Here is a 144,179-nt window from a genome sequence, read left to right as displayed (position 1 = left end):
GTGTCATGTGAAAGGGAGATTCAAAGAAATGTAAACCACAATATCTGTTTTCCCAGACCTCAAAATACATTTGGGCACGTTGGACATAAGCATATGGAAAAGCATCCAGTGGTACTGACAGAAACCAAGGCACAGACAGATAAGGAGGTCTCCAAGGTGGCCGTGGGCCCCCTTGTCCTTGCCCAAGGTCAAACAGCTAGCAGGTGGCAGAGACCAGACTGGACCAGTTCTTTCAACTCTAAAACACAGCTCTGTTATTTCACGACGCAGACAGGTGGCCCAGGGGCCATATACAGTCCACAGATGTGGTTTTTTATTGATATTTGGCCTGCGCAGTTTCATAAATTCAAGGCAACATATAATAGTAACTCAGAGAGTTACTATGAAAATACTTACTGCTCTAATTCTGAGCATCCCCTTCCCGCAGGTACCAGCGGGCCCGGAAGTTACCGGCGGTTCCAGGAGGCGGGGCTTGCGCGGCCAGATCCTCCCAGCCTTACGGCTCACGTGACGGACGCGCACGCATCCACCCCATGCCTCCCGTCGCTTCCAGGGGGCCTTTCTCTGACTAGCCAGCATGAGGATATTATACAGATGTTATCTGGCCCAGGCTACATAAAAGAAAGCCCCAACTGGGTGTCTAACACTGGAAGATTTAGTTCCCCAACTGTCAAATGTCACTTAGCGTGCACCTGGCTCCGCGTTCCATTTCTCCAACCTCCTTGGCTACTGGTCTCCGGCGCTAGTCTCTGTTTATACCTTTCCTTGTCATCCCAATTTGATGCATGACCCCCCTTCTCTTAGCCCGGGACCTCAGTTCTCCTCTTGCCTCTGGCTTTCATCTCTCTCCTCTGACTCTTCGATAAAACAAACAGGCTTCCCGTCAACACCCATGCTGGCAGGACCTGGCCTAACCCACTTTGCTGCCCAAGTTTAACTTGTATTAGTTTACTACGACTTCATTCTTTTACTTATTTATTAATGCAGCTCATCTATTGTAAATTATTTTCTGTAACAAAAACTCAGAAGAAATCCACAGCTATTGTATAAGAATTCAAATGAGAAAGAGTAAAAATCAGCTAATGAAGAGGGTGAGGGATAATTGCACCAAAAAAACTAAGGCTAACTAACCCACAGTTATTCCAGTGGTGCTTTAACAGTTCTCAGCCTCACAGAAACCATGGCCAAAAAAAAAAGTGATTATGAATTAATACAAGTTATGTGACTTAAGTATCAAATAAAAGAATCATATTAGTTCATTTGGAGAAAAAAATTTCTACAATCAACTTTAAGAAAAAAAAAAGTTCAATGAAGAGAAAACTTTTTTCAACAATGAACTATTTCTCTGAGCATTAAAGACAAATAAAGCAGACCCTTCCCTCAAAGGAGAATTTTAACCCACAAGAACAGAGCATTTCAGTGAGATAAAAAGATGCATTCTCCTTTTTGACCTAAACGTGTTCTCCACTGTTGTAAATATAAGCGTGGTTGGAATGTTCCAACCATGGGAACACACACTCATCCTGAGGCCTTCCGTTGTCTTTGACATGATCTAATTTCACTGAATGCTACTATAACTTGCTAACTTTAATTACCACTTAGCACCTGAAAATTGATACTTTGACGGCCTTCGAGGAGAGCTCTCCAAGTTTTCTTGAAGCAACGCTATTTTTCTTGACAGGTCCATTGTGTGAAATAGACCCATCATTTCATTACTCCTGGACATCAGATTGTAGGGATCCGACCTCATTCCTCTCTCAGCGTGCCTGGGCTTGACAGCTCCTTTACAATGTTTCTGAAATTCCATTATCCCTACTGACCCCTGTGACCTGCCCTTTACTTGGCAGGCATCTCCCCTCTGCGGGTGGGGATGGGGGTGGAGGCGGTACCTTCAACCTTTCCCTTTTAGGGGCTTTCAAAGCTGTTCTTTTAGAAACCAAACAAGAGTTGGAGACCACGGGTAACGTATGGAGGACTTCTTTTAACTTTCCCCAAAATGCTCTACGTAGACAAACCCAGCCGCCTGAGTCAATGATTCGGCAGAAAGATACAGGTTTGAATCAGAGCGTTTTCCTCACTATCAGAATTGGATGGCAAGTGAACAGGCCAGGATTTTAGTGGCCTGGGGCACATGCCAACCTCCTAGCTTTGCAACAGATGCCAGGCCCCCCAGCCAACGTGAAGGTGGGGTCCACAGGTCCCCAGTTCTCCAATCTGGGCCTGCAGCCTTGGCTGAGAACATTTCAGAAGCAACAGCCTAGCAGAGGAGGCGACTGGGAGCCAGGGTGATGATGATGACTTTCAATTAGCGCTTTGCTCTGCTGAGCTAGCCACCTGTCAACTACTGGCACAGAGACCGCCCACCAGCGGCCTCCGATGAGGCGACACAGCCAGATCTGGAAAGAGAGACGGCAGTTAACACGGAAGCAACAAAAATGAGTTAAAGGAACTGGGGAGACAGGCGGGGTGGGAGCTCTGACAGGGCCAGCTGCCCCTAAAACTCCTGCCTCTGGGGACAGGGAGAATGTGACCAGAATATGAGGGCAAGTTCAGACCTGACTTTCCTACAAATGTTGGAAATGCAACATTCTGTGTCCCGATCTCAAGTATGGTTCCCTGTACCTTCCCAGTATGTCTGTTTCTGAAATAATCAGGTTCACACCTTGATAGTTTGGGATCCAAGACAAAACATGTTTTAGACTGAAAAATGAATGTTGACAAATAGTAAAAAAAAAAAAAAAAATTATCCCAACAACTAACAACATGATTCTTCTCCATTTTCTTTTTATGCGTTGCCTTGGAGACAAGACCTCATTCAATCAAAGCTTCCCTTTCTTCAGGAAACTGAAATTGATGTGTGAAGCACTTTTGCCACCTTTTATGCATGAGGGTGCAGGGAGTCCTCCCATGTCCTTGCAGGCGTGTGGGCACATTCACAGATGCTTCTGGAACTCTCCTCTGGGCACTGGGCATCACCCAGCTGGCAGGGCGCCTTCATCAAAATCCACCTGCCACCAACAGTCCAGCCCCTGGCACGAGCCACGATTAGGGCATCCCACAACACTGGATGATTTTACTGCGGATAAAGCACTTTGACCTTCATAACGGTGTGGAAGCAGGGCCTGGGAAACTCCATGGAGAAACTCAGGCTCCTGACTTGGCCCAAAGAGGGCTTTTGACCCACTCTACTCATGTCTCAGGGCCTCCTCTTGCAGGCTGCCTGCCGAGATAGCACCTGGGAGAGGAGTGGAGAGAACCAGCAGGTCAATAATCAGTAATTGGGGTTGAATGAGACGCAGCTACTAAAAGTCCTACAGAGGGCTCAGTCTGGACTGGCCTTGACATTGATCAGAGTGACAGCATGATTATTCAGCTCTTCATTTGTGGACAAACTGAAGAATTCAAAGGTGAAAACCAGCAACTTCAAAGAGTAGTCTCGCTTTGTAAGTCTAAGGTGACATAAGCTCTATGTCATCAAGCCAAGACCAGATTTTTACATGCAATACAAACTTTTCTTTTTCCAGAAAAACTGAACGTGGAGAAAATTAGTCTCTGTTTGTTTGATCGACTTTTAGGCTTGTTTTATTATTATTATTATTGAAGTACAGTTCCTATGATAAACCATAATGAAAAGGAAAACAAAACAAGAATGTATATATATGTATAACTGAATCACTTTGCTGTATAGCAATAATGACCACGACACTGTAAATCAACTATACTTCAATATAATAATAATAATAGCCTTGTTTTTATTCTTCTGAAAAAGAGAGTTATGAGATCGTAGCTGGGCCTTGCTGGGTTCCACGGCAGGGGAGGGACAGGTACCTGGCGGAGGGGGACGCCAGCTGGTCCTGGGCCCAGACCAGTCAGGAGGGACACAAGTGGGGCACAGGAGTGAAAGAGGAAAGGTGAGGACAATTTGCCAAGTTTTTAGGACATCAAACTTGATAGAGCATGAGAAATAGTTGAACAGAGAGAGGGAAGAAAATCGAAGAAGAATTAACAATTTTTTTTATTATACAACTTTGCATGCATACACCGAAACAGAACATCCACGCTCATTCCACCAAGTTAACAATTATCCAGATTTTGTCATATTCGCTTCATTTACACTTTTCTCTTTGCTCAAGTATTTTATAGGAAATCTTGAAGAGCATGCCACTGCATTCTGCACCTCTGACAAGCACACTGATTCTCTGACACACACACACACACACACACCTACAACACCAACAATAGTCTCTTGATTCGTCTAATGCCCAATCTATAAACAAGTTTCCCAACGGTCTCAAAAATGTCCTTTTACAGTTGGGTTGTTCAGATCAGGGTCCAAACAAGGTCAATACCTTACATTTGATTGCTGGGACTTGTAAGTCACATTCATCCGGAGCCATCTCCCCTGTTTTTGTTTGTTTGCTTTGTTCGTATCATCGACTTGTGTGGAAACCCCGTCACTTAGCCTCTAGAAGGCCCCATACTTTGGATTTGTGTTTGCTTCCTTGTGCCGTCCTTTGACTACAGTTTTGAGCCTGGGCGATTACAAGAATATTAAAACCACCGGCAGAACTGGAGAAAACTCAAGAAGAGTGCTCTGGAAGAAAAGGTGCGTTCCATTTGTTTTTATTAAACTTTATTATTATTTTTAAGGCAGTTTTAGATGTACAGCAAATTTAAGGGAAAGGTACCGAGCTTTCTTGTAAAACCCCTTTCCTCACACAAGCACAGCTCCCGCATCGTCAACATCCTCCAGTGGAGTGGGGCATTTGTTATAGTGGGTGAATGTCCATGGGCACATCATAATCACCTAAAGATTGTAGTTAACATTAGGGTTCACTCTTGGTGTACATCCCATGCGTCTGAACAAATGTATAATGACATGCATCCGTCATCATGGTGCTGTACAGAGTATTTTCACTGTCCTAAAACTCCTTCATGCACCATCTATTCATCCCCAAGCCCCCCATGCCTGCTGACCACTGATCTTTTTACCGTCTTCATAGTTTGGCCTTTTCCAGAATGTCATATCATTGTAATTATGCAGTATGTAGCCTTTTCAGATTGGTTTCTTTCACTTAGTAATATGCATTTCAGTTTCACTTATGTCTTAACATGACTTATAGCTCATTTCTTTTTATTACTGAATAATATCCCATTGGCTGGACGGACCACAGTTTATTTCTCCATTCACCTACTGAAGGACATCTTGGTTCCTTCCAAGTTTTGGCAATTGTAAAACTGCTACAAACAACCAGGGGCAGGTTTTTGTGTGGACATAAATTTTCAGCTCCTTTGGGTAAATACCAAGGAGCACAGCTGATGGATAGTCTGGTTTGAGTATGTTTAGTTTTGGAAGAAACCACCAAACTGTCTTCCAACATGGCTGTACCAGTTTTCATTCCCAGCAGCAACGAATGAGAGTTTCTGTTCCACATCCTCAGCAGCATTTGGTGTCGTCAGTGTTCTGGATTCTGACCATCTGAAAGGTGTGTAATAGCATCCCCCTGTTTTAATCTACATATTCCTAATAACAAATGACGTGGAGCATCTTTTCATATGCTTGTTTGCCACCTGTGTATCTTCTCTGATGAGGTATCTGTTCAAATGTTTGGCCCACTTTTTAACTGAGTTGTTTCTTATTGTTGAGTTTTAAGAGTTCTTTGTATATTTTGGATAACAGTCCTTTATCAGATATGGCATTTGCAAATATTTTCTCCCAGTCTGTGGCTTGTCTTTTCATTCTCTTCGCAGTGTCTTTTATAAAGCAGAATTTTAAAAATTTAATGAAGTCTAGCTTATCAATTATTTCTTTCATGGATCATGTCTTTGGTTTTGTATCTAAAATGTTATCCCCAAATCCAAGGTAATCTAGGGCTTTCTCCTATGTTATCTTCTAGGAATTTTATAGCTTTGCATTTCACATTTATGTCTGTGATTCATCTTGAGTTAATTTTTTTTTTTTTGCGGTATGCGGGCCTCTCACTGTTGTGGCCTCTCCCGTTGCGGAGCACAGGCTCCGGATGCGCAGGCTCAGCGGCCATGGCTCACAGGCCCAGCTGCTCCGCGGCATGTGGGATCCTCCCGGACCGGGGCACAAACCCGTGTCCCCTGCATCGGCAGGTGGACTCTCAACCACTGCGCCACCAGGGAAGCCCTAAATTAATTTTTTAGCATGCGGATGTCCAGTGGTTCCAGCACCATTTATTGAAAAGACTGTCCTTTCTCCATTGTATTACCATTGCTCCTTTGTCAAAGATTAGTTGGCCGTATCTATGTGGGTCGAATGGCTGTCTGTTCTCTTCCATTGCCTGTTTCGTCTATTCTATTACCAGGGAGAAGTCTTGATTACTAGGCTTCACAGTAATTCCTGAGTCAAGTAGTGTTAATCCTACAACTTTGTTCTTTTCCTTTCAGTACTGTGTTAGATATTCTGGGTTTATAGCCGCTGCATACAAGTTTAGTTTTGAAAAGAGCTTTTCAGACCAAACCTCCAGAATGACTACATGTTTTATTTACTTGCAAATTAAACCTTATTGATCACAACCACAACAGAAATAAACAGACACAAATGACCACCGTATCTCACCCTATGTTAATGCTGTTTATGTTTTGGAATGGCTTAACTTTGTGAATATCAGGAAGTGGAGACTCTGAAAGGCAGGGAGAGCTTATTCAGTTTGGTCCCTGCTGTTTATGCCCCAGTTTTCCTCATTTTATGAATTGTTTTGAGGACAGTCAAACAAAAACACTTTTCGCTTTGAATACGTTAAAATGGAAATGGTGAATGCATTATCCTTATAACCGTCCCTTTTCCTACCTCCAAAGAAAATATTTTCATTGAAAAGATGAAGTGTCTCTTCGTTCTAGTGATGCCAGTGACCACTGCAGTTTCTGTTTTGCTTTGCTGTGCTTGGACCCCAAATCTTTCGCCGCTCCCCCAGGATTTGCAGCTGAACTTTGGGTCTCTGATATTTTCTGAGGCTCTTTCCCCCCTCGCTCGGCCGCTTTCCTTCCTTGAATTCTCTCGCCCTCTGATCCTGGAGACCACTCACCCTTGCTGTTCCCATGATGAACCCTCTAACGTGAGTTCGGTTAAGTCCATCTTTGTAGAACACCCACATAGGAATTTATAAGCAAATTACAGTCTCCTTCAATTCTGGCCCACTTGAGTCTGTGTACTTGTTATCTGGACAATAGAAAACGAAACTGTAGGTCGTATGGGGTGTGTAGCACGTGCTCAGCTATGGGCTGAGCACCTCGGATCATAATCTTCTGCTCCTCGTAACGACTCTCTAAGGGTTGCTGTGTGACAGAAGGGGAAACTGAGGCTGGCAGAGGAACGGAACTTATCTCTGGTTCCAGAAGGAGTAGATGGCTGAGCTAGGATTATAGCAGTCTGACAATTGAGCCCAACTCCTTTTAAATTTTTAACAAGTTTTAAAATTGAGGTATATTTGACATAATATTAGTTTCAGGCATACAACATAATGATTTGGTATTTGTACACGTTTTGAAATGATCACCACGATAAGTCTGGTTAACATCCATCATCGTACAGTTATAAAACATTTGTGTGTGTGTGGTGAAACCTTTTAAGACCTAGTCTCTTAGCAACTTTCAAATGCTCAGCACAGTATTATTAACTATAGTCACTGTGCTGTACATCACAGCCCCAACACATTTGTATTTATTTTATAACTGGAAGTTTGTACCTTTTGACCCCCTTCACCCCTTTCTCCCATCCCACCCCACCGTCCCATCTCTCAGAACCACCAATTTGTTCTCTGTATCTATGAGCTTGGGGATTTTGTGTTTGTTTTTCGATTCCACATGCAAGTGAGATCATATGGTATTTGTTTTTCTCTGTCTGACTTATTTCACTTAACATGACACCCTTGAAGCCCATCCATGTTATCACAAATGGCAAGATTTCATTCTTTTTTATAACTGAATAATGTTCCATTGTGCGCGCGTGTGTGTATATATATATATATAATATATATGTATATATATTATATATATATATACACACACACACACCACAATTTCTTTATCCATTCATCCATTGATGGACACTTAGGTTTTTCCATATCTTGACTATTATAAATAATGCTGCAATGAACATGGGGGTGCATGTATTTTTCTGAGTTAGTGTTTTCATTTTCTTCAGATAAATATCCGGAAGTAGAATTGCTGGGTCATCTGGTAGCTCTATTATATTTTTGATTTTTTGAGAAACCTCTGTACTGTTCTCCACAGCGGCTGCACCAATTTACATTCTCGCAAACAGGGCACAAGCGTTCCCTTTTCTCCGCATCCTCACCAACACATGTTATTTCTTGTCTTTTTGATAATAGTCATTCTGATAGGTGTGTGGTGGTATCTCACTGTGGCTTTGATTTGCATTTCTCTGATGATTAATAATGCTGAGCGTCTTTTCATGCTGTTGGACATCGGTATGTCTTATCTGGCGAAGTGTCTATTAGATCTGCTGCCCATTTTTTAATTGGATTGTTTTGGGTTTTTTTGTTTTTGCTATTGAGTTGTGTGAATTCTTTATATATTTCGGATATTAACCCCTTATCAGATACACGATTTGCAAATGTGTTCTCCTATTCAGTGAGTTGCCAAATTTTCACTTTGTTGATGGTTTCCTTTGCTGTGCAGAAGCTTTTCAGTTTGATGTGTTCCCACCTGTTTATTTTTGCTTTTGTTCCCTTTGAATTGCTGTCAGATCCAAAAACTCACTGCCAAGATGGATGCTAAGAAGATTACCACCTATGTTTTCTACTAGGAGTTTTATGGTTTCAGGTCTTATGTTCAAGTCTTTCATCCACTTGGGCTTAATTTTTGTAAATGGTATAAGAGAGTGGTCCAGTCTGATTCTTTTGCATGTAGCTGTCCAGTTTCCCCATCACATTTATTGAAGGGATTGTCCTTTCCCCATTGTATATTTTTGAGCGCCTTAACTCAACAGAAACAATGTGTTCAAGCCATTTTTAATGTTACTGTACAGTAACAGTCCTCCTTGTAGCTATTAGTTTGAAAGATGGAATGGTCGCCTTTAAGTGCATCAGTAGCTTCAGTGAAAGCTGCTTTTTCATGAGCTCGTCCCTGTGAGCACCATACTATCCTGAGAAGCAGGGAAATACACCATTCTTTCCCTGAAAGAATGTGTGACATGAAGTGTCACTTTATCACCCATGGAAAATGCAGTTATTTTCACAGCACATCGAAGGTTGGGCAAATACCTCGAAATGTCATCACCACTCATCACTACTATTGAGTTACATGCAGGTCTTACTACTTAATGAGTTAATAAAGAGGCACTGGGATTACTATAATATATGACAACTATTCTAATATTTTGATAACTGTATTTCTTTTTCTTTTAATTTGTATTTTTTTGATAATTGTATTTCTTGATATTTGATTTCCTTTGATAACTCTATTTCTTTTTTTTTTTCTTTCTTTGGCCGCACTGTGAGGCTTGCGGGATCTTTGTTCCTAGACCAGGAATTGAACCTGGGCCACTGCAGTGCAAGCACAGAGTCCTAACCACTGGACCACTAGGGAATTCCCTTATAATTCTATTTCCATATAATTGGTATCTTTTTTTTTTTTGAGAGTAACCAACACATTTTCTTTATTTTTTTAATAATTTTTTAAAATTAATTAATTAATTTATTTATTTTTGGCTGTGTTGGGTCTTCGTTGCTGTGCACGGGCTTTCTCTAGTTGCGGCGAGCAGGGGCTACTCTTCGTGGCGGTGCGTGGGCTTCTCATTGCGGTGGCTTCTCTCGTTGTGGAGCACGGGCTCTAGGCACACAGGCTCAGTAGTTGTGGCTCGTGGGCTCTAGAGCGCAGGCTCAGTAGCTGTGGCGCACGGGCTTAGCTGCTCCGCAGCACGTGGGATCTTCCTGGACCAGGACTCGAACCCGCGTCCCCTGCATTGTCAGGAGGATTCTCAACCACTGTGCCACCAGGGAAGCCCCCGAATTGCTCTTTGAATTTGTACATTGCTTTGATTTCAGCCCCTTGCCCAGGACTCTGAAAGGAGCATGTGAGGGTTAAGCCAGAGGGCTCTGCGGCAGGCAGAGTGTTACGTTCTGAATCAGGCCTCCCCTGGGACCTTGGCCCGTGGCCTTGAACCAAATTGCCAAACCCTGTCTCTTCCTGGTTTGCCAGTGATCCCTTCCCAGGAAAGTCCTCGGCCCCTCATAGACATAAGCCAGTGCCCCTGGTCCACGAGCTGCCCTAGACGGGCACACACCCAGGGGTGATGTTCAGGCCCAGGCCTGGTAACACCTCATGCATGGGTGATGAAGCAGAATCCTGCAATCAGCCTCCAGCTGCCCTAAAGTTCAATTAAACAGAGAACAGAGTTGGTGGGGCCTTTGGATGAGGTCTTCGTAACAGAGATGGAACTTGTGGTTTCTATAAAATGAAGGCTTGCCAATATTCTTTTCATTGGCATATTGTGCTAATAATAGGCGATTTGGAAATGGTATCAGTTGTAAGTTGGTAACGATTATTAAGACAAATCCCATGAAAGCTGCTGATTTACTGTTAGGCGTTGTAAGTGCAATTTTTAATGAGAAGCCTACGGCAGCAGGAGATTTCATCCTCAGCTCTGGTTTTTAAAGTCATTATGTGGTACACCTGAAACTAATATATGTCAGTTATGCCTCCATAAAAGTAAATAAATAACTTTTTGCATCTTTATAAATTCACTAAATCTGCTGCATGGGAATACAACAGCAATTATAATAGCAATAAAATCTAACAATCTTACTATACACGGTATTATTTTAAGTGCTTTATTAACCCATCTACCATCACGATGACCCTATGAAGTTGGTACTGTTAGTTTCCCCACTTTACAGATGGGGAAACTGAGGCGCAGGCCCAATTAGAAACCTGTTCTCATTATGAGGCAAGATTTAAGAAGCAGAACCATGTGGACGCAAGAATACTTCTCTTTGTTCACTGCTCTGATGACCTTACCTTAATGCCCCGATTACTCTGAGCTCCTTTTGAGAATCATAAAACTCCTCTACCAGTGATTTTCAAATTGTGGGTTTGACCCCATTGGAAGCTGGGAAAAGTTGTGAAATGATGTATTGAGTTTGATTTTTTTTTTTAACTGAAATAGAACAAGACGGTATGCAAATAGCACATTACATCCCAATGGTGAATGTTTCATGAAAGCTTTTCTTCAGTCGTGTGTGTGCGTGTGTGTGTGTGTGTGTGTGTTAAATAACCATGTAACGTATCATTGGGTTACAGTCAAAAGAACTTACAGTCTCTCCAGCCTGGGGCAGGACTGTGAGGGTTTGAGCTCTTGCAGAGTTAACTGGACCCTGCCTGAAAATGCTTAACCTGAGCTCAGGTATCGTATCCCTTTGCCTTTGGAGCACAATGACAGATATCTGTCAGTTTCTTTCCTGGTGAGAGCCAAGGTAGCCTATTACCTTCATGGCGTAGTTAAACACAGAACCCCAAGAAACGAAACCACACACACAGCCTGAGTCACTTATGACGGTCCTCACAAGGGAGCTATGGCAATGGGCTCTTTGCCTGCCCTTTTCCCTCTGATCGCCCCTCCTGAACAGAGCTACATTTAGCCTAGAGCAACTCTCACGAACCTGGCAGCTAGACTGCACTATGCAGGAGCCTTTGGAAGTGTAATTTACTGGTGGCCGTTGTCCCAGGAGTGGCAGCCCTCGTGGAGGACCTATGTCACCCTCCCTGGGGTTATAATTAGGAGCATCCCTGCCGAGCTCTGAAAGCCTCTTGGTCATTGGCTAAGCTGTCTTCATCCTGTATCCCTTGTGCCCCTGGCTTCGAAGTTGGCATGGCTGCAGTTCATTGCATATTTGTTGAATCTGAGGGGCTATGCTTCTGGTGTGTGTGGACATTTTGAAACATAATTTGAACAGAATTATTTTAAAAATAGAATGAGTAATTACTTCAAAGAAGTGCATAAGAAGCAATTGCTACATAACATGCTTTGAGACTTGGTGGATTCATCATCAGCATAGATCTAAGCTGAAAGCTAGAAAGCAACCCTGAAGACGACAAAACTTGCATCCTCTTAAGCTGCGCTGCTTCAACCTAATGCTGCAACCCGACCGTCATGTTTTCAGGACCCAGAAACTTCTCTGGCTTTGCTGACCCAGCAGCAACACAGCCTGTTCACATCCCAACCCTTTGTGCGAATAGCCTTGTGACTGTGTGTTTTTGTTATGTATTTACCACAAAATTTTCAAGTATGAATCACTGGCAGAAAGTGTCCAAGGAAATTCCCGGCTGTTATCAGGTTGGGAGATACGGAAGACTTAGATTATACCCTTGACTGTGACAACACTTTCTCCGCACAATCCTCCCCAAACATGTGATGCTGCTACCCCAGAAAAAAGTACGGGTAGGGCAAAATCTCTTCTTAGCTAAGTTGCATAGCCCCTCAAACTCTGTGTGTCTTCATTTTTGCCTTCAAAATAATAACTGCCTGCATTTAATCAGCTAACATGCTGTTCGTCGTGCTCTTAGAATATGGTGTCTTTTATATTCATTGACTCATTTGAATCCTACGACACCCCATGCGGTAGGTACTACAACTATGGCCATTTTATGGTGAGAAAACTTAGCGCTACAGAGCTTATGAAACATGCCCCAGGTCACAAACAACTAAGCTGTCCTCTGGAATGCAGGCCAAGATCTGTGGAATTCCAGGCCCTGCTCTGAGCTGTGCATCACTCAGACTGCCCAGCGTCTAGGCCGGCATCCAGCAACCCAACACCAAGCGACAGCCTTACATTAAAACTTTATAATTCACTGCCTCTTACACTGGGGCTTCTTGGTGTTTTTGTAGGACAATATAGTCAATGTTTTAATCCGTCCACGTAACATAACTCCTTTACCCAGGGTTAAAGCATAATGTTCCCAAAACAGGTTGAATCGTGATTCCCAAATCAATATAAAACTGGACAGAGGGTTAAAGATTTTACTTAACTCATTAATGAGGGAATTAAGATGCAACAACCAGTTTAAAAGAGGATACAAAGGACAGGCACAGTTTTAGCTCAGGAACGTTGAGATGAATGGGCCAACGAAGCCAGCCTCTTCCATGGTCAAGGAGGAAAGCCCATTGAACTCCTGTCTCTACCCGAGAGAATCTATTTCCATGTCTTTAGACAACATTGCATTGCTACCTGTTATCTGTTACTTATGTTGCTATAAACTAGTTCAAAGGCACGGAAAGGCGTGAATGAGGCAGCCTGGGTGGAGTGCCCTATTCCAGGTGTCTGCAAAGCCAGCCCGCCACCTGTTTCTGTGACTTTTATGGGAACACAGCCCACCCCCCGTTCGTGTACTTATGGTCTGCAACGTCCTTCACTGTACATCGGCAGGATCGAATACTCACAGCAGAGACCCGAGGGCCTGCAAAGCCTGTTTCCTATCTGGCCCTTTACAGAAAATGTCGCCAACTTCTGCTCTAGGTAATGCCCCGTTTTCTACTGAAGCATTTTTTCTCCTTATATCGGCTAAAGCCCGTGGCTTCGTATGTTATTAAAAAGCAGGTGACAAGGAGTCTAGGAATTTCTTTCAGACCAATAACTAACTGAGGGAGAGACGTGGTGTATTATTGGCTAGAGCTGATGTAACAAAGTGCCACGGACTGGGTGGCTAAGCGATTCATCTGTACTGTCTCAGGATTCTGGAGGCCCGAAGTCTGAGATCAAGGTGTAGTCTGGGTTGGTTGCTTCTGAGGCCGTGAGGGAGGATCTGTTCCAGGCCTTTCTCCTTGACTTGCAGATGGCCGTCTTCTCCCTGTGTCTTCACGTTGTCTTCCCTCTGTGTGTGTTTGTGTCCAAATTTCCTCTTCTTTGAAGGACCCCAGTCCTACTGGATTCAGGCCCACCGTGACGGCCTCACTTTAACCTAATCACCTCTGTCAAGACCTTCTCTCCTCTTCCTGGTTAGAGAGGAATTTGTACACCCATGAAACATAGCATGTAAATGGTCAGATTCTCCACCAACTTATGAGAATCGCACCACCGTGGCCACGTCCAGAAGCAGACCCATCACCTTCCCGCTAATTCTGGAACTCAGTGGCTATCTGTGAACACCTTCACGCCTGGTCTGACCTGAGTTTGGAAAAGTTCTGCTTTCTGGCTGCAGCTAGCAAATGCAGAACACCGACAGATGAGCAGGAAACTTAGCAGGGGTACATTCAATGTACACCTTTATATTATTGTAGCTACCATGCATTTTGGTTTATCGTATAAACCAGAAAAACAAGATCTTACTTTGGATCTGAATCAGTAGCAACTTAAAGTCTATACGTATCATCAGCGTTGGCTTAGAAAGTCAAGGCAGTAAAGTGAGGTGCAAAGAAAATTTGTTCTTTCCTGACTCTGGAAAAAAATTGCTAATGGGTTTTCCCCTTCATTTAGAGACATCCAAAGATGTTCTGAATGACATGTAATGTAATGTTAATATGAAGGCTTTGGGGACTTCCCTGGTGGTCCAGTGGTTAAGACTCACCCTTCCACTGCAGGGTGCGTGGCTTTGATCCCTAGTCCCTGGGCGGGGAGCTAAGATCCCACATGCCGCTCAACAGAAAAACAAAAACAAATATTAAAATTTTTTTCAACGCTTTGTGTGTCCATTGAGAAAGGTACAGCTTTAAAAAAAAGTCAGCAACATGGGATGGCTTGTGGTCAAGAGTAAAATCCATCACAAAGCCAAGCCTTGAGGTCAGCTGTTTGCTACAGACACGCTTCAGAGATCATTGCGGAGGACCTATTATTTTTCTAGACCCATTTACTTATGTTATTTCCACTAATCTTCACAAGGTGGGTGTTAATAGACCTCTTTTCATGGACAAAGAAACCGAGCTTCCAGGAGGTTATGTAACTTTCTCAAGACACGTAGCCAATCAGCAGTGGGGGCAGATTCCCACCGCCACCCGTAGCCAATGGGAACTCATTCTGAGCGATGTTTCGTGAAAGCTGTGAAGATGACAGCACTGCATTTCTGAAAGAGCCCATTTACGTATCAGATGCTGCATAATATAATTTGGATTGAACAGGAAGGCTGCCCCTGGCAGATTCTGCACACAACGCAGGGAGGGAGAAATTCTTGATGATGAGCCCCATTGTACCCAGCTGCATACCCCTGGATTCCGAACTCAGGGGGAGACATCCCTGGCCACTCCAAATCTGCTCTTCTTGCAGTGTGATCTTTTCCTAATGTGTTTTGCTAATGCTCTGTTTCAACCTCCCATAGCTCAGATCCACAGAGCACAAGCCCCGTGAGCTATTTCCCTGCCTGTGGAAATTGGCAAAAAAGAAAGGGGAGGAGCCTAAAAGAAAACAAACAGACCTCATTTTCTCTCTTCTTGGTTATCACCTCTAGCTATGGACTGTGTGTGTTTCTGAAATAGTTAAAAGTCTCACCCAGTTTCTAATGCCTCTATGAAAAAGTTGGGAGTGTTCAGTGTGAAAAGAGGAGAGAAGGAAAGAAAAATTATTATGCTTTTCCTTACTGTTCTAGGGAACCATGGCCAAAGCCAATCATATGTCTGGATGGGGAAAGGCATAGTTTGAATGTTACAGAGAAGCTTTTGTTGCCAAAAAAATAATTCTGTATTGGCTTGCTATGAGCTGATTTTTATTGGGAGAAACAAGAAAAACAGGGGCATTGTCTTCAGAAGGCCCGAGTTAAATAAACCATGTGTTTCCTGAGCAAGGCCTTCTCACTTTTAGAAATTGTTCATCAGATTAGACAGTCGAAATTTGGGGTTGGAGGAACTGAGATACAGGGAGACGGCAGTGGGTACAGTTTGTGCCAGAGAGAACTTGGAAGCACCGTGACAGGATGAAGGGGTCCCTGGGGAGGAGTGCCAGCCCGCTTTACTGGGGTAAGATGAAGCAGAGGGGCCTTAAACTCCTTCAGAACCAACTTCGCTGGCTTTCTAAGGGTTGATCCTCTCGCCGGCCCCTCTGTGTAAAGTCTCTGATCTATTGGCTTCATCTCTGTTTCTGAACCATCTGTAATACGTGCAGACAAGTGAGGCCCAGGTGGGCAATGAAGAGGCCTGGAGAGGAGGTGTCTGCCCATAAATGGAGACTTTTGAGTCTTAGGACAAGTCTTACTCAAGACCAAGTGGACAACCACACAAGCAGTGTGGTCTAGGGAGTTTGAGATCTAAGTTCTAGCTCTAAGGCGTTCTAAATTATTGTCCAAGGAAAACAGGTACATACACACCCACATCTCCTCATCCCGGTCCCTCCTTCACATCTGATAACTGGAATTATGTTAGAGTTAATGCCCTTTAATGGAAGAGATTAAGCCTTTTTAAAAAGGAAATATTGATACCCCCATGCGAGAAAAAACACATCAGACATGGGTGTGTCAGCAATCTTTCATGCTTGCTGGGAAAAAAAGGATTTCGGGGTCACATTCAAGCCCTTATTGAACCTGAACCTCTGGTTTCAGGTACAGGAAGCTCTATTTTAAAATGGGGCATCAAAGTTTACAGAATTACTTCAGTGGAGAGTCATAATTCTTAAAACAATTCTTTACTGTTCTAATTTTTTTTTTTTTTTTTTTTTTTTTTGCGGTACGCGGGCCTCTCCCGTTGCGGAGCACAGGCTCCGGACGCGCAGGCTCAGCGGCCATGGCTCACGGGCCCAGCCGCTCCGCGGCATGTGGGATCTTCCCGGACCAGGGCACAAACCCGCGTCCCCTGCATCGGCAGGCGGACTCTCAACCACTGCGCCACCAGGGAAGCCCTCTTGTAGGTTTTAAAGTACATCACAGAGGAAAAATGTAAACAAACTGGAGAAAGGAGGCAATGGAGCGGAGCAGAAGTTATATATGTAAACCAGAAAAAAAAAAAAAGGATAGAAGTGAAATTGCTCAAAGGCTTCCGGGAAGATGGCGGAAGAGTAAGATGCGGAGATCACCTTCCTCCCCACAGATACACCAGAAATACATCTACACGTGGAACAACTCCTACAGAACACCTCCTGAACGCTGGCAGAAGACCTCAGACCTCCCAAAAGACAAGAAACCCCCCACGTAGGGCAAAAGAAAACAGAATAAACAGAGACAAATGTATACGGACGGGACCGGCACCAGCGGGAGGGAGCCGTGAAGGAGGAAAGGTTCCCACACACTAGAAGCCCCTTCGCGGGCGGAGACTGCGGGTGGTGGAAGTGGGGAAGCTGCGGAGCCGCGGAGGAGAGCGCAGTCACAGGGGTGCGGAGGGCAAAGCGGAGAGATTCCCGCACAGAGGATCAGGGCCGACCAGCAGTCACCAGCCCGAGGGGCTTGTCTGCTCCCCCGCCGGGGCGGGCGGGGCTGGGAGCTGAGCCTCGGGCTTCGGTCGGAGCGCAGGGAGAGGACTGGGGTTGGCGGCGCGAACACAGCCTGCAGGGGGTTAGTGCACCACGGCTAGCCGGGAGGGAGTCCCGGGAAAAGTCTGGACCTGCCGAAGAGGCAAGAGACTTTTTCTTACCTCTTTGTTTCCTGGTGTGCGAGGAGAGGGGATTGAGAGCGCTGCTTAAAGGAGCTCCAGAGACGGGCGCGAGCCGCGGCTAAAAGCGCGGACCCCAGAGACGGGCATGAGACGCTAAGGCTGCTGCTGCCGCCACCAAGAAACCTGTGTGCGAGCACAGGTCACTCTCCACACCCCCCTTCCGGGAGCCTGTGCAGCCCGCCACTGCCAGGGTCCTGGGATGCAGAGTCACCTCCTCCGGGAGAACGCACGGCGAGACGTCACGACGTCACGCCGGCCTCTGCCGCCACAGGCCCGCCCCTCACTCCGTGCCCCTCCCTCCCCGAATCAGCGGCTCCTTTAACCCCGTCCTGTCTGACCCTCCTGCGACCTACACGCAGAGGCAGGGCCAAATCCAAAGCTGAGCCCCGGGAGCTGTGAGAACAAAGAAGAGAAAGGGAAATCTCTCCCAGCAGCCCCAGAAGCAGCGGATTAAAGCTCCACAATCAACTTGATGTACCTGCATCTGTGGAATACCTCAATAGACAATGAATCATTCCCAAATTGAGGAGGTGGACTTTGAGAGCAAGATTTATGATTTTTTCCCCTTTTCCTCTTTTTGTGAGGGTGTATGCTTCTGTGTGAGATTTTGTCTATAAAGCTTTGCTTCCACCATTTGTCCTAGGGTTCTATCCGTCCGTTTTTCTTTTTTTAAATTTTTTTTCTTAATAATTATTTTTTATTTTAATAACTTTATTATATTTTATCTTATTTTATTTTACTTTAGCTCCTTTCTGTTTTTACTTCCTTCCCTCCTTCCTTCCTTCCTGCCTCCCTCCCTCCTTTCTTTCTTTCTTTCTCTCTTTCTACTTCTACTAATTCTTTCTTTCCACTTTTTCTCCCTTTTATTCTGAGCCATGTGGATGAAAGGCTCTTGGTGCTGCAGCCAGGAGTCAGTGCTGTGCCTCTGAGGAGGAAGAGCCAGCTTCAGGACACTGATCCACAAGAGACCTCCCAGCTCCACATAATATCAAATGGCGAAAATCTCCCAGAGATCTCCATCTCAACACCAGCACCCAGCTTCACTCAACGACCAGCAAGCTACAGTGCTGGACATCCTATGCCAAACAACTAGCAAGACAGGAACACAACCCCACCCATTAGCAGAGAGGCTGCCTAAAATCATAATAAGTCCACAGACACCCCAAAACACACCACCAGATGCAGTCCTGCCCACCATAAAGACAAGATCCAGCCTCATCCACCAGAACACAGGCACCAGTCCCCTCCACCAGGAAGCCTACACAACCCACTGAACCAACCTTAGCCACTGGGTACAGACACCAAAAACAATGGGAACTACAAACCTGCAGCCTGCAAAAAGGAGACCCCAAACACAGTAAGATAAGCAAAATGAGAAGACAGAAAAACACACAGCAGATGAAGGAGCAAGATAAAAACCCACCAGACCTAACAAATGAAGAGGAAATAGGCAGCCTACCTGAAAAAGAATTCAGAATAATGATAGTAAAGATGATCCAAAATCTTGGAAATAGAATAGACAAAATGCAAGAAACATTTAACAAGGACCTAGAAGAACTAAAGATGAAACAAACAATGATGAACAACACAATAAATGAAATTAAAAATACTCTAGATGGGATCAATAGCAGAATAACTGAGGCAGAAGAACGGATAAGTGACCTGGAAGATAAAATAGTGGAAATAACTACTGCCGAGCAGAATAAAGAAAAAAGAATGAAAAGAACTGAGGACAGTCTCAGAGACCTCTGGGACAACATTAAATGCACCAACATTCGAATTATAGGGGTTCCAGAAGAAGAAGAGAAAAAGAAAGGGACTGAAAAAATATTTGAAGATATTCTAGTTGAAAACTTCCCTAATATGGGAAAAGAAATAGTTAATCAAGTCCAGGAAGCACAGAGAGTCCCATACAAGATAAATCCAAGGAGAAATACGCCAAGACACATATTAATCAAACTGTCAAAAATTAAATACAAAGAAAACATATTATAAGCAGCAAAGGAAAAACAACAAATAACACACAAGGGAATCCCCATAAGGTTAACAGCTGATCTTTCAGCAGAAACTCTGCAAGCCAGAAGGGACTGGCAGGACATATTTAAAGTGATGAAGGAGAAAAACCTGCAACCAAGATTACTCTACCCAGCAAGGATCTCATTCAGTTTTGATGGAGAAATAAAATCTTTACAGACAAGCAAAAGCTGAGAGAGTTCAGCACCACCAAACCAGCTTTACAACAACTGCTAAAGGAACTTCTCTAGGCAAGAAACAAAAGAGAAGGAATAGACCTACAGTAACGAACCCAAAACAATTAAGAAAATGGGAATAGGAACATACATATCAATAATTACCTTAAATGTAAATGGAATAAATGCTCCCACCAAAAGACACAGATTGGCTGAATGGAAACAAAAACAAGACCCATATATTTGCTGTCTACAAGAGACCCACTTCAGACCTAGAGACACATACAGACTGAAAGTGAGGGGATGGAAAAAGATATTTCATGCAAATGGAAACCAAAAGAAAGCTGGAGTAGCAGTTCTCATATCAGACAAAATAGACTTTAAAATAAAGACTATTAGAAGAGACAAAGAAGGACACTACATAATGATCAAGGGATCGATCCAAGTAGAAGATATAACAATTGTAAATATTTATGCACCCAACATAGGAGCACCTCAATACATAAGACAAATACTAACAGCCATAAAAGGAGAAATCAACAGTAACACATTCATAGTAGGGGACTTTAACACCCCACCTTCACCAATGGACAGATCATCCAAAGTGAAAATAAATAAGGAAACACAACCTTTAAATGATACATTAAACAAGATGGACTTAATTGATATTTATAGGACATTCCATTCAAAAACAACAGAATACACATTTTTCTCAAGTGCTCATGGAACATTTTCCAGGGTAGATCATATCTTAGGCTCACAAATCAAGCCTTGGTAAATTTAAGAAAATTGAAATTGTATCAAGTATCTTTTCTGACCACAACGCTATGAGACTAGATATCAATTACAGGAAAAGATCTGTAAAAAATACAAACACATGGAGGCTAAACAATACACTACTTAATAATGAAGTGATGACTGAAGAAATCAAAGAGGAAATTAAAAAATACCTAGAAACAAATGACAATGGAGACACGACGACCCAAAATCTATGGGATGCAGCAAAAGCAGTTCTAAGAGGGAAGTTTATAGCAATACAGTCCTACCTTACGAAACAGGAAACATCTCGAACAAACAACCTAACCTTGCACCTAAAGCAATTAGAGAAAGAAGAACAAAAAAACCCCAAAGTTAGCAGAAGGAAATAAATCATAAAAATCAGATCAGAAATAAATGAAAAAGAAATGAAGGAAACGATAGCAAAGACCAATAAAACTAAAAGCTGGTTCTTTGAGAAGATAAACAAAATTGATAAACCATTAGCCAGACTCATCAAGAAAAAAAAGGGAGAAGACTCAAATCTACAGAATTAGAAATGAAAAAGGAGAAGTAACAACTGACACTGCAGAAATACAAAAGATCATGAGAGATTACTACAAGCAACTCTATGCCAATAAAATGGACAACCTGGAAGAAATGGACAAATTCTTAGAAATGCACAACCTGCCAAGACTGAATCAGGAAGAAATAGAAAATATGAACAGACCAGTCACAAGCACTGAAATCGAAACTGTGATTACAAATCTTCCAACACACAAAAGCCCAGGACCAGGTGGCTTCACAGGCGAATTCTATCAAACATTTAGAGAAGAGCTAACACCTGTCCTTCTCAAACTCTTCCAAAATATAGCAGAGGGAGGAACACTCCCAAACTCATTCTACGAGGCCACCATCACCCTGATACCAAAACCAGACAAAGATGTCACAAAGAAGGAAAACTACAGGCCAATATCACTGATGAACGTAGATGCAAAAATCCTCAACAAAATACTAGCAAACAGAATCCAACAGCACATTAAACGGATCATACACCATGATCAAGTGGGGTTTATTCCGGGAATGCAAGGATTCTTCAATATACGCAAATCAATCTATGTGATACACCATAAAAAAAAAAAAAAAAGGAAAAGTGGAAGGAAATTGTAAGGCAACCCAGCAGTATTTATCAAAATTTCAAATGTGCATTTCCTTTTGGACAGAAATTTCACCACTAGGAATTTACCTTAAGGATATCCTTGGAAAAATACCTCACCATGGTGAGCATGTATAAATTAGGGCAGGTCAGCACACGCTGCGGTAAGAGACAGCGCCCAGGATCTTCTGGCTTACCGCGTAAATTGGAGTCGTCACACACAGAGCACAGTAAGTAAGGCAGACCAGCAGGAGGCTCTGCTCCATACAATGACTCGGGACCCAGGCAGCTGAGCCTTCACCGCCTCTGAGCTGCGCCCTCCAGAACTCGTGACATCCTCGTCGAAGCAGCAGGGGGCAGGGAGCCTGGGATCCCACACCTGCTCTTTTGTCCTTCAAACGACATCCCCATCGTGGCCCATTGCCCTCAACCTAATTGCAAGTGATCCTGAGGAAAACAGAGGAGTACGTAATTACCTGATGAGCCCCACTGTCTCTGCCATTAACCATGAGATTACTCGTGATGTATTGTGTGTAGGAGCTTAAAAACCAAATTTTGCTAGTGGGTGATGATTTAAATGAAGTGTGATGGTTGAAAAAAAGTGAATCTGAATGTACCAATGAGGAAAGATCTCCTAGATGTATTATTTACCAAAAAAGCATGAACAGTGTGAATAGTGTGATCTCTAGAGACAATATTTTAAAAATAGATAGATAGATAGATAGATAGATAGATAGATAGATAGATGCAAGTATGTACATACAATATCTTTCGAAACAGGTAGACAATATTCTGGTTATGACGGCTGCTTTAAGGAATGGAGGAAGGGATGGGAAAGGAAACATAATTTTTCCCAGATGCAAGCACAGTACTAATTCTTTTTTTAAATTTATCAGATGAATAGTTCTTCAGATAGTACGTGATGAACACTTTTCTAAATATGTACAAATTGTTTTAACAACTAATAAATGAAAACTTTCAGGTTTAACCACTTAGACGAGTTTTCAAGCATTTAAACATTATTACTTAAATACTTCTAAGCATTTAAACTCCCCAAATTAGTACAGTTGACCCTTGAACAACATAGGGGTTAGGGGCACTGGCCCTATACACAGGCAAATATCTGCATATAACTTATGACCTATAACTCTGCTCTTTCAACTTTTCTGGATATCTGAACATTTTCAAAGTAAAAAGTTAAGGAAAATGAAATGAAATGATAAAAAGCTTAGCACCTAAGAACAGAGAGCTTCACGAATCTCCTATCTTTCTGAGGTAGATGGAGTTTAGAGGTTGCCATATTAAAACGGCAGAAATCAGGCATCAAAATCTGAAATCAAGACACATCACAGGAAACAGTGGTGACAACGGTCTAGTGGAAGGAGTTCCCTAAAAGGATTTCTGTTCAGGCCTATAAAAAGCTGGGCAACCTTGTTAAGCGAAACCAGACCCTCCAAACTGCTTCATCGCTGCCATAAACATGGTACCTGCTTGGCTGGAGCTGCTGTTTGAAAAATTCAGTTGCCCTGTTTCAAACACTTTTCTGGAAACTGATCTTCAAGTTAATGTCAAGGAAACTCTTAAAAACAAATGCACGGGGGATGAAAAGCCATAGGACTGTAATCCATCCTCTCCTGCGTCCTTGGGGTGGTGGTGACTCATGGAGAAGGTATGTCCCTCCAGGTCATTCTCGGGGAGGCAGGGATGCCACCATCAGAGTTGACAGCTGCCTCTCACTGCATCCTTGATGATGCTGCACACAGAGGTTTATGAGTCCTGCCCGTTGAGTTCCGTGCAAACCCTGATATTTCCCACATTCATTTCACTGCAGCCAAACCCTGTCCCCATGGCGCAGAGCCGAGGTGGCCAGAGAGGAGGAACCATCAAGGGGTATTTTCCATCATCTGACAAAGTGAATCGTAGCTTCCTCTTTGGGTGGTGAGTGGTGCTTCTACCACGTGCTGGAGACCCTTTTAATGAACCTGACACACGTGCTCCTGGAAAGAACACATGTGGCGTGTCCTTGTCTTTCTCTGACACTCAGACAACAGTATGGTGGAAGCCGTGTGTGTCAATTACAGTGAGATTAACACCGTCATTATTTTTATCTAAGGTAGCTAAGGGAGTTGGTAGGCACCCCTTATCTTTTCTTCTCTCCTTTATAAGGAGAAAAGTTAAACGGCAGAGACCCAGGTCTCAGCAGGAAGGGCCCTGTGTCTGCTTGGCTGGAATTCTACGGCACGCAACTTGGAGGTCAGTTTGGCAAACATCCCAGATGCTCACACTTCATTTTTTTTCCTGCTGTTTTTGAGCTCAGTGCTCACTACTGTTAGCAGACGTAAAGCTCGCTGCAATTCTTTCCTCAGACCTAGCTACAAGAAAACTACCAATTATAGCCAAGAAACAGTCTTTCAAATACACATACACTTTGTAATGTGGGCTGGAAACCAATTGGAAACGTTTTAATTTGCCCTTTAAGGCCAGAGGCAGGCACTTAAGCAAACTCCAAAGATGTTTTGAAGAACCGTTATACTAAATTTAGCATCTGAACCAGCCATTTGGCATATATGTAATGGAAGATTTAAACGGAAAGAAATGCAAACCACAGTAACAAAGATATAGGTTACTACTGGACAAATACGTTTTAAAAAAGGTGCTCCCGGAATAACACATAGACTGGTTATTATCGTTATTGCTTCTTTTCCTTACACGTGTTTGAGGTGCTTCATTTTTATTCATGAAAGTTTTGAATTGCCGAATGGACCGTGAGGTCCCCGATAGGAGGAATCTTGTCTTTCATGTTGCCCTCTCCAAGGCTTAGGACGCTGGCTGGCATATATTAAGTGCTAAATAGACGCATGATGGGTAAGTGAACAAATTAAGTGTGTGTGGGTGTTCACTGGACAGAAGCTTCTAGACTTGTGTAGGGTCTGCTTGGGTGGGGCTCTCTTTTTTTTTTGCGGTACGCGGGCCTCTCACTGCTGCGGCCTCTCCCGTTGCGGAGCACAGGCTCCGGACGCGCAGGCTCAGCGACCATGGCTCACGGGCCCAGCCGCTCCGCGGCATGTGGGATCTTCCCGGACCGGGGCACGAACCTGCGTCCCCTGCATCGGCAGGCGGACTCCCAACCACTGCACCACCAGGGAAGCCCTGGGTGGGCCTCTTGTTAGTGTCTTGGACCAGAGTCTGATGAAAAGGCTCTCACTGAGAACGGCTGAAGCCAGTGGTACTCCTGCCTTTGTGTCTTAAGTGTTCACTGCGGATGAGCTACAGACATAATAGTTTTTGATTTGTTGCTGTGTTTTATAAGCTACACTTCAAAATGAGATGCATGTAACTGAGTTTAACGTTAGGAAGTCTCCGTGAGTGTCGCAAAGAATCCAAGTGCAGATGATTGGCCTCGGGGGAGGGGCAGCTATGCAGTTTGCCTGGGGGTCATACAAGGACCCAGAAGTTCCAGACAGGGGGCCCCAGTTCCGTGGGGTGTATGCTTTCTCTCAGGCAGAGGACACTTCATCAAAAGGACGCAAAGGAGTCCAAATACAGTAAATTACACATGTAAAACAAAGACATTTGGGGTTATGTTTACAGAAACTTCTTACACCTTTCTCAGCATCCTGAGTGATATGCAGATTTCCCAGGTGATAAAGAACTAACGGACCAAATAACTTACAGACTCCAGTGAAGGATGTAGCAAGTTGGGAGCTTTTCCTGTAGCGTTGTTGTTTTTCCCACTTGAGAGATCCTGGAGCTAGACATTCATCTCCACTACTTTTTTGGTTTTCCTTTCATGTTGCATTAATGAAGCTACTATACAAAAATGATATACCTCAGAGGCGTCTTGTGTTTGGCTTAAGGTTTCAGTCGATTTTAAGCAGTTTTCTTTGATGACGTGTATCTCCTCTACTGTTCTTGAACTTTTTAAGATAGAGCCACGATGGCTTTAACAACAAAACACACACAAAAACTCTAATCTCTTTATTAAGCATGAATGGCACTTAGGAAATAATAGTTCCATTATCAACCAAAGGGTGGTTTTTTTAGTCAGGCAGTTCTTTGCCACAGACTACAGAATCAGAGGTGTAAATAATAAAGGAGATATAAATAATAAGCATGTGTTCCAGATACCAGTGTGGAAAGAATGACTAGTAAACAAATGAATCTCAAGTGCAGGGAAGACAAAGCAAACTTGGGCTCAGTTAACTGGTGGAAGAGAACACTGCCAACAGCTAACACATTGCCTGGCCCCCGGTGGACCCTCGAGAAATGTTTAAATAGAAGCTGGGGGCCTGCTTGCAGTGACCTGACAATGTTTTTAAATAAAGACAAAAGAGTTACAGGCATGCCTCATTTTACTGTGCTTGGCTTGCCTGTTTTACAAACTGAAGGTTTGGGGCAACCCTGAGTCAAGCAAGTCTATCGGAGCCATTTTTCTAACAGCATTTGCTCACTTCATGTCTCTATGTTACATTTTGGTAATTCTTACAATATTTCAAACTTTTTCATTATTGTTGTATTTGTTATGGTGATTTGTGGTCAGTGATCTTTGATGTTACTATTATAATTGTGTTGGCGTTTTTTTTTTAGCCATAAAGCAATTTTTAAATTAAGGTCTATACATTTTTTAAGACATAATGCTATTGCACACTTACTAGACTACAGTATAGTGTAAATATAACGTTTATATGCACTGGAAACTCAAACAATTCATGTGACTCGCTTTATTGCGGTATTTGCTTTGTTTTGGTTTGGACCCAAACCCGAAATAGCTCTGAGGTGTGCCTGTACTTGAAAATTATGGACAAAAGCCTGAAAACACAAGAACAGGGCTCCCAGTTCAATCAGTATGTGTAGATGCTTAGTTATTGGATCTTTCTGAGATTTAACGCAAGGAAGGGGTGGAGAACAGCAGAGCTCAGAGTCCGGATGCGGGCTCTTGATGCGGAGAGGGTGAACGGTCAAGTGCAGCCCAAAGCGGGGTGGGGTCTGGCTGTGAACAGTCTTCAGAGCTTTGCCCGTGGGATGCCAGGACAAATAGAAGCTTGCATCGAGATGCTTTTGAACAGCTGAAAAGACTGATGGCTTTGCTTCAAATCCTATAAAAAGTTGAAAGTAACCTTCAGTGTGTTGGAGGCCCACCCTCTCGCTTTATAGGTGAGGATCTGGGGTGCAGAACACAAAGCAATTTGCTAAAAGGCCATGGAGACAACGGTAGCAGGAAGAGGGCAGGAAGCCAGGTCTCACTTTCATTCATTGGACACATTTATCAACAATTTATGATTGTCCATAAACTGTGTGGGTATCATTATTTCTCACGCTGTGTACTTATGTCTCTGGAGATTTTTTATAAGGAGGTTGGCTGTTTCTTAAAATATAATTAAGGGGAAGCTGGGACAAAGTGAGAGAGTAGCATTGACATATATACACTACCAAAGCTTGCTGCTTTGTGACCACCTAGAGGGGTGGGATAGGGAGGGTGGGAGGGAGGCTCAAGAGGGAGGGGATATGGGGATATGTGTACATATGGCTGTTTCACTTTGCTGTACAGCAGGAACTAACACAACATCGTAGGGCAATTATATTCTAATAAAGATATTTAATAAAATAAAATATAATTAACTTCATATGAAGAATTGTTTCTAAGAGGTTCCATTAGTCAGTCCGTTTACCACAGTATAAAAATCTTGAGATGAATATATCTTCAGCTTTGGGGGCACAGTTTAATCACTAAAAAATTGATTCGTCTCCCTGGTATGCTATACTTTACTACAAAAATACAATATTTTAATATCCCCCCAATCTTTGATAAATCATTCTCTACCTGGAAAAATGAGGGGTAGGAAATACTCTTCTATTACAACACAGAAGTTTGCCTTCGAGGACGTCTATTGTGTAAATATCACAAACATAATCCCAAATTCATTGAAAACAGAAACAAAAGAACATCCAGGTCCTCTGTACTTCAGAAGCAATTATGTCTCCTTTTGGACCACCTGAAGACCTATTTGCTACCCAACCAAAAAGTGGGGTAATTTATCCTTTTCTGCATATAATAGGAAGTCAGTTTTACTCCTCTGGGTTTTATTTTATTTTATTATTTTTTACGGTACGTGGACCTCTCACCGTTGTGGCCTCTCCCGTTGCGGAGCACAGGCTCCGGACGCGCAGGCTCAGCGGCCATGGCTCACGGGGCCCAGCCGCTCCGCGGCACGTGGGATCTTCCCGGACCGGGGCACGAACCCGCGTCGCCTGCATCGGCAGGCGGACTCTCAACCACTGCGCCACCAGGGAAGCCCCTGGGTTTTATTTGTTTTCTTCTTTCGCTGATTCTTCTCTGGGTTGGGTCCAGAGACTGACAGCAAGCTGCAGAGTCCTGACACTGATATTTTATTGATTTTTTTCCTCATTTCCATTGTGAACCTTTATCACAGTGTTTGAACGGGCAAACTGTTTTTACCGAAAAGGAAATGGACAACAGTGAGAGATGTTCCGAAGAGCTACCAGCTGGCCGGTCAACACTTAGCAACGCAGGGCAGGGACGTTTCAACAGCAGGGCCACTTTTCAAACAAAACGAGGAGCGGCCGCTTTTACAACCTCTGCGAGAAGTTTCTGTACGTGAGATTCCTTCTCGCTGGTTGAAAAGAATAAACACCGGGCACATTTTATTCTTCTCAGTTGAGGTTGGCTTATTCAGTTGGGAAAGTGTGGTTTCAAAAACAAGGTGGAAAAGATGACACTTAAATCGTAACAGGGGTCACAAAGTCAAAGTTGTAAATGCAATATTTCGTCATTGTTTTCGTTTACTCAGACTAATCATTTGTGACCCTGGTAGGTGGGGTCCAGCATTCAGCTTAGTGACGTGGCTGTATACTGTGCCTCGAAACTTGGATTTGCAGTGAACGGGCGGTTAGGGACAGTGAAATAACGTGATGGAGAAAATGAAACTACTATTCAAGCACCAACTGAAACTGGGGGCCTCTGGAGAATTTTGTTTTCGTTATTTGGAAGGAGAGCGTTTGTTCGACAAACATTCCTTTAGTACAAGTCTGCTGGGCCAGTGCTGCAGAGATGCAGTCTTTCATGAGAATCTCCTGAGGGGCTTTTGAAACACACAGATTCTTCATTTACTGGGGCTGTGATCTTGGGCAAATCAGTCTGGGCTGGAACAATCTCTGGCTCCTTACTTCAGGGGCCCTTTCTCATCCTCCCAACCTAAAATACTTCAGTCCTTAAGGTAAGGATTAACCAGAGTTAATGCAGCTAGAGATCTGAGCACTTCATGGTGACTAGTAGTTGCTTCTGCCGTGCACAGCTCTGCCCTCAGATCTCATAGGAAGATGAGGGTGGGTGTCTGATGATCAATCTTAAGACCTCAAAGACAACGAGAGTGGGGAAAACACTCAGTGCACCTGGTCAGTTTCCCCAGGAAGGCAACAATGAAAAGGGTGGTTAAATTCACCACTGGCCCCTGACTTGCCTCAATCCAGTATCACAACATGCGCTTTCACCCATGTTACAGTACGTTAAGACTTTTTCCTTCCTCCTGGGATTATTTTGTGAAGAAAAGTAAAGCAGTCGATAGCAACTGCTCTGCTTGAATGGAAACTAGATCATCTTGAACTAAGCGTTGGGATAAAAGTCCCTCTTCTTCTCCTGGCTACTTTCACTCAGTGCAGGTCAAACTGCTCAGGATGAAGAGGATTTTATAAAACTTTATGCTAAAACGTGAGTTCAAAAGATTTATGGGGAAACCAGTGGGCTCATGCTGCAACGCCGCAAGATTAACCTTCGCGTGTGTGCACGGCCTGATTTGAAAAATAGGCATACACGTGCCCATGGGCAGAAGGGTCTTGATAACTAATCACAGAGAAACAGAGGAGGCAAATTAAAATAACAAACGAAAAAGAAAGAAAAAGGAAAAGAAAACAAGAAGGAAAGGAAAATACTTTGAAGGCGCTTTTTCCATAGGAAAAAAGTATTTTATTTTTTTAAGAACAAATTCAGTTTGAAACAGATTTGGAATGTGACTTCACGGATTTCATCTTCGGGGGGCTAACTGCAATGTGGAACTAAAGCAGATCAAAAACTTATGACAGGCTATCAAAATAAAACAAAGAAAAGAAAAAATATTTATAACTCAAGCATAATACTGCGTTACTTACAAATTGGACAACGAAATTTTAAATAAATATTCATGGTACATAATTACGGCACAAATATGCAGCAATTTGGCAACCTTTTATACCATTTTGTTTCCTCATTACAGTGCAAAGGGGAATGACGCTGCCGTTTAACAAGCTGTAGCTAAATACATTGCAAAATTCAGATTTTATACAAAACATCTTGCTTAGACTTTATAAAAAACCAACATTGCTCTATGTACACAATCTGGGTAAGAAAAGCCATTGCTGTCTTGTTTTCATGTGTATTTTTATTAAAAAGGTGAATAAGGCTACTGTAACACCCCGAATCCATACACAGTAAACTCTGAACCTATTTACAGCATCTTCACTTAAACATTATGGTGCAAATCCCGAAGTCGGATGACTAGGGATGAGAACACAAGGAAGGCATTTACAGTAACTTTCCAAAGCTGAACCAACTTCAAATAAAGGGACAGTTGGTAGATTGTCATATTCTGCACCACACACAAAACAGACGCACAGAACACTGGTCAATTGCTTGCAGGTAACTCTTCAACAATTCATCTGATTTTTCACAGTTTAGCATATACCCAAAATGTAGCCAACTGATGATACACACCTTTGATTTCATTAAAATCAGACTATTTCCCATTTTTCCCCCTTCTTGCCCCTCTCCCCCATCCTAAAGGTAATTTTTGATGGCTCACAAGAAAATCTTGTATGAATGCACGTACAGGAGAGGTTAGGGTGATGGAAAGAATTACATATGTACTGTGGCCGATCACCATGGCAACCTTCCACAGAAATATGATATAGATATATATAATATATATTGTAGATATATATTATACATATATATACACATGTATACCACACACCCACTCACGCATACACACACGCACTTTGGACCAACATCATTTTCAGGTTCAGGAAATAGAGAAGAATTTCTGTGACAACTCATTTTTGCAGGTATTCACTGGAGGTTTGAGAACCTTAAAATGCTGTTGCTACGTTTATTCTTTTCTCCCAATTCAGAAAGCAAAGTGTTACCATAGTAACAGGACTATGTTAAAAGATGTCTATTTTGCATAGCACATAAAAAGTAGGTTTCCTGTTTACTCACTTCTTTTCCCAGAAGGGAGGGGGAGAGGGGAGGGGGAGAGAGGAAGGAAGGGGGTCAGGCTGAACTTTCAGCTGAAACCCCCTCGATGTGACCCGGTGGATTCTAGCGAACACTTCAGCCCACAGGGCAAAGGGAAAACACAGCACAGAAAATAAATGCCGGCACGTCTTGTCATTGTCGAAAACGATGCAGTAACACCGATTTCCTGGTATTTGGGGCTTGCATTTCCTAATCTACGGTGACGCAAGATGCCTTCAGAGGACTGGGTTATTTTTGTGTTTGCTCCCATTATTGTTATTTTTGGAGTGATGTTGTTTTTCCCAGAAGTAGCTGTCCAATTTTTTTTTTTTAAAGCACGGAGCATTGGGACCACTTAATCGCCACAAATGAATTTCCCATCTTCTGGTGTGGATCGTGTGCAATCTTAAAGTATATATTAGTAAAAATCTTTCACTTTATATCCCTTGTGTTCTATATATCTATTATAAATACATCCTACCTTCCTTCTCCCCCTCGACATCATAATTTATTTCGGTCCTCGGGACTCTAAGAGGTTTGCCATGTGTGCCTCACCTTGATACAGGGCCCCGAGCTGTGGCCTCGCTCAGTACCTACCCCTTGGCCCTCGCGGCCAGGACAGCACCGCCATAAACCAAAGTGTCCTAAGGCGCAGTGGGGAGGGGAGCGGCGGGGAAGGGGCATTGGGGGGGTCGGGGAGTCTGACCTACCTTTTATATATGAGAATGCCTTAATAACGTCGATGATGATGGAATTACAGCCTGTGTGACCTTTGGCTTTTAAACTTCTAGGTCAGATTTGGCTCTCTGCTAATCTCCTAAATGCTCTCCCTGTGTTGAATAAAATGTGATAAGTATAGCAGCTGAGTCTGCCTTAAACATTACCCAAAGCAGACCGACGACTTTCCTACAGCTTCACCGCTGTACATCCTATTGCCAGTACCACGAGAGTCCTGCCGGTGTCCATCCGTCCCTCCAAGCCTGGCCCTCTACCAACAATGCCCCTTTGTTCCACCCAGCGTAGAGGGACTATTTCTTTTTTTCCTGTGCATTGCTCTTTGATAAGAGTGAATTCCTTCAAATGCACCCTAATCTACCGTGTGTGTCGTTGTGTCTCCTACTTGCCTCTTAAAATCTTAGCAAAACCAAAGTGCTGTGCTATCTAATTGGAGTTTTCCCTCCCAACTCTGCTTCAGAGGTGGCAGAGCTGAACTGCCTTTGCAGACGGCCTTTCCCCCGGCCCTCCCTCCCGTGAACTCCTCACCTTCCCGGGCTGACAGCCTAGTATCTGACTGGAAGGCTCCTTATTAGCAAACAAAATTTCTATCCTTGTATCGCCCATTCGGCGGTAGCTGCTGCAAACAGATGAAGCAGGAGACGCCAAACGTTATTAATGTCTCATTAGTGATACGGAGTGTGGCGTGAGAAGAAATCTCATGTGAAGGCCTGCAGCGCCCTGGATGACAGGAGTGTGTGCAACAGTGAGGACTAAAAGCTAGCGCTCTCCGAGAGCCTCACGCGGCCAGAGTCTGTGCGACAAGACAAGTCCGGGGTGCAGCTCGGGGGGGGGGGAAGGGCCACGCCCGAGGCGGAGGACGGCCTTTCCAGGCCCAGCAGCCTGGGGGCCCTGGGACACCTGCCCGGGATGCTCCCGCCCACCGACCGCTCTGTCTCCCCTCGGCTCCTGCGGAGGCCCGAACGCCCGTGGTACCCGGAAGAGGAGAGGGGCGGGGCGCGCGCGGTCCCCACACGCATCTTCCACGCGAGTCTTCCAGCTGCCGGGGCGCATCCTTTGTCACCGCGGCCGAAACGCTACAGACTAGTAAGCTGTCCGACTCCACAGGGCTCTCCCGAGAAGGAGTGTCCCCTCTCCCCGCTGTGCGCCAGTCCGTCGCAGACACAGGGGGCCTCGGACCCTCCGCGGGCGGCAGCGGGACAGTAAGTTTCCTCCGGGAAAGCGAAGGCACCGCCGAGGCTCAGACCTTGTAGTAAATGTTCGCCGGGCTCTGCGGCGGCATCTCCTGGACTATGTACACGGGATGCCCGTAGTCCCCGCTGACCTTCTCGTAGTGAGGGCAGAAGACACTGTCCGCAGTCCTCAGCGGGATGATGATGTCGCTGGGCTCCGAGCCGTTGTTGTTGCCGCCGCGCTTGGGCGTGGCCAGCGTGCTGAGCGACAGCGTGGCCGTGTGCTGCGGCGAGTGCTTGCGGTGCCGTCTCCGGTACTTGAGCAACAGGACCACCAGCGTGATGATGATGACGATGAAGATGATGCACCCTGAAGCAATCCCTGCGAATAAGGCCACTTCGGAACCGAGGATATTGTTCCCAGAATGTCCGGCGCTGTTGCCGTCTGTGCTGGAACCTGCAGGGGGTGGGAAAGAGCAGCCGGAAGAGTCACCGCTCTCGCCGGGGCTGGCCGGCTGCTGGCTGGCCAGACACTTCCCTGGCAGCTAGACTGGCAAACCAAGCGCCTCGTTCAATAGCTAAATGCAGGGATAGATTTAGGAGGCTGGGAATTAACAGATACACACTACTATATATAAAAGAGATAACCAACAAGGACCTACTGTAGAGCACCGGGAACTCTACTCAATATTTTGTAATAACTTATAAGGGAAAAGAATCGGAAAAAGAATATATGTGTGTATATATAACTGAATATCTATACATAACCGAATATATATATATATATATGTATATATATAAAACTGAATCAGTGTGCCGTACACCTGAAACTAACACGGCATTGTAAGTCAGTTATACTTCAATTTTAAAAAATAGCTAAATGCAAACGGCAGAAGCCAGCCATCGGGGAGATGGAACTCCAGGTGGGACTTTGATGCTGCTCCCAGACCTCATTGCTTCCCTTCTATACATCATCATCCATCAGCTGCGTGGACAGGTTGCGACAGCCAGCCCTTGATCTTGCCCCACGCCTTAACCCAGGTCAGCCAGCCTGCGGCCACCACCAGGAGGAAGAAGGGAAGTGGCCGATTCTCCAGGTCAGCATCTGCCGCCCAGGCCATGCTGTTCTCGTGCCCTTTCTGGCTACCGTGGCTTCATGGGAATATCCAAACCGCCTGCCTTTAAAGACAAGCCCTGCCGACGGCTGGCTGGAGAGCTTGCAAAGAGGGATGGGGCCTGGGAAAACGTTCAACCCGTAACTCGTTTGTATTATTTGATTTACACTTAAAATATATTTGGAAGGCAGCAGAAAACTCTCACACGGAACAGACTGCCAACCCAAATGTTAAGCACTAAAAAATTGCCTGGCATCATTATATTATCCATTTATCAGTTTGTCATAAGAATTTGACACATCTTGTCATTGAAAGTTAGAAATAACAACTTTCCTCTTCGAAGCTTGGAAAGAGATGGAATATTGCTACAGATGCTAAATTCGCACGACTACCAACTAGGCATGCGGATCCCTAATACGGAACTGCTGACGTCTGCTCAGCGACCACCATATAAAAAATTCATTCCCGTGGTAACAAACACATAGCTATTTGTTCAAAGACCGCTAAAAAACCGAAGTTAAACGGCAGTCAATTTTATCCAGTATTCTAAACCTCTGCCAGGAATCCGTTTAATATTTTATTCTACACTGAAAATGTGAAAAAAAATTTTTGACGAAACCACCTGAAAAATGTGGCATTACGCAACATTTTAAGATGTTACCATCTTGAATGTAGAAGAGGATCAATCAGGCTCTCTGTGGATTAGATATAACTAGATGAAGCACTGGTACAGTTATATATACATTAACACTGGCTTGAAGCTAGGTTTGCAAACAGCACGATAAAGTGTCAGCCAATGAAAACAGCTTTGATCTGAAAGAGCAGTGCTAATAATTGGCACTTACAGCCAATTATGATGAATTCTACTCTTTTGAATGTAAGACTTCTGTGGGAATTAATTATTTTATTCTGGTTGAGTAATTGACAACAACTGACCGAGAGCAAAGATTACTGACTGCGGGAGCTACAAGTTCATCCTCCTGGTGCAGAAGTACTTGGACTCTGTTCTACCTGCTGTGATACGAGCAGTGTGGAACACACAGACCTAGGCACACATGGGTCACGCTGCTATACCTGGATTTGGTTTGACAAAAGGACTTGTTGTTGAACTTCTTCCATTTGTACCAGCTTCAAGTTCTGGCCGTCTTGTTGGATCATTATGCCTGGTTGACCCAGCGGAACTCGCATCTATATGAAAAACAAGCGATTACTTACAGCACAGACATCTGATGGGCTCTAGCTTTAGGAGCTGGATCTATATCTCAAGAGGCACAAATAGAAATGAACATAAGATTCTTTATGCAAAGTACTGTGAGATGCAAGAATATAATTTTCCTTTGAAAACAAAACGGTTCTACTAGTTATTTCAGAGGTTTAGATGGTGAGGCCATCTGTGGAAACCGTAGGGATTCTTGCATTTGGCAGGCAGAGCACTGCAGATGACATTTTAATTTAACTGAGTGAGTTGACTGACTACTATCCCAATTTCTAATTAGAAGAATATTTCTTTCTGCACAAGAGGTCATCTCTGTGTGAAAAGGCTCAGGGAACACAAGTCTTCTGTAGTCAAGATGCAGAAATGGGCAAAATGGCAGAAGCTTAGTTTGTATTCTGGATATTTTAATGGTGAACCAAAGAGGTGTTTTGCTTTTAAGAAGGAAAAATATATCTGTAGATACAGACATGGCAATAGACATTGTACCTGGCTGACCTCAACTTTTAGAAGTATCTCCAGTAAAAGAAGTGGGTTGCAACAACTTGAGGAAATCTGTCAGTGGCTCAAGGTGCAGAGAAAAGTTTACTTTGGAAACTAAACTGCAGAGTGAGTGAAGGCGCGTGTGGGCAACGCTGGCGCCATACTAGCTGGGGGCTCGACCAGATCAGTGGCTCCGTGAAGCAGCAGACGGTCTTTACCTTGTCCAACTTTCATGAGGATCTTCATGGCTCTTGTCTGGCACACCCCTCCCTCCTGGTTATCCAGGCCCTCCAAAGACCCATTTGATGTAGCTGATTAAAAATAAAATGGACAAAACAAAAAAATAAAGAAAAAATCAGGAAATCAATAAGCCAAGTTTACATGAACATGAAATGTCTGAAAACAATTTGGAAAATAAGAATTCACCCTTAGTCACAAGTTTTCTTAAAGTATGGGATGCTGAAAGGCAAAACGAAAAAAATAAAGAAATAAAGAAAGATGGATATCGTCCACACTGCCGCACATATGACCTCTGGTTTCCAATGTACTTAAGTGCCTTCTCCTCCCTTTATAATTAACGGATTTTGTCTGATTCTACAGATAAAAGGGACAGCATCTTCCAAAAACCTGACTATTTTGGAGTTAACCTCCTAAAAGCAGAATAGTAAATACGGTAATTTCAAAACGTGGTAATCATCACACAGCACCTGCTTCCTCTACTATAGATTTCCTGCCTCAAGAACAATTACCTTGATGCTCCCTGTTTGTCAAGCATCCAACTTCTATAAACACTTGGAGAGGAGACTCCCACGCCCCTTTTCTTTCCTCAGCTTTGCTTGAGCTTAAAAGGTTGTACTAGAATGCAAGTCTTCCAATTCTGGAGTTTTCCTCCATCATTTTGTACTCGACCCGAAAGAACGGATGTGTTATTACCACCACCATCGACCTTGGTCAAACTCTTCAACCGAGCTCCCTGGTGCAGAACTCTGAATGCACAGAGGGACTCACAGGTGCACACTGCTCTCTGAGGGGCCTGGGACGGCTCAGGACCTAAGGTGAGGACTTGGTTCAGGTCCACCAGCTTGATGCCCTTCCCACCGCGAGAAGGAGGAGGAAAGACAGAACATTTGACCATTTTCGGTGTCTGTTTTTTACCAACAGCCTATGCCCTACTCTGTTTCAACCCATTGTTCTATCTCTTTAGGATGGTGAGTTCTCTGAAGAGCGCTGTAACTAAAGCTGTAAAAAGATAGGCTGCCAGGTACCTTGCTGAGGGACAGGATTTAAATTACAGGTCAAGTTCCAGAAGAGAAAAGGAGGTGGGGAGTGAGACGTTTTCATTCCTCCACAGTTCAAGGGGCAGGGAACGTAAATGTTTCATAAACAATTCTGCCAGGTAAATCCTTCTCTACTTTAATTATCAAAGTTTTGTCAACTAACTCTATACTTTTAAAAGCACTGAAAAAGGGACAGATTTCCTGAAAAAAATTCATCCAAAGACATTCTTTTAATGGGCTGTTTGTTTTCCAAATGGTGGGGCAGCAGACAAGCTGGACAAGCATGCATGGAAATATGCATGCTGTGGGTAATTATCTTGGCTGGAAAACAAGGCCAGGATTGACTTGTCTTTGTGTTCTCAAGTTAGCGACTTTTACTTTCTCTGTTTTCCTTAATAATAATCGCTGCCTCTTGTGTGCAAAAATATCTCTTTGCTTATCTGAGTGTTTCCTTAAAGTCCAGCCTCACAATCATATCTCACTCTTCTTCTATTGCTGACACAGAGTTTCTCCTGGGAAACTGGGCAAAAGTTGCCATCAGTTTTTTGTTTTTTAGGGTGAAAAGTAGATAGTATCCTCTTGTAGATTGTTGAGAAAATGTGTGGCAGATAAATTAGAACAAATACCTAAGAACTAACTCTGCATGCTTCTGCGACTCTTAAAAAAAATCTTTTTTTTTTTCCCCCATTTTCTCCATCTTCTTTCCCTTTTGTTTCTTCCAAACATGTACCTAAATTTCAAAGTATCCTTTCCTCCTAAAGGCTTAGAACAGTATGGATATCTACAAGCAGGCACTCTTTCTGGCCAATTTCAGAGCAGTGCTATGATCTTCACTTATTCACAGTTTTCTCATCTGATCTTTCTCAAGATGTAGGATATGCTTTTATATAGAAAGAAACAGTGGAAAGCGGATGTCTTTATTCGGCTGACAGTTTCAAAGGTTTAGTTTACTTAATTCAAGTGGAATCTCCATGTTTTCTAATTAATATACACATAAATGCACCCCAATGCAAAGTTCAATGCCTAAGTTTTTCTTGCTAAAAGTTTAACACTAAGTTAACAAATGATAAAAATAAGATCTGAAGGGTGGTACCCAGAAAGAAAAAAGGTGTGTGGGGGGAGGAATACAGATTTACTGAATATTTATTTTAACCTTGAGGTAAAAAGGTAAAAGGTTCAGGTCTAAAAGAAAAAAATAAAGGAATATGAGAAAGGACAGACAAGGCATGGCAGAGAACAGTCCCTGGTAAACAGAATTCAGAACTGCATCTGCAGAGGCAGAAACTACAGATGACTTCTGCTTTGTCAGTCTGGAAGTGCAAGAGGTGCACATAATCTGAGTGGCGTTTTCTTTTGATTTTAATGCGTAGGTCAGTGCCTTTTCTGAATACCAATGCCTTCGTGGAGAGCTCCCTTTTGTTTACTCAAAGTGATATCTGAAGAACTCCCAAATGTAAAGAACTCCAAAAGCATTCAAATTAAACTGCAATCTATAATTTAACATCCACAACTATACATGGTAGGAAGAAAACTGGGTAGTGTGAGATGAAACGGCTTTGCATCTTTCACAGTGGAAACTTTTTTTATGCCTGGGGGAGGACTAAACCCCTCAAGCCCTGGAGGTGCACAGAAGGCACCTGAAAATGCTGCCTTTGCTGAGTTCTTGGAGGCCGAGGCCACTGCTGGGATGGGGGAGGATGAGGGGAGAAGGGGGAGGGCAGGCCAAGAGGCAGAACTTTGGGAGTGAGGAGGGCTCTTCTGCTGCATTCTGGGCTCTGCATCTTTCCCCTTTAAGTCAGCTTGGAAGGTGCAAAGGCTACTGGAAGATACTGAAAAATTCATTCCTAACAACAAAACAGCATTCCCAATACTTGGCTGCTTAAAGGGGGGCTAAACTTTAAAATTCAGAGGAAATCCCCTGGCGGTCCAGTGGTTAGGACTCGGCGCTCTCACTGCTGGGGCCTGGGGTTCGATCCCTGGCTGGGGAACTAAGATCCCCAAAAGCCGAGTGGTGCAGCCCCCCCACCCCCAAAAAATATGGTTAGATGCTCCGCCAGAAAAGATTTTTGCCCCAAGTTAGGTATGATGTAAGCAGTCAGGGAAAAGCCTGGTTTTTGTTTTTGCTTTTTTTAAACATCTTTCTTGGAGTATAATTGCTTTACAATGGTGTGTTAGTTTCTGCTGTATAACAAAGTTTATCAGCTATACATATACATACATCCCCATATCTCCTCCCTCTTGTGTCTCTCTCCCACCCTACCCATCCCACCCCTCTAGGTGGTCACAGAGCACCCAGCTGATCTCCCTGTGCCATGAGGCTGCTTCCCACTAGCTATCTATTTTACGTTTGGTAGTGTATATGTGTCCATGCCACTCTCTCACTTCATCCCAGCTTACCCCTCCCCCTCCCCATGTCCTCAAGTCCATTCTCTACGTCTGCGTCTTTATTCCTGTCCTGCCCCTAGGTTCATCAGAACCTTTTTTTTTTTTAGATTCCATATATATGTGTTAGCGTACGGTATTTTTTTTTTCTCTTTCTGACTTACTTCACTCTGTATGACAGACTCTAGGTCCATCCACCTCACTACAGATAACTTGATTTCGGAAAACCCTGTTTCAAGATGTGAGCACCAACGGAAACTTCAGAAGGTCAACTTCATAGCAAGTTCAATTATAAAATAACTCAGAGTAACTTCAACTTACTTTATATTTGATCTCCTAGTAAAAATTAATGTCTCTTCCCCACGATCTGCTTAACATGGAGAGTAGAGAGCGTGGGCCTAACGCTAGAGCTGCCTGCCCACCTCACCACCTTGAGAAATGGCGCAGCTCAAAGTCTTCTGTCCTCATGGCGCCTCTTTACTGGCAGCGAATTCTGCAATAAAGCCTCAAGATTAATATTCTGATTTCTGCTGCAACAGCCAGTCACCAAGAAGCTTTAAAAGCCTTAGTGGCTGACTTTGAAATACAACAAGAAATTGCTAATGCTTGGGAACAAAATCTACCTCCATTTCAGGAGACGGTTTTGCAATTATTCTTATTGTTGATTTGAATGTATTGGGAATTTTTAACTTGGATAAAGTAAAAACAAACGGTTAACCTCATTCTACTTAGCTTTCCTTTGCGTCTCTCTAGCAGCATCATCTAATGCCACCACAATCACAGTATTACTGTACTAACTGTATGAAACTGCATTTAATCATTTAGAGATAGAAAAACTAACACTGTTATATCTAAGCTTTTAGTGCCAGGCCTTTGTTTTTCCTTGGCCCAGGGAAAAAATAGACTTTATAAAATTAAAAATTACTAGAAAAGTATATCTAGTTAGAAAAGAGGTTTAATAAAGATACATGGGCATTTTATAGCGTGCTTTTAAAAGCTTTTGCTTCAGGGATCTAACTGCATGTAGTGAGTGCACTGAAATCACTAGATTGTTCCCCCAGGGCCTGATTTTAAGTGGGTGGAGATCATCGCTCAGCAAAAAGTACCCTGAGTTCACAATGCCTAAAAGTTCCCTTCACATCCGAAAACTACTCCGCCAACATCCGGGCGTTCCCATTTATTTGTACACGAACTTATCTACGGTGTGCTGGTTATCTGAGTAGAAAAAAGAAGAACCAGTGGGCAAAGCAGACTGAAAGGGCAGGAATATTTCTGGCTGTGTTTTTTAGACTGTGCCCACGGAGAGGAAGTCCTATCGCATTTTAATGCGTCTTCATTTGGTTGTTACTGCTCTGCACACCAGGAAGGGTAAGCTGCTGCCTTGGATCTTGGCTGTTTTTATTTCAGTCTATCACTTCGGTAGTCAGATGGAGAATTAACTGCTGGATGTGTGCCGAAATATGGGTCCCATGCACAAAGAGGTTAGGAATGAGGGCAGCAGAAAAAAATTCTACAGAGTAAATGCATCCCTATGAAGGAGTATTCTTAGGTTATCATGGAAAGAATGAAACATCAAAATATACTATTGAGGACATTTTATACTATTTTACTTATTTGTTTATTTTTTTATTTGGCTGTGTGACACGGCATGTGGGATCTTAGCTCCCCGACCAGGGATCAAACCCGTACCCCCTGCGTTGGAAGTGTGGAGTCTTAACCACTGGACCGCCAGGGAAGTCGCTATACTAAATGTGGCTTACTGGGATGGGGCTGGGATGGGGTGGGGGGTTGATGGACACTCCAAAGCAAATAGTTTTTATGAACTTCATCAAAGAGGTCCACCAAAGAGACACAGATAATAAGCATACAGGGTCAGGAAAATGAGAGAGTTCAATTTTTTAGTAAGAATGAAAACTTTGTGTTTATATAAACTGCACATGACAAAATTTGCTCTTATTTGATTACACAACAAAGAGCATTTTATGAAAGTCCTCTATCATCTTCTTGGCACTATTCTTGTCCATCATGTCATCATACACTGGCCCTGCTAATTCTGATTTCTTAGGGCAGCCTTTCAACATATCAGTCTCCTGAAACTCAACTCAAGAACTAGAAGAACTAGATGCCTATTACCTGGCAAACTTAGGAAATAAAAGAAGCAGAACCAAGTGAGAAACGTGAAAAGTAAAGCCATGACATTAAAATAAATATGACACATAAACTAGGTTACTGTTTTCTTCTAGCAGGGCTGACAAATTTTTGAGTGTCTAAAAACAAAAAATTAACTGAGGTATGTAAGTTGAAAACCAGAAGGCTGATAAAAATATAACTACCTAATGTGAATATAAAACTCAGGAAGCTAAGATCTACCCTACTTCACACCCTGACACGAATTCAAATTCAAAATATATGATGCACATTCAAAAAATGTACTAAAGAGACAGGAATTCAATTTCTAGAACTCAGTGTAGTTCAATGCCTTGGGTATCACGGTTATCCTTTAAGATACCAACTTAGAAGAAAAATTCTAACCATGGAAATGACAACAACCCCTGACTGCCAAAAATAAATGCCCTTTTCTTTAATTAATAAAAACTTCTGAAGCAAAAACATCTGTATAATGTGCCGAAAGGACGATGAAAAAAATCACTTCTTCTAACTTCTTCCTTTTTATATGCTTTTCTCTGTGGATTTATAATCAAAGAAATGAGAATACACCACCATGATTTTCCAAAGGCCTCACTATTTTGCTTGGTGTAATATCAAAAAAAGTTCAGCAGTATTTCAACACATACGGCAGTTTATCCCAGAATGCCTGATCTTAGAGTAAAAGTTTTATAGATTCTTCTTAAAATGGCCTCGATTTGACAAAAGAAAAATACAAAGGAAGTTACAGGATGTGTGTGTTTTTCACCCAAGGAAACGGTGTTCCAGAACAATGGGATGAATCACCTGAACTAAACCCACATCATTCTGGTTGTGTTTTGAAATTTGAAAGCAGTAAGTCAGGCATTAAGAGGTAACAACTAGCTTAGCCCCAGTGACTTCTTTACAGCACAATTAAGTAGTTTCTCCACTAGACAGAACGCTTTGGAAAAATGAGTTAAAAAACCAGAGTCACAATTTAGCCCATTCTCCCATATTAAAATATGAGTAAAGATACCAAGTATCCCGTGTAAATGGATGTTCTCGAATAAAATGGTATAATTTTATTTCCTCAATGTTAAATGTTCACCACGAGCAATGATAGGATATTCTACTGACAGCTTAGAAATGAGAGTTTTGAGAAATGTAACCCTGAAACTTTTGTAAACTGCTTTTGTTTCTGTATTCACTGAAAGATTGGATGACATATTACTTTGCCACCTTCACTCTTTTGGGAAGAGGGAAGATACAAAGATACAAAGAACTGAGTCTAAAGGTGCCAATATATGTTAGTATATTTCCTATCTCCCGTGTTATGTGAGACTTGGACGTTGAGGGAGGTCAGCCTATAGAGAGAACGGTAGTAAACACCATCCCTAGAACATAAGAAATTCCATCACAGCTTACTCATTAAACCTCTTCACCATTAAGAAGTGTATACAAAAATTAAGGTAGTGACAATCACTGAAGATGCTAAGAGCCATAGTCATCTTTGACGAGATAGTCCTGAAAAGCCACTGACTATATACAACCAGAGTGGAAAAGAACAGGTGGTAAATGTGAGTGTGCAAGTATGTGCACACATAGCAGGGATATGTCAGTGACAGAAATACCTTCCAGGCTCAGTGGGTGCTCTGACACTTTCCTGAGAAAGATCAAATAGGCCTGGTAATAAATCACCTGGCCCCTCTTTTTACAAGAGGCATGCTTAAACACATGAGAGCATTTATGAGTGGCTTACTTTCTTTCCCCTCAAAATATTGCTTGCAACACCTTGATGTCTTGATTTTTCATAAATTCTGTTGTGGGAAAACATCCTTTTCTGAGTCTAAAATTTTATTGCTACAAGTTATGATGATTTATGCAGGTAGAATCTCTCATTAGGCAAGAAAAATTTTCAACAAGATTTCATTAAAAAACTTTACATCTAGCGTGCTTTCAGGGAGTTAATCTTAGTGTCACAATGATTCAGAATGAATTGTGAGAATGTGATAGTCAATGGTTAAAGCATAATTTACCTTTATACATGGGAGTCAACCTTAATATGGGCTGAAACCTACTAAGGAAGAAGAATCATGTTTTAAAAATAGGGGGCCAGATGACCACTTCAATATAATGACCAAACTCACGTTAAAAAAAAAAAAGAATGATGTCAGAGTTCTAAAGATAAAACATAATTCCCTATTGTCTATATTAGCTTTACTTAAGCATTCTGATTTTTTTTAAAATATGAGACTTCCTGGTCAAGAGATAGTGATAACATCTAATAAAAATATTCTGAGCCATGAAGAAACATGTGTTTGCATGAATTATTTCTAGCACACAATTTCTAGCCCATCCCGAGTTTTTGACGGTCTTCATCATTGACATATCTTTGTGGAGATGTGGAAATGTCTAGAGAGCGAAGGGTCAGAGTGAAAAGTTCACAGTGGGGAGGGCACACATCCCAGAAGCCTCATGCTCAGTCTGCTGTCACTAATCGCCTGCAATGATATTAATGACCCAGTAATTGGGAGACCGCGGCACTGAAGTGGAAAACCTCCATCTGAGGCAGAGTTCACCTCTGGGTGGTAGGGCTTCACCAGTGACTGAATTAATGTTTGCTGACAGCTTAGAACATAACACTGTAGATGAGAAAATGCACCACTCTGATGGCATAATAGCTTAGATGGACATGATGTTATTTGCTTTGACCATCTAGAGACCAGTGGTAACCCCGGTAAAGTGCCCTGTCTGAATTTGCCCTACACATGAACCTAATTCCGTTCAGGGGATGTGTTCTATGCTCCAAGAAGCCAGAGCAATTTTCCACATGTTTGCTTCAATAAAAGAATACCTTCATCTCCTGGTTTAACATCAGGAACAAGGAAACTGGGTTACTCCACTAATGCAGAAAGCCATTTGCAAAGCAGGACTGTCTTTTAGCAACACACAGCCTAGCTCCTCTGTGAAGTGATCAGTTACGCTCCTGACAGAGGTTCTGCCTGTCCATCCATCTGCTCATCCATCCATCTATACACTTATCCACTCATCTATCCATCCACCCATCTACCCATGCATCCATCCCTCCCTCCCTCCTTCCATCCATCCACTGTCCACTCATCCACCCATCCACCCATGCATCCATCCCTCCCTCCCTCCTTCCATCCATCCACCTGTCCACTCATCCACCCATCCACCCATCCATCCACACAAACTGTAGCACTTGTATACTTGGCTAAGGAAATTTGAAGTTTCTTACTACCTCTTTTGTACATTTGAGAGATTTTTATTATTTTTAATTTTACTATTTAGCCACTTCCCATTGAGGGGCTCAGAGTACATTTGACCCTTGAACAACATGGGGGTTAGGGGCACCAACCCCTACCTAGTCGAAAATCCGAGTACAATTTATAGTCAGCCCTCCATACCCGCAGTTATTCCATATCCACGGATTCAACCAACAGCAGACAGTGCAGTGCTGGAGGATTTACTACTGAAAAAAATCTGCATGTAAGTGGACCCAAGCAGCTCAAACCTGTGTTGTTCAAGGGTCAACTGTACTCGATAAAACACAAAGAAAAGTCTTATTGACGAAATGGAATTGATTGATAGTAGCTCTAAAAAGAAAAAAGAAAATTCAGGAGACCTGACAAATTTCTATTACAACCACCATTAACCAATGGCCCTTTCTCCTTTCCTACTGCTCTGTAGAATTTCTTAGGTCAACTTTGGGGCCCATGACTGAAGTTAGTTATATGTTACAACAAAGGACAGGGCCTCTGGCCCAACACATCTGATACAAACACAGAGTTGTCTGATATCCAGTTCGAGCAGCATCCTTGCATTGCTACGTATGCACTATGTATGTACATATGCTCTCTTGACTGTCACTATGTATGTGACGTGTATGTACTCGTACTCTCTTTACCATACTCTGTAAGTAGTGTGCTTTGGACTAGACCATCTTTCCTCTTGCTTTGTGTACATGTATATGCTTGGTGACCCAGGAGACACTGTCATAAACTAATGACGTTGGTCTAAGGGTCTGACAACCCGGTTTGAGTTTTGCCCCTGACATTTCAATGGCTGTGTGAACTGTACTAAACTACTCACACTTTCCAAGTTCTGTTTTCTCACAGTGATAAAAATTCCTCTGTCACCTGTCCTTTGAGACTGTAAAGTGACAGTCTCAAAGAGTGTGTGAGGCCATAACACTTCCCTCTAAGTGATCAAACACCCAGCCTGAGATTTCAGACGGTTAGGAACAAACGTGGGACTCTTAAAAACTATATAAATAAGTTTTCGCCAAGTAATCTTTTCATGTCTGTCTAATGCCTCTTGGCTATTTCTTAAAGTACTTTATTTTGCTTTAAATTTTGATGATAAATATTTAAAGGCTATTAAGAAAGAACTCATTCTCATGCTTGTACAAAGATGTCTCCAGGACTGTTCAGTTATTTACAAGTCTAAGTAAACTTTGCAAAAGCTATAAATACAGGTGCTAGAGATATTAAGATGTATTTTATGAAATAGTAAAGGCAGTTTTACTCTGAGCAATTCCTAAATAATTCTTTTTTTCCAAGGAATCGCCTTCATTTCTCATCTGCTCTTATTTTACATAGGAGGTTTTCAGTCTCTCCCCATTGCTTTAAGAACCAGTCATCTTGTCCGTTCATGAGTTATTTTGGGAATAAGAAACAGTGCTCACAGGGCAATCTCTGTCTAGCTTTAAATGAGATAAGCTGTCACTACTGCCTAGGTGACGCAGTTGAATATGAACAGAGTCTCAATCTACAATAGCCTAATCCTCCTAAACCCTGACAGATACGGGATAAATACCCCAATGACCATGACTCCATCAGACCCGCAGCCAGAAGCTTCTCAGCACAAGCTGCAACTGAGCAGAAGTTGAGATTTTATTCCTTAAAGTATAAAGAATTTAAGCTGTATTCATATTAAATTGAACAAGGAGCTTTACTGATATACTCTAGGAGAGAGCCTTCAATATGGTCAGAAAAGGATTTTATGTTAAGTTAAAAAATAATAGAAATTCGGGGGACTTCCCTGGTGGTCCAGTGGTTAAGACTCCGTGCTCCCACTGCAGGGGGTGCGGGTTCAGTCCCTGGTCAGGGAACTAAAATCCCACAAGCTGCGTGGCACGGCTGAAAAAAAAAAAAAAAAAAAGAGAAAGAAAAAGAAATGATGCTATTCCTTACCAGACTAGTGAAATGATGTAGTGTCCCAGCTTGTCTCAGTGACAAGGCAACCCTGACATGTACGTTTTTCTCTAAAAGAATATTTATACTACATTGGAATGTTGCTGAAATGATCAATAATAATAAGCCTTTCCTTTGTGTAACAAGGAACAGAGAAAAGGCCCTGGCAAGGCTGGTGAGATGGTAAGTGGGGGATGATTATATGTGTAGAACCCTCCTCCCAGTCTGTCTCTTTTGAGACTTAGGGAGGATCTACTAACAAGCTTGGGCAATTCCACCAACAAAAAAAATCCATAAATGCGTGTTTCTTGGTAAGGAAAGCCCAAGGACAAAAGAACTTTTATAACACTCCAAAAAGACAAAAAAGAGGGAAGATCTTATAATTAAGTTACGCAGCATTACTGAAACTTGGACGATCACTGGAATTTCATTTTGTGGACGGCATTTCAAATAAGTGATACTTTTTGAGCCCATCTTCCCCGCCCGCCAGCTCTCAGGAGAGCACAGGCTGTCTCACACCAGCCCCCCACCTCGCCTCCCCACAAAGAGACCCTCAGTTGTCCTTATTTGGTGCCAGCCATGGAGGCAAGCACTTTACATACATCACCCCATCTAAATGCACATCATCCCCAGCTGACAGATGAGGAGACTGAGGCAGACTGGGTAAGTTACTTGCCGAAGGACATTCAAGAACCCAGATCTGCTTGACTTGGGACTCTCAGCTAACTACCATGTTCATCTGTCGCTCTAAGTGCTGTGTGTGTGTATCCTCCAAACACCCAAGATTCTGATGACCATTCTATTACAAAGCCAACCATCGTAGGTTAAAAATAAAAATGTGTTTAAATGCTTGAATTCACCAATGGTATGCAAGGTATCGAACGTAAATCCCCACCTCAAAGCCAGATAAGTGACAGGCTGATGTTGTCACGACCTTGAACTTGATGATGTTTAGTGATGGAAATGTAGATTTTGCTACCTTTATCATATAAATAAGTCATCAATCAAAGCACATAATCACGTTACAGAGGCCACACATATATTCTAAAATAAATCTAGGGCTTCCTTGGTGGCGCAGTGGTTAAGAATCCACCTGCCACCGCAGGGGACACGGGTTTGAGCCCTGGTCTGGGAAGATCCCACATGCCGCGGAGCAACTAAGCCCGTGTGCCACAACTACTGAGCCTGTACTCTAGAGCCCGTGCACCACAACTACTGAAGACCGCGCGCCTAGAGCCCGTGCTCCACAACAAGAGAAGCCACCGCAATGAGAAGCCCATGCACTGCAACAAAGAGTAGCCTCCACTCACCACAACTAGAGAAAGCCCGCGCGCAGCAATGAAGACCCAACGCAGCCAAAAATAAATAAATTAAAAAAAAATAATTAAAAAAAAGATATCTATATGTAAAAGTATATTTGAAACCTCCCATAACCATTTTGCTAGGGAAAGGGCTTACAGTACATTCAGTATATTTTAGTGCCACTTGCTACACTTACTCCCAGAAATAAGTAAATCAAAAACAGAAAAGAAAAACACAAACAAACAAAAAAAGGAAAACAAACACTCAACAAAAATACAGGAATGGAATCTGCTGTTCTTCTGTTTTGATTCTTTAAGAATAGTGTTTCCTTATATTTGTGTGCAAGCATTTTAATTTATTTTGCATTTTTGCTCAGAAGTGGAGTTGATGTCTGAAAAACAGCAAAGCTGACTGAGGAGTTTCCTAATTTTATATGCTCTGATAAAATTTTTTTTAAAAATTGCTTTGGAGAATGAAACCAGTGAAGGGCCTAAGAAATGGTGACTCATTCAAATTCATTCAGTGTTTCTCAAGGAAGACTTTCCCAGGCAAGGAAAGCAAGGAGTGGCTTTTGGAAGGACCACTGTGAACACAGCAGGGTGTAGTTTCAGAGCAACGTTTAATCGAACAGGCATTAGAAATGATGACTTTTAGATTATTCCACAAATCCATGTCTTGGCTACAGATTTGAGGTAAAATAATGTAAAAAACCACACAAAGCTAAAGTGGGAGGTGCCTCGGGCATAAGGTGTTCTTTCCAACAGCTGGGCTGTGCCCATCGTTCACTTAAAAAGTATCCACACAGTGGCATTCATTTTCATCCATCTCTGACTCACATGATTTTGGTAGTGTGATGAAAACCTCTTTGTAGGTATTTTGCAAGGTTTTATGCTGAGGCTGGATGACCAAGCCATGGAACCTTCGTAAGGGCAGATACTGCAAAGGGCCTCCACGCCAGAATTTCTGACTCATTCAGCTCCGGGTTATCACTTCTAAAAAGAAACTGGAAACCAAGCACAGAAAGTGTCTACAAGAAAAGCTTTTGACACAATTATGTATGAAGGCTGAGAACACAGTTAGGAATGCTTGCCTTGTATTAACTGGTGTGTTTTTCTAAGACAGAGCTTCCCTTGACAATGGGCCACTTCAGAACAGATAGTTATTTTATAAACTTAAAAAAATTTTTAAAGACATGATCAAAACAACTGTAGATTATATAAAATGTTTACTTTCTTTTTAAGGCAATGAAGAATCTGAATGTAATGACAAACAGACCAAATGGTTGTAACCTCCCCACCTCTGGATCATTTAATATTAGGAGATTTTATTATGCAAATTAAACCCAAGTCTAATGACTGAAACAGGTCACCTGAAAAAGTCAATTCTCAACATTAAGAAAACCCATATATATCATTTTGCCACATGTCAAAGCAAATAATCATCTAGGAGAAAAACTAATGAGGATGCACGTCATTTTGTCGTGTCATTTCCTAGGGGAATTTAGTGGATACTCGGTAGGTTTAAAAGTACACTCCCAGTTTAAAAGTAATGTTGACTTCTAGAACTTAAAAGTGTGATGCCTGTATTTTAAACCTGGTAACACTACAAATCAAATTCAATGTCTTTAAAGAGTTTACAGCAGATCCTGTCCATTCAACTGGAGAAGAGCCACCCTGACGAGAGATCCCATACTGGATGTGTATGTCTAACCATAAAACGGTTTGGAACTAGAGACTTCCATCATTAGCCAGAATAACAACAACAACAGTAAAAGCAGTTTCTAGAGAAGAAATCAAAATTCAAAGAAATGAAGTGACTTTCTCGTTAAGCTCACACAGCACGACTAGAACCCAGGTCTCTGGGTTCCTGGCCCAGTGCTCCTGGAATCAGTTCATCTAGGGAATGACCGAACAACATCAATTCCAAGTCAGTCCATTGGCAACTTGGACTGCTCCCCTCTGGGGTTGTGAAGCACTGCCCCAAACTATCACTTCTCTTCTTCCCTCCTATGGAAAGAAACCAGGACACAATAACGATGCTGTTCATACTAATACTCTTGGTTATGAAGGTGCTTACTAGCTAGACAGGAAGATTTGGAGTCAAACACATGTCATATGCTTTGTAGCAACTCAAAAATACCAACATTGTTAACTCTCTCAAAGTTGAAGTGGTGATTTGCAGTGTTACGGGCAGTGTTCCATCATGCCGCCTAGTGTAGTACTGTTTTAAGTGGAGCGTGACTCTGTGTGTATGTGTGAGTGATCACTGGCTGTGGAAAGCACTGACTCTGAAAAATCTAATTGTCTGGGTGCCTTGTGATTCTCAAAGAAGCAATGGAAAGTCAGCATTAACTTTTTCAACTCTTTTGAGAGTTGTACTTCTCATCCTTCATTTCCCTTTCAGGGAAAGCTGTCCATCCATTGGCTTTGCTGGAGGATGGGTGGGAAACGGGGCCTGCGTTTCCCGAAGTATCTGAAGTGTCTTCCTATGTCTGTGACGTGGCGCAAGTCTTTCAACTCTGTGCTCTGAGTCTCCCTGAGCTCCTGGCCACCCTCTGAGCCCTGGGCCCTTCCCCACCCAGCCTGTAACAACCACCCAACCAGCAGCATTCAAACTTGAAACCCTCATCTCTATTTTCAGAACAATTCTTGTATCCCGGGCTACCACGTGCTTTTCTGGGTGTGGTGGCTTACCTCCCTGAAGAGCCAGTCGGCAGCCAGGGCTGCAGGTGCAGTTTTAGAGACGTATTTCACTCTGAGGAACATCTATCTTCAGGCACCCCCTCGTCCTTTTCCCCACCCTATTCAGGGGTCTTAACCTGCTTAATGAATTCAGTAGGGTGGGTCCCTATAAATGCTATGCTAAAAACGTCCTGGTAAACAGTCCTACTTAAAAAGACTTTTTTTAAGACACTGTTGGACTTCCAAAAGCTTAAGGTTTCCATTTATTTTGTCTAATGACTATTTTATATTTTCAAAGATTTCCCTCTTACTTCATACACTTTACCACCCCATCTGCTTGTCCCAGCCCTCAAAATGCTTTTATTTTCATTTTATGATCATTGTGCTTTAAAATCTATAATTCACCACTTTCTCTTTTTGTTACTTATTCTCACTAAGCCACTCTATGTGTATCACGTTGGTTTAAAACTACGTTTTCAGCCTCTGTGGCATTTCAGGTTCACAGCAAAGAACAAGGATTAGACGGCTATGACCACCTTTGTTTTAATTACTAATGAGTGTATATTGTTGAGTATTTAATAAGTAGTCAATGAATTATTGATTTTGCACTCTCAAGAGCAGCTAGGAGGTAGAGAAAGCCAGAGTTTCAACCTGATCACCCAGAGATGGGAGAGCACACCCAGCAGACAGCAGCTCAGTACCTCTGACGACCTGGAGCTCATCATGACGAGTGAGTGCAGACTCCCACCAAAGAAACCAAGAAAAACCATTTCATTGCTTGCCTGATGTGAACAGCTATCCTAGTCACCCAGACTGCACTCAGACAGACCCTGGGCCTGGAACAATCTAACTCTGTGCCAGCTGGTGACCTGCACCCAGTAGGCACGTGTTTCATCAGATTTCACAGCCTCAGGAGTGAACAGTAGCTCAGATAGGACCCAAAGGATACACAGTATCTGTTCCTAAAACCATGTGTCAAATTATTGTATAGGTAGATAAAAAAGTAATTCATTGAACAAACCCAAGTTTTTTTCTTATTCTTCCAAACCTGGTTTTAATGGCGCCCATGTACTAGTGTGGGTTGCCTGTAACTCCCATTCTTGGAACCTACAAGCTCCATGAGGAATGGGTACCACTTTACCATCTTGTTCACTGTTGAACCCCTAGCATTTATGCAGTTTCTGGCACAGAGTAAATACTAAATGAATGAGTGAATGGATGAATGGATGGATGAATGGATGAATGGATGGATGAAGAGAAAAGTCATTGCACAAGATTCACCTATCAAAATCTCACCAATGGTTCTTAAAAATGGTTTTGTCAGTAGAGATGCTGAATATATTCATATATATCCACTTATTTCAATACTACAAAAACTCTAGGAGGCTTTTTCTCTTTGGGTATCTATGTTAATGAGGAGTACTAGTACAGGGGTCCCTCATTCAACTAGGGCTTCTTTAAAAAACTTTTCAGCAAAGATTCCCACCCAATTGTTTGCCACAGTAATAATTTTAAGGAAACAAAAATTGATACAAACCTATTTAGCTTATCCTAATTTCTATAACATAAATGAATAGAATTATACTTACATATAATGTAATAATCTCTGTTCTTCTGAAATTCTAGACCCCAGAGGTTAGGGCTGAATTCTTGGAACTTGATAGTGAATTTTACATCTTGGTCTGGTCTGGCACAGTTGAGGAGAGGCGTATTTTCCTTCTTAATAGTGCATCTGTCTGCTTGGTCTTTATCCACCATATAAACTTTGTAATATTCATACTGGCCAACAGTTTTAGAGTCCACTTTGGGGCAAATAATATCCAATTTGTCTCCTATCTGTGGGTATAGAACCAGTCCTTGTCCAGGCAGAAATCTAAAAGCATAAAAAAAAAAAGCGCCACTGAGTTGATAAACAAGTAACAGTATTAATGATAATGACAATATGGCCAGAGAACATCAAGAATTCCAAACCACAGTTTTATAGAGCCACACTTTTATTGACCAAACATATCTGAGTTCAGATCAGCATGGGATGAATGTATTTAGGAATTAAGCTTTAAAGAAAAAAAAAAATAAGAAAAAAAAGAAACCACATTCCTGACTTTACCCAGTAGGATCAAGGCAACCTACTGACATTTCTTTACCGCCCCCTCGCTTGTAATATTTCAGTGCTCCTTTGTGTAACTTCACAATGACTTTTCCTTGGTGGTGAGTCAGACCTTCCCATCTGCTCATTATTTTTTAACCACTGGCAGCCTCAGTTTATTGGGCACGCCACAGAAAGAGGGCAGCAATTCCAGGGAGCAGTGGATGCGCTAAGACTTTGTTGTTCTGTTAGTTTCCATTTGCTGTTGATGCTAATTAACAGACAAGTTTCATCAAGAATGTTTCAAATTACTTATCATAATTAGTCAGTCACTGATCAAATAATGGGTTTTTTTATTACCCCAAACAAAAGAAACATCTTACAAACCCATAAAAAAACAACCAGAAATAATTAGCTGGAGTATTGATTCAGCTGCAAGATGAAAAGTCCTCGACTGGGGAAGACAGCAACTACTGTCCCTGTCCTTGCCCCACAAACCTTTTTTCCCCCCTCCCTTGAGATGTATTTGCTCCAGTTAATTCTTAGAAGCAAATCTTTAGAACCCAAACCACTGACACACTATATCCCCTTGGTGCTCACAGACCACAGCGCCCTCCTCCCCTTTCTCTTTTCTCCCAGCCATGCTGCGGAAAGATCTTTCCTAATGGGGAGTTTCTCGGAGAAACTGAAACAAGAGCTTCGTAACGAACATCCTTCGACAAGTGCTAACACTAAAAACACACTTAGAAATCCCCTCTTGTTCCTTCCGAAGGAGCCAAGCCTGCAGGCTCATTAAAATATTGAAGCCGGAGAACAAAGCATCACGTCTGAGTCCTTCCAATCCAACCTCTTATTGAACCAGGGAGGCCCACCAGCCATGACGATGAATGGGTCATAATTCAGAGAGAGAGGAGAGAGAGGGAGGGAGGGAGGGAGGGAGAGAGACAGACAGACAGACAGACATGATGAGAGAGACAGACACGGTGAGTGAGAGACAGACAGACAGACACGGGGTGGGGGGGGAGAGAGAGAGAGAGACAGACTCGGTGAGAGAGAGACAGACAGACAGACATGGTGAGAGAGAGAGACAGACACGGTGAGAGAGAGACAGACGGACAGACACGGGGGGGGGAGAGAGAGAGAGAGAGAGAGAGAGAGAGACAGACTCGGTGAGAGAGAGACAGACACGGGGGTGGGGGGGGAGAGACAGAGAGAGAGAGAGAGAGGGAGGGAGGGAGAGAGAGAAAACCAGGATGATGGGCATCGCCAATTTCAAATTGATACTGAGGGAACAGATGATGATGAATGTTAATGAACAGTATTAATTTTTCTGAAAAGTGCATGAGGTTGATTATGAAGCATCATAGAACATAACAGAAATTACATTACAGATTTATATTAAAAACCAATACTCTTTATGGCAGGGAAAAAAAATACATGTTGAACACAGTGGCTTGTCACTCTTCCTTGGGAATGTGTTCTTTTATAATCCCAAAGGGAGGGCGGCCCCCTTTCTTTCTTATTTTTTTTTAAACTGAGCTTGCTAAAGCAAGGATATATGACATATATTAAAAAAAAAAAAGTTGAAAAAGTGAATGAGAATCACCTAACAAAATCTTTCTGTGAAGTAGAACTCAAAATGACTATTTTTTATAATAATGACAAATTTCAGACCATCATGTGTGCACCCTTATAGGATTCTCTAGAACTGTTGACAAATGTAGATCACCACTTAGTAAGAGCCTCTCTGTGAACTTCTTGGCCATTTCTGCAGTTTTCTGGGGAGGCGCATGGGAAATTCAACTCCAGGGGACTGAAGGCCTCCAGGGTCTTCTCCCTGCCCCCCCGAAGGCCAGTGGTCTCCATCATCTTTGTGGTTGAAACACAGCTCTGGTTTCTGATGAACAGACTGAAGGACTGAATCTGAATGTCTGAGGCTTAAGTCTTTGCCCCACGCCCCCGTGCCTCAGTGATTCTGCTGGGCTTGGGAAGCAGGGGCAAAGTGCCTGGCAGTCGACGTAAGTTAGATATGGTTACAAGGCTCACCTTCCTGACACATCCTTCTCCTCATGTTTTATTCCTCGACCTTCTTAGGAAATCTTCACTGCACCCGAGAACCAGAGGCCAGCTCCTGTCTGGGGTTTCCCACCCCCGTTCCAAACATCTTCTCTCCTAAACCGGCTTCTGTACCAGCCGACACAGAGCAAGCCCCACGTTAGCTGTAGTGAAAAGTATTCCTGAATCACAACAGAAGTCTGCAGCCTGGACACCGGTACCTGCCTCTTCTCAGCTCTGATCTCCACACTGAGCGAGTTTCACCCTGGACCACCTCCTCTGGGAGCCCATCCAGGCTTCAGACATCAGGATCCTGAGCAGCCAGATGGGTCCATCCTCTTGTCCATCAGTTCATTCCTTTAAGAGAATGCATCAGACCTGCCCTCACCCCCAAGCTGTGTATCATCTTTGCGCATCTTAGAATTCTCCCACATCTCGCCTACGTCTGAAGCTGGGCTCACCAAGCTCTTCCTTCATTCAAAATGCTCCCAAGATCCTGTCTCCTTCACGAAGATTATTTTTTCCTGCTTGACCAAAGACTCACTGTTGATTTCCTCCCTGCCCATGTGAGAACCTCATGACTTTCTCTTCACTCACCAAATCCAAGTTCTAGTTTTTGCTGGGGCTGATGGGGTCAAGTCAAGAACAGAGGACACATGGGCTGGTTTGGCTACAAGGATCTCTGCACTTCAGTCTGTATTTTCAGAAGGTACTAATCACTCAAAAAGCTTTAACCGTCAGTGACAGAGGAGCAATGTATGCGGAGGGGTCAACCCATGGGATGGCTTTTCAAAATAAAAGAGAAAGAGAGGAATCTCAATTTCAATAAGCGTATTTGATACACTCATAAAAAGTGAATCCCGATAAAACCCACTGTTCCTAATGCTTTGAAAAGCATTAGCTCACTTTTCAGAAGACACTGTGGCAAAAAGTTAGGCAAGGATTTGCTCCTTCACCGTGAAAAATGGTTTCAAGAGAACAAACGTATGGACACCAAGGGGGGAAAGCGGGGGCAGCAGGGGTGGGATGAATTGGGAGATTGGGGTTGACATATATACACTGATAGCTGTAAAATAGATAACTAAAAACAAAAATTTTTTTTTGCTTCCTTATTTAAATCCATATAAAAGAACCCAATATTGGAGTGCTTTAGAGGTTTACTTTTTAAGCATATATAGGTATACAGATATACAAGCTGGTTAGCACACCAGTCTCTTTAATTGCTGACTTTATGGTTTCTCAGTAGACAAAGGCTGTGGTTGAGGTGAGAGCCCAAATGGTAAGTTTCTTACATTATCACTAAGTACATCAAGCCCAGCAGTCTCTTTGCTCCCCTGGGGCCTTCACAGTTTTTTTTTAAATTGAGATAGAGCTGATTTACAACACTATATTAGTTTTAGGTGTACAACATAATGATTCAAAAATTTTAAGGTTCTCCATTTAAATAATATTAATAATTATTATATATAATAATCAATGATATTATATATAATATAATAATATTAATATCAATTGTTATATAATTAATTATACATATAATTGATTGTATTATATATAATAGTTATTATAAAATATTGGCTATATGCCCTGTGCTGCACAATATATCCTTGCAGCTTATTTTATACGTAATAGTTTGTACCTCTTAATCCCCTGCCCTGATTTGCCCCTCCCCCCTCCCTCCCCCCACTGTAACCACTAGTTTGTTCTCTATATCCGTGAGCCCATTTCTTTTTCGTTACATTCACAAGTTTGCTTTGTTTTTTAGATTCCACATATAAGTGATCACACACAGCATTTGCCTCTGTCTGACTTATTTCACTAAGCATGATACCCTCCAGGTCCATCCATGTGCTTCACAACATGGGAGCAAACAGAGTAACGTGAGTGTAACAACTAAGGCACCTCCACACCAGATGCTCTGAGTGACAGAAAACTAGGATCTGGATCGCCAGGACTTTACAATCCAGCTTCCTGAGGGCAGGCAGGTCCCACGTGTGGCTGACTCAATACTGAATGCCCAAGGTCTGACATCTGGTAGATGCTTAAAATATGAAAGAACAAATGGCAGCTAAGATACACACAATAAATTTAAGTCAAATTTAGTGCCACGAACTATCGATATTTGCAGATCACAGGCACAGAAGATAGGAAGAGCTAGGATGAGCTCGAGTTGGGATGGGAGTTGCTGAGAGCACAGCAGGATCACTTCCGGTATGATGGTGCTTCTGGACGGCAAGCAGCACTGTGGATGGAGTTTTGGACCCGTTCTCTCAGGATTTATGAATATTGGCAGTTTTCTGGAATCCCTTCCTAGTTGAAATGCAAGGCAATTCACCACCTCCAGAAGCACTAATAACAGAAGCACTGCTGCTTTTGAGCACGTATTCTTCGCTAAGCACTGATCAAAGCACCTTCCACCACTGTCTTCATTCAGTCCCTGTACACGTGCTTGACACGCAAACCAGATGAAGACACGCCAGGCCAAAGGTGAGATGCGACGGGAAAAGCCCCTTTGCCTGCACACTTCTCAGTTCTCGCTGCATCATGTTAAAGCATAAATCTGGTTTGGGGAAATGCAGCTTTTTCTAAATTGAGCTTTTCATAGACAAGCCATGAAGTTAAGGGAAATTAAGAGAAAGTCCATCCACATGCAGGCATCTGCCCAGGCTTCAGAGATCAGCATACTCAGCAGCTAGATGGATTCATCTTCTTGTCCATCACAAGGGCGGCCATCTGCTACCCCTGCCATGTCCTGGGAAGCCAAGGACCAAAGGGTGAGGAAGAAACTTACCACACATGGAACTTGTGTTTTAAATGTAATATTACAGATGGATCCAGATGATTCATGAGAATTGCAGAATGTACATGGAAAGGAAACGGGGTGAATTTTTTAATAATATCATTTTCGAATGGAAAGCAATGCGTCCTATAGGTTATAATCAAGCCAGTAACCACAGAGTTCTATTTTTGAAGCCAGGTCACTTACATTTGGATTTTGTTACCTCAGGATTGCTCAGAGACTTTAACAAGTCGGACCACATAGCACATCTATGCCCTGAATATTTGGTAATAGTCAATAAGACTTGTCTTATTATTGACTTTGGAAATGTTTTCCTTTTTTTTTTTTTTAAAGAATAATTAGGGTGGTGACAACTAGCTAATTTTAAATTACTACACTGACTCTGCCTAGTGAATATGAAATGCAGATTTCTTTTTGTATGATGAGATTATGTCCATTTTCGTGGCCAAAGACACCTAGAGGAAAATCCCCATGTTTGTAACCCATACCACAGAGGTGAGGTTGTTTCTGTTAAACCACATCCAAAAAGAAAAAAAAAAAAAGTGGTCAGAAGTCTTCTTTAATAGTATCTGCTGGTTTTTAATTCAAAACAAAAAACAAAGGAGACTCACAGTGCCTCTTGTCTTATACAGGAGAGCGAACACAGGAGGCCAGATCCCTTTCTGGGCCACGTACTCAAAGTCTGAGCAAGCCACCCTGCTGTGCTCCTGGGACGGGGAAGCTGCATCTCCTCCCCATCAAGAGAGTCTGGGGTCAGGACTGCTTCCTGGGCATTGGTGCTGTGGTTTTGTGTCTCTCACTGGAGGGCTTCCCTGGGATGCCACAGCAGTGGGGTGTGCTGAGCAGAAATAGGCAACTCCTATGGGTTTTCCCAGTGAATCATTCCCAAGCAAGACAATAAGACGTGATGACTCTGAACTAAATCCAGAGACGGTATAACATGGAATAAAATGGAAACTCTGAGTAGGATTTCCAAAGTTTCCCTGCCCAAAATGAAGTGATTGTTTTTTTGTTTTTTTGGCCACACCATGTGGCAGGCAGGATCTTAGTTCCCCCACCAGGGATCGAACCTGCGCCCCCTGCAGTGGAAGCTCGGAGTCCTAACCACTGGACCGCCAGGGAAGTCCCTGAAATGAAATGATTTGATATTAGAATCTGTTTTTACCTTCCAATTACCTATCAACCTGAATCCAAGTTCTTAAAGGTTATTCACCAAACTAGATTCTAATACTTCCACAGGGAATCAATCTAATAACACACATTAGACTTTAATCTTTAATAATCTAAATTGGATCTCTAATAATCTCACTTAGACATTTATACTTCATAGTCATCATTGTAGGAACTTCTAAAATAATACAGCCATATGTGACACAACATTCTTTTTTTTAAAAATCTACTTTGTTGGAGTTGATTTACCATGTGTTCATTTCTGCTGTACAGCAAAGTGATCCAGTTATACATACATACACATTCTTTTTCAGATTCTTTTCCATTTTAGTTTATCACAGGATATTGACTAGAGTTCCCTGGCGACACAATATTCTTTAATGTTTTAACCCACTCTAGGAACACATGCTCGTTGAAAAAACTAGCATAATATGCATTTAAAGCCAAAACCTGCCACTTAAGAGTTCAGAGGTCACGACACACAACTGTCTCTGACTGATCATAACATCACATGTTCTGATCTCAAGTCTGGACCCTTCTGTCGACCAGCATCGCATGCCCAGGTGTCACAGGGTAAATCAGATGAGGGCAGTGGTTGCTTGATTGACTCCTGAACCTGGCCCGATGGAACAGCAAGATCCACGGGAGCAAGGAGCTGAGATGCTCGGGGCCCGCTGGGTAGTGGAGCCACAGCTGCTCTCCCCAGCCCCCCACGGATGCCCCGTTTTCCTTGCTTCTCTTTTTTCCCCTTCCCGCTGCTGCATCTGCAGCTGACCATAACACGTGCACCTCAGGACAAATGTGCAACGACTTCTTACACTTGTCTTCAAGGTTGCCAAAAATAAGTAGGTGACCCTAGAAGAACAGCCAAAGCACTATGGTCCCTTGATGCTGAAAGAGTCTGGGAAAGGAGATTTGAAGTAAGAAGTCCTCGTTCTCCTGAGGGAAATACTACGTGGAGGCATATAATTGAAGGATATGCCAAACTACCATATAAACAAGGGCAAATCAATATATTGTAGCCAAATGCAAAACTATCAAACTGGCACAGAAGGAAAGAGATCAGAATGAAAGGATGTAGACAGGAATGGCCACTTTCTCTGTCCAAACAAATGACCGGGTCACGTAAACCCCCTGCAGACAGCCATGATCACAGTGCTTCTCATTTAAAGAGTGTCAGCTCAGACCCAGAGCCATTTCTGTGTACTGTCGTACACGTACAACTGTAATATCTATTTAAATACCTAATCTTTCTGCACACTTATGGCCGCTATCATCCGCCTGAGAAACAGGACCATCTTACTCACGTAACAGGACCAATGCGAATCCTGCCAATGTGCAAACTGGGGGGAAAGAGACCTACAGGTGATACTCTTCTCCCTCTGAAGCAAACTGCTAAGCAAAAGAAGACTCATTGTCTGAGTGAACAGACTTTACTTTTCCATGGAGAACTGATTTTTCCTTTCGTTTCAAAACTACATCATTAGAGTACATGATTATTTTAAGTAAATGGCTAAGTTCAGTTGAAAATATACACACATACACAGTAGGTGGTGTGTTCTTCTGCTCATTTTGCTGGCAATACAGACACAGATTTGGTCAAACATGGGGCCTTCATCTGCGGCTGCTTTGGGCTACTGGATGGTGGACTTGGGGTAATTTTTAGCTTTCTGTATTTTTCATAATTTTCTGCAATAAATGTCAAATGCTTTTGCGATCAGATTGGAACATTACGTTTCAATGTACAGTTTCAAGGAACAAACCATCATGTTCTTGAGCAATCTTTCCTCACTCTGGTTTAAAACAGAATATTCAAGGCCTGTAGACTTTTTTTAACTGTTTTGTGATGTATTTTCTGAGAATGCAACTAAATAAAATTATTCTTCTCTGAATTGTGGTCTATTTAACAAATCAATTCTTGAATCTACAAAAGCTGCAGTAACACACAACCAGTTTATTCAAATAGATGAAAAATATGGGGTACAGTTTATGCTTAATCATTCAACTGCACAGATCTGGGAGTTGGCTAACATTTCAGGGACCCTGAATCCCAGCTTTAGGAACAAGTTTATTACCCTAGCAGTTGGCACACCCCAAATCATACCACAGAATAGGTTTATTCTCAAACCGGAGTTCTGTATTGAGTACACTTCGAGTTTACCACATTTTGGAAAACATGCACTTTTCCCAGAAAATGCTTTTAGTTTTAATTAAATGTCAAAGGCTGCGGAGGAAGAGCAGTCAGTTTGTAAACCGGTTCGTCTGAAATTGTGAATGAGGACAAGCCACTGCTGCTTTGCTGTCACTGAGGCTCATCTTCCCAGGTCCTTCCTGACAAAAGATGCTCGCTGCTAGGGATGAGCCCAAAGCCTTGACCCCATAACCTCCCCATGCACTTGAGGCCTTCCAGCTCTATGTGGAGCTAACACAGCATTAACACAGAAGCCCGACATTCCTTTCAGAAATGCTCTGTACACTTGGGAACATAAATCCCCCAGAAAAAAAAAATGACTTAAATTCACGAGTATGTGAATTTGATGGCATATTTCGTCCACAGGCAGGATATCTGGGCTCGCCTCACTTCCGTTTTATGTTAGATTGCTGCTATGGCTTAATAAGATCAACTCCAAATGCCCCAAACAGAGGAGTTTGTCATAAATGAATAAAACTGGGGCCCAAGAAAGACTCAGGTAATATCGACCATAAGAAATACTGGGGGAAACAATTTTTCTGTTTTTGTGGATAGCACTTTACTGCCCCCTTTTGCACTTTCATATCAGAACAAGTTTCTGCCCAAACTTATTCTGAAACCAGAGAGATAGTGGGGTGTCGCTATAGGGTGTCAGGCTGATACAGAATTAGGTTACCAGACACCACGCTTGGAGGAACAAGTAATTACCTTAAAACTTCAAGTAAATGCACCACTATCTTCTCAGTGGCTTTAAAGCTCCAAGAAATAAGGTAGTAATTGGAGGCTTTAATTGGCATTTTCTGCTGTATGGGTGTTGGGACAATTGTCCGTTTTCACAGGTGCCCCTTCTTTCACACTTTTCTAAAAACAAATATCATCCGCAACATGAAACTGATGTATTCAAGGAAAACAAGAGGTGCCTAAAAGCAGGCTCTACAATTTAGACCATTACCGGGTTCCAAATCTGAGAGCTGAGAGTGGGGGGCAGGGTGCATTTCAGACTTCACACCAAGGACAAGCAGCATCTTTTCAAGGCAAGGAAAGATGAGAAGCACTGAAATTCACAGGTGTGGTGAGCCTCTAGGTCCCTGAGCCGGTTTTGCAACTCTTCCCGGGGAGGTGGCCTCTTCATCTATGTAGACACTTGAAAGAACCGTAAAGTGCAGAATGAAGCAAAGTTTTATTTATAAAATTCTGATCTTCAGGGACAGTGCTCAGGGGCCCCACTCTTGGCCCAACGACCTCCACCTGCACTGGGCAGTCTGTGTGCGCTGTGCTGTATCCTTCTATTTCAACTTAATCCATTTCCCTCTGTCATTCTACAATTACCATACAAGTCAAAATAATATCAAATTTCACAGCCTAAGATGCTGCACAATGGAATGGAAGCTGACTCCTTGTGATGTTAATCTTGTTTGTTATTGGCGATATAATGCTCAAAACGCTGGGGGCTAAAGTAAATTTCATTTTCCAATGCTCAAAGATAAATAAGATGCTCACCATTTAAATTTTCGGTCAGAAAAATAACACAAGTATGTATTTAATTTTTTATCCGTACCATAATTTCCACTGTAACAAAACCCTCCAATTCACAGAAGGATTGCCTGTAACGAGCTGACGCTGGAATAGATATCTTCATTCTAAGTCAGACTTTAAGCATGTGATGGGCAGAGATCATGGTTTTCTTTTCCCAGGTTCACGGAGACTAGTTAATCTCTGGCATGGAATTAAAAACAAAAATCAAGCGCCTAACTCAAAACAAAAAAATCAAGGTCTTTATTTATGAAAGTGATCCAAACATCTCCTCCCTCAAAACTTTGCAAAAAAAAAAAATCATGCCATGAATGTCGTAGCTAGCTGAGGCAAAAGTCGGCGGTGGGCGGGGGGTGGGGGGGGCGGTGCTGGAAAAGGAGGTCTGGGATGCCGAGATATGCAGTGGGAAAGCGGCTGGGGAGTGAATCCCGGAGGCCAACCTTTGTCATGCTGGCCTGACCATGCACCCCCATCATCCAAAGGGGGATTTCATAACCCTCGGAGGCAAGAGACGGTGCAAGCTTCTTTCTCAAGTGTAATTTGTTTGCACCTGTACTGTCTTGTTCCAAACCATGCTCTTAGCAAGAGTCTACAAAGGAAGCTGGAACTCTCATTATTCATAGGTGAGGCCCCAGAAAGAAAACTGGCTTTCCTATAGAAAGAGCTGGTTCTCTGCTCTTTTAGACCTAAGTGTGGACATCCCTGTGCTTATCTACCTGAGTGGGAGCGCTGCAGGGAAGCAAAGCACGTGGACATCATACAGAAAGAAGCGGACTGGCATTTTAAGAACCTGAAGGGATGGACTTCAGATCTTAGCGTGGTATTACAATCGAGCGCTCAGGAGCATCTTTTCCATCAACCCTGCTCATCCCTTTCATTTCCATCAACACTTTTTTTTTCCTCTTAACTTCAAAGAATCTTGCCTATTTAGAGGGACCATTCACCCATGTTTTATGGGTGAATGACACCTCTCCTTTTGGTGGGGAAAACAGCCCTGAAAGAAAGTACACACCAAGGGGATGTGATGCTCGCTCTCCAGGCTGGAGTGTGACCCCAGGACTGAGCCTGTCGTGTTCCCCGCTGGACCTCGGGAATCCCACACGCCCGGGAACGGGTGTTTGTGTAATCATAAAAGGAGCACGTTCGTAAGTAAGGTTTAAAAAAGAGACAAGACTCTAGTTCTCTCTTGGTATAAGCAGAGATCCCCCTTGCCAGGCAAGCATAATCTACCAACACAATTTATACGGCTGTGCACTAGCCCTTCACAGCGACCTACACGGCCGCCTCCTGGGCACTTCCTTCTTCATGGCTCCAGAGAGGGTCAGGGACGGGTCTGCTGTGGGCGGGTGACAGCAGCCGTTCCCCTGGGCCTCTCAAGTCAGGTCTGCGCTGCGAACGTCAAAAAGGAGGAAACCCCGGACTGGGAGACTGACTCCTACACAGATCGTCCCCAAACTGCATAAAGCAGGAAAAAAAAAAATTGTGAATGGGGTCTTCCCTGGTGGCGCAGTGGTTGAAAGTCCACCTGCCGATGCAGGGGACACGGGTTTGTGCCCCGGTCCGGGAAGATCCCACATGCCGCGGGGCGGCTGGGTCCGTGAGCCATGGCCGCTGAGCCTGTGCGTCCAGAGCCTGTGCTCCGCAACGGGAGAGGCCACAACAGTGAGAGGCCCGCGTACTGGGCTGGGGGGGCGGGGAATGTGAATCGTGCACCACTGTAACTTTGGGGACAATACATTTCCTGCTCAGTCGCCACAAGCAGCCTGGAATGAGCTTGACCAAAAAACAAACACAACGTTAAACACCCTGAGTTATTCAGGCTGCTACTGAACTCAGGGACGGGAACTGGACCATGAAGAGGTGAGAGGACGCCCGAGGCCCTGAGCTCTGAAAGGAAGGAGGACCTGGTGGTGTGAGACCCCTGAGGGCTGCAGGTGAGCAGACCCTAAGCCCTGGGGAGATGCAACCACAGGCTGCTCAGGAATCAAGAGCGCCCCAGGCCCACCGATCCTCTGGCCCTGCTTCCCGAAACAAGCTGCTCCGAACTCGCAGAACATCAAAAGCCAGATGGGCTACACTGAGTGAATCCACAGGCAGGGAGCCAGAAGCCCAGTTTGCTGTAGAAATAGGCCTGGACTTGATTTGAGTCTTCTCAGCTCTGACAAGCTGGAAGCTGGCACAGATCCCCAAATCCAAAATAAAATGGCATTTAATTGTGACTGGACTCTAAAAAAGATGTCATGCTATCTCCTTAGCTTGACACACGCGTGGCATCGAACCTCATGGAACTCTCCTCTGAAACCTGACCTTGTCTTCTCCCAGCAAAGAAACAATAGGATGTTTCCATTTTATAAAGGAAAACGTTAAGAGTCAAAGGAATAGCATGCAATAAATGCATTAATACGATAGACTTTCATAACTATCTAGTTTCCACCGGGTAGAACCTCGTTATCAAAGATTCAAAGGATCCATTTAGAATCGCATGCCCATCATAGGAAAGATTATAAATCAAGGTGGACAAGGGAAGAATTATACGCAAAACCTTCTTTTAATCCACCTCATATGGACTGCTTTGAGCAAACACATGCTTCATTTAATTATGTGATTTCTAATCTCTCTATGCAACAGCCTAAGAAAGAGAACTGGAGAATTACGAGGAAAGATCCCGGAAACAGCATACTCAGGTTCAAATACAGATGGTACCCACTTATTAGTTATATGACTTTGGGCAAGATAATGAACCAGTCTCTGCCTTGATTTCCCCATTGGGGATCATGAAAGTATCTCCCTCAGATGGTTATTATGAAGGTTTAATGAGTCAGTATTTGTGGAGCAGCTGGAACAGCCACTGGTCCCTAGTACGTGCTCTATACCACCATTGTTAAATGAAACAAACTGTGTCCACCGGGTGAGGAGGTTTCTTAATAAGAAACAGCATGTAACATTAATGCAAAAAGGCTACACTGCTCATGCCTATGGGTTGCCTTTGTGTATTCATTGAACAACCCAATCCCTTACTGTACCCTGCACATAAAGGGGATTCAGCCCAGGCCCTCCCCCATCCACGGTGGAGAAGCTGAATGAATTCAGGGTTACAAACGTTACAACAAAGCGTCAGGGTAGGAAGCAGAGGAGAGAGCATCTAACTTGGCAGCTGAAGGGAAATAAAAAGGTGCCTCTTGCAGCAGAGAGGCCTGCAAGAATGAGTGGAAGTCTGGCAGCTAAGCAAGGTACCATATAACATCAGGGGCTTGAAAAGGTGCAGGCGCCATGGCATAATCTTTACTAGCATTTTACTTATTCTGCATTTGTATGTAGAAGGCAAACTGAGCCAGAGACAGGCACACAGTAGATGCTCAATTAACTTTCAACAGCAAGAGTTGACGTTTATTGGTTCGTTGTGCTAAGTCCAGAGCTAAGGTCTTTAAATCCTGACCACAGTTTTATTGCTTTTCTTCAGTCCTGTTAGATTACTGTCCCCATTTTAGAGACGGGACAAGTGAGAGACACGGAGGATTCTGCTCCCAAAGTTACACAGCTAAAAAAATGACAAACCTGGGAATAGACTCATACAGCCAGATTCCACGGCAGTCCTCTTCACTAAACTAAAATAGCACTGGCCCGGCTCGCTTTGCTCAACTGAACTGCCTGACCTTTCCCATTATCAGCACAGGCCTTCTGAAAACCAAAAGGTACTGCTAATTCTCATGAGGATAAGGCGGCTGAAATCGCTGGGGCAGCTCTCCCACAGGGTCTATTTGTTCATTTGTGGGAATCTGTCTTTGAGCTCTGCTCAGACGTAGGAAATAATGTAGATTACAGAAGTACAGTGTAGATACTCGCCTCTCTTACCTGAAATGAGTTTCTTTGACTTGCTTACTGTGGTTTTTGTTTCGGAGCTCTCTCTGGACCGCTGTCTCTCCTGCCTCAGTTTCCCCTCCCCCGGGAGGAACTCCATCCCCTTCCTTCCTCTGTTCTCACGGCCACACTTGCCATGCACCACGGCACAGACGTGTTTCTTGCACCAGGGAGTCCCCCTACTCCCTTAGGATTGAAGTCTCTTGAGGGTAGAGACTGCTCTTCACTGTATTCTCAGAGCTTCGTGTAACAGACCTCACAGTTCATAAATGCTTGTCCAACAAGTCAACGAATTATCTACCGTCAACAATCAACCAAGCAAGAACGGAGGCCGAGAGTAGGGAGGCAAGGGCCACGGATTTCTTCAGGGATCCACAACAGCCTTTAAGAGGATGATCATCTAATCTTGGGCTGTTACCCAAAAAAAGTTGTTACCCCAACGAATTCCATCCAGGCCAACAGTTCTCAAGGTGTGGTCTCAGAGCAGCATCAGCTGAGAGCCTGTTAGAAATGTGAATTTCAAGTCCCACCCAGACCTCAGGAATCTGGATCTCTGGGGGCGGGCGGCAAGCCTGTTTTAACAAGTGATTCTGATGCCCTAAAGTTCTAGAGCCGCGGGGCTGGAGGTAGATCTCCAGTAGCAGGTGATTTGTTAATGGGAGCGGCCAGAAACAGACATCTGGGCTGTGTCTGCTCTTCCGACTAATACTCACTGGATGTCAGTGCTCGCCGGCAGAGACTGATGACATGAAAGCATTCTGGTGCCTGCCTCTTAGGGATAGGCAGGGTGGCGAAGGGGATTAAGACTTGCATATGAATCATGACAGCGCCATGTACTATGTTCCTCCAGTGCCCTCGGTATTTAACTAAAGTGCTGTGGGATTACAGAGAAAAGATTTGAAGAAGTTATGTTTGATCTACACCATAAAGAGAGAGCAGTCATTTCAGGGAAATCGTGAACTTTAAGGACAGTCCATTCTCATGAAGATCCATTTTCCCATAGACAAAGGGGGATGCAGGGCTTAGGAGAGTCTGTTTTTATCTAAAATGTACCCCAAATATAGTTCTGGTAAGCTAAGTGAAAACTGGCATTTTCTAACTTCTTCTGCAGGTAGATGCATTCTGAGCGGGACTTGAACGTAACTGGCTCAGCCCCACTCACTCATCAGACAGTTCTCATTCAGGACAAACGTTTCAGACCACAGTGAGCCACCTTAACAGGGGGAAAAAGCAAGGACCGAGTTCAGAAGCATTTCAGCAGGTGGTGGTGTCACGCTGGACCTCGGGTTCCTCAGCTGGAACACGAGAGGCTGCAGAGAGGCTGGAAGGTGGCATTTCAGACACTGGCTCCGCAGGTCAGAGCTTCTGATGTGCACAGGGATATGTGGGTAGCACTCATCGCTACTCTGGCGGGATACGGGAGTCATCAGTATGTGAAAAGCACAGAGTAACACCTCAGAGGCAAGAGAGGCTTAACCAACAAGTACTGGTAGAAGGATCCAAGGACTGTGATTAAAACTGGATGCAACCAAACGTGAATTGAGAAAATGAACTGGATTGTTTAAGAGTTTCATATAGAAAACATGAAGAAAATGAAGTTTTCAAAGCACAGTTCATGCGTAGCCTTCTGAATGCTTGCCCACCACTGAGTAGTTAGAACGTTTACCTACCCATGCTCTCGAGAATGGAAACAGCAAACTATTAACACTTCACTACTGCCAATTTTTTCTTCATATTTTGTTTGGAGGATTACTAAGAGCAGAAACAACTTGTTTCCCTTCAATGGAGCTGTCTCCTACTATGGTTTTTCATTTGAAAACAGCATGTCTGTGTCCAAAGCCACAGAATGCTTTGGACTAGAATTACATATTTGATATCTATACATCAAAAGGGAAATAAAGAGCCTCTGCTGATTCTCTGCAGGAGCCACAGAAATTGGTGCACCTGGCATTCAGTGTGCATGGAAAACATTTCATAATTTATCACCTACTCTTTTCACTGGGTCGCCGGATCCAACCATCCTTATCCCTAATGCTCCTGCAATAGGCTCTTGCAGGTAGAACGCAAAGCTACGTGTTGGACGCTGGTTTGTAAACAAGTGGCAGGACTTTCCTATATCATTTCTTTAATCATTTTAACCCCGTTCCTCATAGAAAGCTGGAGGCCAGGGCAATTCAGCCCCTCCTTTTGTCCTTTGCCTACCATAAATATGCACCAGTCTGCATCTGAAAGGCGGAAGGAGGCCGCAAGCTTGCTGGACATTTATCATGCTCTGTTCCCTGCTAACAAGCAAATACTTTGGCTGAATGGACCATTAGCAATCATTGTCAGATGTAGAATGCAAGGTGCTGGGATGTGACCAGCTTGTAAATTAGGGAGTGTCCGTTCTCTTTGATGAATCTGGACAAATGCACTGGATCTTTTGATATGTTTTCTGAATTAAATTAGAAAGGAAGGTAAAGTAGCTGGCACTGGGTAGGGCAGGTCTCTGTGCAATGTTTTAAATGTTTTTAAATGGTGAAAGCGACACAGTGATGACCAGAAAAATAGGCAACAAATGCAATAAATCCATAGCTCCAAACAGTTGAGTCAGCTCTCTGAGAATTAGCAACAAAATCCACGAAATGGGTCTGAAATAGAACGTTTAGGATATAGTGAAGATCTTCAGACATAGAACGTGTTCCTCTAGAAAGTTCCCATGTTCAGAGACCAGCCCTGAATCCCCTCCATCCACGCCAGCAAGACAGACACTTGGGGTGTTTGTAAGCTTTCAGTATTGTCAGCGTCTTAAGAGTTCAGACTTTCCTAAAGAAATGCTGGGACTTTTCTAAGGCCCCAAATAGGGGGCAATAAAGCACAAATCTCCTTTCCGGCTTGACGCAACTGTGATGCCACTCTGCCCCCCAATCACAGCTTCAATGGCTGATTTTGGGTAACGACTAAAATGGAAAGTGTGGACGGCCAAAACAAAAGCCCAGCTCATTTACAAGGTTGTTCAGGACAGGGGGCAATAAGATTCAACAGCCTGGTGAGCTTCTGCTGTTTTTAACTTTCAAGCTGGCAACACTCACACTTTTATAATCCTATCGTTTACACGAAGGGGGCCTGTCCCATTCAGCTCAACTCACAGGAGTGAAACACCATCTCCACTGGGCCCGTTGGTTTGGGCATACTGGATTACTACCGATTTGAATGACAACTCAATTCCCCCTGTTATTTGTTTTATTATATGTTTTTTTCCAGGGTGGGAGAGACAAAACTCAGAGGAGAGCTCTCTGGAAGAGGGAGGGGGACAATGTATAATGTTTACCTCGGCTTCTCCGGGGCTGAAAGATGGCTGAAATCAAAAGGTCTGTGTTTTCTTTTCGGATCCCTCTGGGCCTACCTAGCCCCTCTGGGCTCTGTTCCTTCCCAGCAGGTCCCTGCCTGGAGCCTAAAGAGATGAAGGCGAGCACCGCCAACTGCAGCTAATCCTACAGAACGGCCGCCACTGTTAGGCCAGGAGCTAAAAAGGAAAACCTTGCAGGCCTGAACTAACTGCAGTGATCTGAAGTTTTTAATCAGCCCCCAATCTCAATCTCTGGAAAAGGCAGTCAATGGAATCTACCTTTGCCATATTATCCGCCACCAATGAGCAAGAACTGAGCATCTTTTCTTCCCGGCTTCAACCATCCCAGGCCACAAGTGGGGCTTTCATACTTTCTAATCCGAGTTTCCAAGTCTGTGTGGCTCACACATAATAGCCAACAGCCTGGAGCAAGGGCCTTCCTTTCTACACCCTTTTCAGAGACATGTCATTGCCGACATCCAGCTAATCTATATGTTGCCATGGCTTCACCCTTTATCTGCCTTTACATCTTATGAACTGCATGGATTTACCACATTATTTTTATCTGAAAGACAGAAAATGGTGGTTTTATTGCCATACAATCAGATTACCGCTGCTAGTTTCTCTATGCCTTTTTACCATACTTCAATCAAAAGGGATCAGTTTCTTTATACTCTGCCCTTGATTTACATTACATCTGTAAAGACCCAGTCTGGGTTGTAATCCCCTTATTAACTATGACCAGGGTTGATTTGCCTAAAAATAAAAGCAAATTGTGTCAGACCCTTTCACTTTGTTTTTGATTCGGAACTACAAAATGGATTACTAAAGAAATCTTCAGAGTTCACACGGCTCGTATAGTACTGAATTTAAAATGAGAATTAAACAAGTCAAACAGGAGAGCCATGTCCACGGTTTACATTTTCCATCATGGGAGAAGGGCTGAATTGCTTATGTCTTTGTGTTCTTTGGCTTTAGAGAGACAATGAAGCCACAGGAGTTTTTCCAAGCTGTTCGGAACCCTGTCCCATACCCTACCCTTCCCTCTTTGCTTTTCTTCTACCCTTCTCCCAGCCTCATTCTAATTCCCCCCCCCACAAAAAAAATAAAAAATAAATAAATAAATAAAAACTGGGATGGGGGGCAGCTCTTCCCTGAAAGAACTAATTCCCGACTAGAAGCTTCTAGTTCTATGGGTTCTGCATATTTTAACCTAAATATTTTAAACAGTTGAACACTCCTATTTAAGGCTCTACTCCACCACACAAAGGGCGAGCTCATAAGCAAATCTATGTAGATATATGATAAATGACCTGAAAACAGGCTCTTTAGGTCAGCAGCCAGCGAAGGCGGAGATTGGGTGGGCCCGAGTATCATTTCAATGATTATTTTCCTTACAAGAGCCCTCCTTCTTTTCGTCTAATTTGCAGTGGGAGAATTTAAGAATAAAGTTTTCATGAAATGCTCAAGTAATGTCCTTCTTAGATTTTTTTTTTTCTATTCTGAAGAGGGTCTCCAGTCTGTATTTCCTTCCCCCGCCACTCCTATTCCTGTGACGCGTCACTGCAGTCATGCTGGGATCTCAAATCATTTCCCATTAGGTGACCTCGCTGGGAACCGTTGCCAGATGGTGGGTGTCACCCTCAACCTCCCCGGCGCTACCTGAAGCATTTCAGTGCAAGGCCAGGTAGCGATGCCCCTCTGCGGGTAATTATCACGCTGACCCACCGACCAGAGGATTCCTCTCTGTAAATTTCCAGATAAGAGGGTTTACCGATAATTATTCTAAACATACCATTTACTCTCCAGCTGACTATGTATGGAGAAACCATGCCCATCGGCAGTTCTCAGCTGGTCTGGGGCTTGACAGCTAATTTACCTGTCTCCCTGCTTCAGCCTGGGAGTCAGGGACACTTCGGAATGCTGGAGTCATTTGCATTTCTTTGCATCCTGGGACAAGTGTCAAGAGCTCCGCTTTGTGAAAGATTTAGAAGCAAGTGCTTAACAGAATCATCTTAACCTCCAGCTCCCGTTTCTGAGGCTCGAAGCTGTAATTGCTGAGGTTACAAAGTACAGTCCCTGGACACACGATTCCCAAATAAATTCTGTCCTCATCTGAAAAGACGGCTCCCAAACATGTTGTGCGACCTCGCGGCAGCCCCGTCTTTGTGCTCTCCCTTCTCAGTCGTCCCGTGGAACAGCGACAGTCCATTGCCTACAGTTTATCATCCTGACAAAATGTGAGGAATGTAGATGTGAAAGCACTAACAATTCCACCCCTTGGTGCTTTGGGCTTTTTTTCCTCTCTATATTAAAACCGACAAGATTAACCCAAACGCAAACTGGGGAGCACAGTTCAAGGAGCTATTCAATCCGTGCTGAATGTGCATTTGTTTACCTACAAAAATAAGAATTTCAGACACAATGGAAGGCAGGCTGGCTTATATATGGTACTGAATGGACTGTTTAAACAGCACTATCCATTGTAGTTTATTTTATCAATCTCTGACAGATCCGTATTTATTCAGAGCCTGACTGTGGTGGAGCCCATGTATTATAGGTTATCTGGATATTATCCAGCCATTCTTTTGTATCAAGGCAATCAATACCAGGAATTCACCATTATGTAGGGGAAAATGACCTGGGAAAAGCAAAACGCTTGGTTAACTAGTATATGGTGCCTAGGGAATCGCACCCCTAGACGTAAGAAATGAATGCTCTGCTGAAATTTTCAACAAAGTCAGTGTAACTCACTCTAGAATACCATACCAATACTTTTTTAAAAAAGAGCCAACCATTTTACTTTGGCAAAAACATCGTGCTGGAAAAAAATTGTTCTACTGAAATGCTAAGCCAGGCTTTGCTTTTCTCTCCAGAGTTAAAAAAAAAAGAACCAAAAAACAGAAAAAACCCAACAAACTACACAACCTGAATGGCTACAACTGACACAACTCTTCCAGAACCTATGGGTGCAGTGATTACCGTTTCAGTATTTGGAACTTCTTCCCACTACTGCAAAAACTCTCGGGGGTGGGAGAGGCAGACAGTGTGATTAAAGTAGTTATGGAGACGGTGAATTTACAAAGGATTTTCTGGACCCTGTATCCAAACAGCTGCTGCACGCTCCCTCTGTCCACCACCTGCTAAAAAAGCTGACCTCGGAATGAAACAAATCTAATTACTGATGGCTGCTTCATTACAAATGAATTGTTCCACAGTCCCGAGGAACTGATGTGCAACTTCAATGCCTTTGATTACCTTCCTGCCACATCCCATTTACTGACGGAAACTTTTCCCTGGAAATAAACATGAGACTTCCCCAACAAATAGGCAACTCCTGGGCACCGGGTTTTTCTGGGTTTTTTTAATTCATTCTCAAACTTAGAAAAGGCTCTTTCATATCATTCATCCAGGAAGAAATCTTTCTGATATTTCAAGCTAGCATTCAGCTGCACAACTTTGTTAAGCAGACCTTTTCCAGGGGACAAATGATCCCTTCCTCTAGGCCAGCCATTACGTGCGAATTTTAAAAGAAATTCTACTCTTGAGGGCAAGGAGCAATCACGCCAACAGCAACATCGTCTGTACGGGGAGGGAGGCTTCTCCAAAAGCAGGCCTCCAGGACGGTCTAAATCAGTGGCCACAGCTCAGAAAAACAGCCCGACCCTCACAGAAGGCTAGTGAGTAAATATCAGTGAGGAAATATAAGTCACTCCCTTCCCCCAGCGCACGAGGGAAAGAAGACATTCGTGTCGAAACCTTAGGCTGAAATAATGACTGCTCTACCTTTTTTTTTTTTTCCCCAAGTAGGTATTTGTGATCCTACAAACCAGATAACGTCTACTGAGCCGAACGCTGAAGAGATTAATGGGAATTTCTTTAAACAAGATAGAAATGTAAAAATTAAATCCTGTTGGGGGGCGGGGAGGGAAACGCCAAACCAAAAACCGGCTCCCGAAGACGGCCGGCGAGCGAAAGCGCCAAGCGGGGCAGAGCAGGAGGCCTGGGGTGCAGAGGCGCGGCCGGCGCGGCGAGCATCGCGCAGGAAAGAGTGACCCCTGGAGGCAGAAAGCGAAGCCGGCGGCTCCTCCGGCTCCCGGCCCGGCTCCCGGGCCGCAGGTCCCAGCCCCGCGCTTTCCCGCACCACCCGTCGCCTCACGCTGCGGTGGTGGACGAGAGCCGTCACTGCCGCGGCTTTCTCAGCAATTACGATGATCTTACACCCAGGGAAAAAAAAGAAGTCCATCCAAGATCAGGCTCCAGGGAAGGAGGCTGCATTAAGTAACTTCTACACAGGAGCAGTGTTGGGAAGCGCCAACCAGCATCCTGCAAGAATCTCTTGTTTCATCCCATTTACAGCGGTGACGTCTTTCGCCCTTTAATAGGGAATTCTTGGTTAACATGTTGGTGAATCTGAAACTGACCACTCTTAAGAGTGGATGTAATTATTTAATTACGATGTGATCTTTAAATCGATCCCCCATCCCTTTATTTCTAAATCCATGGCCGATTTACTCAACTTCAAATAGGTCATTGACTTTGCTTCTGACAAAGTATGAACAGCCAGTGTCTTCATACTTTCCCCAAGCTTCCCAAGGTTAAAATTCCATGATTCTGTAAAATATTTTTGGCTAGGATTCGAAATGTATCCCCAGAATGAGGTAATATGCAACCCTGAACGCACAGACGACTACGAGTCACGGCCATATATATTTATGGATGGATCGCCTCTTCTAAATTCTAAATGTACTCTGGTTGCGCGGACTGAAAACCTCCGCAAGGCCTGGCTTTCTCCCGGCTGCACTGTTTGATAAAAGCAAGTCGGATCCAAGGATCCCATTCCCGCCCAGGCTCCCCAAGCACGAAGGCTTCAGGAGCTGCGTCGACTGGGCAGGGCCTTAATTAAGCTTTTGCAGACAGCGTCCCTAAAAAAATCAAGTTAGTTGTCGGGACCACAGAATTCGGGGCCATCGGTTCAGAAGCAAAGGGAGAGGCCGACGTGCAGAGGGTTCCCCGGGAGCAGCCTAAGGCCCGTCTCCCGGGCGAGGAGAAAAGGGCCCGCTGCCCGAGTTGTCCCGAGCAGGCGAGCTCCCCGCGCAACCCCCGGGCAGGCGGCGCGGCGCCCAGGCGCGCGAGCTCCGGGCGTGCCAGGGAGCACAGGCTCCCTTCTCCGCGGTGCGCTTCACTGCCCCCGGCCCGCGCTCCGCCGCTCCTCAGGAGCGCAGCATCCCTGCCTCTCCGGAGCCCGCCAGCCCCTGCGTGCCGCTCAGCCTGTTGGTGGCCCGGCTTCCCGTCCTCTGGAGGAAGTGAGGGTCAGGCCTCGCCATCGGACACCTTCCCGGACGCGACACCCGAGTCAACAGGGCTTTTTTTTTTTTTTTTTTTTTTTTTAGCGCCGGGGAGCTCCCAGGGGGAAGGAGGACGAGGAGAGCGCCCCTTAGGGCCGGCGCTCCGGCTGGAAGGCCGAGCGGAGTCTCCACGAAGTAAAATGTGGTGGGGGACCCGGGGGCGCGAGGAATCGAGGGTCCAGAAACAGGCTCCGAGGCTCCGCAGCCCGACCCTTCCTCCCGCCGGGACAGCGCGACGCGGCGGACCTCGGGGCGGCGATCGAGGGGGGTCGTGGACGCGACTTACTTGGAGTTCGAGGAATTCCAATAGATGGGCTCTAAAACTATCGATCTGGAAATCGCAGTTCTGCATAAAACCATCAAAACTCCCCAGCAGTACTTCCACACGGAGTCCCTCCTCACGGCCATGGCCAAGCCGCTCCCAGCTCCGCGCACTCCTGGCGTCGGAGGGACAAGGTGCGGGCCGGGAGCCCCAATCCTCTGGGCAGACAAGGGAGAGACTGCAGGCAGTTCCGGGGCGCGCCGAGCAGCTCCAGCGGGCGCCGAGGCCGGTGGCGCTGCCCTCGGGGCCCTCAGAGCGCGGGGCGGGAGCGCACGCGAGGGGCGCGGCGGCGCGGCGGGCTCGGGGCTCCGGGTCGCCGCGCCGGACGCAGCTCGGACAGCCGGCTCCCGTGCGGCTCCAGGGTGCCGGGCGCGGGGCGTCAGGGAGGGCGCTCGGCCGGGACACAAAGGCCAAGAGACGGCTCGGCGGAGGCGGCGGGCCGCCTCGCACTATAGATCCAGGGGGGCGGGCAGCGGCCCGAGCGCGCGGGCGCCACTTCGGCGCGGTTCCATGTCCCGGAGCGCGGAGCGCGGTGCGCGGGCGGCGAGGGGCGTCTCCGGGCGCACAGAAGCCTCCACAGTCCTCGCGGCTCCCAGCCCGCGGAGCAGGCAGGAGGGGCTCGGTGCTCGCCGCGGGCGCCGGATGCGCGCGGGCCTTTGTGTGCGGGGAGGTCGCCGGGACCAGCTCCGCGCGCGTCTCCTCGCCTCAGCCGGCGCCGCCGTCCCCGCCGAGGAGAGTCAGCTCGGCCAGCGCGCTGTCAGAGCACTATAAACGCGGGGCCCCGCCCCACACCGTGCAGCCCATTGGCCCGCCGCTCGGCAGCCGCTAGCCGGTTGGGCGGCCGGCCGGTCCGTCAGCAGCCCCCGCCCGACATTGGGCGCCGCGAGGCGGGGCGCGGGCTGACAGGTGAGCCCCGCCCCCTGTCCCGGGCGGCGGCGCGAGCGGCGCGCGGGGGAGCCCGCGAAGGCGACGGGCCTGCGCGTGCACCCGGCGCCCCCCGAGATGGTAGGGGCGGGCGAGTGGGGAGCGGGACAGCCCGGGGCACCTGCCCCCGCGCCCAGCACGCGCTCTCATTGCCCGGCAAGTGTCCAAACTTCAGCAGAGGTACAACGTCGAGGGCGAAACTTTCCCTGCGGAGCGGAAGGCAGTGGGCTTCCCGTGGGTCTCCCTCCTTCACTGCAGAGCGCCCTCTGCGTAGACTGGCTCACACCCCGCTTGCGCAGCTCTTCGCCGCGCCCACCAGGCCTCTCAGTGATGTGTTTCACACCTGGTTTCGGTACCGAACGTTGGCTGGGGCCCGAGCTAAGTCAGTGGGGCCGGGAGACGCAAAACGACTCCCGGGGACGTGGCGCCGGCGAGGCAGCCGACTCCCGGGGCGCGGCCGCCCGGGCCCCGCTCCCTCCGCACCTCGCTTCCCGCGAAGGCAGCACCTCTCCCCCGAGTGCGCGGCGGCACACCCGCGCCCGCCACGGGATCTTCTCCTTAATTAGCCTCCGGGCCGCGCTCATACCTCCCCAGAGTGACCGGGAATTTAGGGGTGACCGTGACGAATAGCGCCGAAACAGGGAGGCGGCAGGAATTCTTCCATTGGATTCCCGGCGAAGCGCCTGCCTAAGAGCCTCTGGGACGAGCGCCACCGCGCCGCCGCTTCCGCGGACCCACAGTGCCCACTAGCGGCCGGCCTGCGCGCTCTGCCGGCGAGAGCACGACTCTTTGGGCCACCCGGACCCAGACCCCGCGCAGCTAACCGCGTAGAGGGTCCGAAGGAGGGTCGGCAGAAATGACCTGACCAACAGCAGGGAGAGCTCGGCACAAATCAGGCACAGTACAAATGTAACAGTTCTCATCCTTAATGTTTTAAAAGCAAAGAACCGGCCAGTATTCCTACAAATTCTTTTTGTTTTTAAGGCAAATTATCCACGAATTTAAATTTAAAAGAGAAAATATATATGGTAAAAACATCTCGTTTAGATACTTATGTTTTCTTTTCACTCTTCTTTGTAATAACTTTTGTAGGGCTTTATGGGTGAGTTAAGTATTCGTTTTTTGAACATTAAACGTTAATGTACATTTTAACTGGGAGTGTTACATAATTGTGAAGACTAGTTTGTTAAGACCGAAAACACTGAGGCACGCGAGGCACCGAATACATTCATATTATTCCAAGTATGTGAACGAAGAAAACAACTTTATTTTCTGCAGTTTCTAGTTTTAAATGAAAGCCTCCACTTTGAAGGAACATTTTTCTTTAAAGGCTCAAAGACAGTAAACCGATTCGAAGTCATCGTCAGATTCCCAGAGGACTGAAAAACCAGGAAGGAGCAGGCGGTATTATTTCACAAAGGCAAAAGAGTCGTTTTCTAATAAGCTTACAACATTTAAGGGATTCATTTGAAATTTAATATAAATCTAGTTTAATATACTCTTTTAAAAGAACTAAAACTGAGTGTATCTCAGTAACTTTCACATTTAGCAAACCTATATTGTGAAATTTGTGAACTCTTAGCACCTACATGCTCTCTCGCCAAGTAAACTAGAGGAAATAAAGGAAATTTGCATTGTCTGAAAATAACCCTGGCTCCCATTTTTAGTAAATCTGATACTCTCAAATCCAAAGCCCTTTACCTTGGGAAAAATGTACATGTTTAAACTGCTTCCTTTTTTTTTTAAAACAAAGTGTGTATTTGACCAAAAAATAAATCCCTACACAAAGATTCCTATTGTATAACTTAAGTGTGTGAATATGTATTAACTTACTTTCAGTAAATATAATTAGCTGTAGAAACTATGTGAAAAGTATCAGCAGTAGCAACTCCAGTGCTCTTTAGAGAGTAATTTCAGTAATTAAAAGCATCACCTCAAGCCACTTGTATCTATTGTACATATATCATGCGAGGAAAAAAAATCAGCAACATCTGCATGTACAAGACATTGAAACTTTAAATCCTGTCACATCAGTTGAATACCTCTTTGTATTTGGACTTTTGTTTTACAATTGTTGGAGAAACGTGGTTATTTTTGCAAATCTGTAATTCTACCATCACATATTTAACCCAACATCAAAAAATGAGATTTTATTTCAGCAAAGAAAGTTACTTCAACTGTTTCCAGAGTTAAGGAAGAAATTTCTAAAAGCCTAATAAAAATTGGGGGGATTTCAAAGACATAGCCAAGTATAAATGTTGATGGATATAAATTTGAATAAATGTAGAATGAAGTGGCAAATATAAAATTTGGATAGTTCCAGTTTTAAAAATAAGAGGGCAGGGCTTCCCTGGTGGTGCAGTGGTTGAGAGTCCGCCTGCCGATGCAGGGGACACGGGTTCGTGCCCCGGTCTGGGAAGATCCCACATGCCGCGGAGCAGCTGGGCCTATGAGCCATGGCCGCTGAGCCTGCGCGTCGGGAGCCTGTGCTCTGCAAGGGGAGAGGCCACAACAGTGAGAGGCCCGTGTACCGCTAAAAAAAAGAAAAAAAAAAAAATTAAAAAATAAGAGGGCAGTGAATTTTGCCCAAGTAAGTGTGCCTTACTAGTCAGGTTTCTGCCCCTTTTGAATCCATACGCAAGCTTTGGTCTTTAGAACTTATAGTTGTTTCTTACATATTCCTTGTACAGTAAGATGTACTTCGAAAGACATCTTTAACTCCTATAAAAACAAAGAACAAAAGCCTTATCTAAATGTAATGTTACAGAAAGATTATTCTGCTTTATGTATGTTGATTAAATCTTGTCCAAGCCATGAACTTTCTACATAGCTGGAAGACTCTACTAAACTGCATACGGTTTACCTCATACAAGTCACTGAAATTTTTAGAACTCTCCCACAAATGACACTTTGCTTGGTTTATTCCACGGGAAGACCTTTCAAAACAAGAGTAAAACTCTTTAGATCAACTTCGCCATACATTTGTCCATCTATCTGCTAAAATTCCTATTACACATTGTAGCACATTAATATCTACTTATTAGTTTGGTAGGAAAAGTATTAGTCATTACATGGGGCTCTTGGTCAAAAGAATCATTTTTCCCTTTGGGAAGTTTCTTAACTCATACCTTACAGACCATACCTATTCTTTATGGAATCAAAATAACCATTATTTTCCACTACAGTAATTTAAATCTCTAGCTCAAATTATCATTGCTTTTATAACGTTATTAACGCAAAAGCAGCCTATGTGGAAAGAATACAGGTTTGGCTCCAACTAGGTAGGGTACCTGGCTCAAGACCTCATTTCCTTATATGTAATCCAACAAGTTGAGAGGGCCAGCTATTTCTAGTCACCATTCCAAATTCGCCTAGGTAGTTCGGTGGAGATAAACACGCAGGTAACAAAACAGCTAGCTGTGCACTTTTATCACTCATTAACTTTAGCATTTCTGTGACTCCCACTTTGCGGACTGATATGATATACACATACTGTATGTTATAATAAAGTTAAATTCTGCTCTCAGCATATAAGGGGTATTACTGACAGCAGTCATAAGGAGACAACCCATCTCCTATTATGGGTCCATCAAACCATTTTTGCTCCTTTATCCCACCTTACAATAAGCTATTCAACAGAGCCAATTGCAATTATATATTCCTTTGTTAATTCATGTTGTCATAAATTTAATTGATGGTGAAAGCCTGGAAAATGAGGAAGGCAACAATCATCATGCAAATGTATACAAAGAACAAAAAGCCCATTTTATTCGAACCCTAATAAACCAGGTTTAGTGACCAGCAGTTGTATTAATCTTAGAAGATACTGACACTACTGAACACACACACACCTTTGCCTGAGTGACAGTAAAACTACTGAACGATGATTTTACTTTTACTCTGAAACCTACTGGCTTTAGACGTGGAAATATAAACAAATATGTATAAAAAACAAGACTGTTCCAACATCCTCTGGTCAACCACTGGAGACTCAAGTAAGGAACAATCTTCTTTTAAAATGCATTTCAATCATACAGACACCAACTTTAATTTCTATTGGGCCCTCTGTATCCCCCTTCCATTGCTTCCTAGCTGCAAGTCAGTTACTCTAGTAATTATAGATACACCATATATAATAGATCAGACAATGCCATCTAATCATCTAAAAACCAACTATGGCAAATCTGCTACAAAACATACAGTGCAGTGTTATTAGCAAATTACCGCACCACTGGCAACTCCCTATGGACAACAGAACGTTAAAAAAAAACCAAACCCACCCTCAAACCATAAGAGTAAACAAGAAACATTACAAATAACAAAGGTGATGGTGAAGAATCAAAACTGGCAATTCAACAAATGAAAGAACAGGGCCTCCTGCTTGGGCTTCAACACCCGTTCTAGATTTTTTACCTTCGGTGGTCCTTCTGCTAATTAATAACACTCTGGTATTTGTTTATAAGACTCCCGGATGGACTGGCAAGTCTCAAAAATTAAGATATACTGTTTTCAGAATTTCTTATGGCCAATACAAAGCAGATGGATGGTTCTGGGGTAAAGGAGCAGAAAATTGGGACAAATGGTAACAGAAGCTCTGGTTTTATTAACAGCTTTGGAGAAATTTTAGTTAAGAAGGACCCGAATATAAAATGAGGCATTAGAAACAACACACAGAGTTCAATTGGCCAGGATTCTGTACTTATTTTACCTCAGAAAATTAAAAAGTACAAACTTCCTTTTGCAATTTTTTTTTTTGTAAACTATTGTTATTTTGGGGGGAAATTCTTGAAGTACTGGTGGCCATACAGAAAAGCTATGAACATATGTTACTAGCACAACTAACTCAGAAATTAACTGAGGACACAGCCTAATTTGCTACATCTTCGTAAGAGAAACTGGAGCAGTAAACCTTTAACTACAAACCCCTTCCCCTCTTTGCAAGCATTAAAGAGTCCTCACACATAGCTAATTTAAAGGTTTAGTTTATACAATTGATTTAATTCTGCAAACTCCACAATATAAATGGCAATAACTACATATATTAAATACTGTAATAAAAATAAACAGTCATTAGTTAATTCTATAATGCATTAAGAGCAACTTTAAAAAACAAATTGTGAATAAAGGCATACTTAATAAATTAGGGAACATCTGAACTGCTAATAGTTTGGGAAAGAATTTGAACTTTTTACAAAACCAGTGGAAACAAATGAAGAAAACAAATTACTACACATTGCTGTAGCACAGAAAGGATTGGGTGCGTTTTATTAACAATGACATCCTCTTTCCTGCAGCCTGACACAGGAACAGTTCCATTATCTGATGTGAGCCTCCAACAGCAAGCAGATACTGCAGCACGTTACTAAGCAACTTACTGTGATTTCACACTATATGTGGCAGGAAGAAATTTTTTAAAAACGAAAAGGCAGGCATAAGCTGATTTCTAATATTTTAAAGTCCAGGCTACTCTCTTAGATACAATGCTTAGAACACTTGTATACCAAAACAACTTTTAAATGAACATTTCCAAAAACTTGCATATACAACTTAGGTACAATGGATCTGGCACCAAAAAAAAAAGGTTACATTAAAAAAAAAAGTGTAAGAATCATGAAATAATTAAAGCTAACCTAAATTCTTCAGGTAAATAAAGTGAATGTTTTCGAGTAATAGGTATCATGTTTACTAAAAGTCAGTTCTTACGAGTTCATGCCTATTTAAAATCCTATCTTTAAAGATATGTAAACTTATTTTATTGTTCCTTACCACAATGAGACTTATGGAAGAGCTCAAACTAAAGCAACAGCATTTTTCTTAGCATGCACAAACAAAATAATCTACCATTTAGTCATCTCATGAAGTTATGTTTTCACGTTTAAAAGACTGATCAAAACTGTCTCAAAAATACTGGAAAGTTTCTCTACTTTGATGACATATCTATGCATCTCAGGTAGCATTTTTATATCCATATCCTTTTCTTGAATAAATGTTTTAATACCAGTTCACTTAAACATATGTAAAGATAAATGAGGCAGATTTTAGTGTAGCAAAGTCATCCATAAGATATAACATGCAAAAACAAAACAAAAGCTTGGAAGTTTAAATGTGTTTGTCCCCCCAAAAAACGTGCAGGTACCCTACACTGAAGATGATTTGACTACCTAAGCCTTCTATGAAAGTACAAAGCTAAGTTCTTTCTGATGGCCCACTTTGAAAATAATCTAAAACAGTATAACTTTTTAGAATCATTCTTCTAGTCTTTATTAAGTATAATTTGTGGTAATAATACTTATATCCTAAAATAGAGGCACAGGATTGAGAATTTAAATCTTTTTCTGGGTGCTTAGTCTTTCTTAACGGTAATACTGTTGTCATAATTTGTTGTATCAGCATAAATTAGGTATCTGTAAAATAGCCATTAAATACTAATTCTCAAGTATATTTAATGTACATATAAATCCTATGTTAAAAGTGAAAAGAAATATACAGCATAGTCCTAGGATTTCTAGATTGTTGACCATCAAAAAGTAAACCACCCTCTTTTAAGACTTAACAGAACTTTAAAAAAAATTGCTTCAACATATGAATTTAAGACTTTACTTTATTCAGCAAAATCATTTATTTACACAATGGGGAATGCTGGTTTGATTTCATCAATGAAATAAAAACAAGTTGAACAGAGACAATACTGAACTGTATGTATATGTTGTATCAGAGCTGACCAACTGTATCCTTACCTGTGTCAGGAACATCAAGAGTAACAGTACCACGAGGACACTGGTTAACAATATACCACAAAGGTCCGGCAACACCCTGGGCGCTTCCGATGCAATTACCAACTTTTTCTTTTTTTATAAATATATAAAAAAACAAAAAGTCAGCAAAACCAGCATTATGATGTAGTAAACAGAGTATAACGGTGAAGTCAGTGGGTCAGTAAAAACCTTATCAGACCATCCATAGTTTACAAAGTGATCTGCTCTTCTTCAGATCACTAATACAGAATCCAACAGGTGAAAAAATATCGCTTTGTGGAAGATAACAATGATCTGATAAGGATTTGACTTAATGGACATTAAAGGAGTGGAGGGGAAAAAAAGGAATTGCAGAGCATAGCCCCTATTAGAACAAGCTAACTTTCCAGATTTTCCAAATTAAAAAAAAACAAAACAAACAAAAAAAAAAACCACTTCAACATGAAGCTACCATACAAAGTTTTTCCATTTTTTCTTTGTAAAAAGTTCAGAGTTTGCAATTTAATCCTGGGTTTTTAATGAGAAGGACAGTTTTGGCCTGGACTTCCCCTTGCCCAGGATAATTTTTTGTTCTTCTTTTTGTTGACGCTGTCGCTCTTGTTCTAGTTTCATCCTTTCCTCATGAATCTTTCTTTGTTCTTCAACAATTCTCAACTGTTCTTCAGCCTGAAAGGTAAAAGTAAAAAACTAGAATTTCATGTCTTCTATTAGTAATATTCCAGAAATTGGGTGACAAATTCATCAACAGGGGCACACAAAAGTGTATGTTTAAAAAATCTTGCCTAAGATCGCATAGAAAGTATCAGGAAAACATACCTAGGAATTAGAAAAGAACTCCTTATTAATTATTCCAACATTTTCTGATTTTTTTAATGAAAAATATATGAACAAATTGTAGGAAAGCACTGGAACATTTTGAAAATGAAAAGAAGTTTCTACAAATCATGTCGAGATCAGTATACATTTTTGTCCTATTACCTATTTTTATTTTATCTACACCCGCGATGCACCAGATTAACAAACTGTCAAATACGAATCAAGGCATGAATTTTCAGAGTATGTCATTACCAATCACTATAACTAAATTTATAATTAGAAAGGCATACAAAAATTATAGACAAAAATCCCCAACAGAACTACATTATATTGTCAATATACAACCATGAAATAGTAAGTTTTTTTCTGCAGAGAAAAATGAGACCTTTTGACCTGGCTAACTATAAAACGCCATCTAATTTCAAATAGATATCAATCAAATTCCTACAATGCCTCTGACTCCTTCACAACTCCTTCAGTCTCAAGCAACCGACTTCCTTCCTGTGCTCTCTACAGAAGACTCCCCTCTGCACCAAGAAAATCAGGTCATTCTCACGAGCTCCGTCAAGTTGCTCCCTCTCCCCAAAGATTTCATGTCCACTCCTGTAATTCTCAACCAGCTGTAGTTTTATTCCTCTCCCAGGGGACATTAGGAAGTGTGTGGTTGGTTGTCACAATGTGTGTGTGTGTGTGTGTGTGTGCACGCACATGCTGTGTGTCATGTGTGTGTCGTGTGCGTGCGTTATGTGTGCCACGTGTCTCGTGTCGTGCGTCGATGTGTGTGCCGTGTTGTGTGTGCATGTGTGTCGTGAGTGCATGTAGTGTGTCGTGTGTGCATGTGTGTGTCATGTCTCGTGTGTGTGGCATGTGCGCGCGTGTGTCTCATGTGTGTGGTGTGTGTGTGGCGTGTGGCGTGTGTGTGCCGTGTGTGTGGGTGGCCCTCCTTGCACCCAGTGGGCAGAGAACAGGCCACCAGACATCCTACAAGGCACAGGACAGCCCCCCTCCCCAACAACAAAGAATTATCTAACTCCAAAGATGAACAGTGCCAAGGTTTAGGAAACCTGCTCTAACTCTTGACTTTTAAATCTCAGCTATCATCACTGAGTTGTCCTTTTTCCCCCCCATCTGACCCTGATCTTAAAATACACACTGCATCCTTCGAATGCCTTATTTCCATTCAAAGTCAAATTTTAAAAATTCACTGCTTACATCTCCATTATTCTACTGAAATTGTTTTTCAGATGGTCAAAAACTAACAATAAGTTTAGTGGCCTTTCCCTTTACTCATTCTTCTGTTCACTTGAACTTGTCTTTTAAAAATTTTCTCTCCTCCCATAAATGAAACACTAAGGTTCAAAAGGCTAAGGTCCTCCATGGATAGGTTTTTCTTTTCAGGAATACTAAAAGTCAATGTGACTGAATTATAGGCTTTATGGCAGAAGATGGAAAAGGTGACAAGTTCTAGTATTCAACTTAATAAAACGTTTAAATTTTATCTTGTAGGTAAAAAAAAACAAACCAACTTTTAAATACATAAGTCACACCAGAAAGAGGTTTGTTTTACTTTAAGATGGAGGCCGGTGGGGTGGGGAGCAAGTAAGGAGAAGGATCATGACCCTAAAAGGTGGAAGACAGTGGGCCAAATCCACTGTTACCAAGTACGGTCAGAGGTGAGGAAGACCCAAAACTGAAGGAGTGGGAATTAGGTGGGCAGGCAAGATGGGCAAGTGGATTTTCACAAACTTCTGTATCTTTATATTCTCATAAGGTGGAAACCCAACAGAGAGCTGAAGTACCTCTCCCATACCTTTCTCCTAAGCTACATTTCCAGCTGGATGAGGAACATCCAACTGGGAAACCTCTTCAATACCTTCAAAACTCCACAAGTTCAAGATTTAAATTCTTCAAGCCTAACCCTAAAATGAACCAGCCCTTTCTGGCCTCCCTCCTGCCACGCATCTAGTATGGCTTATTTCCTTCCCCTCCTCCCTCTTCCCTCGACACAACCAAACAGCCCTCAGGCTTGTCAATTCCCCCCTTATATCCCTCTCTTCCTTTATATTCTCTCCCCTAGAGCTCTGTCCCTTCCCTCTGCCACCGTGCCAGTTCAGGGCCCCAGATCTCTCGCAGACCTAAAATGGTCTTGTTTCCAGTCTCTGCCCTTCAATCCACCCTACACAATGCTGCTGGCTTCACCTTTCCTGAGCACTGTGCTCTCCTGCCCTCAGCCTTCCAATGATTTCCACTGTGCACAGACATGGCCTAACTTCCTAGATTAGCATACTATTTGTGACTTTCCATATCCTTTCTATCTGCCCTCCACCAGCTCAGCTCATGCCATTCTTTCCTACGACAATCCTACCTGTGTGTCAAAGTCCATTGCAAATCACCATTCTCTTGTTTAGACTTTCAATGATAATTACAAGAGAAATAATCATCTGCTTCTGATCACCATTAGTAAATTCATATGCAAATTCATCCAGTTTTAATAAATCATCCCACACTGGGGTCAGAGCATGGCACATGCAACTGAATCAAGACTTAATAAAGACTCTTAGGGGGCACGCTTGTGCTTTGGAAACTCTTTCCAGGATAAACACCACAGACTCGCTTTTCCGTAAGGTTCTAACTCAGCCCCTAGGAAAGCAGATTAGAAAGAAGCTTGGGGACTAACCGGTTTGAACATCACAACTTCAACCCATTTGAGAAATTTATGAAAACTACTTTGGCACTATCCACCCCAAACTACATTTCCCAGTACTTTTATATCCAGCAATTTAATTTTCTAGATTTTATACTATAAACATACTTGCATACATGCAAAATTGAACAAGTTTATTGCAACATGGTTTGTAAAAGACTGGAAAAACCCCAATATTCATCAATATGGACTATTAAATATATTATGGAAAATATATTTTAAAAAATACTGTGTGGCTGTTAAATCTTGAATCATGTGATCATATTACCTAATCAAAAAATTAAACAAGATTTAAAAAGTAACTTCCTTCACAGACAGAAAATACCATTTCTACTGCACTGAAATTATCTTTAGATTTCAGTGAAGAGAAAGAAAAGGTTCAGTTTCATTGAAGTCTACAAATACAGGAGACAAAAGCGTGTGTGTGTGTGTGTGTGTGTGTGTACAGAGGGAGAGCTGTAATTAACCAGGAGTGATAGCTAACAGTGTTATCCCCAGTGCTTAAGCACATAATGCCTATTACAAGTACCTGACAATGGAATGGTTTTAAAAAATGAAACCAAGCAGGTCCTTCCCGTCTTTATGTATAAATATTTGTATTTTGTTCTATTACAGCTTTAAACTAAGCATATTCAATTACACCTTGGCAAAGAAAAAAAAAAAAGATGATGGATTTTCACTAAACTTATCATGGTAATCATATGTTAAATCTTTATGCTATACAGTGCTGTTATATCAATTATATCTCAATAAAACTGCAGAAATAACAAAAAGACATTTTCAAATAAAAAGAATGATACAGATACAAGTGTATTTACTTTATGTAAAAAAACATGTATCCTAAAATGTGGCCTGTAATAAGTTTTCAACAATTCTAATACATCAGGGGAGGACTCCCTATTTGTAAAACTAACACTCATAAGGTTTTTGTAAAACAAAGAAGAATTTTATGACATGCATAGTTGGTCTTTAAGTTTCAGTACTTCAATAATCCTGGGAAAATCTTATTTTTTTGACCCTTACTATATATATAAAGAATGGCTCTAACAGCAATGACAATAACCATGAAATTATGACAGGGTAATTATGAGATGAAATAAGATAATTATGAGAGAACACACTGTAAAGTGCAATACTTTAAAATGCTGGAAATTATCTTTTAAACCAAACAAAAAATATTTGAGGGCCTAAGTACAGTGACCAGAGAAGAAAAACAATTATTTTAGCTCTAAAGTAAGAAAACTGGGGTTTCCATGGTGGTGCAATGGTTAAGAATCCACCTGCCAATGAAGGGGACATGGGTTTGAGCCCTGGTCCGGGAAGATCCTACATGCCGCGGAGCAACTAAGCCCGTGCGCCACAACTACCGAAGCCCGCGCGCCTAGGGCCCGTGCTCCGCAACAAGAGAAGCCACAGCAATGAGAAGCCCATGGACCGCAACAAAGAGTAGCCCCCGCTCGCCGCAACTAGAGAAAGCCCGCGCGCAGCAACAAAGACCCAATGCAGCCAAAAATAAATAAATAAATAAAAGATAAAATAAGAAAACTATGTTGAACTGAAAGTTACAAAACTTTTTCAACTGGAAGTTAATGAATGTCTTGATAAACTGATAAATCTTGACAATAAAAGTAAATTTTATATATTAAAAAAAAGCAGGTTATGGGCTTCCCTGGTGGCGCACTGGTTGGGAGTCCGCCTGCCATGCAGGGGACGCGGGTTCGTGCCCTGGTCCGGGAGGATCCCGCGTGCCGCAGAGCGGCTGGGCCCGTGAGCTGTGGCCGCTGAGCCTGTGCTCTGCGGTGGGGGAGGCCGCAGCAGCGAGAGGCCCGCGTACCGCAAAAAAAAAGAAAAAAAAAACAGGCTAGTTGAGAAAAACCAAACCTGTCTCTCATTTTAATACAGTGGCTTTCAAGTGATGAAAAACTGCCTATCCATCTGTAAGTGTGATATGACTCTATACCTTACTTGCTAGGTATTCTTCTAAAGCCTTGCCTCCCACCTCCCTCTGCAGTTAACTGACTGAAAGGCTGCTTTGTTCCTGATGGTCCCATCTGCTGGCACATATACACTGTTCCTCTCCCCTCGCTTCAAATGTATGCAAAAGAAAACATTATTCCAAGTGGGGGTAGGGTATGCACATTCGTATTGATACAGGTGAACAACACTAAATTCTCCTACAAGACTAACGTGGTGGACATCAGGGAGGCCAAAGAGAAAGGTAACACACCCACCATACTAGAGCCATTACAGTGGGGCAGTCCTTCCCAGCCACTACACCCAGGACCCTGTTTGGTCTCAAAAAGGCTTTCAACCCTGCACCCCATGCAAAAAGAATGACTGCTGAGATGAAATACACAAGAGCAAAACATACCATTATAGTAGAAGGGTCTACTTAACCCCCTTCCCAGTATCTTTTGTCTTCCCCTCCCACTTTACCTAGAGGTCCTACTGCAAAAATCTAAAGATAGAAATATTTATCAGGAGTGATTACTGGGATGATGGAAAGAACTAAAAAAATCTTACCATAAGGAATCATGCCCCTACTGGGAAATGTGAATTTCTGCATTTTAACCTCCCAAAACATACCTCCTGTTTCACTCTGCCATTCTGCAATTTCGTTTCTTTAATGCACCCTCCCCTCCATAAAAACTATAATGTATGTCCCCTTTTAGATAAACAATGAGTAAAAAAAAATTATAAAAAGAAATTTAATGTAATTAGTTTTGACCCTTAGCAAACTATTATGATGTATTCATGTACAAGGTTTAAAAAAGAAAATAACAAAGAAGGACTGAAAAAAGCAATTCCCTCTTTTCCTCCAGGGGCCATGGCAATTTAGTTATTCTGAGAGTTACCTCCTTAGGATATACACTAACTATCATTACGGGATATCATTAGCTACTCATCTAAAGAGAAATCATACCACCACACTCCTTCTAGCCCCCTTTTACTTAAAGTACAAATAATTGCTTCAAGAAGGAACTGACTGATAGTTGAGCTTGGTTTGAAAAGAAACATTGGGTACAAAACTCACTGCCTTCCAGACCTCTGGAGAGAGTGCTCTGTGTTACTGCCAAAAGAGAAATCTGATACCTTCAGGATTTTACCATTCATGTCTATAAACATAACAAAAAAACTGCACTCTTCTAGATGTGGTTCTTTTAATATTCTGTAGCCTAAATTCTCTGTTCTTTTACTCAGTTCTTTTGTTTGTCTTATTCAGTATTCATTCCTTTTTGTGAAAGCTCTCCTTCAATGCCTGGTGATCCTTGGCTCTTAGCACGATTACATCAGGTCTTCCCTGGTTCCCACAATAGACTTTTACTTTCCTTCCTTTTTCCTCTTCTCCCTCCCTCTGTACACCCTTATCACTCACCAAGTTCAACTATTCTCGTTACTGTTTCTACTCCCACCTGATCAAGTGCCCATCTTTTTCACTGACCTCAGTGGCTTTCTCGTTTCTAGTCTCCATCCTTCACACCACCCCACACGACGGCAATACATTAATGTCCAGAAAGTTTTTAAAAAATCTTTACCAAGAATACATGAACATCATTAAATCAACCTTCTGCCTTATCAACTGGGAACAAGCCTCTCAGTGATTTAAAATCCTTACCTAATTTGCCCACTCTTTCAAATTAAAATATTTAATTGACATTTACATTTGATGGCATACCATATTTTCCTATCTCTTAAAATGTATAAATATGTCATTATGAGCCATCCTAAGTACTGTGCTGTTTCAACTTACATAATACACTCACTCTAGCATAAATGCCCCATTCTCTTTCCAACTATGTTAGTTTCCTGTAGCCACTGTAACAAATTACCACAAACTGGATAGCTTAAAACAGCAGAAGTTTATTCTGAAGGCAAGAAGTCCAAAATCAGTATCACTGCAACAAAATCAAGATGCTGATATTCCAGGGCCACATTCCTTCGGCCAGTACCTTCATATCTCTGTTCTGACTTCATATCACCTTTTCCTATGTTAGTGAAGTCTGAAAGCCTTTCATCATTAGGTCTTCTCTCCCTTTCAGTCCATGTTGGCAGTGTTTCTGCTGATATAACATCTCAAAAACACTGTTAAGTCTCCCATGTATATCAGGCCACTAGACAACAGGCTCTTCCACAGGTCTTTTCTGGATAATCTCATCTAATCCTGGCTTTTGCTAAAATGGCTGAGGTAACCTATGAGTCACAGGGATAAACTCTTCAGCATTAGCAAAAGGATGTCCAATCATACCCTTAGACTTCTTTCCAGAACAAGTTTTTCTAATAGTGAATCTAATTTTAGCATCTTTTGCAATCTAAATAGGCTAAATATTTCCCCAAACATCAAGTTCTCATTTATTTTACTTCTTGATTCTTTCCTCAATTACTCTCCTCTTGCATTTTACATAAATATTCAGAAGAAACCAGATTGCACTTTACTTAGAAATATCTTCAGCTGTACATGAGCTTCATCGCTTAGGTAAGTTCTCCCTTTCACACAACTGTAGGTCACAGTTCAGTTGGGTTTTCTTCCACTATATAACAAGGAATTCCTTCCCTCCAGTTTGCATAACATGCTTTCATTTTCTTTCTAACCCTAACCAGAAGTGCCTTTTTAAAAAAGGGATTTCTTTCTTTATTTTTGGCTGTGTTGGGTCTTAGTAGCAGCACCCGGGCTCCTCCCTAGTTGTGGCGCATGGGCTCCAGACTGCAAGGGCTCTGTAGTTGCGGCACGCAGGCTCTCTAGTTGCTGCGAGTGGGCTTAGCTGCCCTGCGACATGTGGATCTTAGTTAGTTACCCGACCAGGGATCAAACACGCGTCCCCTGCATTGCAAGGCGGATTCTTAACCACTGGACCACCAGAGAAGTCCCCAGAAGTGCACTTAAAGCCCATATTCCTACTAACAGTCTAGGCATTTTCTATCATGTACCTCAAAATTCTTCCAGCCTCTACCCACTGTCCAATACCAAAAACACTTGCACATTTTTAGGTAACAAGTTATCACAAACTAGGTAGGCTCAAAACAGCACATGATTAGTCTGAGAGCCGGAAGTCCGACATCAGGATTACTGGGCCCAAATCAAGGTGTCAGCAGGGTGTGCTCCCTCTCAAGGATCTAAAGGGAGTCTGTTCCTTGCTTCTTCCAATTCCTGGTGGCTGCTAAGAGGATTCCTTGCCTTCTGACCACATCACTACAGTCTTCAAGGCCAGTATCTTCAAATCTCTCTCTGTTCTGTCTTTGGCTTCTCCTGTCTGTGTTTTGTGGTAGAATCTCCTTCCATCTCCCTCTTATAAGAATATATGTAAAGGCATTTAGGGCACAGTAATAATCCAGGATAAACTCCCCACCTCAAGATCCTTAACTTATTCACATCTGTGTAGACTCTTTAACTGTCATATAAGGTAACACTCGCAGGTTCTAGGGATTAGAACATGGATATCTTTTTTGGGGGGCAGGAGACATTTTTCTGTCTACTACACGAACATTAAAAAATTCTTTCTTACATCTCCCTAAGAACTCTTTTCAGAGCTATCTCTTAATTGCAAAGTGAGATCTGGTTTACTTGAAACTTAAGTATGTGGAATACATTTCATATATAGTCAGCTTGTAAACATGGTACTATCTTTTCATCTCTCAAACTGGTGAGATACCACGTGTTACACAGCACAATGAGCACGCTAAATCTCCCTAACTGGCAAGGGAAAAGAGGAAAATTATTTCAATATTAAAGAGAGGAAATATACTATAGACCCAGAATTTCAGGAGACAGTTTGAGGGGTCGTTTTTCCTACTGACATAACCTCCTAGAACATTTCATTCCATGGCAACACCTACCACCTTCACTTAGTCTGTTTCCTGTTCTGAATAAATAAGATTCATACACATTTCAGAATAGTATCTGGGCTTATCCCAGACGCATCACTAAAAACTGTGTGAAGAAGAGGACTTTGAAAAATTTTAAGTACTACTTTTAACATTTTAAAGAAACTTAAAATTCTCCATCGTACTAACAACAGCCTTTCAAATGTTTGATGATAGCTGTGCAATGCCAATACTAACCCAAGAACTAGGAACCAATCTGCCAAAAAGCCAAGTCAAGCTAATCCACTTTTGGATTAGTTTTTGTTTGATTTTATAAATCAAATACGTATGTTCGTTAATATTTTCTTGCCTCCTTATGGACAGATAAAATCAAGTATCTTGATAAACAACTTGGAACTAAAATGAGCAAAAACTACTCTTGGTCTAGACCACTTAACATGTATCATATATGAGAGTCCGTATGGCTTAGCTAATCTGGTTCCTTACTACAGACATTACTGGGAGCAATCTTTGAAGTTTTGTCACGAGGGCTTACTTAAAACTTAGTCTAAGTGTGGCTTAAATTTACTTTCTTTACTAGTTATTCTTACCTGATCATAATGGTGATACACATTACTTGTAAAAAAAAAAAAAAAGTAGAAACTGGAGAAAAGTATAAAATTACTTATAGGCTTACCAATTAGAGATAACTATTCTCAGTACTTTGGTATATTTTTCTATTAAATGTACAAATATACATTTCAAATTAGGAAAATCATACTTCCCCTGTATTATCAGATGCTTTTTGACTACAGAAAAATCCCCTGTATGTATGTGTTATAATTTATCTAAAAACCTGGGCAATTTTCACTATTCAAATAAGGGGAAAACATTTTTGTGTGTGAATTGATTTGTACTGGATTCAGTTTCCATTAGGTAAGTTCCTAGGCGCAGAATTAAAATTTAAGGTTCCTGGTATATACTGATTTATTGTTATTTTCTAAAATGGTCACATCCATTTAAACTCCCAGAATAGTGCACTATATAAAGGGTCTCTTTATACCATATTCTTGCCAACACTTGCTACTAACGGGAAAAAAAAAGTCTTTTCAAATTTGGTATATAGTATTAGAGAAAAAGGAAAAGAGAGGGGGCATTTCTTTGTTTTCCCATTAAGGCTGGGATTTATTTTCAGGAATTTACTACAGCTACTTTTCATTTTACTCGTGTGAAGTTACCTCTTTTACCTCTCGAAGTAGTCCCCCCCACCCCTTTCAGGAAGTTGGTCTCCTTTATTGATTTACAAGAGATCACTGTGTTATTCTTTCATGGTTATAGACAAGAAATCTCCCCCAGGGTACACTCTTTTCCAACCTGTCTAATCTGCTTTCAAAACCTGAACTTCTGACTACACATAAAGTGGGTTTACTACAACTACTACTGCTTATCCCAAGAGATCCCACACATTCTTGCTTTTTTTCTAATTGTACTTCCCTAAAGGTCTTCGCCCTACTTCATTTCCTCACCCTCTTGTCCTCACCATAAATTCAATTTCTAACTGTCCATCAAGGTCCAGAGCAGTGGTATCTCTTCCAGGAAGGTTCCCAGGGCAATTATGTCAGTTACCTCATGTAACTCATACCACGTACCAAATAGTTCCATATCATTAGCTGACTTTTCTTGGAGTTGTCCTTGTCTCCACAATTAATACACTAATGCCTTTAAGAGAACTTAACATCCTGACTACTTTTATCTCCAAATTGCTTTTTATTCATATGTCTATTATTTTAACAAGACTTTCAATACATTCTATGTAGTATTTCCTAGTGTAAATACTAAGAAACGTGTATAAAGATTAAAGAACTGTGCTCAAAATTGAGAGGAAAGGGAAAGGACGATAAAAATGAGAGAAACTGCAATAGTGTGCCTTGCATGTTTATACAGTAATATTTTCTTGTCTCTTCCTACACAAAGGGTACTCTACTTTCCCTGCAAGGACATGGCCACCAATAGAACCAAATAAAAATTAATTCTCTCCAACAGGAACAATAATTTCTTATGCTTCCAACATTACTGAAAACAAGAAGCAAATTAGTTATGTCCAGATTTTTACCAATTTTCCTCAAATTCAAGCTGCTTCATCCCTAAGATACCCTTTCACTGAAGTTTTATTGATAACATGCAGTCAGAGCAGCGTCACTGCAGTCTAATAATACAAAGTCAAACTCAAGGGTTCTAGAGCAGTGCTACTCTAAGGATGGCCCATGGACCAACGACAGTGCAAACTGTAACTGACCCACAATAAGATATGCAGAAGCCAAGAATAAGCATTTTAGAAACTTCTATAGCAATTTGACCTCATTTTTCTAATAATTCATCTTAACTGTATTTTGCAAAAGTAGAGGTCTGAGACAAACTGGGATTAAAAGACAAAAACAAAACCTGGGCAACTTTACCACCACTTGAAAAGCACTGCTTTAGAATATGCTTTGCTAATCTCCTATTTTTATGGTTCATTTGGGTAAACAAAGAAGGCTATTAGAGGAACGTAAGGAGGCCAAGCTGTCCCCAGGCACTCAGACAGCTACCCCAGGGTCAGAAGGGATCAAGACCTTGGCAGGGTATACCAAGCTTAGAACCTTTGCTCTAGAAGTCACAATCTGGCCTTTCAGGACATCTGCAAACTGAACTCCCTATACAGTCTCTTACACCACGTTCTAAGAGGAATTCTATCCCACGTACTGGGTAATTTTGCTTCAATGTTTCTAGCACCAACTATACTGTTCATCTCTCCTGCAAATACCCATGGCCTTACAAACAAGACTGTAACTACCTTTCAAAGCTCAACCTTCAAAACTAAAATTAAGATGCACATTTCCCCTCTTACTTTCTCTCGCACTTGCACTGAGATTTTCTCCTTATGTGGAATCACTAAAAGAAAAAAGCGTTATCACATATGTATTAATCAGCAATGTATTGATACATCTTATTATGACTTCTCACCCACCTCATATTCATGGTGCTTCTTCCACCTAAGCAGATTTTAAGGTCTTTTCATTGGTAAAGCACAAGTAGGTCTTCCCCTTTCCTTGTGGCTTTCACAGTAACCAGGACAGTGATATTAAGAATCCCTTGTGTCATGTTCAGTAAGTTGTTTAGGGTATTTCTAGTTCGGCTCTTATCTGGGGCAGATTATCTTTTAAAAGATCATACTCTAGAACCAACTGCTGGTGGTTTTAACTTTCACATTCTTATTCACTATAAAAGTTATTTACAGTCCTCCTTCACCAACCCCCCAGTGGGATTCACTGTTAATTACTTAGATCCTCCCAGATCTTTTTCTGTGCCTTTATAAACACAGTCACAGAATTTGTTTTTTCTGAATCGCTTAACTGGAGCTTCCATCTTGCCTTCCTCCCCCAGTCAAGAGTATGACTTAGCAGCAAATGTCTTCCTATGGCTGCATTATTCTCAACACATTTCTAACTAGACAAAACTTGTCTAAAACCAAGAGTCCCTCTAGGGTCATGTCTTCATTCCTGGGCAGTAAATACCACTAATCCTCATTCATTCTAAGTAAATTTCCCTCTATCTCTGATTTATATTCTTACTTTGAAGTAGAATTCCTATATGCCATCTTCATAAGGAAAAGAAAATTTTCCCTTATAATGTCTGACTATCCTTCTTCATTTTTTGATTTATTTATATCCATAGTCCTTTAATTCTAGCTTTCTTTTACATCATACTGAGAATGCTTCAAAATATATTCATACTTTTAATTGGGAAAACCCTGCTACACCAAAAATTGTACCTATTTTTAAATTCTATTTTAAATGTTAGCATATGCTACAAACAAACAAATAGAAGTACTAAAATACAGAATGGGAAAGAAAAATAGAAGTGATATGTATTCATTTTTCTATTTAAAAAATTTACTTCAATATTCTTATACTGACTTATTAAAATGTAAAAATTGTATCTCCTTTTACACCTGTATCTCATATTGTAATTCTGTAAGTCTCTGTATTCCTTGTTAGATTATAAACATGAAATATGAAAAAAATTTATTAATCTGGTATACTTAGTATCAAATATATACTCTCTACTTATTCTGTCTAGTAATTGGTAACAAAGCAACTAATGCCAAGTGAAACGCTGCGTATTAGTAGACTTAATTAAGAACTTAACCTTCAAGTTTTTGTTTTTGTCTTTTTAGGTACAGAAGAAATTAGGGATGGGGACAGTACAATTTCCCCTAGGACAGCTGTTTTAAACCACTGTGAATTTTGGAACTTTCTCCAGATTAATCAGAATTTCTGGCTTGCCCCAAACAGATTCCTCTAGAAGACAGTAGCTAAAATCTACTCAACTATTCCTACTGTTCCCTCAAATCCCTTAAAATAGTCCCGAGAACTCTAAAATGTTTTTCATGAATGCTTCATACATACCAGTTTGGCTTGTGCTTCTGCAATTTTTCGGTTATTCTCTTCTAGTATTCGCTCTAGCTCCTCACGTTTTGCACGTTCTTCCTCCTAAAGGGGAGGACATGTTAAGATGTTAGAAAAATAAATTTTTTTTATTGATAAAATATTCACTAATCTTCCTCTGAATTATTTCGATCTGACTAAACAGGGTAGCTTTATAGCTACCTTCTGTCTGACAAATGATAAACTGTGCAGCCACTAAAATTTGTTTCTAGTACTAAATTTAAATCATCCCTCCCAGTCCAAACAGCAACCAACTAAACCCTCCCTAATGACAGTTTCCTGGCAATTATTACTAATACTTTAATATCACACAAATCAACAAGGACAACTACAAAACTGGATAGTATTTACCAAATTAAAAAAATAATATATAAAATATAAATAAAGTGAATATTTGTCTCACCAATTATGTATACCTACGTATTCTTTACCTATACTCCTTTAATCAGCATTAAAAGTTGAATATTTACTGTCTTGTCCAGTGTCCTGCAGAGTGTGCTCCTCGGCTGCCATACGCGCCAGCTTCCTCTTTAAAATGATTTGTACTGTTAGCTTGGCAATACCTGCATCAGCAGCTCAACCATTTATAAAGAAACAACATACAAGGAAGGCTGAGCTGAGGAATGCAGATGTTTATGGTAAGAAGGAACAAAAAATGTAATTCATCATTCCTAAGGCAAACAATTAATAAGAAAAATACATTTACTGTTAGTGAAAAATACAAATGGTAATCCATACTTCATGGAACTAAGGGCTTCTTCCATGGGGAGAATGGACTTAACATTCAGATGTTGACAATTTCTAAAGGCAGCTTATCTTGTCATCTACAATCTGAACTGAAATTCAGGAATCCAGGGGGTGCATGGTCAGGAAATAAAATTCTGTAATTTATTTTTTCTTGGAGAACTTCATGAGATTTTATAATGCAAGCTATATGAAGATTGCTTGATGGTTTGGGCAGTGTTGAGATCACAGCATACATATTCAAATGATTTTAATATTTGGAAAGACTGTCAGAGGGTTGTGTCCGTGTAAAAAAAAAATTGTTAATATGAAACAAAAAGCAAATGAAGAGAAAAAAATCTTCCTATGATTAATAACTCGCTACAAGACAGCACCATTACTCCAAAAGTATCTTCATTATTAAAGGCACTAACAAAAATTTCATATACTCAATGGCACAGAGTTTGGGATATCCACCAAATATAGACATGTATATCTAGACAGCACAAGGGAAAATGCATTTGAAAAACTAAGCTTACTGGGAAACAAGAGATTTAATAAGATGTCAACTTGTCCACAATAATGCCAAGATTAAAAATGACAATGAGTCACATATTTTGAGTCAAACATTGAAGTTCAAGAAAATATAACCACGGGATTTCCTATGGCACACACCAATGGAATTCACAGTCACTATGCAAACTATGTTGAGGGACACTCAGTGCTGTAAGGTAATTTGCCTTGAGCGTTCCAGTGACTTTCAACAAGTTTTAGGATCCTGGAGTAATCAGTGCAAATAAGCCATAAAGCTTCAGTAGCAAATTACTGTCTCACAGAAAGACATTTTCAACTTCTGCTCCAGCTGCTGATAAAACAAATCATGTGTTTAGCTTGACTCCAGACAAGGACAACCTGTTCCTTCATAACTCTCTAGAGAAAAAAAGGAGTTGTTAGTAGATACTAAAAAAGTGGACGAATAATCTGGACATTTTTCCTAAAAAGATCTTTGAAACACATTAGGAAAATGGAGGGCCTTATGATCAGAATGCTAGAATTAGTCCGTTGTGTTGAGGCAGGATTTGGGGTAGGGGGTGAGGGATAAAAGAAGGAAAAAAAGAAGAGCAAGAAAACCTACTTATCAAAAGCAGGTGCTATCACTCAATGTTAGGCCCTGCTCTTTTTAATCTGACTGAAGGCAAAAAGCCTCTCACAGTCTAGGCAATAAGAGAGATAAACAGAAAAGAAGAACACGTAACCACAGGTGGATTTTTATCCTTTTCCCTTTACCACTCCCTGTCTCCCCCCACCCTCCCAAAAAAAGAATGTAAGTCCTGCAGCCATGGCAAAAGTTTCAAACACTTCTCAAATATGTAAGCCAGCTCCATTAAATCAAAAAGTATCCTTGGATAGTTTTATGAAAATAGCTTTTAAATATCAGTCAGCACATGTGAATAGGCTAAAAAATTAACTTTCGCAGCAATGTTAAGTTTAGATGAGAAAGGAATTGGTCTGCATTCCATCTCTTTCTGAACTGCGCAGGAGGCACACCCGACACTGAAAGTTTTGCCATGGACTGTCTCTACTTTCCAAACGACCGAGCGTTACCTCTCTGGCTTTTTGCGCTGCAAGCTCAGCTTGTCTCTGTCGCTCGAGTTCTTCGAGCAACTGCTTTTCCATGATGCGCTTGGCCTCCTCGACCCTTCGGAGCACTTCTCGCTCAATCTCGTCCTTCCGTTTCTCCAATTCTTCCTCCACCCTTTTTGCCACCAATTCTTCCACTCTTCGTGCCGTTTCTTCCTCGATGAGTTTTTCTTCTATTTCCTGCTGCCGACTAGCAAACAAAGTGGGGAAAGGACTTAGATAATGTAAGAAATAAACCTAAGAACTGAAATAGAACTAGTTGTGAGTCTGTAAAACACTGAGTCTGCTTACATATTTCTAAGATTTTACAACTCATTTTCATGTAACATTCAAGGAAATGATAGATACCAAAAGATTAAGTGATACAGAAATTCAAATAAATATAAAATCATGGTTTTTTTTGTCACTTTCTAAAGTAAATACAAAAAGACTAGTGTACACAAACAGCTTATTAATGCAGTAGTTTTAGGAACTGTAGAGTGAATCTGAAACAGGAAATCTACTTTCGTTACCAGCTTCATAAGGAAAAGACAAGCTATTAAATATATGATTTGCTCCTCTGTCAATCCATTCAGTCTAAGGGTTGAGCTACAGACAAGTCAGGAGAAACTATTATGTAGCAAGCAGTTCAGACCAGCTAAATTCATTCTCCCCTCCCCCATCCCAAGCAAGATCAGAATAAAGACAGACTCAAAGAGATTCAGACTGCTAAAACAACATACTGTGGTTTTTAGCAAAAATACAGGCAAACTTATTCAGGTTCTAAACTTTTGCCCTTTACTGCACCTTTTCTTTTGTTAACTGACTTTCAATTCAAAGCTCTTCTAGATATGGGAAAGTGGATGAAATATATTAGTATCACTTCTAAAAAGTTCAATGAAGCATGATATCGTTTAATTATTTTAACCCCATTTAGGTATTATAAATGAACTTATTCACTCAAAATGAAATTCTGTGCTGAAAATATTGACATTTATCATGGCACTATGGTGGAAACCTTGCACATTTTATACCAATGATCTCCAATATGATAGCCACTAGCCAGATATGTCTGGTTTGAATTGAAGATTAGTAAGAAGAAAAGATATAGAAGATCTCATGTACTTTTATTTGATTACATGTTAAAATGACAGTATTTTGAGACAGACTGGGAATATATTAAAATTAATTTCACTAGTTCCTTTTTAATGTGGCTCACACTGTATTTCTCTTGAACGGCATTACTTGAGACAATAATTTGTGCTGGAATGAATGCAGAGACTCTGGAAGTATACCTAAATCCTAAGAGGTCAATCTATTAATGCTGCATATTTCTCACAATCCACAAAATTAAACAAAATCTGTAACCCTTCCATCTTTTGATGACTCATACATATGTATGAGTCATTCAATTTATCTGTTTAGTAAAGGCTTTACAGTTTCTAAGTGACCTTTAAATACCCAATCCACTTCAACCCAACTCTACTCTGGGGGGTGATTCAATTCCCACTGAAGTGCTTTCATTCTCAACTCCTGTTATTTATTCACAGTGTTACCATACTGACACCAATGTATCTAATATTCTGATTCATATCTGTTTCTGCATTTATAATCCCTACATACTTCTGTCAGGGAGATAGCAACTACTTGAGAAGTCATAATTTCTGTTAGGTTCTAGATATCTGCAATAACCATTCTTGTTTCTTAAATATCTCTTCCCCAACACTAAATTATTGGTGATTTTCACTGGGGGAAAACCCCCCCCACAAAAGCCTAACATGTACTCTCTATCTATACTCCTTTTCCTTTTTTAACTTTGAATGAAATATAGTATTAGGGTAGTTTCAATAAGTCTTTAGCTATAGCAGCTTAGTAAAAGAGAAGAGATATCCACCCCAAGGCTAGAATGGCCAGGAATACCTAAAAGCCATCAGGCAGCTATTTCAATGGAAATTAAACTACATTCCAAACATAAAAATATTGTTTCTCTACTTCATCCAAAGAGAAAGACAGAAATATGAAATGAAACAAGCAAGCTAACAACTGCTGAACCTGGATGACAGCTGTATGAGGATTAATACCCTATTTTGCTGAATTGGAAAGCTTTCATGACACGAAGTTTCAGAAGCGTACACACCCCGCCCCACACTTTCTTCTGTTAGTTGGTTCTTATAAAATTAGTAAATGTAGCGACGTCTACAAAGAAACCTCATTTTAAAATTTCAAAAATGGTACAACTCTTAAAGCAGAACACTGTAAACCAAGTTCCAGTTAAAACTTTCCACACAAAGTAAAAGATGAGGGAAAAGAATTGGATAAGGCTTTGGGTTTGTTTATCAGTAGAAAAGCTGCCTAATTAACTCAGGAATTTGGTAAAGGTGGAAGAGACCTGACACATGCTCAGGGTTTCTGTCAGGCAAACAGTCCCTAGAGGACAGCAATATGGCACAATGGCCAGTGGGACCACACCTCCACAGATCTGGTCAGCAAGGAGAAAAGAGCTCAAACCAATCCAGTTCCTTATTTACAGCAGGAGCCAGATCAGCATGCTGTCAGCTCCCTGTGTCTCTGCTCCCACTGATGGACACCAAACCAGAGAGGCCAGGTGACAGGCCGTACAGGGTGACAAGCAATGTAGGCAACAGGTGGCTGCTGCTAAGGAGTCCGTTCTAAGTACAGCTCAGCAGTTTTCCAGCCTAAAGGGGAGGGCAAGCGGAAACTCCCAAGCTCAACTGAAACCCAGAGGATGAGAAATGGCCTAGTGGAGTTTCTTACAAGGCTGCTCATCCCCCTTTGTCCCTGAAGGCACCACGGCACACCCCCAGGACTGTAATTAAGCCTTGCTGCTGCGCCCTACACAAGGAGACAGGCAAGGTCAGGGCACCAGAGCAGAGCTGTTCCCCTACAAGCACGATCAAGGATATAATTTTTGCTGTCGCTGTTATTTTCAGTAAGGTTAAAATTGCTACTTCAGCACTCAGAAAAAAATTTAAATCAATTTTTGGATCCAGTGCTGAAAAAGTTAAGAGCCGGATATTGCTTTAATCCCCTTCCCCCCACACACTTGGATCCAGAAAACCAAGGGCACACGAACAAGAGAATTAAGCACTTGAGAGATACGACAAGTCTGTACTGAACAACCTACTATGCACTAGATGCTGTGCTAGAAACCTGAACCCCACTAATACCTACTAATAGAGCCTATACTTCTGCGACTCTGTTCTACAGCTAAATATAAGTATTAACATACATGATATGTAAAAATTCTCCGCATGTCTCAGCAATCTCTGTATTCCTGTGTTTTTCTTCATTTGTCTTGTCTTTTCCCACAAAAGCACAAACATATAAGGTATAGAATTGAATGAAACTTAGTACAACATAGCCTTCCTCTACCAGTTAGCCGAAGGAGGGTGGGAGGGATAGGTGGCTCTTAAAATTTTAAAAAGTTCATTCTTATTGATGACAAACTTATTACCATAATCAATGATAAGGCAGCAACTGAGCTAACTTTCCTAAGAAGCCCTGAAACTTTCTCAGAAAAGAAAAAAAACCCAACAACCCATTTTTGCCATTAGTATCTTAGGAAAGATCCTTCACCTAAAATGACTGCCTAGCCGTTCCTTAAAACTGTTGCCATAGGAGTTGTCACTCTCTTGATATTCTTTTCTCTCTCTAATCTTTTCCTCAGGCTCCTCTGCTGAATCCATCCCCTTGCTAAGAATCTGTGAGGGCTTCTCTCATGGTGCAGTGGTTGGGAGTCCGCCTGCCAATGCAGGGGACACGGGTTTGAGCCCTGTTCCGGGAAGATCCCACATGCCGTGGAGCAACTCAGCCTGTGCGCCACAACTACTGAGCCCACGTGCCACAACTACTGAAGCCCGCATGCCTGGAGCCCGTGCTCCGCAACGGGAGAGTCCACTGCAATGAGAAGCCTGCGTGCCACAAGGAAGAGTGGCCCCTGCTCGTCGCAACTAGAGAAAGCCCACGTGCAGCAGCGAAGACCCAACGCAACCAAACAAACAATCTGACGCTGATGAAAGGGTTGAATGAAAACCTTGAAGTTTTTCAATAGATAAGAGTAGGTCCTCATTTTCTCCATGCTCTCATAACACTAATCACAATCAACTTTAAAATGGCAACTATTAAAACAAACAGCAAGGGCCCATCGTTAAATGCGAGTGTGACTTTGTACAGAGCATTGGTTAATATTATTTTTAAGTCTTTAAAATGTACAAACTCAACCCTAGTAGTGTCCTTCTAGGAACTGCTTCATAATATTAGCAAACAGTATTTACTCAGTACTGAATAGACACCAACTAACTACACTGCCAAAAGCTTTATACTCCACGGCATAATGTGCATCTCTGATGGCTCCTGAGGCTAAACAGGTGACTGAGAGGTGACCCTCAACCTAGGCAACTCCAAAGATAACGATCTTAAGCATGCTACTACCCTGCACTGTTTCTCCACGACAAACATTAAAGGCAAAGGTATGCACAAAAATTTAGCTACCAAAATAATTACCTAAAAAATTGATAAAATTCTTACCAACATCAGCTTGATCTTATGCCCTAATGTTTTGTCTCAAAGCCCTAACCTCCCTGAGGTACGTAGTTCCAATATAAGGAATTTGCTCTCACAATGAGCATTCTTCTAAGAATCACTCATACAGATCCCAGTTCACTTTAGACACTCGGATTTAGGAGGCTCTCGATATGCCATGCAATTGAACATCAAGTATATGTGAACCTAGATACCACAGGCTACAGTAAGTTACTATGCCATTAATATTATCCTGATCTGCTGCAAGTCATTTTCAGCCACTCATTTTTTCCAACAGTTATCACAACAGGCATAAAGCGTCTCAAAATAATACATAGGAAAAATGATAAGGGTGCAGAGGAGGAAAGAGAGAGCAACACTGAATGACTGGGACATAAGGAGAAGGAAATCTTTTGAACTGAATTTTCAACCACAGGAATGAACTTTTCAACAGTGAGGAAAAAAAATTTTTTTTAATTTTAAGGTCTGCCTTTTACTGCATCAAGATCGTAACTTGTAAGATCACTTCTTAAAATCACCAGGTTCAATCTGCCTACATGTAAAAAAATTACATTAAATAACATTATTTACTGAGTCTCATTACATACATGCCAAGTATCACCTAAGTACTTTTAATCTTCACAATAAGCGAGACAGGTATCTCCATTTTACAGATAAGAAATCAAGCTCACAGGCAGGTAGTTTATTCAAGGCCTCAGAATTGTAAACGGCAAAACAATCTGGTTTCCAACCTTAAGGAGACTTTCTAATCGGTTAAGCCCAAGAGATTTTAATTTTGCTGTCTCTCTCCATCTCACACTGGACCTCTAGAAGGTACACTTGACAGTGCGTGTTCTTCTGTTACGTTCTCTGCTATCTACTACACCACACACTTGTCTCCCTTTGTCCAACTGTACATCCAGACATTCCCTAAGGTTCTTTCAGTCCCATGAATCAACTGCTCTTCTCCCTCCACTCTCTGCCTGGGCCATTCTATCTACTCTCAAGGTTTCCCCCAGGCTTCAGTCTCCCGTGTCAACCGTGGATGAACTCACTATGTCCAAAATCGAGTGCCTACACTGGAAGTGCCAAGTGCAGGTTTCTGACATTTTAACTAGTGTTTGACCCACAGCAGTCACTTAAACATTTGGTGGCTGAGATGTAATAGCCACAATATAAACATGAGAGCCAAAACAATGCTTTATTTCCCCTATATTTCACATCCAATTTTGTTTGCCCTAAATGCTTCTTAAATCTGCCCCTCTCTTCCATTCCAACAACTGCTCCCTCACTACTCCTATGTGGACTTACTGTAACTTTCTATCCTACACAGCAGTACATGCTCCATTGAAAACCAAACCTACAATCCCACGCCATTTGCCTGCTTAAAACCCTTCTGGTTTCTATGATGAAATCCAAGCTCCTTAATATGGCAAGACCCTTCCCATGATTCCCTGCCTCTATCTACCTCTCCAGCCACTCCATGACTTGAATACTTACAGAAATGCATGTGCCAGTCAATATTCACCTCTTTACTCCACCTAAGACCATACTGCACCCCTCCCTTTATTCTGGCAGGGGTGGAGGGGGCTCCCTCCCTTGGTCCACAAGTATCCTCCTATGCTTAGCCTGACAGAATCCTATTTTTACCTGCCACTCACTCCTGAGGAGCACTAAGGTGTTTACCCATCCAGGATGCTTCCTTTTTACAGTCACATCACTATCACTGAATTTACCACACTGTATTATTATCTACCTACCTGTCTTCAAGCTAGATGGAGACCTTGGAGGGGTCAATCATCTTCAGAGCAACAGCTCCTAGCATAGTGTCTGGCACTTATTAAGATGCTCCATAAGTATCAGGTGAATGAACTAACCAACAGGATTTGTAAATAAACAACTACTTCTGCCCATTCCCATGACTGCAAAACCTATATCTTTCAATCGTCTCCTCTGTATTATTAGGCATTAGAGCGTACTAAGTAGTGCCTACTGCACGACACGCAGGGATTCAGTGAACAGGTGGCTGCTAGCTCTGCCCCCTCCTCCCTTCATAAATGCTAACGGCCATGTGCTTCCTCTATCAACTTGGGGCAATGTAACTGCTCTATTTTCTCATTTCATCCCTGGATTTCTTCTCTGCTATTCGTGTGTAGCTTGCTAAATGCTTCTATCTATTCCTTGGATACCAAGTTTCCTTTCACTCTTCCCCGTAAGTTTCGGCTCTCTAATGAATGGCAAATCATTACTCTTTGGAGGTATCCTTTGTTTTCACATGGAAATACTATCTCAGAATTATCTTAGCTAATTTTTTTAAATGTTCATCTGTTGACAGTTATTTGAGAGCTACATCTTCACAGTTAAGGATCTTGTTCCAGACCAAAAAAACGGGATTCTATATAATCACGGTTTCTTGTGACACAATTATTCGTACTCGGTGTTCATACTTCCCACCGATAGTTCTAAGTAAAGGAAAAATGCAAGCGTTGTGCATGTTTTAAAGAAACGCAGTGAAAGAGATCTCCAGGTACTGCTTCCTCCAGTAATAATAGTTAGTTTTCCAGTCCCCTACCTCTTAATGATTTCCTTTCAGAAACAAGCTTTGCTGGAACATAACACAAACTACACTGCAGAGACTGAAAACGCCTACACGGTTCAGCACTCATAAATCTGTCTCAGGAAAATTCTATATTCAGTAACTCTCCTGCCTTATGAGCACTTTCTAAACATGCACTGAAGAACTGAGGAAGATGGCTGGTTAAACAGGGAGAGTTAGCAAATCTCTCTACCTTTCAACGTGGCTTTGGGAAAGAATACCCAGCGCATCAGAGTACCAGGGTCTTGAACCAAAACACAACTCTACACTTTAAAACCAAAATTTCATTCGTTTGGAATCATTTGCACCTACTCTTAGACCAAAAGGTACTTGAGAGGTGACTCTTCTGCATATGATCAATGCAAAAGTAAAAGCGAATATTCTATCTTCTGAACAGCACGTATACACCAAAAAGGGAAACGAGTTACAGTCTTGCACCGAAGTGTGCTACGGAGACCTACAGCCCATAACTAGTAAAGAGTGAAAAGACGGAGCAGGCTTCGATTGGTTACACAGGTGAACTCAAGCGTCAAGATTCATTTACCTCACTGCACACCTAAGCTGCGCGCATTCTGTTTTTACACCTCAGAAAACAAAAAGAGCAGGCCCAAGACAGGAAAAGCGACCGCGACGTCTCTACCAGCAGGAGTACACTAAAGTATAAGGACTTATATTGGGTGCGTGTACGTTTCAACCACCTGAAGCGGTTCACCTCCGAGAATCCCTGTCCCGCGTTTAGGGTGCAAGGCAAGAACGCTCTTCTGCAGGGGCCCCCCAACGTCCTCCGTCCACTTTCCGGGGCCAGCCTGCTCCAACCCCACACGGAACTCCACCCTCTACTTCCGGGACGCTCCTCCTCCTCTCGCGCCAAAATGCTTGCCCTGCTCCAAGCCCTTCCAGCTCCATCTCCACTACTGCCCTTCCCAGCCAACTCGTGGGTCTGTCCTGCCCCAGGCTTTCCATAGGCCAGGGTTGCAGCCGCTCGGGGCCCGTCCCTGCGACCCCGCTAACCTCCTTCACTCGCCCCAGGGCCAAGCAGCTCCCCCTCCCCGCCACCCCGCACCCGCCGCCTCCCCGGCTCCCGGCCCCTCCCCCCGCGGGCACTCACATTTTTCGTTGCCGCTCGAACTCTGCTTTCTTCTCCTCCTCCTCTCGCTTCTGCTTCTCGTCCAGGCTGCTGCGCTTGCTCACCGTGCGCCCGAAGATGTCGATGCGATCGGGCGGGGACGAGGCGCGCTCCCGGTCCCGCTCGCGCCGGGACACGGCCGTGTTGGTGGAGCGCGAGCGGGACCGCGACTCCCGCCGCCGGTTCCGTTTACTTTCCCGGGACTTGGAGCGCTTTCGCACGCGCTCCTTGTCCCGAGACCGCGACCGGGACCGGCTCCGCTTCTTGTTGTGTTTGCTGCTCTTGGTGTGTTTGGAGCGGGACGAGCTCCGGCTCCGAGACCGGCCCATCCTTCCGGGCGACGCTGGGACTAACCGCTGGCTTCGGGCCCCGCACGTGCCCGGCTGTCCTCGCCTCCGCTTCCGGAAGCGGGCTGGCAATCTTGTTGAGGCTGGGGGAAGGAGAGCTATCAGCGAGCTGACTTTCTGCCTCCCCCTGAGGCCGACGGCCGCCACGAAGGCCGCCGCCAACGACAAGGCCGCAACGCCAGGAATTGCTAAGATGGCAGCCGGGGCTGCACCGGCCGCCCCTCCCACAAGGCCCCGCGCGCAACGCGCCGTCACGCGAGCCCCGCCCCCTGACGCTCCCTGCGGAAGGCGTGGCGAGCGCTTCCGAACGCGCTCGGCTTTTTCCGCCAGCCTCAATCCGGCTTGCCGCGCGGGCGCGGGAGTCCTTCGCCTCCTCACCAGAGCAGTTTTGCTTTCTGGTAAGATGCTGACACCGTAAGCATGGAACTTTCCCGTTTTGGTGCGAATGAAATCGTGCCTCGGTACCAACTTCCTGACTGCATTGTATCCTAGGAACTGGTTTTGTCAGGTAGGCCAAAATGGTGTGAGAGAGACCCTGGGCAGATCACTTGCCTCTCTGAGCTGAGCTCCCTCATTTGCGCAGTGGAGACACCAGACACCACGCTTTATGACGTGGTTGTGAAGCTCACAGGGTACAAAGGGGACTGAGATACATGGAAGCCAGTGCTTATGTAGGGCTTCAGCGGCCAAGTGCGAAAACTCATGCCTCCGTTTTAAATGAGTTCAGTAAAAGGCTTAAAACTCAAGAGAGTCTGAAGCAGAGGAAAAACTAGCAATTTTCCTTTTGAAAAAGCAATAACCTATTAAAAATAAAAATATTTTATCTGCAACAGCGTCAAAAACTATAAAATAATTGGGAATAAAGTTTAACGAGTTACAAGATCCTGATGATGAAATCCCTTGCCCTTTGCTGAAAGGCGGAAACAAGACCAGAAAAAAAGAAAAACCTGCCATATCTGTGGATGAGAAATCAGTACCAAAAATATGCCAATTCTTCCCAAGCCAAATTTGCAAATTAGCACAATTGCCATCAGAATTCCAGATTCTCTTGAGGATAAGTTAGAACTGACTAATTTTAAATTTTGAAGGGAAGATCACATGGTTGTAAATGATGAAGAAAACCTTGAAGGGAACTCCTTAGCGGTCCAGTGGTTAGGACTCCACGCTTTCACTGCCCAGGGCCCTGGGTTTGATCCCTGATCGGGGAAGTAAGATCCCACAAGCTGTGCGGTGAGGCCAAAAAAAAAAAAAAGACCTTGAAAAAGAAGAGTGATAAGCGTTTGTCCTATAAAAAATTAAACACCAAGATATTAGCACAGAAATAGGAAAAACCATCACTGGACTAATAGGACAAATCTATTCTTTTTCTTCAGATAAATTCAAGTAAAATAATGTTTAATAATGCAGAATGTACAGAATTACCTCATTATACTGGAAGTATTTCTGTCAATCTATTACATGTACACATGTATATATACATACGTACACAACATCTGTAATGAGGACCATCTAATGTTAAAGCTCGTTGTTTCTGATTAGTTGGTATATTGTTTTCCTAGAGGACCACAAACTCATGGCATAAAACAACAGAAACTTATTCACTTGCAGCTCTGGGGTCCAGCAGTCCAAAATCAAGATGCGACAAGGCTGGTTCTTTTGGAAGCTCTGAGGGAGGATCTGTTCCATGCCCCTGTCGTACCTTCTGGTGGTTGTGGGTAAGCCTTGGCTTTCCTTGATGTTCTGTGGCTTCCAATCTCAGCCTCTGTCTTCACATGGCATTCACTGTCCATCTGTCCTCTTTTTGTATAGATACTAATTCTTTAATTAGGACCCACCCTAATCCTGTATGATCTCATCTTAATTACATCTGCAAAGACCCAATTTCCAAATGTTACATGTGCAGGTAGACATGAATTTTGGAGAGATACTATTCAATCTACTACAGCTGGATTTTTAAAATTTCTTATTATTCTGCATGTCACAAATTCTCTATTATAAACACATAATATTTTACAAAAAGAATAAAGGGATGTGTCTTTTTAAAAGTATGGAAATGTGAGAAAGTCTACAATCTAATATAAGGGTGATGCTTTAATTTAGTGGGAAAAGAACGGTTTATTAATAAATGCTGGCATAATTAAAGACATTAAAAAATACAGTTAATTTAGATTTTTGCATCATAACAGGAAGCAAATTAAGATGGATTGAAGACTAAATATATGCAAAAACATAAAATGTCATGTATTTAATAATTATCTAAGTCATAAAAATAAGTGACTATGAAACAATAGTTCTACCATCTAGATATTTGTTTTAAATACAAAATCCTGTGTCCTTTTCCAAGAGATTCTCATAGAGTGCTTGCGCCCCAGAATCTCCATTTTTAGTGAGCACCCCACATGATTATCTTACAGGCACTCCATCAACGACAGTTTGAGAAACAGTGGTGTAAATGAATAGGTTAACATATATGTGTACGTAAATAAAAGACAAAACTTTGGGAGGAAATGTTTGCAATATTTAGCAAGCAGGGCTTTAATATCTCTAGTATAGAAAGAGTTTCTAATAATCAGTAAGAGAAAGACAACTCAATAGAAAAATAAGCAAAAGATATAAACAAGCAATATACAGAACAAATACAACTGATCCAAAAAAAAAACACTGGTAAAAGAATCTACATATCTCTAATTACTTGAGAAATGCAAATTTAAATGTAATAACAAGTGTGTGTGTGTTTTCTTGTAAGACTGACAATTATTTAAACAATTACTAATAAAGTGTTAAGATGAAGGGGAGAGGAGTTAAGACAAACACCTGTATATCCTGTCAGTAATAGTTTATTACAACCTTTTTAGAGTGTAATTTGGCCATGTCTACCCGCATTTTAACTTTTCTATCCCGTGACCCAGCAATCTTACTTCCCAGAATTTGTCCCACGGATGTAACAGCACAATCTATGTGATATAACAGTGTACAAGAATATTCATTGTGTATTGTTTGGATGGCAGGCAATTGAAAACACTCTAAATTTTAAAGAACAAAAAGTTTGTGATGCATCCACAAATGTAGCACAGTACAGATCTATATGGACTGATTCGCAAATATGCCCTTAGTATAATTATGGCCATTACGTGAGAAAAGAAAGTTGTAGAAGAGTGTGCGGGTTGCAATCTAGTTTTTGTTTCTAAAAGCGTATTTGTGTGTTTATATTTATCTCTGAACAATAGCTACATATTACATAGAAGGGTCTAGAATTGAAGGAGTAAGCTGGGGAATTTAGTCTGAAGCTGCTCACAAAGCAAGTAATCTGTTTCATTTAGATTGTATGTATATTGGGGTTGGTTTTAAGATAATTATGGAACTTTTAAAGGAGGATGGCATTTATCCCACTCAAGCCATATATTTTTGCTGCCCCCGGGGGGGAAAAAAACCTGGAAAAAAAAGTGCATCAAAGCCACTCAAATTACTGGGGATTATTTCTGAGGATGCACTGAAACAATGAGGGACACACACACTTCCCTTCTCTACTTTATAATTATAAAAGTCTCGGCATTGCACACTGCCTGAACTTACCGGTGGAGAAACAAAGGTCAGCATCACATCAGACTTCTCACTAGAAGCCATGCAAGGTAGAAGACAGTGGGGTGAAATGTTCAGAGTTTTGAAAGAAAAAAATACACTGACCTAGAGTTTTGTACCCAGCACAATTATCCTTTGAAAGTAAAGGAGAAATACAGACCTCCTCAGATAAAGAAAAACTGAGAAAATTTGTCACCAGTAGACCTGCCTTGCAAGAAATATTTAAAAGTTCTTCAGAGAGAAGGACAAGGGTAAGGGTCAGAAGCTCAAATCAAAGTAAAGAAAGGAAGAGTCAAAGGAGAAATAAGTGAAGAGTCTTATTTTTTCTTCTCTCTCTTTTTTTTTGACATGGACCATTTTTAAAGTCTCTATTGAATTTGTTACAATATTGCTTCTATTTTCTGTTTTGGTTTTTTGACTGCAAGGCATGTGGGATCTTAGCTCCCCAACCAGATATCAAACCTGCACCCCTTGCATTAGAAGGCGCAGTCTTAACCACTGGACCAACAGGGAAGTTCCTAAGTGAAGAGTCTTAGATTGTCCTGGAAGCGCTTACTGCTGACAGTGCTGACTGTTACCCGAACTCTATGCTCCTGGAAAACAGTGAAGGTTAAGAGATCTCCCACACTTTGTGTTCAGAGAAAAGGCTCATCGTTCCCCATCCCCGCCCCAGCCCCGTATGACTAGGCGAGACTCACAGGAGCCCCTTGATTACTTATGAAAAGGCCAGACACAGTCCCTCTAAATTCCCATTCTTTACCTCTGAAATGAACTGAACTATTATGTCCCCACTGATCAATGGGAACAAAATGTGTGTTAGTCAAACTTTGGTTAAACGTCCATCCTGCCCCAGGGGCCTGAACTTTGCCCATCCTCTGCCTGAGCCTACAGACAGCCCCTGCTGAGAACAGGCTGGCCTCTGAGTGGAATATCCTCTGATCTATCTGATCATGTTCTCCTTTCCCCCAGCTCCCCCCACACCTGGGTCCTCCTAACCTTGTTTACTCCTTTTATAAAAGAAACCCCCTTTTTGCCTAAGTCTGGAGATGCTTGCAGATCTTATGGTTTCCATCACCCCCTCTCCCCCCTCTCTCTCTCCCCCTTGCAATCATCCCTTTGAACAAAACCCCCCCCTTCCTAAGTCAGGATTTGTTTCTCATTTACTGAGGTCTTTCCTCTTGCTGGGTTGGTTGGCATTTGTTGTGACGTATTTCGAAACGGCTACTCCCCTCACCCCAGCTAAACAAGGGGCTTTTTCTCCCATCTTCACCATGAGAACCTGGTGGGAGTGCCAGAGGTAAACTGCATGAAAACATGGGGGTCCTTGCTTAGACTGTTAGCCCAACGTCAGCTTCCGCCAGCACCTTGCTGCAGGTACCATGGGTGTGTCCCTACCTGCTTCTGGCTGCAGAGGCTTCCGCCGTGTGGTCCTGTGTTCTCTGTTCTCACCTGTCTCTCCAGTTTTCAGGGTGGTGGTTTATCCTGGGACCTCAGTTCTCTCATGGAGCTAAGAAAAGTCATTGACTTTCAGTTTGTGCAGCTCTTTTCTCGTTCTGAGAGATGGAGGCATGACTTCCAAGCTTTTTGTTATGTTTTTACACGTAAATAATTGTTTTCATTTCCATAAGAATTACACACCAGCAACCCGTGAATTCACCCATTTCAGATAACACAACCTTAAAAACTGTGGGTGAGCTGTGTCCCATCTCTGGATTTCTTTTCCCCATGTAGTGTGAGCAATCTTTCCTTAAATTAAAAAAAAAAGTTGATATATTCCAAAGAGTCCCAAAAGTTAAGTGTTTCACTAACAGCCTGTTGCTAGTTAGCCAAGTTTTTCTGAATGAGAGATTTTGAGAACGGCCTACCCTCCTCCCTTCTTTCATTTTAGTCCACAGTTATTAAGTTAAATGTAAACTCAGCTCTTTTATTTAAGTGCCTTCGTGGGGTTTATGAGCAGGGGGGATTAGCATTTATTGGCAAATTATCATGCCCCAAGGACTGTGCTAAGTGCTCCTCAAGCTTTAATGTGCCTCAGAAGCAGCTCGAGCTCCAACTTAAATGCAAATTATGGCTCAGTTGGTCCAGGGTCGGGCCTGAGTGTCAGCATTTCTCACAGGGTGATGCCCAGGTCGCTGATCTATGACCACACTTGCCTCAGTTAATCCCCGCTCACGGATAAGTGTTCTGAGACTGGAGAGGTGAAAGGGCTTTTGCACAGCTTCACAGCTAGTCAGCATTTAAATCCAGGTTCTTGGCTTCAAACGAAGTGGTAGAGGGATCCCTGCAGTTAAGTATCCCATCTTACCCACAATCACAGCCCTTTATTTAGATCTCTGTTTTGGACACTGTTGTTAGTTGCACTGTGTCCCCCCAAAACATATATTCAAGTCCTAACCCTGACCCCTGTACCGGTGAGTGTGACCTTATTTGGAAAGAGGGTCTTTACAGATATAATCTGGTTAAGATGGGATGAAACTGGAGTAGGGGCCCTAAATTCAGTATGACGGGTGTCCTTATAAGAAGAGGAGGGTGACAGACACAGAGAGGACAAGGCCTTGTGAAGACTGAGGCAGAGATGCAGCCACAAGCCGAGGCACCCCAAGGATTGGTAGCCACCACGGGAAGCTGGAGACGGTGTTACCCATCAGGGTTCTTGGCCTCCTTAATCAATGGAAATTGATCAGAGGCCAGACAATAAACTCAGGCAAGGCTTTGCTGGGCCCCCTGCTGCGTAGGAGGGAGAGAGAATAAGTAACAGATTCCCTTGCAGCCTTGCTCCCCTATTAGCTGATTCCTCATATGGGCTGAGGGTAGGGGTGTGTACAGGGGTCAGGCGGGAGGGGTGGCTTAGGTGATTTGCCCACCCCGTCAGTGGTGGTGTGTGCAGGGGGCATGCGCAGTACCCTGCTTTTGTTCCCGACCCCCTTCCCTGCTTTTGCTCTGGGCTCTTCAGAAGTGGCAGTTGGGCTTTTTGGTCTCTTTGTGCAGAATTTGCCCCAACTGTGCATGCACACAGTTATTTTTAGGCCCTTATAGTTTCTTTGTATTTTGTAGCTCCAGGCCACGTTTGTCCAGGTGCAAGCATTGCAGCAAAGGGTGCCAGGTCCCAAGTCCCAGCCTGTCTCAAAGGCAGGGAAGGATTCTCCCTAGAGGCTTCAGAGAGGATGTGGCTATGCTAACCCCTTGACTTAGGGCTTCTAACCTCCAAAACTGAAACAAAACAATTTTGTTGTTTTAAGCCTCCAATTTTGAGGTAATTTGTTTACAGCAGCCATAGGAAACTAATAGAAGCACTTAATACAACACTTTGGTTTTCCAGGTCTCTGAATGTGTCTAACTGCCAGGCTGGCTTGTCATCAGGCACACACTTGATACCAACACAAGCTCTCAACACCCTTTGTTTACTTGGCTTAAGAAAATTAGAAAAAAAGAATAATGTTTACATTATGAAAGTAAATCAGCCATATTGTACTTTACAGCAGAGGAGCCTCTGGTTTGCTTTTGTTTTCAAATAGTTTTAAAATAAAGCTCTATTTTTCAACGACAAAAAATTTCTCCACAGGAAAAAAAAATCCTGTATACATGTGATTAATTGCCTAGATATTTGCTTCAGAGCTGTACTGCTAAGCAAGTGTTTATCATCTGAAAAATTTCATGACATTTAAAAATGAAAAACCTCTTGGTATTGCCTTATATTGGTTCCTCAAAAAAAAAAAATCTGTGTTGCAGAAAGTTAAAATTCAGAAACAAGTTTTATTTCTTTTCTCAAATCAAGTATGGCCTTTTGGCTTTAGTTGGCCTTCCTCTTGGCTCCCCTTTTAAAAGTCCTTAGTAGTAGGGAAAAAATAGTGTTCATTTTCATGCTGCTGTAACAGACCACCCCAAAATTTAGTGGCATAAAACAACCGTTTTGTTATGTGCAGAGATTCTGTGGGTCAGGAATTCAGGCACTGTACAGTGGGAATGGCTTGTCTCTGCTCCACGGTGTCTGGAAGCAGCTAGGAAGACTCAGTGGCAGAAAGCAGAAGGGGAACTATGACTCAATGGCCAGGGGACCATTGTCTGGAACCTCGGCTGTATCATCTACACATGGCCTGGGCTTCCTCGCAACATGGTGGCCTCGTGGCAGCTCAGTGCTCCGAATGTGAGTGACGCAAGAAAACAAGTGAGACAGAAACTACCCAGCCTTTTCTCATGTGCCTCCAGAAGCTGTGTGACGAACTTCTGCTACATTCTATTAGTTACCAGTGAGTCACTAAGGTCGGCCCACATTTTAGGGGAGGAGACAGACCCCACCACTTCCTGAGGATTCACAGAATGTGCAGGCGGGTTTAAAAATCATCACAATATCCTTTATGAACAAATGTTTCTGAGAACAGGTAACGAAAATGGTGCTGCATTCTAGGTGTAAGAGACTCTTGAGTTTCTGTTTGATTTTGAGTAAGATGTTGCATCTCTTTAGTCTTCACTTTCCTCAACTGCAGGATGAAGGGCTGTACTAGGTGGGTCCCCAGCTCCTTTGCAGAGCTGTGGTCTTACAGTTCTTCCAGTAATTGTACCAATTGAAGTGTTAGAGGTTCTAGTTTGAATTTTACAGCTGATGTTTATCTGTCACATTACTTTATGCTGGATTTCCACTTCTAGAATATTTTTAAAAAGTCTTTCACTTACACGATCTGTTTTCTTTGCTCTTTGTATAGAGTCTTTATATTTAATGTACATATTCTTGTTTTATTGGCTACTTTTATAAATATAATATTACACTTACTTTTACTCTTTACTTTTTTAGATGGCAGTGATGGTATTAGATCCTTCCCCTGGCCTCTTTTTCTTCTATAACCTGATTTTAATCAGTAATAATATATTTCTCAGTATTTACATTTTTAAAAGTTTTTACACAATTTTTAAAGGTTACTTTCCATTTACAGTCATTACTATTGGTTATATTCCCCATGTTGCACAATACGTCCTTGAGCCAATCTTACACCCAATAGTTTGTACCTCCCCAGCCCGGTATTTTTATTTGCGCAGGGTAATCTGCTCACACTTCCCGTACTTGATGTGTCAACTTTAAATCACATCCTCTCACTATGACAATGGACAGAGGGACCCTATCTGCCATTTTCTCCCACTGCCCCCATTTGTTACTTGTGTCGTCTCTGCATCCTCAGCGTAGGTGGCCTTTACGCTCTTCTCCTTCCCATTTGTCACCACAGCACCTTTAGTCCTTCTGTGGTGGTTTTGCTTGACTGAAGTTCGCCCCCTGGGACTTCCTCAAGACCGTCTCAGGAGTTGTGGCCCCTGAGTTTGTGCAACTTCAAAACTCTCTGTCACCTTTGTGTTTAACGGACAGTTTGGTTGGATATAAAATCCTTAGGTCATGGGGTTATTGCTTTGTTTCTAATCTTAGAGTTATTGCTCCATTGTCTTCTGGGGTTGACTGTTGCTGGGAGGGAATCAGAAGCCAGGCTGATCTTTTTGCCTACCTGCCCAAAGGAGTCTTTCTTTATCTTTGAGTTCCGATAACCTTACTAGAATATGCATCTGCATTGATGATACTGATCAGTTTCTCAGACATAGTGTGTGCTTTTCTCACTTAGAATCATATCTTCTTTTATGTCAGGAAAGTTTGCTTTTAATTATGTATTTAAATATATGTTCTATCCCATTGCTAATAATATTATTATTGTCATTGTTTGTGGGAGATTTTAACCATGCATACCTTGTTTGCCTTTGCAGTCTCTGGTAGCTTTTGTCTTCCCTCTAATCCTTTTAAATTTTTGATTTCCATTGTTCGTTTTTTCTCATTTCTGTCTTCTACTTCCCTCACTATGTTTCAACAGTATCTCTTATCCCTTGTTTGCCTTCCAATTTATTTTCTTTATCTGATTTTTTCTTTTATTTTTGTCTCATCTTGCTATTTCTAACTTGCGTCCTTGTGTTTCTCTTGTGGTGTCTTTCTTCGTAGAGGCTTTTTCCTTATTAGATTTCTTTTTTTTTTTTTTTAAGAATGAGAATATTTCTTAGTTACTTAGAGATATCAAATAATCTCTGATATATTGTAAGTGAAAAAAAAAACAGAGCTGTGTCACTAATCGTATAAAAAGGGGGAAAGAAAGAATTATAAATGTGTTTGTGCATAAAATATTCTCAGATAGAATATCCAGGAAATGGTGACATTACTGGCCTTCAGGTGGGGGAAATGCCTGTTTGGGAAATACTAGTAAAAGGAAGATTTTTTTCATTGTATGCCTTTTGTAACTTTTGAATTTCGAACCATATAAAAGTATTATCACTTCAAATGAAAACAACTTGATGTGAAAAACTTAGGTTAGCTGGAAATACATATATGCTCAACTACTCATGATAAATTTTTTTTTTTTTTGCGCGGTACGCGGGCCTCTCACTGTTGTGGCCTCACCCGTCGCGGAGCACAGGCTCCGGATGCGCAGGCTTAGCGGCCATGGCTCACGGGCCCAGCCGCTCCACGGCATGTGGGATCCTCCCAGACCGGGACACGAACCCATGTCCCCTGCATCGGCAGGTGGACTCTCAACCACTGCGCCACCAGGGAAGCCCATGATAAATTTTGAAAATAAGGATAAAAACTGTTAGCAAGAGGTCCCTTGCTTTATCAGACATTAAAATGCTCCATAGATTTCTAGAATTAAGTGGGTTTAGGCCAAGGTTAGTGAGACAGACGAATGGAAGAACCATCCTTGGCCCAAACAAAGTTCGACCCCCAAACTGGGTCTGGATTCTATTTCCTCTTGTTCCTGCCTTTATCCCCCTCACCTTCATGGTTAATTTTTTCTTTCTCCTGGGTTACTCCATCAGTGTGCAAAACATGCTGAATTAGCTTCCATTAAAAAAAATGTGAGTCCCTGATTGTACACACTTCTCCAAGCAGCCTCCAAACATCTATTTCTGTTTCTGCACTTCACCCTTATTCTTTTTGCCCCGAACTCTCTTCAGCTGGGAGCTGTACTCTTCCACTGCAGCAGCTCTTGTCTGTGTTGCCAATGACCTTGAGTTCACCCAACGCAGCCGTCCATTTGCAGTCTTGACCTTGGTCACCCCTCAGCAGCCTGAGGGAGCAGATCCCGCCATCCTTCTTAAAACCCTGTCCTGGCTCCATCTCAGGGCACCACGTGCTCTCCTCCCTCACTGGTCATTCCTCCGCATTCTCCTTCTCTTCCCCTGGGCCCTCTGATTATCTGCCCTAACGCTCTCTCCCCAGGAGATCTGCAGGCCCTGCACACCACCTGGATACCAGTGACTCTCCCAAACTTGTATCTCCAGCCTGAACTTTCCCCCTGAGGTCCAGACTTGTATATCCAGCCACCCACTTAATATCACCACTTGGATAGGTCATAAGAATTTGAACCTGAACATGTTCAAAATAAAACTCTTGATGTTCCTTATGGAAATTTCTGCACCTCCAGTTTTTCCCATCTCAGTTGTTCGGGCCGTCCCCAAATTCCTTCCTTTCCCTTACGTCCAGCAAATCACCAAGTCCTGTGAGCTCTAACTTAGTGTCATAGCTTGAATCTGATCCCTTCTCGCTGTCTTGGTACCTCCCACCCTAGTCTCTCTTGGATGTGGCTCCAGGTGCTTCTTACCTGGACTCCTAGTCCTGTCACAGGCTGACTTGGTCAGTTTTCCACACAGCTACAAAGGTGCTCATTTAATTGATGTAAATCAGACCACACTCCCTAAGTAAAGAATCTTCATCCATGGCCTGCAAAGAGCCCCGTCTAAATCTCTGAACTTCTGCTCGTTTATTTTGGTCCAGCTGCTTTGGCCTTTTTGCTCTTCCCCCGCAAACAGTAAATCTGTTCCTGCCCCGGGGTCTTTGCACTTGCTGTTTCTCTACCCCCAAACTTTCACAAGTTTATTTCCTTACTACATTTGGGGCTCCTTTTTTTTTTTTTTTTTTAAAGAAGGATATTTATTTATTTTTGCTGTGTTAGGTCTTCATTTCTGTGCGAGGGCTTTCTCTAGTTGTGGCAAGCGGGGGCCACTCTTCATCGCGGTGCGCGGGCCTCTCACTATCGTGGCCTCTCTTGTTGCGGAGCACAGGCTCCAGACGTGCAGGCTCAGTAGTCGTGGCGCACGGGCCTAGTTGCTCCGCGGCATGTGGGATCCTCCCAGACCAAGGCTCGAACCTGTGTCCCCTGCATTAGCAGGCAGATTCTCAACCACTGTGCCACCAGAAAAGCCCCATTTGGGGCTCCTTTGTGGTATTCATGTTCCTTTTGCTTCTCTCAGGTGTTGGCTCAATTATCAAGTCCTTCCAGACGCCTCCACTGATCGCTTTTGCTACAATAGCTCTCCTGTCCTCCTTCTTTCCGTGCTGTCACTCTGCTGCTCTGCTTTGTGTTGTTTGTGCTGATCACAGTTGGGTCAGTGTCTGTGCCTACTACTTCATCAAAAGCTGCAAAAAGCAGGAACCATGTCCCTCTCATTCAGTGCTAAACAGTTCCCAGAGCATAGTATTCACTTAGTCAAGGTTGGTTGAATGAATAAATGAATGAATGAATAAAAATTCAGAAACAAACCCATGTTTATTTCCAACTTTATTATATTATATAATGAAGGTGGTATTATATAACAGTGGATAAATAGTTGATATTTATTTATTGGTATTGGGATAATTAGCTAACTAACCATTTTGGAAAAAATAAATTTCATGTCCTACCTGTTTGCATATAAATAAATCAATCAATAAAATGTGAATTAAAGTTTTAAATTTAATGTTTTTATGTTTTGTGCACCTCGGCACATGTTTTCTTTTTTACTTATATTTTAAATATTTTAATGGTAAAAAAATGAAACTATACTAGTGCTTTAAGGATTTTTATTTTCTTACATATATATTTTGGGTGATTGTTTAAACATGACCCTGAGGAAAAAGTGGTAAGAGAAAATATTACTAAATTTTAATAAGTAAGAACTTAAAGGATCATGATAAAAAGTTTTAGAAATAATATTTAAAATCAAATGACCTGGTAAAAAAGATTTCAACACATGTTGTAAAGACCAAATAGCCTTAATATATAAAGAGAGCTTATAAGTCAATAAGAAAAGTGAATATCCCAGTAAGCAAAGACAAAGGGCATGAACAGATACGTCACTAAAGAATTAAAGACAAATATTAACATTTTCACTAATAATTAAAGACTCATACATTTAAACAATATGATTCTATTTTTCCTCTTATCATATAATGAAGATTTTTTTAAACACTAAAGTCAATTTTTGTATTGGTAGGGAGAAATGAATTCCTGCACACTACAAGTTTAAAATAGTGCAACCTTTCTGGATAGTAACTGGCACTACTAAAGCTTTATTACAAATGCAAACCAATCAAACTCAACTTTATACTTCTTGGAATTGTTGTTTATAATAGTAAAAAAATTGGAATATAGCATAAATATCCAAAAAGAAGGAGGTTATAAGATTATGATATATATCCATACAAAGGAATAGAATGAAATCACTATGATTACTGATATAGTTGTATAATAGTCATATGGAAATATCTAATGCATAGTAAAAAAATATGTCAGTTGAAAAGTAGTATGGCTTAATTTTTGTTAATTGTTAATAAGTGTGTGTTCGTTTACATGTTTATTATGTGAGATCATAACTTAAAAAATAAACTTGTTACAATAAAAAATTGTATTATCAATAGGAAAAATAGGAATTACTAAGCAGTAATTTACAGTTTTTAAAATAAAAAAGTGAAATGTAAACAGAACATTTAAAAGATAAACAAAAATATGAAAATTTACCACAAGTGCCCAAGACATAAAAAATGAATGAATAAAAATTCAGAAAACATATCAGTTGGTTAATTGGTACATTTGCTTTATTTTTTATCTATGCAAGTAATACATAAATATGCTCTTGTTGAAGATATTCAAATAATATGGATAAAACAGTCTCCCTTAGTATTCTCTTTCCCAGAGATAACATCTGTAATATTTATTGCATATACCTCTAGATTTTTTCCTATACTTATCAAATACATTATTTTGTTTACTTTTTTAAATGACTCAACCATATGTCTTAGAGTTTTTGTCTTTCAGTATATAGAGATTTAACATTTTGTTTAAATGCTGCATAATATTCCAGAGTACATGTACAGGATTGTTATTGAGCCATTTTCCTTTAATAATTCTATTTATTTACCCAACAAAAATGTATGTGCCTGCACTGCACTAGATCTTGTAGACAAAGCAATGACAAGAAGGACAAAGCGCCTGGCTTCAGAAGCCATTCTACTTAGGGAGTTCCATTTTGGGGCTAGGGTTGGAGGATCCCAGAGTCCTTCTTCAAGTTCATCATCTTTTCCAAAAAAAATTAAAGTGTTTTTTTTTTGTCCAGCCCCCTGGAAACTCTCTGCAAGACCCTTTCTCATACTAATCCTGCCTTGTTTTAACAGCCTTTACGTCTCCGATCACCATTAAAACAACTAAAAGCAATGCCGTTGGCTCATCAGCACCTTCTTTCTGGTATTGCTGAATGGGATGTGTGTTTGCAGAGGGAGTGAAGACTGCGGGATGGGGTCAGGGAGAAAGGCAGGAAGGGTCCGAATAAAAATGGCAGCATCAGGGGCCTTTGAAAGCCTGGCGCGTGGCAGGAAACACTGCTTTAGAGGTTCAACTGCATGACGTCTGAAGGTCGAGGAAAACCTGAGGCCATCCAGAAATTTAAGTCTATGATTCTCTTATTTGTTTGAATGAATATGGACTCCAGCTCATTTTTAAATAACTGAGTTTTCTTTCCATTGCTTAAGTTTGTTTCATAAAAGTTGCTTCCGGGGCTTCCCTGGTGGCGCAGTGGTTGAGAGTCAGCCTGCCAATGCAGGGGACATGGGTTCGTGCCCCGGTCTGGAAAGATCCCACATGCCGCGGAGCAGCTGGGCCCATGAGCTATGGCCCAGTGAGCCTGTGCTCCGCAACGGGAGAGGCCACAACAGTGAGAGGCCCGCGTACCGCAAAAAAAAAAAGAAAAAGTTGCTTCCACCCAGTAGTGACAGGATTGAAATGCAAAGTCATGCATGCTTAGAGTCAATTTGTATATGTGGGGAAAGTCATTATTATTTTTGCCTAAACAGGCTGTATATAATGCTGGGCACTCCCACCGCCAAGAGTCTGAGATCATTTTATTTTTTAAACGTGGGGTTCCTTGGTTGGTCTCCGAAGGTAAAAACTTATTCTCTGAATAAGTTTTTATCATTACTATTAGCCAGACCCCTTTCTCACTTCCACAATTAGAACTTATTATAGGGACTTTCCTTTAAACACAGAATGAACACATGTAATTAACAATCTCCATACCCTTCCCAAACCCCAACAGAATGATAGAAAAATCATCTTAATACAAAGGTATAAGCAATAAACACACACACACAAATAACAGAAGAGACAATGTCAGATGAGTGGGGAATTCAGAGCCCTATTACAGGGTGGAACGTGGAAGCCACTAGCTGTGTTTGGAGAGGGACAGAATCTGGAATCTTTCTAAACGAGTCGAGAAGGGGGTATCAAGAAGTAAACCAATGGAAGTGCCAAGTGTGGTGGCAGACAGGGGACAGCCTGGGTGGAAAACGTCTGATAAAGAATAGTCACATCTGCCCCCAGGAGACTGGCACCCAGATGTTTGCAGGAGGCAAAGCCAGTGGGGTGGAGGGGTGGGAGGGTGAAACATGAAAGGCAGAGACAGATTTTGTAAGACAGAAATATGAATAAGTTGCATTACACCAAATGTAATTTTCTCTATAATACAACTTTTTTGGATCAAGGAATTAGGTGTTTACTCCTGTTTTCTGCATGCGAGGTATGTTGGGTGTATTGTATGTGTGTTGTGTGTGTGGTGTGTTTTGTATGCTGTAGTGTGTTTGTGTATATTTGTGGTGTGGTGTGTTTGTATTGTGTGTGTTGTGTATATGGTGTATGTTGTGTGTGAGTGTGTATGGGGTGTATGAGTAGTGAGTGTATTTGTATGTTGTGCGTGTGAATGTGTATGTTGTATGAGTGTGTGTGGGGTGTGTGTGTGAGTGTATTGTGTATATTGTATGTGTGTTGTGCACGTGTATGGCCTCTAAACCCTGCCCCCCTTATCTCTCATAGCTCTTCCACAGGGTCATTCTTTTCATTTTAATCAGTCTTCTAGTTTTTCCTAAATGCAGTATCCACGATTTCAGTTTCTTAATATGTATCTTGATTGAAATATATTTTTCATTCTTTCTTCCTGTCACTTAAGTCAGACTCAAGCCTGCCCTTCCCATGACATCCTCCTTGACCATGTCCGTCCTTGTCTTCTGCACCTTTAGCCTGTACTGCTCTGGCAGTTAGCATATGTTGCCTCAGATTGTTGTTTAGATTCTGTCCAACTTGAACTTGTGTCCTACTTCTTTTTTTTTTTTACAGAATCAATTTCATTTTTTTATTTTTGGCTACGTTGGGTCTTGGTTGCAGGGTGCGGGCTTCTCATTGCAGTGGCTTCTCTTGTGGAGCATGGGCTCTAGAGCGCAGGCTCGGTAGTTGTGGCTTGCGGGCTCTAGAGCGCAGGCTCAATAGTTGTGGTGCACGGGCTTAGTTGCTCCGCCTCATGTGGGATCCTCCCAGACCAGGGCACGAACCCGTGTCCCCTGCATGGCAGGCGGACCCTCAACCACTGCGCCACCAGGGAAGCCCTACTTCTTAACTTTTGTTTTATTTTACTTATTTCTGCATAAGTAGGTGAGCCATATTTATTTTACCTGACGTTACAACAACTTGGTTATAGAAAAGGGTTGGAGGCAGTTACCTCTTTTTTAGGAGGCAGGTGCTGACCCCAGAATCATAGGTATTACAGTTTTACATTCGTCCTTTTATGGTCTCATAGTTTACATATTTATGTGCTGATAATAAGAGTTAACTTTGGGGAGTTCATATGCTTTTTTAGCAGAGAAGTCGTCAACAGATCAGATTTTTTTTCTTTAGCAGTTTTATTTTGAAATAACTTACATAAGAGCTGCACACAGTACCTAGAGTATCTTTTTCTGTTTAGATATATACATTAATATATTTTTAAACTAAGATGGAAACTATATATTATTTTGCAACCTTTCTTCATGTCTAAAATATATGTGGGTATCATTTGTGTCAATAAAATGCACACCTGGCTTCCCTGGTGGCACAGTGGTTGAGAGTCCGCCTGCTGATGCAGGGGACACGGGTTCGTGCACCGGTCTGGGGAGATCCCACATGCCGCGGAGCGGCTGGGCCCGTGAGCCATGGTCGCTGAACCTGCGCGTCCGGAGCCTGTGCTCCGCAACGGGAGAGGCCACAACAGTGAGAAGCCCGCGTACCGCAAAAAAAAAAAAAAAAAGCACACCTATATAGTTATTCTTAATGGCTGTGAAGAAATCACACATGTACCACAGTTTATTTAACAAATCCCTCATTTAGGCTGTTTAGGCATTTATGCTATTTATAAGTTTTTACTGTTTCAAAAATGTAGTAAAGCTAATTGTAGTTAAATACTTACATTTTTCCGCCAGTTTCTTTCCTTGGTGTAGATTTCAAGAAGTGAAGTGACTGAGTGAAGGGGTGTGTTTTTAAAGATGTGTGCTGCACTTGCCAGGTGGCCCTGTGAGGGGTTTGCCTTCCCATCAGTGGCACTTGAAAGCGTTCATTTCACTGCCTGTTAACCACATCAGAGACTATCTTTTTCATGTTTTCAAACTGGGTGATGAGAATGTGGTCTGTTTTTCCTTCTCCATTGATTTGCATTTTTGATTAGTAGTGAGGGTGAATACTTTTTAATGTTCAATAAATTAATATCAGCTGTTAAGTAAGAGAAATTCTTGAGCCTTGATGAATGACAGGATGTTGAGTGGGGAAAAGCCTTCAGGGGTTTGGGGAGCTGGGCTCTGGGGGTTGGGCTCTCGAGGAACAATGATAGAAAAATGCATGAGCAGTCTTTGGGAGATGTTGGAAGTGAAGGTCCTCCTTTGGGCCAGAGTGAGTCTGAGATGCTTGGTGGACACATGAATGGAGATTTTCAGTGGATAGTTTAATACACAGGAGGTTGGGACTCAGGGATGAGTTTGGGGCTGGAGTTAGGATGTAAGAATCGTGAAGAGGCAGGTGTTAGCAAAGATCATAGCTTTGGAGGAGACCACCCAGGGGAGCTGTGGACTGGAGGGGGCACACAGGGCTGGGGAGACGAACAGTGAGAGCAGGAGATGATAAGGCAGGGAGTCACTGAGCCTGCGAAAGCCTTCAAATCTCAAGCATCAGGAGTAAACAAGGCTCAGCAGTGAGCCCTAGAGTATAAATGACACTTCCTTTGGCTTCTTGTTTGACTTACTCCATTAATTTTAACTGATGTAGATCGATTTCAGTGGCAAAAACACACACACACACACAAACGCTCATTGCTTTACAACTTTACTAAATCATAAATATTAACTTCTTTCACTCTTTTTGAACCTGAAAAGTAAGAAGAAAAATCAGGACTTATTTTCTTTTTTGCCATAGATGCTCCCTGACCTTCACAAAGCCCCTCGTGCGAATCCTCCCCTCTGCCCACATCTGAACAGATGCCCCTTTTCCACTTTAGGTGAGCTACTATTTACCTTTTCCAAACCTTGCTTTTCCAGAGCAGTTCTCAGTGTCTTGAGATTCCAGTAGAAGTTGCTTTGAGGGAATGAGTGCTCACGCTGACCTTGTGCCTTGCACCTAGGCTGACACTTGCAGTAAGAGGCATCCAACACCTTTCATGCAAAATGTCAGACTCCTACCGCATTCCCTCCTTCCTTCCGCGCATCTGCTTCGTTCTTTGTGTGCTCAGCTCCTGCCCCTTTGGCTCCACCTCCTGTTTCCGTCCCGTCCCGGGGCATCATTACTGCGTGAACCTCAGCAGGACTCTGCATCTACTGTTTGACTCTCTCTGCTCCTCAGAGCTCTAGCCACCTCCCCTGTCCGTCCGTCTGCAGCTCTGAGGCCCACCTTTGACTTAGCCCACGTGGCAGTTCTCCTGATGAGTCTCTGGCCTCCCAGAGGCCGTTTAGCACATAATCCCTAAGGATGCTCTCTCATGGGGTGATCGTGGGGCCTCTTCACCAACCCCCTCTAGCAACTTACAAGCTAGAGGACAGTTTGCAATGGGTTCATTCATTAAGTCATCATATGTACCACCTCACCTTCTTCAAGCTCACTTGCTCTGGCATCTTCGACAATTTTCGCACCACATGAGAACTCCACTTCTTTGACCTTCCCACGCCCATATCACTCCATTTTCAGTTCCTTCTTCCCTTGCTAACATGCTCGATTCTCTTATCCTTTTGCCTCTATTGTAATTTATGACAAACTTCTGACTCTGATTACAGCCACCCTCAACCCTCGTTAACCCATGGACCCAACTCTCCAAGTTACCTGGGAAAATTACATATCACGTGGAAGGGTTTCCATGAAAATTCATGACCACGAGCCCCACAGCTTGAGCCCTCAACACTCCCTCATGGTTCTGCTACATTCTCCAACTGTTCTTGAAATTCTTACACCCCCTCCTCTTTGCTTCCCTCTCTCTTAGCCTCCAACCTTGACTTCCAAGCTACAGGATGGATGGGAAATCCCTCATCTTCCCTTCACTAAAGCTACACGCCTATCTGTCCCTGCATCCTGTTACAAGAGGGAGACACAGCTGCTGTTTTTCAAAGGCAAGCTCTTTCCTTTACGATCTGCACCATCTACCCACTCCTGCCTGTTCCAGGCTTTTATTTCTGCAGTTACTCTGTCTCTCTGCTTTGCATCGTCTGTTTCTCCTGTGTTACTGGCTCATTCCCACGGGCACTCAAACTAGCTATTTTGTTGCCCATCTTTAAAAGGACTGTTTATGGACCTGTCATGCTCTTCTAGCTGCAATGCCATTTCTCTGTGGTTTCATAGCAAAACTTTTTGAAACAAATATGTTGTCCACATGTATTGCTGTACCTTTCTCAGTTGCTATTTACTTTTCACTTTTAAAACTTTTTTTTAATTGAAGTATGGTTGATTTACAGTGTTGTGTTAGTTTCTGGTGTACAGCAAAGTGATTCGGTTATACATATATATTCTTTTTCATATTTTTTATTATAAGTTATTATATATAGTATTGATAGTTTGTATCTACTTTTCACTTCTTAAAATGTGAGCTATATTGTGAAATATATCATGCATTCAAGAGTATGTAAAACAAATGTTTGTTTATATGTATATTTATATATTTTATCTATATAAATATAAGATATATTTAGAAATCTGTGTCTAGCACCTCAGCAGTCCCCTGTGTGATGCTTCTAAGCCACATTCCCTTACCTACCCCACAGGACAGTGGTCATACCCTTCACAATCTTAGCATTATCAGACTTCTTAATTTTTCCAGCTGTTGAATATGAAATGCTGGTTCACTGTGGTTGTAATTTGCATTTACCATATTGCTAATAAGGTTAATCACCTTTAAAAATGTTTATTGACCATTTGACTTTCCTCTTTGGTAAAATTCCTGTTTACATCTTTTTGTTTGTCTTTTCTTATTGAGTAATGGGAGTTTTTTCTTTATATCCTATGGTGCTGATGGTATTATATGTGTTGTAAATAACTTCAGCCACTTTATGTCTTGTATTTCTACCTTCCTTGTGGCATCTGTTGATGCACAAATGTCCTTAATTTTAATATAACCAAATTTACCAATCATGTCTTTTATGATAGGTCTTTGTTACCTGTTTTAAAAAAATCTTTGCTTACCTCGAGGTCATAAACATCTTCCATATTTCCCTTAATGTTTCAAAATTTTGCATTTCACAGCTAAGCTTTAATTAAATTTATTTATTTTTGGCTGCGTTGGGTCTTCGTTGCTGCGTGCGGGCTTTCTCTAGTTGTGAGGAGCGGGGGCTACTCTTCATTGCAGTGCGAGGGCTTCTCATTGAGGTGGCTTCTCTTGTGGAGCACGGGCTCTAGGTGTGCAGGCTCAGTAGTTTCAGCACGGGGCCCTAGAGTGCACAGGCTTCAGTAGCTGCAGCGCATGGGCTCAGTAGTTGTGGCTCGCGGGCTCTAGAGTGCAGGCTCAGTAGTTGTGGCGCATGGGCTTAATTGCTCCGCGGCCTGTGGGATCTTCCCAGACCAGGGCTCGAACTCATGTCCCCTGCATTGGCAGGCGGATTCTTAACCACTGCACCACCAGGGAAGTCCTAAGCTTTAATTTATCACTCAAATGCAAATGAGACAAATGCTCCAGTTAAAATACAAAGATTGAAATTTTAGAAGTCCAGTTAAATGCTTAAATTGTCAATTACATGCTTAAATTGTCAAAGTCTAAAATTAATCAATAACTTTATCCTACACCTGCAAAATATAAGGACTGAGAAGATTCATTCTCTAACCTCTTTTTCCAACTATCTGTCATCACTAGTGTTGCTTTACGTTGCCAGTTTTCCTATTCACTTATTTATTACCACTTTGCTCTTCATTTCTTCTTTATCTCAGATGTTTCATCTGAATCACTTTCTTTTGCCTTTAGGCTTTCCTGTCCTGAGGGACTGCCAGTGGCAAATTCTCAGTCTTTGAAAATGCTTTTACTTTGCCCCTGTTCTTAAAAGATAGTTTCACTGGATTGCGATTTTAGGTTGATGGTTCTTATTTGACAGTATCATTCTTTTGTCTTCTGGTCTCCATTGTTGCTGTTGAGAAATCACCTACAAGTCTAATTGCCACTCCATTAAGGGTGATCTGTCTTTATTTGTCTGGTTTTTCTCCCTCTTTTGAAATCTGTTTTTCTTTTGGTTATTGGTGTTCTTCAGTTTTTCTATAGTGTGACCAGGTCTGGATTTCTTTTTTTTTTTTTTACCATGGTTGGTATTTACTGCGTCCTGGAACATATGTACTGATGTCTTTGTGGAAAGTTCTCAGTTAATCCATCTCCAAACATTGCTTGTTCTTCACTCTTGCTCTCTCGATTACTTATAAAACTCTAATGCATCGTATATTAATCTTCTCAGTGTCCTTCCCATTTCTCTTTACTTCCCGTTCCGGTTTTACAAGAAATGAAAGATGTATCGGCATTAACTGAGCAAAGTTGGGAAGGTGCAAGAGTATTTCAGAAGGAAGGGCGTGGGGTTGCTTGAGGAAAGCCGAGAGAAGGCTGGTGTGGCTGAAGCTCGCAGAGTGAGAGGAGAGGAGTGGGATGAAGCTGGGGACATGAGAAGGAGAAGCTGGTTCAGGGTCTTCAGCTAAAAAGCAGTGGGAACCATTGTGGAGAGACAGCGATGGTGACAGGGTCAGATTTGTGTGCTGGAAAACTCACTCAGCCTTTGGGACAGAGAATGCATTGAATGAGGGCCAGAGAAGAGGTCAAGAGTAAATTAAGAGGCTACTGTAGTGTCCAGGCGAGACATGTCAGCTTGTCCTAAGGGGGCGGTTGTCGAGTTGAAGAGAAGGGAGGAGAATGAGAGACACTTAGGAGATAAAAACCAAGAGAACTTTGTGTTTTGGAAGTTCTGGCGAGTACAACAAGGACGGAACAGACATAAAGGACATACTGTGTTATGGAAAGAATACAATAAGTCGTGATTTCAGACTGTATACCTAGGGAATCTCAAGTCATCGACTAAAAACGACTTGAATTAGTAAAGTTACTTAGTAACCGTGAATTCCCTCACCCGATTTACTTTCTCACTCTCCAGGTGACTGCCTCACCCCTTCTCCTCTCTCCTCAAACCTCCAACACCTTTTCTGTCCTCCTCACTTTCCTTCACGACCGTGGTTTCTAGTTCAGGGAAAACTAAAAGCAATCAGAAGAGAACTTCCAGAGGCTCCCATCACCATCCCTTCTCTCCTGTTCATATGAATATATGCCCTTATGGTCTAGCTTTTCCCCTGATCCCAGAGGTGAATTACCCCCAAGGCCACACCCTCCACTTGTGCTCTGGCTGCCCCTCCCTTGATTCCCTCCAACCTCACCTTTCTCTTGGCATCCTCATGTGTTCTACTCTATTCGACTATCCCTATCAGCATAGAACAGGACATAATTTTTCCATTAAAAAGACCCCCTTGACCCTGTGTACCTGTCCAGCTATGACTCCATTTCTCTGCTCCCATTTGCAGTAGTGCCTCTTGGAAGAGCTGTCCACCCCCACTGTCTGCAATTCCTCCCTTCCCGTTCTCTTTCTTGAATACACTCAGTAAGTCTGTGCTCCTACCTCACCACCTAGCCTGCTTTGATTAAGGTCATGAGTGATATTCTTGTTTCTAAACCCACATGGACTGTGGCCTCTGACCTAGTGACACAGGGGCATTAATGGCCTCAAGGTAGGACAGACTGTGTGTGTCTCCACCCGCTAAGCCTCCGTGTGGGCTCATCTCCAGCGGAGGGACATTCTTGCTTAGCTTTTCCTCCTGCTGTGTCCTGCTTCCTGTACTAACCCTAACCCTTCTCCCAAGGTTATGCTCTAAATAAACTTCTTGAACAGATATCCTTTCTCAGGCTCAGCTCCTAGCAGCCCAGCATGCCTCATCCCTGGATGTTCAAAGGAAAACTGTCACATCTGTGTCAAATACGAGACTTTGCCTACTGTCATAATTAACCTTTGCCAAGATGCCAGTCTGTCGTGTGTCTGATATTTTCGGAGCTAGTTAAGAGGTTCTGCTTAGGTCCTCCTGTCTCCCTGACCTAGTTTCACTCAGATGAGGATAGCTTGCTATGAAAATTGAAACTAGCCTCTAGCACAGTGGCCAAAAATTAACACAGATCTGGCATATGGAAGGTATTCAGTACACACCTTCGAATGAAGGAATCACTTACTTTAAGCCTCCGATGGACTCAGTCCATTTGTCTCGTATCGTTGCTGTGCTAGTCAGTATCTTCTGCCCTCTAACATCTGGAACGTTGAGTAGATGCTGACTTCTGCTTCCATAGAAGCAGGACATAAACTAAAAAGACGAAGCTTCTCTTCTTCTAAACAACACGCTCCTTGAGAATGCACAAAGGGCCTAGCACAGATGTCTTCACAAAACAGTCTCTTAGCAAATGACACTTCAGAGTGTCCAAGAACCTGTGGTTAGAAGAAATCTTAATGGACATTCATTGCAGCCACTTCCTGTTCTAATCTTTCCATCATGTGGTGAGGCAGCATAGGCATGGATCCAATGCAAACACGCAGTAAGGTTTGTTAAGCCATTTTCTGGCAGCCTAGTTGATCTCTGGATGGCTCTGATTGGTAAACATCACTTCTTTTCTATTCATGTATTGTTGTGCCTTCTCATTCCCATTCACTGGTCTAAATTCTATCGATTAGGGCAATATTAAACATCTAACTCCTCTTCCACAGGTTGCCCATTCAGATATTTGAAAGTAATCATCCTATTTCCTTGAGTTTCTTTGACACGTATCTTTCTGTACTTATCAAAATCCAACCCATTAACATGCTCTGATTCCCATCTCGTCTGTCTTCTCAGGGGTTTCTGCTCCCTCTCTCTGCTCCATTGTCAATCTCTCCCTGCCTAATGCTTCATTCCTGTTAGAACTATACATAATCTGGGATAGTGTTTCCCAACTCTGGCAGACTCGACATCCCCCCTTTTTATAGCAAATATTTTGCAGTCCTCTCTTTCCCTTCAACAATGGCATTCATTGACAATACAACTTATACCTAATAGAGTCTTAATAAGATGTGTTAGCCATAAAAAAATAGAGAAATAAAAGGAATGCAATTATAATGGGGACATTTATTTTTATATGTCAATACTTGGGCTGTGTGGTAGGTAGCTTCTTAAGTGGCTTCCAGTTAAATTATCCCTTTGTTTCATCCCTTCCCCTTGAGCATGGGGTGGACCAAGTGACTTGCTTCTAATGAATGGAATACAGCAAACTGATGGGATGCTACTTCCAAGATTGCACTACTAAAACTTTGACTTTCATCCTCTCTCTCTCTCTCTCTCTGGTTTTTGCTTATTCTAATGAAGCAAGCAACCATATAGAGCGGACCGTGTTGAAACAAATTATGTATACAACCTCTGGCCCATTCCCAGTGAGGACCTGAGGCCCTCAGTCCAAAAGCCTGCATGGAACTGAATCCTGCAACAACTACATGAGCGAGCTTAGAAGTGGATCCATCCCCAGTTGAGCCTCCACATGAGGCTGCAGCCCCAGTAGATATCTTGACTGCAGCCTTATCAGAGACCCTGAGCCAGAGGAACTGGCTGAGCTGTACCTGTACTCCTGACCCAGAGAAATGTGAAATAATAAATGGTGTTCTAAGCCACTAAATTTCAGGGTAATGAGTTACTCATTAGTAGAAACTAACACTCCATGATGAAGTGGTCAGATGCTTGCATCTGTTTCTAGGGAATCATTTGGATTTAAGAGAAGTAAGATCAGAAGTTGTTCTGAACGGAAAGTTGAGGAGTGGAAAAGAGCAGAGATGTGAGTGGACACACCGATTAAAACCAATGTTAGATTACAAACCAGAAAGACTCCAATGTTGACAAAAATCATCCCTTTTATAGCCAAGTGATCATCATACCATATATTCTAAGTTTAAAAACTTAATGAACAATGAGATCCTTGATGTTTTACTTCCCTGGAAAAGCACAGTGGTTTGTTTATAGAACCTAAATGTTTTCCTGGACAAATGCTAAAATCTTTTAAAAATGCACATTATCAATACTTTGAAATAATTATTTTCCCCTTAAATATGTGCCAACCTTTGACTATAGCTGCATTTTTTCCTTCTCTGCTGGGAATCAATATGTCCTGTCTTCCCTATTGGATTGTATGAGGCTCCTTCTTCCCTGATGACCGCGGGGAAAACCTTGGAGGGGCTTCATAGTCTGTAGTCTTTTTCTCACAAGGGTATAAAATAAGAGGATGAGGGAAATATCCTAAACTGAACTGGGAAAGTTGATAACATGTCAAGACAAGTTACAGACTCAGACTGTTAAAGTGAAAAAATGAGAAAGTATGGTAATCTTATAAGTGAGCTCAGCGCTATTTGCTATTTGTAAGTGTTGGGACAAAATAATTTTCTTTGTTGTGATATGGATCAGGGTGGCGATAGTGTTACAGAAAACAAATCTCTTTGTAACCCATGTTGCTGTAGAGCATATAGTCAGGCATAATTTTGGTTGAGATACGTGGAAATTATGCAGGATTCAGAGCTATCTTATTTTTGCAAACTACCCTGTGCAAGGCAGGATATCTGACATCCCTGGCTCTTGCCTAGTAAATGCCAGTAGTTCCCTTTAATAATTGTGACAATCAGAAATACTCCCACAAATTTTTAAAACTCCCTTCTGAGTGGTGGCACCCCCATTGAAAAATCACTGCTCTATTATTTCTTTAAAACTCATCATCAAGTCCTGTCAACGCAACTGTCAAAACAAACCCTGCCATTCGTAGTGTGATTAGTCCTAGAGCAAGGCTCCACCCGCAGCTCGGGAAGGGAGCATAAGACAGCTAAAGTCAATCAGTGCGTTCTATTCATCAGATGCCAATCATTGGTTTAGGGTACGTGACCCAGTCAGAGCTGATGACACAGAATGGAGCTTTTGCTTAGCATCTGGGGAAAGAGACTGTGGTCTTTGCAGCCAACTTGAATGACAGAGGTTGTAGGGTGTAGAGCTGCTGTAGTCACTTTGCATCTTGTAGAGCTATAGTAGAAATCAACCCAGTGGAATGCATCATTGGCACTGGGTTCCCTGCAGGTGATTCTTTCCAGGCTGTAAGTACTGCTAGATTTGAGGAGAAGGAAACTGTATTTCTACTTTAGGGGTTAAGGGGTACATAACAGCATGGCTAGAGAGGAACTTATTTGTGTAATCTGTGATCCTCGTACTTTCATAGAATATTTTCACTGCACTGCTTTGATCTCTGAACCAGTTATGTTGTTTTCAAGGCTACAACCTGTGCCCTTAGGGGAGGGAAGAGAAAGCAGGGTCAACACACAGGTGCACAAAAACAGTTTCCCAGTACCAATTATTTTGTTTATTGTCTGTTTCCCCCACTAGAGTGGAATCTTCATAAGGGCAAGAATTTTCACCTGTTTTGTTCAACGCTGCATCCCCAATGCCTCGGACAGAGCTGCTGAGAAAAGCAGAAAAGGTTGGTTTCCTGGTTTTCTATATTTGCTGCCTAAATAGTATTCATTGATATCCACTCCCTTTCTGTTTTTTAACTTTTTGTTATGGAAAAAATTTAAATATATGCAAAATAGAGAATACATAGATGCATCTCCTCATCCCCATTACCCAGCTTCACCATTGTCATGGCCAATTCAGTTTCATGTACACCTGTCTCTCAGTTCATCACCCACATCACCAGTGAAGGTTGTAACAGCGGTGCTTCTCCAGCAAGCCGAGGACTGTCAGGGCCTCACCCACCTCCAGGGATGGGGCTTTGTTTCCAGCTGGCAGGTGGATGATCCAGTGCTGCAATTCCGTTTTAGAGTTTATTTCCTTGGATTACTCCTGGCACCAACTCTCTGAGGTTAGGTTTTCTGGGAAACAGATGTGGAGATGAAGATTTGTGTGAAACAAGTTTCCTGGGGAGTGACCGTGGTGTCTTTGCCTAGAGAGGAATAACAGAAGTAACCCTGAGCAGCAGAAGTTGAACTGTTGCTGTGGCTGTAGCTGTGGCTGTAACAGGGCCTCCGGTGACGGTCCCACTGGAGCCTGAGCTGGGACAGCCTTTTCTTTTTTTCTTTATTTTTTTTTCATTTAACTATTTGAATTCAAAACAAGACCTATTTGTTGGAATGAAAGCATGGTAATAATATAAACTGTAATTAATTTGGCTCCATTTTTACTCATTCATAGATAATCCCTAGCACAGTTCTAGGTAACAAAGATACCACTGTGAACAGTGCATAGATAGGGTTCCTGTCTTTATGGAATTAATTAATTAATTAATTTTTGCTGTGTTGCGTCTTCGTTTCTGTGCGAGGGCTTTCTCTATTTGTGGCAAGCGGGGGCCACTCTTCATCGCGGTGCACGGGCCTCTCACTATCGCGGCCTCTCTTGTTGCGGAGCACAGGCTCCAGATGCGCAGGCTCAGTAGTTGTGGCTCACAGGCCTAGTTGCTCCGCGGCATGTGGGATCCTCTCAGACCGGGGATCGAACCCGTGTCCCCTGCATTAGCAGGCAGATTCTCAACTACTGCACAACCAGGGAAGCCCTGGGACGGCCTTTTAGAACTGGCCTACCACGAGGGAGCTCCAGGCCGCTATCTCCTTCCATGGACCAGTCACTGGATGCCGTGAGCCTGGGCAGGGCGGCTCCCTTCACTGGGGCCAATTCCCAGGGAGGGACTCAGCAGAGGGCCCAGAGCCACCAACACTCCCAGTAGCTGGGGGACGATGCGGGGGACCCGGCACTGCTGTAGCCACCACTGTCCCCTTTTAAACGCCTGTTGACCCGTCCAGCCCTTATTAAGCATTGCTTCTCCCCAGGCTCCACTCAGGCTTTTTCTTCTTTGACTTACATTTCTTTGGGGGAAGGGGAGATGCATGACATCTAGCACCCTGGCTTTAGCTAGCCCCGTGCCTGGGTCCCCAGGGTTCCCTGCCCCCTGGTTTATACTTCTGTTTGCACCTGGCCCCTCTGGACTGCCCACTTTTTGCATTGCCTGATTCTCCCCCCACTCGGCCTTAAGTGCCTCCCTGCCCTGCACGCTGTGGACCCAGGCTCCGCCTCCCAGCATGATGTCTCAGCCCACCTGGGAGTGGACATGGGGTACGTTACATGCATGTTTCCTGTCTCAGTTTCCAATTTTGCTCCATCCTTCCATCCCCCAAATCACCATCCATCACCCACACTGCTGCTGGGGGACAGTTCCTCAAATACACATTTTGATTCATGCAGGAATAGTTACTGAACACTTGCAGTGTCCTGCCTACATTATATTCTGGGGCTGCCATGGTTGAGTGGTGCAAATAAAGTTTCTGCTCTCGTGGAGCTTACATTTCAGTGGGGAGATACAGGCAATTACGGCACAGAAATGAATAAAGGAATGAGCGAACCGATAAGTCAATATGAGATAGTAGTAAATGCAATGCCAAGAATTAGAATAATGTGATAGAATGATGGCCGAGCTAGCAAAGGTCTCCCATTGTGTTATGGGTACGATTCAGATTCTAATTTGGCACGAAAGACTCCGTGGAGACAAGTTCTGCCCCCCCTCCCACCCCCACCCCCCCCCACCCCCCCCCCCCCCCCGCCGTGAGGGCTGACTGAGGGGTGTGCGGCGGGGAGGAGGTCTTCCTGCCCTTGGACTTGGTTGTTTGGGGTCGGCTTTTCCTGCAGGGCCCGGCCGGCTGCCTAGGTTCCTCCTTCCCTGTCTCCTCTGACTTCCCTTATCCCCCTGGGACCCCCTGTGCTGGAACAATGTACCTTGTGAGCCACAGTGACAAAAGCCCAGCTGGCCTCAGCGGGTTTGTTCATATCAATGACTGAACCCAGACAGTTAACGATCCCTTTCAACAGCAGCTTCTGCCGTGATTTTGGGGAAACGCTGACTAGGACATGACCTTTGGGAGGAGAGATTTTTGTGTTCGTTTGTTTGAAGCCACAGGTGCAGGTCTCGTTCCTATTGAACCCATTGCTGGGGCTGACTTGCAGCCCTGCACTTAGCCTTGTCCCCTCCCAGCCCGGCACCCCGTCCCCAGTTCCACCTCACTGAGGCTATGGAAGGAACCTGTGCTAAGGAGGAACACTAAACACCACCAAAACGAAACCAAGCATGTTCTCGGCGGGTTCCACGTCGCGGCTGATGATTGCTCGAAAATCCCCGTTCTTATCAGGAGCCCGTGACCGCATTTCCCTGCGCCCCTCGCTGGTCAGCACGGATGAAAGTGGGAAGAGAGATTTCCCCCTCGGCTCAGAAACGGAAGGCCCTGGCAACCTTGCTTTTCTTACTTATGGGGGCACCTGATCATTAACCCGAAGACACGGATTACCGATTCCCTAAGTGCCCCTGATGTCCGGCCGGGGCTCCTGCCCCTCCTGGCGCCGCCCCTTCTCCCCTTGGCTTGGGCACAGCTTCCATCACCTGCGGCTCACCTCCCTCCTTCGCAGACCTGGTCACTGTCTTCCCTTCGGCTCCCCCTAGCGGCAAGCACGGTAAATCACCCGTGCTTGTAACCGACCCCTGGTTACAACAGCTCCTGCTCCAAGGCAGACTGAAAAGATACTGAAACGAGAGAAAGACAAACATTTACCACTCAGAGGAGGTCCAACTTTTATTTGAACCAGACAGACAGTCCCGTTGGAAATCGTGAGATATTTGTTCTTTATTGTTTGATTACACATACAAAAATAACACACGAAAAATTACAGCTGTATAAATCAGACTTTGTAACTTATACAGTGGAGCCTCTTAGGTGTTTTTTCAACACAAGTGATGAAAAATAAAAACATTTGTGTCTGAACGTTTATATCTGAATTGCGATGTGAATGAACTTGGTTCTGTAAGACTGATATTGATCACACTGACTGCCCTTTTGAGAGCAATCAGGTAGTTTACTGAAAGAGAACTGTTAACACTAGGGTTATGTCTGTATTTCTGAGGCTGACAGTCTTAAGAAGTGGGGTGAGCCGTATGGTATGAAGAAGGCTAGGAAGACCCTTCTGTGGCTAAAAGTTTTACCTTGTGTCACGAGGTCTGAAATGATACACTTACCTTGAGCTAAAGTCAAACGCTCATATCAATAGGCAGATGTCATTAGAATCGATGAATTATCAGCTCTTTTTCCTTTCCATTGTTAAGTCTCTAAAAGCCTAACTCTGAGCCACTGGGAAGAGGTGGGGAAAGGGTTCTGTAAGGAGCTGGGTCTATGTTCATGCCTCGGGGAAACTAGAGAACAGAATGAGAAGTGGGGACAGAGGCTGGGGGAGCCTCTTAAGAGGTGGAAAGAGGGGGTGAATAGGAGCTCATAGCTTTCCCTTCAGCTGTCCTCAGGCACCACTTTCAAAAGTTTCTATTTCATGAGTCTCTATGAAAATTTCTCTCTCCAAAATGTCAGCAGTCCAAGTCTTTCAGGAAAGAACGTTTATTCTTTAATTTACCCAAGTGTTAACGCGCTAAATCCTCCCAACAGCGTTACGTGGTAGGCACTGTTATAATATTCACTGCACAGATAAACGGAGGCTCAGAGAGGTTAAGTGACTTGCCTAGAGTAAGCAGGGGGACAGATTCCAGCCTGGGAGGCACCTTAGCACACGTTCTGGAGCTGCCCTTCCAGCTGGAGGAGCACACGTCTGGGCTTCGGAAGCGTGAGCCGATCAGATCCTCGCAGTGGGTCGACCGTGACCTTTTAGGGCCCGTTGATTGATTATCAGTCAATCCTGAAAGGATAGTCTCTCACTGAAGCTTGATTTAGCACACAGAATTCTACCTTATCCTTCAGGATTCTGAGCAGATGAGTTAGGTGGAATCTGGGTGGCCTCAATTTTTTTGAGTTTGCGTGATAGAGATAAGAATACTCTTTACCCCCCAATGGACACCAATTTTATCAATTACTATTTGTAGAACAAAGGCAAGATTTCTTTAAGAACGCTTTTTCTTGGTGGTTTAAGTGTTTAAAAATGACCAATGTAAAAATTTCACAGCAGTAGGAGCTGGAAGACTCATGCTCTGTGACCTTGACTGTGCTTGTCACTGCACAGCGTATTGTTCTGGGGGGACCAAAGAAAGATGGAGGAAAAAACCCAGTCCACGACTGAAACCCGCACTCACTTTGTACATGCCGACAATCCATTGAATTAAAAGAGCAATTAAAGAGAGATCAAACTCACTCCTGTTGTAGGCGCTTTTTTTTTTTTTTCCAACTGCGATTTTATCTAGCATGTTAGCATAAACCTGTGTGGTTAGAACTGTTACCAAGGGAAGGAGATCTAATTCCAGATCAGCCAGTGAAAGCTGGGTAGTTTTAACCACCGACATCTGCAACAGCTAAATAAGACCCTTGACGCCTCCGCTATGCAGTGTTTTCTACTGTATTTCTGGAAATGTGCTCAATTGTCACATAGTAAAAAATAAATATTGGGCCGGTTCCCAGGGATGGTGGTGCTCTTAAAAAAGTGATTCCAGGGCTTCCCTGGTGGCGCAGTGGTTGAGAGTCCGCCTGCCGATGCAGGGGACACGGGTTCATGCCCCGGTCCGGGAAGATCCCACATGCTGCGGAGCAGCTGGGCCCGTGAGCCATGGCAGCTGAGTCTGCGCATCCGGAGCCTGTGCTCCACAGCAGGAGAGGCCACGACAGTGAGAGGCCCGCGTACCGCAAAAAAAAAAAAAAAGAAAAAAGTGATTCCAATTCCTATGTTCTTTGAAAACAACTTAAGTAAACACATGAAATAAGATTCTCTTCCTTTCACCTCTGATTACTGGTCCATCTAAAATTCTATCCATTTGGAATGGATGTGAAGATGGATGATGCCCTGGGAAAGATATATGTCTAGACTAGGGGGCAGATCAGTTTTATATTTTCACACAGAAAAAAACTTTTCTGCTCAGAGAGCCAGATGGTAAACAGAATTGCTCTACTTCATTCTGGAAGCGGTTCATGAAAGACAGTGCACTGGATACACTGACAGAGATGAGTGCTTTGGAAAGGACTCCCACCAAAACCAGAGACTTGATTTGCAATTGAGGGGGGGTTTGTCTGTTTCCTAAGCGACTGATCTTCAAGAATGGCTTTAAGAAAGGTTTGAAATTAAAATTAAATCTGAAATCATGAGATAAGTAACATCTTCCTGAATACTTACAAGTTTGGGCACATGATTAATCTCTGGCCATTTGGCAGGACTGTTATAACAAATCACAATCTGAAATAAACTTCTTATATTCAATTTGTACGCTAAAATGTATTTGCTTGGCATCCAAGGATTAGATTTTTGCCAGAGTTTTATAAAAGGGAATAAGGATTTGTGTTGCAAAGAGAAAATTAAGGGTGCTGGTATATCATCCTTTTGAACAATCCAGAATGCTATTGTGGTTAAAAATTAACCAATGTAGGATTAGCACTTTTTTAGTATTATGTGTTCACGTACAGAGGTTCATGTATATAGCATTTCTCTTTCCAGAAGTAATTAGGGGATTCCATTAAAACCAATTATTTGTGAACACTTTGTGATATAAAAGAGGTCCCTGTGCTGAACCCCACACTGGGAGATGGTAAATCAGTGGTTCGTTCCAGGATATGTTATGTTTGATTATACGTGTGTTCCATAATATTTTACCCTTTTCATTTTGTGCTCATAGTTGCAGTGGTTTATGAGGTAACAGTCTCTAGATTTCATTCCAAATGGAAAATTGGCATGAAAACTCTCAATCCAATTATTTCTGTACACATTTTGAAACAAATCGTTTTGGCCCTTTCGAAAATTTTACAGGCGGTGATAAAAATAGGAAATTTCAGGTTTCAGATGTTTTATTGCATTCTTGTAGCATAATAACAGCTTCATTAAAAAGAGTTTCAGGGCTTCCCTGGTGGTGCAATGGTTAAGAGTCCGCCTGCCGATGCAGGGGACACGGGTTCGTGCCCTGGTCCGGGAAGATCCCACATGCCGTGGAGCGGCTGGGCCCGTGAGCCATGGCCGCTGAGCCTGCGCGTCCGGAGCCTGTGCTCCGCAACGGGAGAGGCCACAACAGTGAGAGGCCCACGTACCGCAAGAGTTTCACAATACAATGTGAACTTTGTGAGATGTCTAGAACACATTTGCTGGCCTTCTTTAGAAAGCTTTGTGTGCAAGAAAGTTGTTCTATATTACATGTTATATTTCATCTTATTTTGCTAGGGTTTTGTGAAATATTAAATTACTTGGCCCAAATGCATGATTGTAAGGATTAAAGAGCCTGGAAGGTGGTAACTGCTCTTGGGGTTGAGGGCTCAGGACACCTCCCAGCTAAGATCACACACGAGCTGAGATAGTGGGCTCAGTTTCAGGACTTGAAATCTCATGAATCGAGGGTACTTCAGTGTCTGGGATGAGCTGGAGGCGGCGGACATGGGGGAGCTCTTCCCCAGAGCCCTGGAATATCAGAGCTAATGCTCAGTCATTGTGAGAGAACATGACGGGGAAAGCAAAGATGCCCTCTCTCCTCTGATCTTGGGAATCGATTGTTTCATGGGCTGACCACATTTTGGAGAGTGGAAAGGATCCTTAAAAGTCATCTAATGCAGATGTGCTTTTGCTACTCCATTCTCCTCTCCAGAAACCCCCTTCCAAACAATGCTCAGATTTCTCCAGCGATGGGAAATTGAGTCTCCAAAGACAGCGCCTTCCTCCTGTGAACAACCCCAGGGTTACAGAGTTCTTCCTGCTATCGAACTGAAATCTGTCTTCCTGTAATTTCCACCCATTGTTCCTAGTTATATGCCTCAGACCTGAAAAGAAACAGGCCTATTTTCCATTCTATGACAGCAGTCAGCTCTCAGAGGGAGGCAGTGGGTAGAGTGAGAAGGATTTGTGGGCAGACAGGGTCCTATTCTCTCTGACCCTCGGTCTCCTCTTCGTGAAATGCTGATTATAAAACCTGACTTACAGGGTGGTTGTGAATATTCAAGGAAATGTGTATAAGACATATAGAGGTGACTCAGTAACGGATTATCATTATTGTTACTATCGAAGGTGCCTAGTAATCGCCTCTAGAGTTTCCTTTTCTTCAGGCTAATTAGCCTCTATGTTTCATCAGTTTTTCATATTTTGTGGTTTGGGACCTCTCCGTCTTCCCAGTCGTTCTCGTCTTGCCCAGTGCATTTCCGTCCTTTTTTATGCATGGCGGTTGCCAGAGAGCAGAGCTGGAGCATTTCCTGGGAGCCACATCACTGGCCACTGAAACTGCATTGGTGTCCACAGAGGTGCTCTATTCTAGTCCTTTCCTTCCGAGACCAAACGTCCAGAAAATTCCTGTTGAGGAAATGATAGGCATTTCATGGAATAAGAAAAAGAAAGAATTGTGAGACTCAAATTCACACTCCCTAATATTATTCTATTAAATTTCAGCATGTTCCTTACCTGTTGGTCCTTGTGCCAGCCGCTGCGTATTTCTCCTCTTGCTTTTACTCTTCACATCAGCCCGGGGATGTCGACAGTGTCTCTTACTTTCCTACTGAGAGACAGTCTGGAGAATTTAAGTATTCCAGACTTGAACTTAGGTCCTCTTACTAGGAACCAGGGCCCTTCTCCAAGTCCATCCGGTGGGATGAACACTCCAGATCTCTTTTCATCCTGCCATCCTAGTATTTCCATCTCCTCCTTGCTGCCTCCCACCCTGCTCCTCTGACTTAGTGGGAAGGGAAAGTGGCAGTGGTGGTGGTGAAGGCTTTGATGCCACCTCCGCCCCATACAGGGCCCAGTAGAACCGGGAGATTTGAGGGACCCTATCACTGAGTGAGGTGATATCAGTCTCTTGAAAACTAAGGAGGCAAAGATCATGTTAGTGACTTCTGAGGCCATTCTGATGATTGAACCCAATCAATCAGCACAGAAAACAGTAGGGTAGACATGGTTTCCAGGCAGTGGGAAATCAATGCCCTGGGCTCTCTGGACACTCACCTGCATAAACCTTCTCCGGAGAACGGAAGACCCCCAGAGGGAAGCAGAAGGCTCCTCCCCGCTGTGTCCACCACCAGCTTGCCCTTCCCACCGAGAGACAAACGGGGAGATGTATACTTGCAGACCACGTTCATTCAGAGCGGACAGTTATCCCAGACACCGAGCCCAAGTCTGCTTCCAGATCACCAGACCCACAGAGAGCCTAGAACCCTCCTTCCTGAACCCTGTCCCAAACTTCTGCTTTGCATCCATCTGACTGTTTACTCCTGATTCTCTTGACTATTTCCTCAATACAGCATGTAGCTCCCTAATCCCAAAAGGGTATTTCATAAGACAGCCAATTACCATTCCTTTGTTAAGAGTACCATAATTATAATATCTATGGGCCCTTTTAACATTGCTCTAAGTGGACATTTTCAAATCACTTGAGAAATATTAAAATTTAAAAATGCAATAGAACCTTGGTCTAGGGGTAAGTGTTTAATAATATATAAAAAGAAAGTGGTTAGAAAGGAAAGAAATACGCCTGTAGCCAATGTTCTCTATGAAACAGAAACTCTAAAGCAATAAGTCCTAAACATCAGCCTAGAAAGGCCAGGATGGAGGTTGTCCGGCTCATAATAACATTCCTCTTCTTTTCATGTTGTTTCTTTTCCAGCTCATAGGAAAACAAGTATAATACTATATTTTGCCTATAGGTGCCAAGACTTGTTCACTTTCAGACACTTTTCTTTCTTGTGTTTGGGAACAAAAGCCGAGCTATAGCACAAGGAAGAGAGTGTTGGGTGGAGATAGAAGGGGAGAAAGGATAGGGTGTAGGAATGCTACCCTCCAGGAACTTAAAGCATTTGGTAGTTTCAGAAACTACTAGAAGACTCGTCGTTTGCTTGAATATGTCCAGCTCTTTCAGTCATACAGCTCTATTCCAGAAAAGCCCTTGTGTCAGTCAGTGGTCCTGCCAGGAGATGGCTGGCATCTCAAGTTAGGGTCGACTAACTTGAAGGGTTAGGAAGGGTCGACTAAAGGGACCATTTACAAAGATGTGGGTGGGTTGTTTGGGAGTGCTGATAAAACAGATCTGTCACCACCCCTGGACCCAGAGGGACAAGGGGAGGGGTAGTTATGGGGACCTGGGAGAATCATGAAGAGAGAATAGCCTTTGGAGGATGGAGGGATACAGCCAGCTCCAGGGGACCCCATGGGGAGGGGGCTGGAGGGATAAAAATCTTAACTTTCTTCCCAGTCT

At 42.8% G+C, this 144,179-nt stretch overlaps 2 protein-coding genes across 2 annotated transcripts; both read right to left on the bottom strand.

The window, feature by feature from the left end:
- Positions 1–32,482: 32,482 nt before the first annotated feature.
- On the bottom strand, positions 32,483–75,523 carry EFNB2 (ephrin B2). Its single transcript, XM_082675965.1, has 5 exons — positions 75,297–75,523; positions 52,231–52,514; positions 35,875–35,967; positions 35,035–35,148; positions 32,483–33,302 (listed from the first exon to the last, which is right to left on the bottom strand). Exons 1-5 carry the CDS (start codon positions 75,416–75,418, stop codon positions 32,914–32,916), a joined length of 1,002 nt encoding a protein of 333 aa, XP_082532091.1. The 5' UTR covers positions 75,419–75,523; the 3' UTR covers positions 32,483–32,913.
- Positions 75,524–81,287: 5,764 nt separating this feature from the next.
- On the bottom strand, positions 81,288–107,980 carry ARGLU1 (arginine and glutamate rich 1). The gene is made up of 4 exons (XM_082675475.1): positions 107,407–107,980; positions 99,146–99,371; positions 96,779–96,862; positions 81,288–83,677 (listed from the first exon to the last, which is right to left on the bottom strand). The coding sequence occupies exons 1-4, from the start codon at positions 107,751–107,753 to the stop codon at positions 83,513–83,515; spliced, it is 822 nt and encodes a 273-aa protein (XP_082531601.1). The 5' UTR covers positions 107,754–107,980; the 3' UTR covers positions 81,288–83,512.
- Positions 107,981–144,179: the final 36,199 nt, after the last annotated feature.

This window comes from Grampus griseus, assembly GCF_964374135.1.
Source record: "Grampus griseus genome assembly, chromosome: 18".
Lineage (NCBI taxonomy): Eukaryota > Metazoa > Chordata > Mammalia > Artiodactyla > Delphinidae > Grampus > Grampus griseus.
Note: the sequence above shows the minus strand (reverse complement) of the source record. Positions and strands in the feature narration are given on the sequence as shown.

What these genes read in the sequence shown, in the direction of transcription:
- ARGLU1 (XM_082675475.1), bottom strand. Translation starts at nt 107,753, where the DNA reads ATGGGCCGGTCTCGGAGCCGGAGCTCGTCCCGCTCCAAACACACCAAG. An exon ending in CAGCGCAAAAAGCCAGAGAG is followed by an intron (nt 96,863 to 99,145) that starts GTAACGCTCGGT and finishes CCTCCCCTTTAG; the next exon opens with GAGGAAGAACGTGCAAAACG. An exon ending in CAGAAGCACAAGCCAAACTG is followed by an intron (nt 83,678 to 96,778) that starts GTATGTATGAAG and finishes TTTACCTTTCAG; the next exon opens with GCTGAAGAACAGTTGAGAAT.
- EFNB2 (XM_082675965.1), bottom strand. Translation starts at nt 75,418, where the DNA reads ATGGCCGTGAGGAGGGACTCCGTGTGGAAGTACTGCTGGGGAGTTTTG. An exon ending in CCTCATGAAAGTTGGACAAG is followed by an intron (nt 35,149 to 35,874) that starts GTAAAGACCGTC and finishes TTTTTCATATAG; the next exon opens with ATGCGAGTTCCGCTGGGTCA. An exon ending in TTTTGTCAAACCAAATCCAG is followed by an intron (nt 33,303 to 35,034) that starts GTATAGCAGCGT and finishes CACCCCCTGCAG; the next exon opens with GTTCCAGCACAGACGGCAAC.